This window comes from Bos indicus x Bos taurus, chromosome 7, assembly GCF_003369695.1.
Source record: "Bos indicus x Bos taurus breed Angus x Brahman F1 hybrid chromosome 7, Bos_hybrid_MaternalHap_v2.0, whole genome shotgun sequence".
Lineage (NCBI taxonomy): Eukaryota > Metazoa > Chordata > Mammalia > Artiodactyla > Bovidae > Bos > Bos indicus x Bos taurus.
In genome coordinates this window covers 48,113,976-48,257,695 of record NC_040082.1, presented here as the reverse complement: position 1 = coordinate 48,257,695, position 143,720 = coordinate 48,113,976, and the positions used below count along the sequence as shown (strand labels likewise).

At 43.1% G+C, this 143,720-nt stretch overlaps 2 protein-coding genes across 4 annotated transcripts; one reads left to right on the top strand and one right to left on the bottom strand.

The window, feature by feature from the left end:
* Positions 1 to 11,743: 11,743 nt before the first annotated feature.
* On the bottom strand, positions 11,744 to 40,680 carry LOC113895136 (proton-coupled amino acid transporter 2-like). Its single transcript, XM_027545914.1, has 10 exons — positions 40,404 to 40,680; positions 35,908 to 35,998; positions 34,936 to 35,024; positions 34,298 to 34,393; positions 30,445 to 30,529; positions 26,376 to 26,591; positions 24,854 to 24,952; positions 19,437 to 19,603; positions 17,331 to 17,500; positions 11,744 to 14,443 (listed from the first exon to the last, which is right to left on the bottom strand). The coding sequence occupies exons 1-10, from the start codon at positions 40,565 to 40,567 to the stop codon at positions 14,172 to 14,174; spliced, it is 1,449 nt and encodes a 482-aa protein (XP_027401715.1). The 5' UTR covers positions 40,568 to 40,680; the 3' UTR covers positions 11,744 to 14,171.
* Positions 40,681 to 91,527: 50,847 nt separating this feature from the next.
* Positions 91,528 to 141,445, top strand: LOC113895135 (proton-coupled amino acid transporter 1). Of its 3 annotated transcripts, XM_027545912.1 has the most exons (12): positions 91,528 to 91,663; positions 100,476 to 100,555; positions 103,736 to 103,883; positions 110,777 to 110,867; positions 111,931 to 112,019; positions 112,717 to 112,812; positions 115,069 to 115,153; positions 115,848 to 116,066; positions 120,583 to 120,681; positions 124,210 to 124,376; positions 127,901 to 128,070; positions 136,998 to 141,445. In XM_027545912.1, exons 3-12 carry the CDS (start codon positions 103,741 to 103,743, stop codon positions 137,267 to 137,269), a joined length of 1,431 nt encoding a protein of 476 aa, XP_027401713.1. In that variant the 5' UTR covers positions 91,528 to 91,663; positions 100,476 to 100,555; positions 103,736 to 103,740; the 3' UTR covers positions 137,270 to 141,445. The 3 variants fall into 3 exon arrangements, with proteins under 3 accessions (XP_027401713.1, XP_027401712.1, XP_027401714.1); XM_027545911.1 differs by lacking the exon at positions 100,476 to 100,555; XM_027545913.1 differs by lacking the exons at positions 91,528 to 91,663; positions 100,476 to 100,555; positions 103,736 to 103,883 and adding an exon at positions 111,286 to 111,335 and having other exon boundaries at positions 111,922 to 112,019.
* Positions 141,446 to 143,720: the final 2,275 nt, after the last annotated feature.

Genomic DNA, 143,720 nt, shown 5'->3' with positions numbered 1-143,720 from the left:
GGGGAAATCAGAGCTACCTCACAATGGAGGCTGCCCAGCCAACAAGGTGCTGCTTGATTGCAGGATGCAGGTGTGGCTCTACAGAGGGTCCCATCACCTTCCCAATGTGGGGATGGAGCGGCTTTGTGTTTAAATTGATGTATAGTTGATTTGCAATATTACATTAGTTTTAGGTGTACAACATAGTGATACAAAAGTTCTATAGATTATCCTCTAACTAAAGTTACTATAAAGTACTGGCTATATTCCCAGTGCTGTACAGTATGTCCTTGTGGCTTATTTATTTTCTACGTAGTAGTTTGTACCTCTTAGTCCCCTACCCCTATCTTGTCCTTCCTCCTCCCGCCATTGATATCCATTAGTTTGTTCTCTATATCTTTCTTTCCTCGGAGCTTGTTATATTCATTCCTTTGTTTCATCTTTTAGATTTCACATATAAGTGATAACATACAGTATTTGTCTTTCTTTGTCTGACATTGCACTTTATAAGCATAATAACCTACAGGTTCATCCATGCTGCTGCAAATTTTTATCCTTTTTTATAACTAATAATTCATTGTATGTATGTATATATATATATACACACACACACATTTTCTTTATCCATTCATCTGTTGATGTACACTTAAGTTGCTTCCATATCTTGGTAATTGTAAATAATGCTGCTGTGAATATTGGGGTGCATGTATCTTTTCAAATTAGTGTTTTGTTTTCTTTGGATATATACTCAGGATTGGAACTTCTGAATCATTTGGTAGTTTTTTTAGTTTTCTGAGGAACCTCCACACTGTCTTCCATAGCGCCTGCAACAGTTTAACATTCCCATCAACAGTGTACAAGGCTTCCCTTTCCTCCACATTGTCCCAACATTTGTTATTGGCAGTCTCTTTGATGATAGCCATTCTGACAGGTGTGAGGTGATAGATCTCATTGTGGTTTTGATCTGCATTTGTCTGCTGATTAGTGATGTTGAACATATTTTCATGTGCCTGTTGGCCATCTGTATGTCTTCTTTGGAAAAGAAATGCATTTTTAATGGTTATTAATTTTTGCCTTTAAATATTTAATTTTTAACTCTGAATAGAATCCTGGCTTTGTCACTGACTAGCTGTGTAGCTTGGCCAAGTCACTTAATCTTTCTGTATCTTATTTTCCTCATCTATAAAATGAGTAGAATAGAACTACCAATGTCAGAGGATTTTTAGAAAGATTACATGAGTTAATACGTGTACAGCATTTAGAACAGTGCTTAATATTTGGTCAGCACCAAAAATTTATTACTGTTAATACATTTTCAGAATGACTAGCTAGTTTTTCCAACACCATATATTGAATAATCTTTTCCCTATGTAAAAGGTTTCTCTTATCATATTAATCAAATTTCTCTGTAGTCTGATCTGTTTTTGTATTTTCATTGGTTAGTCTTTTCTAATGCTAGTACCAAATTGTTTTAATTATGTAATATATTTAACACTTGATAGAAAGGGCCACTCATTTTACCTTTTTCGTATTTTAATTCTGCATTAATTCTTCTAGATAACTTTAAGAATCTTCTAACTCCCCACCCCAATGCTGAAATGCAGCTGGGCATTTTACTGAGATTAAGTTAGATTGATAGATTATATTGGGCAAAATGGTCATATTTACAATCTGAGTTTTCCAATCTAAAGCATGCATTATAACTGTTTATGCAAGTCTTAATTTATGCTTCTTAGCAGACTTTATTTTTCTTCACAGGTATAGCACATTTAAAAAGCTTGTTTCTAGGTGCTTTTGTTTCCTATTGCTGTATATAGGATTTCTAATAACCCCTTTTATTTATTATTATTATTTTTAGATTGAGGTGACATGATTTAAAACATTATATAAGCTTCATGTGTACAAGAGTATTTCTCCTTCTCTATGTACTACAGCACGCTCACCACCAAAAGTTACTTTTCTTCCTAACACAGTTGTAGCCGTTGATCCGTTTGGCCCTCCCCCACCCCCCACCCTGCGACTGGAAGCTACTAATCTTTTCCCTGTATCTATGCATTTGTATTTTTTGTCCATTTTGGCTTGTTCATTTGTTTTTGTTTATTAGTTTTTTATATTCCACATATTAAGTGAAATCATAGGGTATTTGTCTTTCTCTGTCTTATTTCATGTAGTATAGTATCCTCAAGGTCCATCTCACAAATAGCAAAATTTCATATTTTTTGGTGGGTTAGTAGTATTCCATTGTATATGCATATGTGTGTACTAAGTTGCTTCAGTTATGTCTGATTTTTGCGACCCTATGGACTGTAGCCTGCCAGGCTTCTCTATCTGGGGGATTCTTCAGGCAAGAATACTGGAGAGGGTAGCCATTCCCTTCTCCAGGGCATCTTCCTGACCAAGGGATGTAACCACATCTCTTATATCTCCTGCACAGGCAGGCAAGTTTCTTTACCACTCGCACCACCCGGGAAGCCCTCTACTGTGTATGCTGCTGCTGCTAAGTCGCTTCAGTCGTGTCCAACTCTGTGCGACCCCATGGACTGCAGCCTACTGACGATGTTGGGGGCCGGCGTGAGGCACTCCGCCCATGACAAAGGTCATGAGGAAGGAGGCTTGACATACGCAAAGGTGGGATCGAGCCTCAGGAGTCCCCCTGGAAATCCTTGAGCATCTACCCCCATAATCAGAGCCTGCCTACTTTACTACTTTGTGCTCTCCCCTACACCTCTGACTTTACGGGGGGCTGTCCCCCACCACCTCTTTCGGAGAAGGAGTTAACTTAGAGCTCCAGTTAATAATAATTCCTGGGCATGATAGGAGTGTTTCAACCTACAAACTCCTCTGAAGGTTCTCTAGCCTGCCTGACAGGCTTGTCCGGCCACATGTGATTGCTCACAGCCTCCCAACCATGAGAGGCATGAGATGCTTTAAACCTTCTAAAAACAGGTTCCTTAGAAAAGTTAGAAAACCATCAGTATAAGTATAGTGGGCTGATTAGAAATTGTATTGGTGAAGGGTTTTTCATTTGTTGAGCCAATGTTTGTTGCTAAGACTCCACATCCCCTGCCCTTACACACATTAATGAATATATAGAAGAAATAAGTATTAACCTTTGATATTAATCACATTAGACCTTAGGCTAAGTAAATTCTTTCCTTAACTAAAACCCACTACACCCTCACCCTATAGGAATGTAACTTTATTTGGGTGGCGTCTGTTTTAAGAGTAATCACCCTTGGAGAAAAAAGTGTTCTGGTTGACTGACCACTGTCACAAGGAGAGGGTCATAAATTGTCAGCAGGCCCCCCTGGCCAGAAGATGATGTAACACCCCTAAGACCTCTGTATACATTTGTATGAAGCACCTGACTTTAATAAAAGTCAGGACAGCTGTCCCCATGTGACTTTTGTATAACATCTCAGTGTATAAAAACAGACTCCGAAAAATAAAGAATTGGGATCAGTTCCTCGAAATACTGGTCTCCCCATGTCGCTCTCTCTCTCTCTCTGGCTGAGTCTCCATCTGGAGCGCGGAACCCGCCATGCTTACTTATTATGCCTGGGCTTCTAAGATCCGACCGGGGAGGCCTCAGTGTCTCCTCTCCTTCAGGAGAACGGAAGGACGCCTGCGGCCTACGTAAGTGGTGCAAACTTCTTGTCTTGAAGTTTTATTGGTCTCCCACGTAAACCAAGCTACTCAGCTTCTTTTCTCCACTGAATTTTCCTACTGAGCTATCCTCATTCTATTACTCTTTATATTTTTGATGAATATTTAAATAGTTGCCGAAGCCGTCTCCCCTTCAAATACCCTGGATCAGCCGGGGCTGGACCCCAGCATACCAGGCTTCTCCATCCATGGGATTCTCCAGGCAAGAACACTGAGGTGGGTTGCCATTTCCTTCTCCAATGCATGAAAGTGGAAAGTGAAAGTGAAATCGCTCAGTCGTGACTGACTCTTAGTGACCCCATGGACTGCAGCCTACCAGGCTCCTCCATCCATGGGATTTTCCGGGCAACAGTACTGGAGTGGGGTGCCATTGCCTTCTACCCAGAAGACTCTGCTGCTACTGCTGCTAAGTCGTTTCAGTCATGTCCGACTCTGTGTGACCCCATAGACGGCAGCCCACCAGGCTCCCCCGTCCCTGGGATTCTCCAGGCAAGAACACTGGAGTGGGTTGCCATTTCCTTCTCCTCTACTGTGTATATATACCACTTATTCTTCATCCCAAAGGGGCTGTACCAATTTAATTCCCACCAATAGTGTACAAAGATTTCCTTTGTTCTACTTCCTTGCCAACAAGTGTTATTTCTTGTTTTTTTTTTTTTTAAATAATATTCTTTTTTAAAAATCATTTTTATTTATTCATTTATTTTTGGCTATGTTGGATCTTCGTTGCTGCATGGGCTTTATTCTAGTTGCAGAGAGTGGGGGCTACTCTTGGTTGCAGTGTGGGGGCCTCTCATTGTGGTGGCTTCTCCTGCTGCAGAACATAGGCTCTAGGGCACGTGGGCTCAGTAGTTGTGGTTCTTGGACCCTAGAACATTGGCTCAGTAGTTGTGGCCCACAGGCTTAGCTGCTCCGGGGCATGTGGGATCTTCCTGGACCAGGGATTGAACCCATGTCCCCTGCTTTGGCAGGCAGACTCTTTACCACTTAGCTACCAGAGAAACCCCTATAATAGTCATTCTGACCAGTGTGGGGATATCTCATTGTGGTTTTGATTTGCACTTTCCTAATAATTAGTGATGATGAGCATCTTTTCTTGTACCTATTGGTCACCTGTATATCTTTTTTGGAAAATATCTATCTAGCTCTTTTGGGTTGTTTGTGTTTTGTTGTTGTAGTTTCAGTCGTATGAGTTCTTTATATATTTTGGATATTAACCTCTATTGGATATATCATTTGCAAATATTTTCTCCCATTCAACTGGTTGTCTTTTCTTTTTGCTGACAGTTTCCTTTGTTAGGCACAAGTTTTTTAATATTTGCCGTACCAATTATTTTTGCTTTTGTTTTCCTTGCCTGAAGTGACATATATAGAAAGATGTTGCTAAGACTGATGTCAAGAAATGTACTGCCTATGTTTTATTTTAGGAATTTTGTGGTTTCAGGTCTTATATTCAAGTCTTTAATCCACTTTGAGTTGATTTTTGTGTAAGACAAAGGTCTAGTTTTATTTCTTTGCACACAACTGTTTATGGAACACTATTGAATGGACTATCTTTTCTCTATTGTATGTTTTTTGTTCTTTGCTATAAGTTAATTGCCTATGTATGTGTGCCGGGAGCCAGCATGGGAGTCCCCACCCATGACAAGGTCATGCGGGAGAGGTCTGATGGGCAAGGCGAGTCAGAGCTCGAGGGGCACCCCTCCCCCAGACCTGCCTGAGTGTCTACCCCTAAACCAGAATCTGTCTGTTTTACTATTTTATGACTTTCACCAACTCCTTTGACATTCACGGGGGGCTACCCCCGACCACTTTTCTCTGTAAGAAAATCAACTTAGAGCTCTAGTTAATAAGTCTTCAGGGTATAAGAAGGTGTGTTCCAATTCAAATCCCTCAGAAAGCTTTCTAACCCTCTTGGCAGGTTTCCAGACTCTTACAGCTACACATGTGATACAGGAGGCTTAAGATATTCTAACAATGCAGAGCCTCTCGGGGAATTAGAAATTGTTAAAATAGAACTAATAGAGGAATTCTTTGTTGAGCTAATGCTTGCTGCCAAGTTTCCATATGCCTTACACACTGTGTCCCTGGGAGTGTATTGATTAATATAGTTGGTATATAGAAATATAAGTAGAAACCTTAATGTTAACAATAACCCTAGACCCTTGAGCTAATAAATTCTTTCCTTGATTATCCCCACTGCACCTTTGCCCTATAGGAATGCAACTCTATCTAGTGCTTTCAGGGAGTGGCACCAAACTTTAAGAAAAATCACCTCTGGAGAAAATAAGTTTTTCTGGTTGACTAACCCTTATCAGAAGAAAAATGTTAGCAGGTCTCCTGACCAGAAGATGATGTAAATCACCTAAAGCCTTTGTACCTGATAAGTTTGCAGGAAAAAAAAGCCTGGTTTCAATAAGGGTCAAGGACTGCTGACCTTGCATGACTTTGCACCCCCTATTACCTTCTATGTACAACTTAGGGTATAAAACCTCCCTTTGAAAATAAAGCTACGGGCCTTGCTCACCAAAGCTTGGTCTCCCTGTGTCCTTCTTTCTCTTTCCTTTTCCTTTTCAGGCTGATTCCCTGGAGCACAGGGGCCTTCTGCATTCACTTTCCTGCCTGGGCTTCTAAGACCCACTCAAGAAGGTGCTTAAGGTGGAGCACCTTCAGCGATTCGAGAGGGCGCCTGCAGCCTACATGAACAGAGCAAGTCCCATGCTAGGGCTTTATTGGCTTTCTGCGTAAACCAAGGAATATCAGCCTCTTTTCTCTCCTCTATTTTCTTAACTGCAAAATTCTTTCCTTATCTCTTTCTCTCTCTCTCTCAGTCGCCAACGCCGTGCTCCCGAGGGAATCCCTGGATCCAACCGGGGCTGGACCCCAGTATATGTGTGAGTTTACTTCTGGACTCTCAATTCTGTTTCATCACTATATGTATCTGCTTTTCTGCCAATACCATACTGTTTAAATCACTATAAGTTTGACACAACATGTGAAATCAGGGAGTGTAGTATCTCTAGCTTTATTCTTTTTTTCTCAGGATCGTTTTGGCTATTCAGTGTTTTCTGGTTCCATATAAATTTTAGAATTTTTTTTTTCTGTGAAAAATGTTGAAAATTTGATAGAGATTACATTGAATCTGTAGATTGCTTTAGGTAATATGGATATTTTAACAATGTTAATTCTTCCAATCCATGAGTATGGGATATTTTTCCACTTATTTGTGTTTTCAATTTAATAATGTATGATAGTTTTCAATGCACAGGTCTTTCACCTCCTTGTTTAAATTTATCCCCAGGCATTTTTTTTTTCATTTTTGTTGAGATTGTAAATGGGATTGTTTTCTTAATTTTTCTGTTAGCTTTTTTTTTAGTGTATAGAAATGCAACAGGCTTTTGTATATTGGTTTTGTATCCTTCAACTTTATTGTATTTGTTATTTCTAATAGTTTCTGGTGGAGCCTTTAGGGTTTTGTCATCTGCAAATATTGACAATTTTACTTCTTCCTTTTCAATTTGGTTGCTTTTTTTTTTTTCAATTTGATTGCTTTTTTTCTTGCCTAATTGCTCTGGCTAGGACTTCTAATTCTCTGCTGAATAAGAATGGTGCATCTAGGAATCCTTGTTTTGTTCCTGGTCTTAGAGGGGTGGTTTTCAGGTTTTTAATCATTGCATTTTGTGTTAGCTGTGGGCTTGTCATTTATGGCTTTTGCTATATCTAGGTACATCCCTTCTCACTTTATTAAGAGGTTTTTTTTTTTTTTTCTGCATCCATTGAGATGATCATATGGTTTTTAATCCTCCATTTTGTTAATGTGATGTAGCATGCTGATTGATTTGCAGGCAATGAATCTTCCTTGCATTCCTGGAATAAATCCCACTTGATTATGGTGTATAATCCTTTTGATATATTGTTATTATGTGTCTTGGAAAAGGTCTTTTTGCATTAAAGTAAGTAGGTTTTCTCTTTACCTCATGGACTTATATATCCACCTCCTTCCCCACGTTTGGCATTGGCATTTTTTGGCATTGCCTTGCCAAAGAATGCTCAAACTACCACACAATTGCACTCATCTCACATGCTAGCAAAGTAATGTTCAAAATTCTCCAGGCTAGGCTTCAACAATACATGAACTGTGAACTACCAGATGTTCAAGCTGGTTTTAGAAAAGGCAGAGGAACCAGAAATCAAGTCGCCAACATCTGCTGGATCATCAGAAAAGCAACAGAGTTCCAGAAAAATATCTATTTCTGCTTTATTGACTATGCCAAAGCCTTTGACTGTGTGGATCACAATAAACTGTGGAAAGAGTTGGGAATACCAGACCACCTGACCTGCCTCTTGAGAAATCTGTATGCAGGTCAGCAAGCAACAGTTAAAACTGGACATGGAACAACAGACTGGTTCCAAATAGGAAAAGGAGTACGTCAAGGCTGAATATCGTCACCATGCTTATTTAACTTATATGCAGAGTACATCATGAGAAACACTGGACTGGATGAAGAATAAGCTGGAATCAAGATTGCAGGGAGAAATATCAATAACCTCAGATATGCAGATGACACCAGCCTTATGGCAGAAAGTGAAGAAGAACTAAAGAGCCTCTTGATGAAAGTGAAAGAAGAGAGTGAAAAAGTTGGCTTAAAGCTCAGCATTCAGAAAATTAAGATCATGGCATTTGGCCCCATCACTTCATGGCAAGTAGATGGGGGAACAGTGGAAACAGTGTCAGACAAAATCACTGCAGATGGTGACTGCAGCCATGAAATTAAAAGACGCTTACTCCTTGGAAGAAAAAGCTGTGATCAACCTAGACAGCATATTAAAAAGCAGAGGCGTTACTTTGCCAACAAAGATCCATCTAGTCAAGGCTATGGTTTTTCCAGTAGTCATGTATCGATGTGAGAGTTGGACTATAAAGAAATCTGAGTGCAGAAGAATTGATGCTTTTGAACTGTGGTGTTGGAGAAGACTCTTGAAAGTCTCTTGGACTGCAAGGAGATCCAACTAGTCCATCCTAAAGGAAATTAGCCCTGAATATTCATTGGAAGGACTGATGTTGAAGCTGAAACTCCAATACTTTGGGCACCTGATGCGAAGAACTAACTTATTTGAAAATACCCTGATGCTGGGAAAGATTGAAGGTGGGAGGAGAAGGGGACGACAGAGGTTGAGATGGTTGGATGGCATCACTGACTCATTGGACATGAATTTGAGTAAGCTCTGGGAGTTGGTGATGGACAGGGAGGCCTGGCATGCTGCAGTCCATGGGGTCGCGAAGAGTCAGACATGACTGAGCAACTGAACTGAACTCCCCACATTTGGGAAGTTCTCAGCTATCATTTGCTTAATAAACTCTGCTCCCTTCTCCTCCCTGGATATCTATTATCCTAATATCAACCTTCCTGAAAAGCACTGGAGAGTTCTTATAGAATTGTGACTGAATTGAACTTAACTGAAATATCTTATTTCCTTTTCATCTTCTACAGATATCATTTCTAGATTTCTATCTTCAAGCTAACTTTCTCTTCTATAAGATCTGCTCTATTACCAGTGCTTTTTAACGCATTTTTCATTTCATTTACTATGTTCTTCAGCTCCAGAATTTCTATGTGGTTCTTTTTTAGAGTTCCAATCTCTTTGGTAAAGTACTCCTTCTAAGTTCATTAAACTACCTTTTATGTGTTTTCTTGTAGCCTGTTTCTTCATGACAGCTATTTATCAACTAGATTGCAATATCCCATCACTTGTCCATGGAGAAATATCTTTCTCTTTTTTTGGTGGTATAATATTATTTTGGTTCTTCATGGTTCTTGATGAACTGTCTCTCTACCTGCACACTGAAGCTAACGTTAGAAGTTAACAGTCCTTTCTTTTGTTTTCAGGTAGGTGGCACCATAACGCAAGGTTTTGGTCTCTCTTAACTTGAGCTGCCCCTGGTTATATTTGAGAGTTGGTACTTTCCAGTCTTTGCTAAGAGGTGTGGCCCTCTGACTTTGTTATTATTCTTGTGGCTCTGGAGTCCTTACTGCCTTGCTTCTGTCAGAGCCACTGTTGTCACTAGGATGGTGGGCATCTTCCCTAGCATCTGTGATCCCGAGTTGCAGGTTTTGCTGCCATGGTGGCGGGCGTGGAGGAGAGCACAGTGAGCTGGGGTCTTGCAGGTGCCTCTACTGTATCTGGTGTTGTAAGGTTTGAGGGCTCCACCATTGCAGACGAAGTGGAGGGCAGGCCTCCTGACCACAGCTGTACCAGCAGCCATAGGTAACTGGGTAACAGTTACAATGGGGCCTGGGACCCTATCCCTCAAGCTACTGAGGCATGCATGACTCCAGCTCATCGCCTTCATCTGCAGATACACCTTCCCTTCTGCTACTGGGTTCTCTGAAGATGTGGACTTAGCTGCCATGGTCAAAAGACTGGGATTACAGGCACCAACTCTGCTGTTCCCTTGGTTCTGCCTCTTCTTTGTGTTTCTGTCTACCCACCTTTAGGTATAAAGGTGTAGAATGTGTAGAATGTGCAGATGTGTAGAATTCTCCCTTGTCTTGTGTGTTGGGCAGAGGCACCTTTATTAAGTTGTGGGTGTTTGGTTGTTGAGAGGGTAGCTCCCCACTCATCCATGTTGCTGGTATCACTCTACTCATTTCATTTTTTGATGACAATCAGTATTCAGGAAAGGTAATGATTTTGCAGATTTTGTTTCATTACTTCTATTTTACTGATTCCTTTTGTGTCTAGCAGCATTCTGTTAATTTTTCTGAGTGTTCCAGTTAATTGTACTGCAAATATTTCTTTCTTACCAAAACTTATACCTTATATTACTTTTTTTGTGTTAATAACATAATGACATCAAACATCCTTTTCTAATTTCACTTTGCTGAAACTGCTTTTAGTGCTTCACTGGTAATTATGATGCTGCCTCAGAAATCACCTTCTTCCTCCTTCTCAGATCATGTTGTTTCTTATCTTTTTATAATATTGAGTTTTCTTTGAAAGTCAGAATTACATCATGAAATTCTATTATTTTTTCTTCCCTTATCTCTAGAGCTACCTACTGTAACAGATTTATTAATGTCAAATCATTTTTGCATTCATAGGAAAAGCTCTATGGTATACTGTTCTTTTAATATGCTGCTAGATCCTATCTGCTATTTTTAAAAGATGCTTGTATTTATGTTTACATTTGGTCATGTTTTTTTATGTGTGTTTTTTCAGATTTTGATATCAGAATCAGGGTATTTTTGTATAAAAAGCAGAGAAGACTTTCTTCTCTCTCTAGGCCTGAAAAGAGTTTAAATAGCATCAGGAAGGATTGAAGGGTGGCTGGGAAACCCTGCTTTGCTCCTGATTCACCATACAGTCTCCAGAAACCCCTCCTTAGTTCATAGCTGATTTATTACTTATAAGGAGAAGCTGTGGGGTTTCTAATTTTTCAAAATGTATAATCCACTGGACACATTTTTTCAATTTTTACTTTAACCACCATCATTCAAAGGTCTCTCCTGGGGTCTACAAAGCAGTGAGGAATGTGGTGGTGCAAAGGTTTCAGGCCTGACCCATTTGTTACTACATGTTTGATCATCAGCAAGTTACTCAGTATTTCAAAATCTATTTTCATAACTAGGAAATAAGAACAATGACACTACACATCTTAGAGTTTCACTGTGAGGATTACATGAGATAATCACATGCAAAACACTTAAGACATGTTCACTGAGGGATGGAAGAATTTTCTCTGATCCTTGATTCAAAAGCAAGCTCCAAAAATTAAAGAATCAGTAGGGTGATAGGACGGAGAAGGCAATGGCACCCCACTCCAGTACTCTTGCCTGGAAAATCCCATGGATGGAGGAGCCTGGTGGGCTGCAGTCCATGAGGTCGCTAAGAGTTGGACACGACTGAGCGACTTCACTTTCACTTTTCACTTTCATGCATTGGAGAAGAAAATGGCAACCCACTCCAGTGTTCTTGCCTGGAGAATCCCAGGGGCGGGGGAGCCTGGTGGGCTGCTGTCTATGGGGTCGCACAGAGTCGGACACGACTGATGTGACTTAGCATAGCATAGGGTGGTAGGGAGGCGGAAGGCTGTGTGTATTGAACAATTTAAAACATTTAATACCTTCAACACTCACACAATTCTAATAGTTGGTATCATCAGTGTTGCTGACAACTACTAAGTTTCCCCAGATTGCTTTTATTGCTTATATCAGTGTCTCTAAATTTATTTTTTCTTTCCAAGATTTAATTTTAGCCAGATTTTTCTATGACAAGATTAACCTGATTCTCTTATACAGTAGGGGCTTGTCCTTGGAGAATAGGAATGACCATTTTTTAACAACAGAGAAAATAATCTTTAACCTAGCAAGGTTGGGTAGGGTAATAGTTGAGCAGAGTGGAAGAGACAAGTTCAGAGAGAAGACCACTTTGCAAAGGCTTTGAACCAATCAGTGGCAGTACTCTGGGTCTTCTACATTTCTGATGTAGATACGACACCCAGCTCTCTGGCCAGGTGGTCTGTGGACCACTGCATAGACTATGAGTGTCCATCTCCCAGCAGGTACTCTGCAGACTGTGGGATCTGGATGGGATCTTGTGTTCACGAAGCATTTTTCTGGAATTTAGCAGGTAGAAAGTAACACACAAAAAGAGGAGACCAGGACTTGGGAACTGGGGTAGACACTCCCCTCAGCCCTCCATACCTTCCCTAGACTGCAAAGGTAGGATGATGGATAAAAATAAATAGGAAAGGGCTTTTGAAAATGTTCTCTTAAATCCGAGGCTGAAATAAGCATGGGCCACTTTCCCAAACCACAGAGACTGTAATGGGAAACATTCTTACTCCTCACTGAATTACAAATCTGCCTACAACATGTCATTTATCTAGATGCCTTTCCTCAATTTTAGATTTTAGGGGGAGGGAGGGAGCAGTCACCAACAGGAAGGTTGAAGTGATGTGTTGGGTTGATGGGCCCTTGGTTGCCAGCCAATGTCAGACATGAGAAAAGGCACGGGTATGTTGAGGCAGCAGGACTGAGTGGAGGAAGGGTCAGATTCAGTGCTGGGAGACCCAAGTTCTACTCAAAATCCAGCTCTAATGGTATCATTGATGGAAAGTTATGCTCAGTACTCCAGAGCAGTTAGTGTCCCCCTGCCCTTATAAGGACCTATATAGTACTAACTCACTTGATGATCTGTCATTATTCCCCAGTGTAGCGAACACTAGCTTGAGGATGCAGATTCTTCTCATTTATTAGTGTCTCCCCTTTAGAGTAATGTATCAGTTAGCTTTAGCTCATAAAACCTTCCACATCTTATGGCTTAAAACTAAAAACATTTATTATTTCTCATAATTCTGTGGCTCATCTGAGTAATACTTATGGTCTGGGCCAATGTGATTGGGGCTAGATATAGTCTAGGATACTTCACTCGTGTCTAGGATGTTGGCGGTCTGGCTGTTCTGGGAGATGCGGCTCAACTGGGATGATTAATTTCTGCTCCACACAGTCTCTCATCCTTCAGTAGGCTAGCCCTGGCTTCTACACCTGGTGCTCTTGGCTCCACAAAGCATGATGATGAATGTTCCAATGCATGAGCCATCACCATTCCTCTGCTTGCATCACATTCTCTAATGTCCCATTGGCCAAAGCAAGTTACAAGGCCATAACATGATTCAAAGGGCAGAGATACAGATTTTACTTCTTGATGGGAGGAGCTGCAACATGACATTGTCAAGAGGAATTTGAGGCCATTTTTGCAATCTATTACAAGAACCTTGAACTTTGCTTGGTGTGTGGTGGGTAAGCAAGAATGCTTGTTGCAAGAATTAAGAGGTTAAAAATAACAAGAATCAAGAGGTAAATAATGAAATAGTGTCATTGTTTAGCTCCTGCCTACCCCCACAACCCTGCCCCTACCATTGGCACATCTACTTTCATGAGGACTGCTTTGTTGAGATCTTTGAACTGGGCCAAAACTTTATCCAGCTGTCGAGAAAGTTTATTGCCCTTGATTTAAACATGATGGCTCTTTTCTGTCTGACAGCTGCAGTTTGCACTGGACCTCTGGATCCTACTGCTTTGATGCTGGAGCTATTCACACTTTGCTGGATTATGGATTATGTCCACTGGAAAAAAGGACACCCTTTACCAAATCACCGTAGCCTTAGCAGGCTGCCCCTCCTTCTGTCAGTCGCTGCCTCTTGGATCCCCCCTGTTGGCTTCCTCTTGCATAGCCCCACTCAAGGTAAGAAATTCATCATGTGAACTGCCAAAAAGTTGGATGGAATCAAGAGCCTTCAGAGGGAGAGCTCTCAGTGTAGGGGAAAGCTAGAGATGGAAAGAAAAGAAATAAACACACAAAAATTTTTAAATTACCACCTAGACCTTATCTTGGTAAGTCCGTGCTTGTTTCACTGTGACTTAGTCCAGAGAAAGGTAAAGCCCCAAAATACAGATAATGCACATAAAAGATATTTGTGTCATTAAGTGTCAAGGTGCTGGTGGAAAGAAGCAGTACCATATTCACTGAATAAAAATAGTGGAGTTGGAAAAGGTGGGAGAGTCTCCTGACTGGATCAGCTCATCTAGGGCCTGGTAGGTCCCCATCACAAAGCCCACGAAGCCCAGGATGCTGATCAGGGTGTCCTTGATGATGGTGATGGGGCTCAGGCCCTCTGAGTAGTAGGTGCTGATCTCCAGGAGGGGTGGGATGATGAAGGCCAGGGCACTGCCACTCAGGGAGCCCACCAGGGAGAGGACCAGGTCCAGGCGGGGGATGAGGATAGCCAAGATGCCTGCAGGAGATGATACAGGATAGATGGAACTTTCTGGGCTTAGCCAAAGTCTTAAATTTTGCTTTAAAAATCCTCTAATTAAAACATATACCAATTGTTTCTTACACATACAGCTACATAAAGAAAAGCTGAAACTCCTATAATACCACCAACCACAGTCACTAAAGGTTACACATTAAAATTATAGTGTGTCTCCTTTCAATCATCTTTCAAATACAGACATTAATAGTATTGAAAAGAAAAACTTTCCCTCTTCTCATTTAGGTTCAGTGTTTGGGGGTCTTTGAATTTAACTGACAACAGGCAGATTAACAGAAGGAAAGACAAGGTTGATTTAGGGTTAGGAAGCCTTCATATGGGGTTTCCTAGGCCATGCAGTGGTAAAGAATCTTCCTGCCAATGCAGGGGATGCAAGAGATATTCGATCCCTGGGTCAGGAAGATCCCCTGGAGGAGGAAATGGCAACCCACTCCAGTATTCTTGCTTGGAAAATTCCATGGACAGAGGAGTCTGGTGGGCTGCAGTTCATGGGGTCACAAAGAGTCAGACATGACTGAGCAACTGAGCACAAACACACACAGCCTTCATATGAACTGGGTCCCTAAACAAAGATAGGGATTTACATACTCACTTCAAAAGAGGAATTAAAGTGGGGGAGAGCTTCTGTGTTATTTAATTAAATTACTTAGACTGTGATGATGGTTAGTCTCTCTGACTGAAAATCTCCCAGAAAGGGGATTTATGGTGCCTGTATTTTTCAGAATATTCTGCTTAATTCACAAAGGACATTTAGATAAGGGTTTTCCCCCGAGGCTGCTTGTACTAATGTTTTTTGTTTAAGATAATTTTCATGCCACAGAGGTACATTTCAAATCTCTACATGTTTAATGATTAAGCTTTTACTTAATAAATAACACTAAACAACAGTGCTGGGAACTGTCCCAGCTGTTTGGAATATATCAATGTACAAAACAGACGAAGAAACCCCTTGCCTTTGTGGAACTAACATTAATAATTAACAGGACTACAAACACCTCTTACTTGCAAACAATTAGAATGAGTAATTACTCACAGGAGAAAGGGGGTCTTCAGTGGGAATAAGATTACAGGGTTCCTTTAAAGGAGTATCTTCTCCAAGATTTACATACATGTCATAAAATGTCTAACAAAGAAACACTTAAAGCTAAAGATCCTGAAATTATATGATTTATAATATATATGTTTTTTGTATGATGTTTTATAGGCCTGGGCTTTTACATTTTTTATTTCACTTGATGGACAATTATCCTGATTACAAGCAAAACACAGAAGCTTCCCCCAGGTCTGCTACAATGGAATGTGGTATAACAGCACAAATCAGGACTGGAAGGCAGGATTCTCCCTGTGTGGCCTTGAGTTAAGTCTCCAACTCTTTCTCAGCTTTTTTCCTCATCTGCCAAATGGGGATGGTGTCTATCCTGTTAGGTATTATTGTTCATACTGCAAATGGTTTTAAAGTCTTAAAGAAGTTAATTCATGCAAAGCACTCAGAAAAGTTATTTTTATTATTACTTCACTATTACTTTATTATTTGTTTTTCTTTTGTCTTTTGGCCATACCATGTGGCATGCAGCATCTTAGTTCCCTGATCAGGGATCAAAATGGGCAAACTCTGGGAGATGGTGAGGGACAGGGAGGCCTGAAGTACTGCAGTCCACAGGGTCACAGAGTCAGATACAACTTGGCGACTGAACAACAACAGGGGTTAAACCTAGGGTGGAAGCATGGATTCTTAACCATTGGACTGCCAGGGAAGTTCCTACTTTATTATTTTTACTTGTTTGCATACGTACTGATTGAAAAGAAAGTGAAAGCATTAGTCACTCAGTCGTATCGGAATCCTTGAGACCCCATGGACTGCAGCCTGCCAGGCTCCTCTGTCCATAGAATTCTCCAGACAGGAATACTGGAGTGGGTTGCCATGCCCTTCTCCAGGGGATCTTCCCAACCCAGGGATCAAACCTGGGTCTCCCACATTGCAGGCAGATTCTTTACTGTACTGATTGGGGCAAATGCAAAAGCTTAAGGAATTGTTATCTTCATATCTAAGGCAAATTCACTGATCTTTCTAGAGTCTCTAATATTCTGTATGGTGGTGTCCCTGCCTCCAAGGACAAACTGGGAATAAATGATTTCAAAGGAAGAAAATCCGTGTCCCGTGATTTATATGGGCTGGTCTAGCACAACAAGAATCACAATTAAAAGGAGCCTTAGGTACAGGGGGCCGGAGCACACACTATGCAGGAATCTCTATCATCTTCACCCCCACTAAAATACTAAAAGTGAGGGGAACCCTGGATCATAGGGCCTAGAGCACAAGGAGGGCTGCCACTGGCCACCATTTTCAACCTCTGTCCTGGAGGTAAACTGTGATGGGTCTGGACTGAGATGACTTGGGTTCAAATCCCACCTCTGGCACTTCCTGCCCAATTGCTTCTCACTCCCTCCTTCAGCTTTCTCATTTAATGGAGAGTTTATCATAGTCCTACGTCATAAGAGTTCCTGCAAAGACTGAAGAAAATATTATGAAATATAGGAGAGAAAGAGCTTAGCTCAGAGGACAGCACACAGTAGGTGTTTAATGAAAGTCAATTCTTTTGTAATTATTACTTGATAAGTTGTTATTCCCTCAAGCTGGACACCAGTAAATCTATCTAATTAGGTAGATGTAAGAATGAAGTTATTCCTCAAGCTTAAATAAAATGAATTACTACTTTGAAAGCCTTAGAATGGCCCCAGAAATGCAGTTACAGTATGCAATTAATGCTGGTTATTGTGACTATCGTCTACCATCTGGCTGATTCCTGATAGCTCTCTGGAAAAACCAGGCGCTCTGCCTTCCACTCACATGTCAGGCTGACCATGGCGAGGCGAATGAACAAGTCCAGAGGCAGGGCCCAGCGCTTCGACACGCGGGAGGTGGCTAAGGGAATGATGATTTCCGCAGGGACGTAGAACTGCAGGGCGTAGGTGCACAGGATTCCAACAATGTAGAGGATCTTGACTGACTGGTACAGCCTGCAGGACAAACCAGAGCAGTGCTCTCAAGGCCAACGTGCTCTGACACCTGGAATCTTTGTACATTAACCTCTGACCTTGGAACAGTCTTGTGGGCAAATGTTTCCTTGTCTGAAAATGATGGGGAGGGACCACCTGCAAGAGGAAGTCACGGAAGGGCATGCAGTGGTAAGAGACAGAATCGTCACAGACTCAAATGGAAGCAGTTGAGAGGGTTACCTCTAAAAAGAATCTCGGGTATGGGTATAAATAACACCTTCACAAACCATTATCACTTGAGGCTGGATTTTAGATTTTAGGAAAGAGAAGTTCAGGCCAGGTACCTTGCTCAGGGAGATACAAGTGATAAGTAGTGAAGACCTGGGTCTAAAAGATCTGCTCCTTTGTAATCTCTGTGTGTTCTTAGGAATTCTCTGGATCCCTCAAAACTGTTGGCATATCAACAAATACTTCAAGTAGGCTGAAAGAACTGCAGAATCCCAAATCCTTGGGGGAAGAGGTAGTTTACAAAGAGGGATAAAAGAAGAGACAGGGTTACTTAGAGGTCTCAGGCTAGGGGCAGAGAGACCACATGATGGGGGGTGTTGAGTGTTATTGATGCCTTTTATGACCTACGGAGGTAAGGCTTTTCCCCTTTAGTTCAATAATGTGGTAGATGCATCTGGCCTGTTGAGTAAACCTGTCTGTGCACACTCAGTCCATTCCTTACAAAGGCTAACTTTCATATTTCTGGGTTTCTTGCTTACACGAGTTCTGTTGCCTGGAACACCCTCTCTACTCCCTCCATCTGTGCAGTCCCCACCTACTTTTTGAAATTCCCAAGGAAGCACTACATGCCAGATGCCTTTAGACATATCCAACGTGATCCACATGATAACTCTGTTTTTTAGAAGAGGAAAATGAGAGTCAGAGAAGTTAAATAAACCACCCATGACCATAAGCTAAGGGTTGGTGTAACTGGGACCTGGATCCAGGGTGCTGCAGTTGTCCTTGTTTGGATGGAGCCATCTCATTGGACAGGATGATCCCCTGTACTCCCACTCCAATGTACTTTTTCTACTGGGGAGTCCTCAAGGCCTCTCCACTATTCTGGAGGGCTTCTTTTTTCATTCCTAAGTTGCATTTGTGTACATACACTATCCCTTCCCCATTTCCATTGGATCACAAGCTGAAAAGATCATGAAGCTCAAAATTATAGTCTGCTCACATCAATACCCTCCCATCACCATGTGTCTACACTTTCATCTGCATGTAATTGGGATACAATAATTGCTTGATGAATGATATTGATCAGCTTGGGAAAGGAGCACCACTTAGATAACTTAAGCCTCCAAGTGACCCTTCAAAAGACAGGTATCTTGTAATGAATGACATGCCTCAGTGTGGGAGAAAATGATGCACAATGTGATAGGGATCATCTATCTATTGAGATACTGCATTATTGAAGTCTGGGTCAGCTAACTGTTGTATGAATTGGGTCACTTAAATATAAACATTTTCCAGGTTCCAATGGTCCTCCCTCATTACTTCTTGTTTTACTACTTTTTCATCCTAGCTACTCTGCAAGACTTGGTAGTACAGTCTTAGTAAATGTAATTGGAGCTGCCCACTGGTTCCTCTCTCTGCCTCTTGGCCTCCGTGCCCCTTTCTTTCTCTCCTTAGGTGACCAAGGACTCTGACTTTCCCCCTATTTTCCTAAATCATGTCCTTCCTCGCACTAAGCTATCAAGGCCTCACTCAACATGGGAGACTGTTGTTGAAGAAGAGCTCCCTGGACAGAGAATCTAGAGCCCAGGGTTCCCGTGACAGCTCTGTTTCTCCTTGTGGATGCCCTCCAGACCTCAGTTTGCCTTCTGTGGAAGGGAGGAGAAAGTGACCTATATGTTCCTGTGCCCACTGGCCCTGAGTCCCCACCACCTGAGACCCATGGAGTTACCAGCAGTTGGGCAGGTTAAGGGTTATGCTGGCCTTGACATCATCTCCAAACCGCAGGTAGCCCAGAGACCCGACACTGACGTAGAGGGCAGTAACGATGGACATTCCCAAAGACAGGATGACTGGGAAGCGGCGGGCATCCTTCATCTTGTTCTCCAAGGGCAGAACCTAAAGAAATACCACAATGTAAGGAGAAGGCAATGGCACCCCACTCCAGTATTCTTGCCTGGAAAATCCCATGGACGGAGGGGCCTGGCGGGCTGCAGTCCATGGGGTCGCTAGGAGTCGGACGCGACGGAGCGACTTCACTTTCACTTTTCACTTTCATGCATTGGAGAAGGAAATGGCAACCCACTCCAGTGTTCTTGCCTGGAGAATCCCAGGGACGGGGGAGCCTGGTGGGCTGCCGTCTATGGGGTTGCACAGAGTCAGACATGACTGAGGCGACTTAGCAGCAGCAGCAGCAAGAAGAAAGGAGGAAAAAGAGGAACATGGGCATCAAGAGGAAGGCATGCCATTTCTGGGAGTATGTACACAAAATCAAAAGTAGGAACATGCACAGAAATTTGTACACCTACATTCACAGCAGCATTGTTCACAGTAGCCACAAGTTCGAGGCACCCCAAATGTCCGCTGATGAAGGAATGGATAAACAAAGTGTGGTCCATACACACAATGGAATATTATTCAGCCTTTAAAGAAAGGAAATTCTGATATATGCCCAACATGCACAACTTTTGAAGACATAAGCTAAATGAACTAAGCCAGTCACAAAATGACAGACACTGTGTGATCCCACTCATTGAAGTAACCCAAGTAGTCAGACTCAGAGTCAGAAAGTAGACTGGTGATTCCCACAGGCCAGGGGAGGGATAAATGAGGAGTTATTGTTTAGTGGGTACACAGTTTTGGTTTTGCAAGATGAAAAGAGATGGATGGTGATGATGGTTGTACAATAATACGAATATACTTTATGTCATTGAACTGTACACTTACGGCTCAGGAAACTCAAGCAGGGGCTCTGTATCAACCTAGAGGGGCGGGATAGGGAGGGAGATGGGAGGGAGTTTCAAAAAGGATGGGATATATGTATACCTATGGCAGATTCATGTTGAGGTTTGACAGAAAACAGCAAAATTTTGTAAAGCAATTATTCTTCAATAAAAAATAAACTAATTTTAAAAAGTTAAGATGGTAAATTTTAGGTACATTTTACCACAATTAAAGGGAAAAAAGGAAAGGCAGGCCTGGAGTCACAAAATGATCCTTGGACCATTCAGAGCTGGAAGAGCTCTGCAGGTTGACCAGACCAAGGAGGTCAACTCCCTGGGTGGCCCAACCTGGCCAGCAAGGGTGCTTTGTTTGGCCACTGTTTGCAGTTTCATTAAGATGCTGTAAGCATACTATGTCGTCTCTCTCTCACTGATTAAGACTAAAAGCCCTGGACAGAATATATTAAGCAACTAGCCATGGACTCTGAAAAATATATAATAGAAGGTGAATTGCTCAAAACCAGTAAAAATGGCCTTTATGGCAATGAGTTTCCTGATTTTTTTTTTCTTCTTGTATCTCCTAGTTAAGGAGAGCCCAAATCCTAGAACTATGTTGTGGATGCAAATGGAAAAAAAAAAATCAAGCAGAAACCCTCTTTCTGGCTGGAAGACCTAAAATAGGGGACCCTGTGGGATGGAGAGCATGGAGAGAATTCCTAGTATTCCTGCTTCCTTTTTACTCTCCAAGCCGTGCCCCCAAGGCAAGTCTCAGGCACAGAGCAACAGTCTGCTATACCAGTGATTGCAGTGGTTACAGAGGCACCTAAAAATCTGAGACACACTAATTCTCTTGGAGCAGAGGAACAGGGAAAAGGTGCTTTGAGAGTCCAAAGAGTAAGAGGGGAGTTGGATTGGCTACATAATTTGTGGGGCCCAGTGCAGAATGACAATGAAGAACCACTTGGTCAAAGGTCAAGAATTTCAGTATGATGAATGCAGGGCATTAAACCAAGAGTGGGATCCTTCTAAAAGGCAGGGCCCCATGTGACCACACAGGCTGCATGCCCATGGAAGGAATCCCTATTACCCTTTCCTCCTTTCTTTACTTTAGATACTCACCCTTGAGTGAGGTCCAGTCACAAGAACTGGATAGACGGGTAGGGAGGCTGAAACCCTGACTTTCTAGCCAGAGGACCAGAAAAAGAAGCTGCTGAATGACTGTGCAGCACACTGGTGAGTGTGCAGGAAAACACAGAAAGGAGGGAGCCAGAGAAAGCGACCCTCTAAATCTGTGGATGAAATCTGGGCTCAGCCCTGAGCTGTACATGTGGAACTGATGTGAAGCATCAAAGGAAAGCTTTTGAGAACTAAACTTTCGTGGGGACCACCATCTGGTCTCTGGGTAGTATAAAGGCAAGGTGAAGCCAAGTATCACTTTAAAGTGATAGAAAACTAGTCTGATATTAAAACCATGGTCTAAGCTGTGATATGCTTATTGAACACTGAGGTTAATACATGGTCTGAACAAAACCAGTGTGCGAAGCAAACTGATCAAAGATTTATACTAAAGAAAGTACAGCTGAAGCTACCCCTGTTCTATACCTTGCATCCTTGTCAATCCTGCAAATAAAACTATGTATGAACAAATACATAAATAAAACCATGATCTCCTGAAGATGGATCAGGACTTGTGGTCTTAATCTAATCAGATTGATTGCTTGCTAAAATAAAAGATCAATATTCTTCAGAGGATTTTACCATGCTCCAGAGACTCATAAAACAATATTCAAAATGTATAGAATACAGTCTATAATTAATCAACATACAAAGAACCAGGAAAATCTCAGCACTTCTCAAGGGATAAGACAACAGATGTCAATCTTAATATGCTCAAATTGTGGAAATATCAAAGACTTTAAAGCAATTATTATAACCAAGTGCTCTGAAGTAAGGGAGAACACTATTGAAACAAATCAACAGACAAAAGTTCTCAGTAAAGAAGCTGAAAGAATAAGAACCAAAGAACCAAGCTGAAATTTTAGAACTGAGAACCCCTATTGAAGGGGCTTCTTAGATATATGTCCATTAAGGGGAAGAAAAAAAGATATATCACACAAATACTAATTAGGACAAAGCTGGAGCTCTAATATGACATGATTTTAAGATAAAGCTTGTGCTATCAAGGTATTTTGGTATTCATGAGAGGATAGACACACTGATCAATGAATCAGTATAGAAAGTCCAGAAACTGACCCATACTCATATACCAATTAGCTTTTTACAAAGATGCAAAGGTAATTCAAATGGAGAGCAGTCTATTCAACAAATGATGCAGGAATAATTGGGCATCCTTTCAAAACTGAACTTCAACATATAAACACTTTTAATGAAAATTAACTCAGAATGGATCATAGATCTAAATGTACAATGAAAACAAAATATTTACAAAAAATAATAGAAAAATCATTGTGACCTTGGATTAGACAAAGCATTTTAGAGAAAACATGAAAAGTAAGATCCATAAATGAAAATTTTTGATATGTTGAACTTTATCAAAGTTAAAACTTTTTCTTTAGAGAAGACACTGTTATGAGACTGAAAAGATAAGCTACAGACTAGAAAAAATATCTGCAAATTACATGTCTAATAAAGGATTTGCATTTAGAATATACAAAGATTTTTAAAGCTCAACAATAAAAGACAACAATTCAGTTTTTTAAAAATTCACAAACTATCTGAACAGGAACTATACTGAAGACAATATACAGCTATCAAATGAGACCATAAAAAAGAGACTCAGAATCACTGGTCATCAGTAAAATGCAAATGAAATTACAATAAAATACCACCACACACCTATTAGATTGGCTTAAATTTAGAAAAACATTACAAATACAGATAAGAACCAGCAAAGATACAAAGGAACTCTTAACTCTTGTACATCTGGTGGTAATGCAAAAATGGTACAGCCATTCTGGAAATCTGTTTGGCAATTTTCTATAAAGTTAAACATACATTAGCATGTGACCTAAAAAATCTATTCTTAGAGAAATGAAAACATATGTTTACACAAAACCCTATATACAAATGCTTACAGTAGCATTACTCATAATCATCAGAAACCAGAAACAACCTAAATGTCCTTCAACAGGCGATAGATAAGCAAATCATGGTACTGCTCATGCGTGGATGTTCAGGGGTAGAAAGCAATGAGGTCCTGATGCATGCAACGATGTGGATGACCTTACATGCAGCTAAGTGAAAGAAGCAAGGCTTAAAAAGTTACATACTATCTGATCCCATATGGATGACATTCTGGAAAAAAATAAAACAATAGAGACAGAACAGAAGGTAAATGCCAGGGGTTAACGGGAGTGGGGGTAAGTGGACTGCAAAAGGGGCAACACAAGGCAGCTTTTCATGGTGGGGCAATTGTTCTGCGTCCTGACTGTGGTACATCTATGACTCCGCATTTCTTGAAACTTACAGCAATGTACATCAAATAAAAGTGAATTGTACTGTATATAAATTAATAGTAAATGTAAAAAGCATAGAGGCACAAAGAGACACAGACTACTCATTGCAAAATAAATGAGTCACAGGTGAGAAATGTGTAGTACAGAGAATACAGTCAATAACTATGTAATACCTTTGAAGGGGAATATAGTCAGTAACTAAGTGATATCTTTGTATTGTGACATTATCATTACTAGATTTATCATGGTGATCATTTTGAAACCCACAGAAATACTAAATTTGTTGTAAGCAACAGGAATTAACATAGTGCTGTAGGTCAAATATAATTAACACTATATATGAAGGTTAAAGTGAATCATAAGTTCTCATCACAAGGAAAAAATTTTTTCTATTTGATTAATTTTATATCTATATGAGATGATGCATGTTCACTAAACTTCCTATGATAATCATTTCATGATCTACATAAGTAAAATCATTATGCCATACACCTTTAAACTTTAACAGTGCTATATGTCAATTATATCTCAAAAAACTGGAAGAAAAAATTATACACAGCACTTTCCTTTTTCAAGTGTGGAAGTAGAGACTGTACAATATTCCACTGTAAATATACTATACTTTCCAAAAACACACTTTTTTATGTTTCATAAAAATCCTGTAACTTAAATTGTACACCTCCATTTATCTTGATTTTTAAAGATTAGGAAATGTATGTTGATATGAAGATAAATGTTTAATAAATGTATTGGGACAGGAATAAAACTATATCCTGACCATTCTAACCTCTCTGCCATGATAACCTGCTTTCTCCTGCTGGTGAAAACTGACCCAAGTGAAGTCAGACGTTAGTTTCTCTCTTGCACACAGAAATCCAGAGCTCCCAGCTCCTGTTCAGAAGGCCATCACCCACAGCACCTGGGAGAGTCTACCTCAATTCAAACCTTACCACACCAATGCTTTCAAATGAAAAAATGGCTGTTCCAAAGAAGAGCGAGTAGGTCTTCCAATTTGCTACCAGTGGCAACTGGCGGGGGTCTGGAATTTCCTATGAGAGAAATACGATAAGACATTTACTCTTAAAGCATGTTTGGGCTCCCTTAAGAGGGAGAGTATTCTGAGAATATAGCTGAATTATAAGAACAAAAAGTTGAATGTCAAGAAATTCATAAAACTTCAAAAGGAAGCAGGCAATAATCAAAGTTGATTTTAACACTGCCCAATACCAAAGAGCCAGAGGAAAGAAAGATTGAGGTATTATCAGAGTATTGAAGTATCAGGATCTCATGGAGGGTGTCTAATTTATCAGAATTCTCCAGAAGAAAATCTTATACAACACAGGTTAGTACTAGTCTAAAGTGCCCAAGAACATTTTGCATGTAGCAGTGGATACAGATGTTGGAAATCACTGCGACCACAGTTACAGTGACATTCTAGGGAGCCCAAAGTCTAGTAAGTTAGCTAAGTATTAAAGTTCCCTTTTCTTCTTCAGTGAGCTACAAATAGAAGGAAAGTGTGTGGAATAAATATTTTATTAAAGTACCTTGTGAACTACTATGACAGATCAAAATTACAGAACCATTTCTCTAATTGAGCAACCTCTGGCATAGTCCAATAATTAATCAGAAGTAGCTGTTTCATTGGGAAATTCAATTTTGTAGAATCTATCAATATTGCTTTAAGACTTATCTGAGTTTATCCTAAAATATTTGGCTAATCTGTTACCTTTACTAAATTCTATGGACAATAGAACTTTTTTTCTTGTGACTTCTGAAAGAAGGAAACATCTGAAAGGTATTATGCCTAATACCTTTCAGATGTTTTATAGATATACTACCTGGATCTTTTGGGTTTAAATTTCTATGTAGTCTTGTCTATTATAAAACAAAAATTGGAAAGGATAGAAAAGTAGGAAATTAATGGAAAATCAATACCCATAACTCAACTTCAAAGATGTGTGATTTACATCATAGTAGCTTCATTTGTGGTCTTTCAAGGCTCTCTATTTATACCTCTACAACTAAATATTAGTTGTCATTGTTTTCTCTTGAACTTCCTAGGGATAATTTTGGAATTACTTGGGCCTGCAGCTTAGAGGATGTAAGACTAGTTCAATAAAGTTTAGCTCTGGTAGAAAATCCTGCTTTTTATTTGCCTTCTGCTGCTCTCCAACCGTTATAGAAATGGTCTGTAGTTCACCAATCAAGATATTTTTCTTGAAAAGTACAGTTTTTCTCCTAAAACCAGGATTTGCTATAAAATGAGTATTGGAGAAGCTACATGAAAGAAGAGACATCCTGAAGAATGAGAGTGCACAGAGACATCTTTGTGGAAGAAATCCTACAATAAAGTGAGTTCTAAGCTGCAGACTGAAGTGCATACATACCTACCCTTAGGGATGGCCCCAAGCGTCAGTCTATCACTGATAAAATGCTCTGCTCGTTGGAGGAGTCAGAGTGTGGTATGCTAACCTGGACGATGTACTGGACAATGATGATCAAGCTGGTCAGCATGGTGATGTTGGCCAACAGGGAGAAGACAGTCAGGACCCTGAGGTTCCGGATGAGAACTATCAGTACCAGGAAGGGCAGGAAGGTGAGCATGTAGAGTCGAGAGTCCATGGTGGGCGTCAGAATCTCTGTCTTGTAATAGCAGTTGTTGGTTGTGCTATTCACTGCTTCCACTACCTGGGAGAGGAATGGGAAGAGCAATATGGCCACAGGATTAGCTCAGTGCCTGGCCCATCATCAGACTCCCTCATGAACAGCTGGCATGTCTCACATGCCCAGGTCTTACAGTGAATTAGAGTGACTTTAGGACTTCTTATTGCAAATCTTTTGCATCATATTTCCTCAAAAGAAGCTGTAGAAATAACTTTAATAAGCATAAATGCCTAAACTTAGAGTGGCTCTTCATTGGCTTTTGGCAACCTGGAATCCATTCCTCTTGATTTTGATTTATTTTTGGTGCATTCTGTCTCACCTGAATACAGCCTTGGTGGACTGTAAATCACAATCATGTGGTAGAGCCAAAGGACTGGCCCTTGACTCAAGCAGGGGCACTCACATCTCTCCCTGGAATCTGAATCTATAGGAAAATGACAACAGGCAGAACTGGAAAAGGGCAAACAGTACTTCTGACAGGGAATCCCCAAGGAGAGTGCTCATCAGTTCTACTATCAACATCTCCCTTGATGGCCTGGTTCTTCTTCCTGTCCTTTCCTGAAACCCATTTTTTTAAAGTTTTCTCTGTCATTTGGATGTAAGCCAATCTTGTTCCATTAAACTTATTTTCTGCTTAAGTTCCACTGAATCCATTTCTTCTGCTTGTAACCGAAACAGCTCATTGTTGTTTCTTAATTAGACTAACACTGACATTTTGAGTGAGAGAACTCTTCCTTGTGAGCATTGGACCATTCCTTGCAGGACATTTAGCATCCTTGAATGCCACCCAACAGAAGCTATTAGCACCCCCCAGTCATTGTGGCAAACATGCAACAGCCCCTGTACACTCTATATACAGCCCCCTGGCAAAGTGGGGGTAGGTGGGAGGGTACCACCCTCCTTTGGAATCACCATGACTCAATAGATATGTGAAAGCAACACAATTCATTGTAGAACAATTAGAAACTGGAGTTAAGCAAGAAGAAAATGAAGAAGCAATGGTAATCTCAGTACCCATGGGTAGCACGGTAATGCTTTGCAATATCACAGATTACATATATTACACACATCCTTTTCATTTTACAAGACTGTAATCATAACATATACTCTTGTTTTGAAATCTCCTTTTCATTTAACAAATCATGAATACGTAAATCAATTGTCACGTCTTGTTTTTTTTTTTGATTCCTTACTACAATAGGAAAAATGCTTGGAAAATTAGCCAGGTATTCAAAGCCTGCCATAAATGGACCCATTCAACTGTGAAGGCTCTTCCTCTCCTAAGGCCCACACCTTCTGTAACCACTTGTACTGCCTTTCCTGAGAAAGTCCCATACATTCCTGCCTCCGGGTGTTTATTCCTCCTCCCACCTTGATTGCCAGCTCTTCTTCAACCTACCTTTCAATGCCCAGCTCAGATGCGTCTTCTCAAGGGAGCCTTCCCTTGCTCCAACAATTTCTCCTGCTCCCATACATTTCTGCACCTTAGTCCACAATTAAGCATGCCCAACTTCAGGGCATTAATGGAGTCCTGATCCAGCACCAAAATATTATATTGATATTTAGCTTTATTCATATGCCTCAGAGCACATCCCCACTTAGTCTGCAAAGTCCTTGAGACAACACTCACCTTGTCTCTAGGCAGATGACTGACAAAGTTCTGCTAGTGTCAGACTGATTTCTGAGCAGCAACGTGGCAATTAAGAGCCTTCATATCAAACTCCCTGATCCAGTGATTTTACTTAAAATATACATTTACTAAAGAAATAAACAGATATACAAAGATTTGTATAGATTATAGTAGAAAAACAAAGGGAAACAATATCAGATGATAAAAGATTAAGTATTCATTGTGATGGAAAATTATAAAACTATTAAAAATTATTTTAGAGACTTTCCTGGTGGTCCAGTGGCTAAGATTCCTCGTTCCTAATGCAAGGGGCTTGGGTTCCATTCCTGGCCAGGGAACTAGATCCCACATGCTGCAATAAAGATCAAAGATCCCATGTGCCACAACTAAGACTCTGTGCAGCCAAACAAATAAAAAATTTTTAATTATACAAAAATTTTTAAGAACATTAAAAAATGCTAATCAGTGAATGTTCATTTTACACAACAACAGGACTTCCCTGGCGGTACAGTGGATAAGAATCTGCCTGCCAACCCAGTGGACACGGGTTTGATGCCTGGTCCAGGAAAATCCCACTTGCCCTGGAGCGACTAAGCCCGTGTGCCACAACTACTCAGCCCGCATGCTGCACGCGCTGAGCCTGTGCTCCAGTACCTGAGCTCTGCACCAAGAAGACACCGAAGTAAGAAGCCTGTGCTCTGCAACAAAGATCAGCCCCTGCTTCCCACACCTAGAGAAAACCTGCATGCAGCAACAAAGACCTAGCACAACCAAAAAAAGAGAAGGAAGAAAAGTACAAACTTCCAATAAATATATGAAAAGATTCTCGAACTCCCTAGTAATAAACACGATAAAGAGCAACCAAAGTGTCATTAAAAATAAAACAATACCAATGAGTGTTAGATTAAGAATGCTTTTGTTTTACTTTGAGAAGCAGTACAGCATAGTGTTTAAAAAATAGAGCTGTGATGTTAAAAGGCCTATGTTTTTAACCTTTACTCTGTGACCCTATTTATATAAATTATAGAGTTCATAACATCACTTTTCTCACCTGCAAGATGGGAATAACTGCAGTACCTACTCTGATAAGACCATGTGTGCTTAGTCATTCAGTCGTGTCCAACTCTTTGTGACCCTGTGGACTGCAGCCCGCCAGGCTCCTTTGCCCATGGGGATTCTCCAGGCAAGAATACTGGAGTGGGTTGCCATGCCCTCCTCCAGGGTATCTTCCCAACCCAGGGATTAAACCCACGTCTCCCGTATTGCAGGCAGATTCTTTACCATCTGAGCCACCAGGGAAGCCCCTGATAAGACCATGGAGAGAACTAAATGAGGGAAAGCTTATAAAATGATCAGCATTATAACTGACATATAATAGAAGCTAACTTTGAATTCTTACTATTTTTTCCTTCTATTTAATTTTCTTTTTTTACATTTCCAAATTTCTGATACTACGTTAAGGAAAAAAAAAAAGCCCTAAACAACAGTGTTCTTTGTTAAGCTTATTGATTAACTAAGGATGATCTCTGTTATTACCCATATTATTTTGTTCAAATTACTACGACATAACCTCTGGGTCAGATTGAAAGAATTTCTAGGGGACAAAAACTGTTAAACCATAAAGATGAAGCAATTAAAGGTAATAAAGATGACCCAAAGATTAGGCATCATTTGAAAAGACCTGTTATCAGTTTAAGAAGAGTTAAGGATGATTAAGACAACTCTTGGACAAAGGTACTGTGGAAAAGTAACCACTTACAGAAATCTGCAGATACGTGAACTGGGGGAAGTCTGTGTTCACTGATAACATCTAGTTTACTTTCCTTTGTATGGTGAAAATATGCGTGTGCATGCATGCTCAGTCATATCTAACTCTGCAACCCCATGGACTATAGCCTTCATTGTATGATGAGAATACGTGTGTGCATGCATGCTCGGTCATATCTAACTCTGCGACCCCATGGACTATAGCCTACCAGGCTCCTCTGTCCATGGGATTTCCCAGGCAAGAATACTGGAGTGGGTTATCATTTCCTTCTCCAGGGATCTTACTGACGCAGGGATTGAACTCTCATTTCTTGTGTCTCCTGCATTGGCAGACGGATTCTTTACCACTGTGCCACCTGGGGCGCCCCATGATGAGGACACTAGGGCCCAAAGAGAAGAAGCCATTTGTTGAACAACTAAAAAGAGAGGATCCTCCTTTTGCAGATCTTTTTCCCTCTCACCTTCTCTAGAAGACTCTACCTGTTTTAAATTATCAGCCAGAAACACAATGTATACGCAGCAGAAGCCCATCTGGGTGACTATAAGAAAGAAGCTCACGATACGCCTGAAAGAGAGCAGAGAGAAAGAAAAAACTTGTTATAAAAGAAGAATTGACTTGTCATTTCCGCTTCTGTCCTCAGGGGTTGGTGACCCTTGACCAGCACCCTTGGTCCTGCCACCACAATCAACAATGCGGTAGTAAGAAGGGATGTAACAATAGTTCTTTTAAAAACATGTTTTTAAATCACCCCCACACTCTGAGCTCAGCAAGTGGTAAAATTCTTCATCATGAGAAACCTTGCCCCATACCCAGCTCTGTGCTGATACTACCCGATACAAGGCAGTAGGGTCAGCTTATTAGCGATCATTAAAACTTTTTCCTACCAGTGCCGGACACCATATTAGGCACTAAGGATACACAGACAAATAACACACGGCCCCTTCCTCTACTGGTTGAGAGATTAGTGGATGAGATAGACAAAAAAATAAATAAATAAATAACATGGTCCTAAGGGCCATGGTAAAAAGGGCAGTTTACCCAAATTAGGGAGCAAACAGCCTTTTTAGAAAAGCCAATACCTGAGCAGAGTCCCTTGGGAAGAGGAAGAAAGAGAAAGAAAAGGAATAAAGAGGAGGAGCAGATGATGAGGAGGAAGTGATGAAAAAGCATTTCAGCAGAGGGATTAGGCAGAGTTCTACAGCAGGCATGTGGAGAGTCCACTGAGGGGCCAAGACTGAGGGTGGGAAGACCTGATAACGGAGGTGAAAGATGGCAGCTACCTGGACAAAGCCATGGTCGTTAAAGTGAGAGAAAAGAAAACATTTTAAGAGACACTAGGTAACAAAAACTTACAGAACCTGGTGACCACCTACACCCAGGGAAAGGAAAAAGGAAATGACCTAAGGTAAGTGCCAAGTTGTTTGTCCTGGACAACAAAATGAACAGCGAAACTCAGAAGGAATAAGAGGCTTTAGGGAAGGGGAGGAATGGCACATTCAGTACTTGAATGGTTGAGCTTGGGTTCCTACAGGAGACATTCAGCCATATACTGGGATCTGAAAATGCTGATTTGTCCAGGAAATAGACAAATTATTTATCCAGGTAATGGATAAAGGACAAAATACCTTTATTCAGGTAGTGGATAAATCCTTGAGAAGGTGAATCAGTGTTGGAAAGTGTACAGAGAAGAAAAGGCAGTGTTCCAAACCCTAGAGAATACCAACATTTAAAAGGAGAATAGAAACAAAAAAGCCTGCAAAGTAATGGCCAGAGAGGTAGGTGGGAAAACTAGGGTGAAAGGGGGCTTAACAGAAGTCAAGTGTAGGGAAAACATTCAAAGAAGAGAACAGTCAGTTGTCCCTACTGCCTCCGAGAGGTTCTCTGGGGCAAAGAAGGTGTATCAGAGATTGCTTTTAGGACACTGGTGGAAAGGACTTTGGTAGAAGTATATGACAGGAAAGCCAGGGGACCCATGAAGGAGGTGTGATGGGGTGTGTGGAAGTAAAGTCAGAGGGCGAGCTTTTCTTTCATGAAGTTAGGGTGTGAGTTCCAGTGTTGAAGGTACCCCATTTGTTTATCACTGTAAACCCACTGATTAAAGTACTTCTAATACAGTGGTGGCTCAGACGGTAAAGCGTCTGCCTGCAATGCAGGAGACCTGGGTTCAATTCCTGGGTCGGGAAGATCCTCTGGAGAAGGAAATGGCAATCCACTCCAGCACTCTTGCCTGGAAAATCCCACGGACAGAGGAGCTTGATAAGCCACAGTCCATGGGATCGCAAAGAGTCAGACATGACTGAGTGACTTCACTTAATACACTGCAGATATTTAGTAGTGTATATCTGCTGAATAATCAGAAAATGAATATGAGATAGAGGGTGGTATATGGTCCAGGGGGCTTTATTAATTTATTTATTTTTAAGATGGAGATATAGGAACACATTTCAACATTGGGAGGAAGAATTCATAGTTCAAAAAGAAGTTCAGGTTATAGGAGAGGAGATAATTAATGGAGTGGTGTTCTTAAATAGAGCAGGAAAATCTACGTTATGTGCTCAACAATGAGTCAAAGGATCTGAGGGGTTTCGACAGACAAAAGCCTCCTCTTGGGTTACACAGTTGGGAAAATCCTGATAATTATCCCATAACCTTTCTAGTCTGCTCATAGACTGAATTTATAATGCAATGTGTGAAGGGACTTCGGGTCAAGAGAGGCACCAGACCCATGATGCTCATGGGCAAGGCACACCTCAGGTAGTGCAGTTTGGAATATCACAGTTCAAAAGAGACTTTGATAATCTAGAGATGTGCAGAAAAGAGTAGAGAAGGTGGGGAGAGGTCTGGAAATGAAGACAAAAGAGTAGATTTACTCCCAAGTACCAGGGAACAGAGGCTTCCCAGGTGGCTCAGCAGTAAAGAATCCACCTGCAATGCAGGAGACATGGGGTTGATCCCAGGCAAGATCCCCTGGAGGAAGGCATGGCAACCCACTCCAGTATTCTTGCTTGGGAAATCCCATGGACAGAGGGGCCTGGTGGGCTACAGTCCATGGGGTTGCAAAGAATTTGACACGACTTAGTGACTAAACAAGAAAAACCAGGGGACAGAAGGCATTGATTTTCTACCATCTCTGAAAGCAAAAAAGTGGCAGTTGCAGGAGGAAGACTTGAGCTCACCAAGGAATCAATGTCTTGGTTTTTTTGGTCTATTTTCTTCTCATTATATACTTTCTCCCTAAGAGACCTTTTCTGTCCCCTGGCTTCATAGCTAATGACTTCAATTCAGTGTCTCCTGCCTGAAGATAGGTTCAACCCTATACATATAACTACCCACTTGATGCAACTGCTCGTATATCCAAAACAGAAGTCACCAGAAGTCTACCTTGGCACTTTCCTTTGCCCACAATGCGAATATCCAAATAATGACCAAATTCACTTTTCTGCATTCCCACTGCCACCAGCCTGGACCCAGCCTTCACTGTTACCTGCCACCAGGATGTTGTCAACAGCCCTTTCATGGGCCTAAGTATACTTTTGCTTCCTTACAATTTATTCTCCTTAAAGAAGCCAGATAGAGCTTCAGATAATGCAAATATGATTAAAACAGGAAAGCCTCTGATTAAAACCCTCCAAAGGTTTCTTGGTTGCCTTTAAGAAAAGAACAAGACCTTTAAGAGGGTCTAAAATGTAGACCTTGATAGGGCCCTGGATCTTCAGCATCATCTGCCATCAAGCCACCTGGTCTTTCTTTGCCCTGAAACTGTCATATTCTCCCTCTTGCTTTAGGACCTTCATAGTTTGGTCCTTTTCCTGGGAGGCCCCTCGGACTCCTGCCCACTTTCCCCCAGGTAATTCCTTATTCCTAAGAATGCCTTCTATCAGACCTAATCTCAACTGTTACATCCTAGGAAGTCTACCTGAACCCACATACCTCTTCTTACCTGCTTGGGAACAACTAGTACTTCCTTCCTTCATGGCACTTATCCCAGTGACTATTAAGTAACTGTTTAAGGTCTGTGTTTCCCACTGGACTATGGATTTTGCAAGGGCAAAGCTTTGTTTGCCTGGTTTTCTACAGTATTTCTGGGGCCTGGTAGGCAGCTGCAACTAAATAAATGTGGTTTAATAAAAAGATGAATGAAATTAAAGTTGGACAGCAAAGGAATGAGCCCTCTGTATACATAAGGAAAAAGGCTGGATCAGGCAGATTGCCATTGAACTCCTTTCATGTGAAGTCCACTGTTCTGTATCACATGAGCCAACTTTGCAGGGAAGAGGGCAGCCCTGACAGTCACATGTTCTTCATACTTTGGGCAAAGGAAGAATAAGATACCTTCCCCAGTGTGCGTGGTTTCGGAGCCAGGCGCTGGGGTTGGCTTCTAGTCCATGCATCACTGTATCCCCATAATCCATAAAGGGCTTATTGAACCTGCAGAAGAGAGTGCATACAGTTAGCGGGAGGCAGTTTAACCTAAGATCACATACTGAAAAGTCAGGAGACACATAGCAAGGCAGAACCCAGCTGGAATGGAAAGAACACTGGGGCAGGCACCCAAGTTCTAGTTCAGACTTTTGACACCTGGTGGTATTTCCCTGATGGCTTGTTTTCCTTACCTGTCAATCGGGGCGGTGACTACATAACAAGGGTAATAACACACATATTGCATAGGTACAGGTGTTCTCATATCCATGATTCTATTGGATCCTCACGACAATTCTCTGAGGCACGGTTAGGCATGGATTGTTTATGTCCAATTTACAGATGAGCCAGCTGGATAAGCACAATGGTCTGACTGAGATCAGCTAATGAGTCACGGAAGAGCCTCCTTAGGTCCCTGCCCCAAATGCTTTTCTGTTTTTCTGGGCCTTGTTGAAGGACATTAAGAAGTGAAATCTTATTACCTGGGATGTTTCTGGGATGTCTCTGAGACCCAAGTACTGAGGGAGTTGACAAGATGCTGTTTTCCTCACCTGTGGCAGAAGCGCCGGGCACACCTGATCAGGATGTGCATAGAGTGGCAGGAGATGAAGCCAATGGCCAGCAAACTGAGTGGGCCCATCTGGAGGATGGGCCAAGGGGCAAGGGAAGAGAGGAGAGAATGAGTTTGTGAATAACACGGAGAGGAGAGATTTGGTAGCACAGATATTACTCAGGAGTCAGAGAACTTTCTAGAAAACTGGTTTGTGAGTCTTTTTTAGCAGTAACATTTATTCTTTCTTTTCTTTTTTCTTTCTTGAAGTATAGTTGGCTTACAATGTTATGTATTCTTTCAAATGTGATCTCAAGTAGTACTCCAATAAAGTGCAAAAAGCAATTACAATGAGGTGCTGTGGTGGGAGTAAGGGACTCAGAATTCTGATCCTTGTGGGTTCTGAGTGTCCCTGAGAGGTAGTGCTCTATAGAACACAGTTGGAATACCGGCTATGGTCCAACCCTAGCATTGCACAAGGGAGGAAATGACACCTGGACTGTGGACAACTGACCCGCTGCTGCTGCTGCTAAGTCGCTTCAGTCATGTCCAACTCTGTGCGACCCCATAGAGAGCAGCCCACCGGGCTCCACTGTCCTTGGGATTCTCCAGGCAAGAACACTGGAGTGGGTTGCCATTTCCTTCTCCAATGCATGAAAGTGAAAAGTGAAAGTAAAGTCTCTCAGTCATGTCCAACTCTTCTTGACCCCATGGACTGCAGCCTACCAGGCTCCTCTGTCCATGGGATTTTCCAGGCAAGAGTACTGGAGTGGGTTGCCATTGCCTTCTCCAGACTGACTCGCTAAGGCCACTCAAAGTCTGTGGCACAGCCAGAATTCAAACCCAGCTTAGATGTCTAGACTCCAAGTTGCATTTCAGAAAGATTGCTCACTGTAGGCCACCGTAAACCCTGTCCTCCTACTCCCAGCTACTATCTAGTTGTACTGAACCCACCTTCAGCAGCCCCTCTTACCAGGATGCCTGCATTCTTCATAGCCAGCGGGAGTCCCAGGACCCCTGTGCCCATGTTGCCTTTCACCAGGTGAACCAAGGTCTGGAACGCTCTAAAAGAGGAGAGGAAAAAGACATGAGCATGTGGGTGCACAGAGGTGAGGAGATCCAACAGACATCCTATTCCAGCATGCCATGCCTGATTGAGCTGGTCCATAAGTAGACTCCTGTCTGTATCTCAGCCCCCATGGCCTTTTCAGGCACTCTGGATCTCATGTAGGGTGACCAAGCATCCCAATTTGCCCTGCACTATCCTGGTTTTAGGGGCTTCTCTGGTGGCTCAGACAGTAAAGTGTCTGCCTACAATGCGGGAGACCCGGGTTCAATCTCTGGGTTGGGAAGATCTCCTGGAGAAGGAAATGGCAACCCACTCCAGTATTCTTGCCTGGAAAATCCCATGGATGGAGGAACCTGGTAGGCTACAGTCCATGGGGTTGCAAAGAGTCAGACACAACTGAGCGACTTCACTTTCTTTCTTTTTGGTGGCTCAGTGGTAAAGAATCTGCCTGCAGTGCAGGAGACGTGGGTTTGATCCCTGGGTTGGGAACATCCCCTGGAGGAGGGCATGGCAACCCACTCCAACATTGCTGCCTGGAGAACCCCATGGACACAGGAGCCTGGCGGGCTATAGTCCACAGTGTCGCAGAATCAGACATGACTGAAGTGACTTAGCATGCATGCATTAGTTTTAACAGCTCACACTTAACATATGCCATTAGAACACTTGCTAGAATATATAACAGACATTATGCTAAGGATTTCATGCATTATCTCATTTAATCTTCTTGTGATGATGAGAAAGTACATTATTACTTTTTTTGCAGATGAAGAAACTGAGGAATAGAGATTTTTTTAAATAGACTTATCTAAGGATGTGTGTGTGCTAAGTCGTTTCAGTTGTGTCCAACTCTTTGCGACCCCATGGACTATCTAAGGATATTCTGGGTATATATACCCCAGAAACTGTCTCAGAGTTTCTGTTCTTCACCTCACTTCTACTGGGCTGTCTCCAGGAAAGGAGTTCAGATAGATGAGTTAAAGAGACAGCCCCATTTCATAATAGAGGAAGCTAAGGCTCAGAGAGGGCCCATGGTCACGGTATCATTAGCAGATACAGAACTGAACTCAGAGGAAAGGGGAAAGGGGAGGCAGCAAACAGAAATCATGTGACTTCTGGTAAAGAAATCAAGTGACTTGGGCCCCCAGGTGGGTATCTGCTAGGACAGGGTAATTTCGGGTTTGGGCTCCAGAGAGATTTTTTTTTCCCCCTCAGGCCAGGACATCAAACTGGGGAATGGCAAGTCTCCTCCCACTTCCAACAAAAACAAAACCCAAATTTCAGAACTTTCTTTAAGACAGATGTGAAGGTGGTCCAGAAGACAAGGTCTAAACCATTAAGGAGAAACATATACTCTCTTTGATGGTGAATTAACAACCTATCTTCATATCTCTTTGAAAAAGAAAGTGAAAGTGAAGTCGCTCAGTTGTGTTCGACTCTTTGTAACCCCGTGGACTGTAGCCCACCAGGCTCCTCTGTCCATGGGATTCTCCAGGCAAGAATACTGGAGTGGGTTGCCATTTCCTTCTCCAGGGGATTTTTCTGACCCAGGGATCAAACGCAGGTCTCCCGCATAGGAGGCAGATTCTTTAATCTCTGAGCCACCAGGGAAGCTAGACCAGGTTAAACTGAGTATTGGGCTTACAAGTTGAGAAACTTTACCAATTTCCCATGAGAGCCTTCCAGTGAGGAGACTTACTGCTCAAAACAGCAGAAGTACTCTGGAAAAAGCCTGGTCTCTGGGGTTGGACAATCAGGGATTAAAACCCAAGGCTGGACTTCTGTGGTAGTCCAGTGGTTAAGACTCCATGCTTCCACTGGAGGGGGCTTGGGTTCAATCCCTGGTTGAGGAACCAAGATCCCAACCAGATCTTGGTGTACACAGCCTGGCCAAAAACAAACAAACAAACAAAAAACCCAAGGCTACAATTTAACTAGCTGTGTTATAGTGGGCAGCATGTCTGTTTTGCTAGGCCTCTGTAAATATTAGGAGGAATGGTATTTTTGAAGGACCTGTCCCAAACACCTGTATCTTTATATTAATCCCTGAATCCTCTAGCTTCCTGAGGAACTGCCCATTGACTTGTTAAGGGTTAAAGAGGAAAACTGCGGGGGAAAGAAAGAGGGTAGGAGAGTCTTTGCATGCTTTTCTCTCACCCTGTGGGTGTCAACATCGCTGACAGAGCACTGCACCCCACGGTTCTCCAATGATGGGTTTGTTTGGCAACCACGGTCAATGGGTCACTTGGAAATTTCTATCTAAAGGACTTAGGAAATCAGAATTTAGACCACTCAGGCAACTTAATAATGTGGTGAACTGTGCAAAGCACTGGGCTGGGAGGCAGGAGACCTGGGTGCTAGTCCTAACTCCTTTAGTGACTCTGGAATGTCATTATAGTTGTGGCCATCAGCTTGCAGGCACTGCACTTGGGGGCTTCCTCCACGATGTCCTTTGCAGCCAACCTGGGAGGACCTGACTGTTATTTCACAGGGGAGAGTCTAGAGTACTGAGAAGTTCTATCACCTGCTCTGGCTGGTAAGTAGCTAAAGTGGGAATTCAAACCCAGGTGAATATACTCCACAGGTACCATACTTACTTGACCTGTTTATTACCTCCCTCCTAACTAGGAGCAAGTTCTGACTTGCTTTATACTTTTGATTCTTACATAGCTCAAATTACCATTTAACTATGTTTTAGCTCAGGAGATAAGAGCTAATTGGTTCCCTCAAGGTCTCTGATTGAGAAATACCCCACCTCAGGGACTTCCAACCAGTCCATCCTAAAGGAGATCAGTCCTGGGTGTTCACTGGAAGGACTGATATTGAATCTGAAACTCCCACACTTTGGCCACCTGATGGAAAGAGCTGACTCATTTGAAAAGACCCTGATGCTGGGAAAGATTGAGGGCAGGAGGAGAAGGGGATGACAGAGGATGAGATGGTTGGATGGCATCACTGACTCAATGGACATGGGTTTGGGTGGACTCCGGTAGTTGGTGATGGACAGGGAGGCCTGGTGTGCTCGGTTCATGGGGTCGCAAAGAGTCGGACATGACAGAATGACTGAACTGAACTGAACTAAACAGGGACTTCCCTGGTGGTCCAGTGGTTAAGACTCTTTGCTTCCAATTAGAGGCTTGCAGGTTCAATCCCTGGTTGAGGAACTAAGGTCTCATATGTCCCATGGTGTGGAAAAAATTTTTTTAAATAATGAAAACTCTGAAATACCCCACCTCAGCAGTGGATGGTCCCAAGTCCTGAAGGGCTCACTCTCAGTATTGTGAATTCTTAGCAATTCCCAGGACTAGTCCTGGGGCAAGCGAACCATGTCATAATGTCAGTCACTGTGTCCATCCCCAAATTGTCCTGCGGGGTGGCATGGGAGCAGCTTTGCCTGCCCCTTTATCATAACTTCTCCCTCTTTGCTGTACACTGTCCCCCGACCCCTACAACATTCAATCTTTCAGATTTAATTTCCATAGCCACCCTCCTTAAATTCACATTGCCACCAATGTATCCCTGTTTTGCATATGGGGATAAACTGAGGCTTAGAAAAAGAAGGAGCAGACCTTCTTGGATGCATATGTCCTTTCTACTATACTGACAGGGTCAATGTTTTCTTCATAAAGCTGCAGGATCTTTACCACCATGCCCGTCAGCCACTAGCCACGCTGCTTGAAGGGTGGAGAGGAAGGGAGCTGGAGCCTGTAGCTTGGTTTCCCTGCTTTGAGTACATCCCTCCTTGTCATGGTTTGAAAGCCTCGCCAGAGATCTCCCCTTCCCCCGACACAGACCCAGGAAGGTGGAAGAAACTAGACTGTTCTACATACTGTGCTTCTGATGTTGTCACTGCAGTTGTCAATTGAAATAGAGGCCAGGTAACTGCAGGGAGGAGGCAATGCTTGGTTGTCTGTGGTTTTAGCTCAAGCGTCACCTTCTATACCAAGAAGCTGGGGATTCTGCCTCCCTCCCAGACACTATCAGGGCCAGCCAGAAGCAAAACTGACTCTAGGGCTACACTTCAATAAAAATAAAATAAACTGACTTTAGGGCTGTACTTCAGTTAAAAACAAGCAAACAAACAAACAGACTCTAGGGCCAGTACTGGATTCCAGCCCCCATCCTACCAATGAGCCAGGGCGTGGCCTGGGGTAAGGTGCCTCAGTGTCCCCCATGTGCATGTGTTGGGGGCTAGATCACTGTACTTGAGGGCTTTCTGACAGTCCCCCCTCCTGCCCCTTTAAGTTCTCAAGTTGACTCAGCCTCCGACTGCATTTCTTGAAGCCTTGGTCTCCCCATGTGCACAATGCTTTGGGGGTCAACACACCTCTCGGGGTTCTTGTCACTGCAAGCTTCCAGGCTGGAAGGCAGAAATGGAGATGGCAGTAAAGAGCACTCACGTTATGCCCTTGGTCGTCTCCAAGCCGGGTGACTCGGAAGGGCTTCCATCCAAGAAACCGGAGTCCTTGTTCGGCAGCTTCTTGGCACTTTCAGGAGGGGACCTGAGGTCCAGATCGAGGTCAACAGCTTCCTGGGGACTCCTGGCACTCTTTGCCATGGACATGGCTGTTCAGAAAGAGAGGGCTCCCGGTGATGGAGGGGGTCTGCACTGAGCAGGAAGGTGTCCAGTCAGGTGCAAAACTCCAGCTGTGCGGCTTGTGCCTTTCTTCAGGCTCTGGCCAAGCGGGAAAGAGGCCCCGCCCACCTCCCCCGGAGGGTGCGCCTCCTGCCTGAAGAAACCCGGGGGAGAGGAACAATCCCCAGACTGAGGAGGAAAGGAGGGGAGGGGAGGGGTCTGGGAAGGGAGTCATCCCTGCTTACCTAACAACAGTAGTGGCAACAGCAACTACGATACTGATCATTTTGATGACTAATATTTATTAAGCATTTCTCTAAGGGATAGATGCTCTTCTAAGTGCTTTCCCTATATTTTCTCACTTAGTCCTATAAATTAAATAGTGAGGAAATCAGGCTCTGAAGTAAAAGGACCTGCCTAAGGTCACATAACTAAAAAAGTGACAGAGTAGGGATGAGAGTTCAACGCATCCATCCAGTTTTTTAGCCAATAACCCATGTCTACCTCCAAGAGAACGCCTACCCTCCTCCCCCTCCACAGGGGCAGGGGCCCCACTTCCCATTGGCTGCATATCTGCTGTGAGGCATCCTTCTAGGAGCTCCCCTTTATTAAGTTGGAAAAAGAAGGAACCTCACTTACTCACCTCTAACTGCTTCTTAGCTTTTGTGAGGCTTCAGGAAGAGAGGAGGATCCTTTCAGAAAGGGTCAGAGAGGCAGAGATAACTCAACCCAGCCCCATTTCACTGGGTAGGACGCTGGCCTCAGCCGAGGGAGTGAGTTGCCTAAAGTCACATGTGACTGTCAAAACAGAACTGTGTGGCTAAAGAAGCCTTTGGAGGTTTCTCTAGTGTTCTGTTCTCTGTCATCATCTCTGCTTCAGTGATAGATGAATAGGCCAAAATTTCCTCCTCCCTCAAAATTACAGCACTTTACTCAAGCCATACCATTCCCTACATAATTATCTCGTGTGCCACGAGTTTTATTTAGGTGATCTTACAGCCAACTGGTAGCATCTGAAACATATTTGTCTGGGTCCCTCCCTTACATGGGACCCTTTCCAAGGTCCTATATGCAATTCTGAATTTGTAATTTTGTGTTCTTTTTCTTAAAGAGGCTCTCTCCACTGGTAACTGCTACCCCAACCCCCCTCCCAGCAGTATAAACTTCAGACTCCACAAAGCCTATCTACTTCTCCGGGTAGCACTGTTATTTTGTTTTTACAGATGTGGAAACTGAGGCTCATGGAAGTAAAAAATAGCTTGCCCACGGCCACGGCAAATCCTCAGCAGACCCCAAACTCTACCCCAGTCAGATCTTTCTACCTCTGAAGCCTGAAGCTTTGACCACTACACTGAACTTTTGGATTGAATCCCGGCCCCACCCCTTCAAGTTTCTTGCCCTGAATCAACAGAAACACTCACCATGGTTTGAGAAACATCCTCTAATCACTCATCTGGCACCATTAACGTGGCAGTGTTCCTGGCCTGCGTGCGGGCAGGATGCACCCTCTGGTCTGCTCATTGTTGTTGTTCAGTCACCCAGCCATGTCTGACTCTTTGCGACCCCATGGACTGCAGAGCATGCCAGGCCTTCCTGTCCCTCATCATCTCCTGGAGTTTGCCCAAGTTCATGTCCATTGCATTGGTGATGCCATCCAGCCGTCTCATCCTTCTGTCTTCAATCTTTCCCAGCATCAGGGTCTTTTCCAGTGAGTTGGCTGTTCGCATCAGGGGACCAAAGTATTGGAGCATCAGCATCAGTCCTTCCAATGAATATTCAGGGTTGATGTCCTTTAGGATCTCCTTGCTGTTCAAGGGACTCTCAAGTCTTCTCCAGCACCACAGTTTGAAAGCATCAATTCTAAGGCACTCTGCCTTAGAATTTATTGGTCCAGCTCTCACAACCATATGGAAAGACCATAACCTTGACTATATGGACCTTTGTTGGCAGAGGAATGTCTTTGCTTTTTAACACATTGTCTAGGTTTGTCATAGATTTCCTGCCAAGAAGCAATCGTCCTTTAATTTCATGGCTGCAGTCACCATCCATAGTGATTTTATAGCCCAAGATAGCACTGAGATTCCATAATGCGATTCTAATCTCAGATCTCATCCACCGATAGACCTTTGTTTTTGCTCAGGCCACAGGATCAGTAAGACTATCAAGAACCTTGAGATGTTCAGATATAAGACTAGTTCCAGGGACTTCCCTGGTGGTCCAGTGATTAGGACTCCATGCTTTCACTGTGCTGGCCCCATGTTCAATTCCTGGTCTTGGGCGAAGTAAGATCCCACAAGTTGTGCTGAGGCAAAAAAAAAAAAGACTAGTTCTTGCTTTCCTCTCCAAGTTGTGAGAAGAACCCTGAGTTAATCTTCAAACTATTGAGAACAGGGCTGACTGAATAATCAGAATTTGGCTAGGTCCCTTCCCAGATATTACTGCCTAAAAGAAAACTTGCAGGGCACTGCTTACTAGCCATCAGCAGGCAAGAGGGACTCTTCCAGGATGAGAGCCTCCAAAATACACCTTTCTAACACTGGCCCAGGCATGTGTAGCTCTGGCCTCCACTACAGCTGTACCATAAAGTTGCTGCCATCCTGGGAAAGGTACTGCTCCTCTTCCCCCCTTGGAGAAATAGGTACTAGATTAGAGAGGACCTCCGAGGAACTGAGGACCCCAGGGTCTAGGCTTTTCATTCCCACTGGATGCTGAGATGCAAGCCCAGCTTCCCTTGCATTGGGACCCACACAACTTAAGTGAGGACAGTCTAAACTGCTTGATGTCTCCATAGAGGGTGGAACAAATGGGATTTAAATAGTGAAAATCTTTTATGACCCTTTAGAGTAAACAGAGAACCTTTTTTTCAGTTTTTTATGGCAGCTTGGAAAATTGGAGTGTTATCAGAATCATTTGGGGAGATAATAAAGCACACAGAGACCCAGACTTATTGAAGTAGGGAGAATTTGGGCCTTTGTATTTTTACCAAGTTCCCCAGGTGGTTCTTATACTGGCCAGAGTTTGAGTTGCATTCAGGTGGTGCAGTGGTAAAGAATCTGCCTACTAATGCAGGAGATGCAAGAGATGTGGGTTCAATTCCTGGATTGGGAAGATCGCCTGTAGTAGGAAATGGTAACCCATTCCAGGAGTCATGGAAAATCCCATAGACAGAGGAGCCTGTTGGGAACTAACCTCATAGTTCATGAGGTTACAAAAGAGTCACACATGACTTGGTGACTAAACAACAGTGCATGGTAGAAACTCCAAAATTAAACAAACAAACAAAAAATACTCTTCCACTTACATAGTTTACGTGTTTCAAGACTTTGGAGTTTCTTACATCAATCAAATTTCCAAATGAATTTTCAGGCCTGCCATTCCAGTTCTACAAGGATTAGGCCATTAGCCAGTGCAGTCGCCCACTGACAGTGCAGCCTGAAGGAAATTCAGGAAGCATTCTGTGCTTTGACTTGGGTCTAGATCCTTAAGATGCATATCTAAAGAATAATTTCAATGAACTCAGGTTCTTATATCTTCCAATCCAAAGAAAAACACTAAAAATTTTAACTTGGAATGTGTATTTTTTGTGATTAGCAGTAGTCTTTTGATGTTTGTGTATGTTTTTTTCCAGCAGGAAAAACTCACATATCCTGGCTCCTCCTCCCTTATCTCTTTGGATCAGTGCCTCAGAAGTATCTGATAGGCTATCTCCTGGGCTATAGTCCTCAGTAAGGTCCCAGAATCAAACTTAACTCACAGCTTTGACATTGTGCATTTTTCTCTCAGTCATCAGTTTTGGTGACCATGAAAGGATTCAGAGAAGGTTTTTCTCCTTGGACTGAACTCTATGAGGGTCCAGAGTCTTGGTACTAGCAGAGGCCCCGCATGCCTGTCTGCCTCCTTTGGTGTGTCCAGACAATTTGGGTAAAACTCTCCTGGATCTTGGATCTCCCATTATTGGCTGGTGATCCTGTTTTATTTGGTGGTGGATAAATTCCTCGCTGTGGGGAGTAAGTTTTGCTTAATCTTAGTTTTGAAAGAGAACCTGGATTGCCTCAGTTGAAAAACGCTGAGTAGGTTTAGACTGAGTGATTAGGTAGGAGATTGGCCTGTTGATTTCCTGTTGAATTTGCTACTTTAATTGAGTCTGTCAGAATAAAAGTGGAAATGTTACACAAGAGTTTTCAGCTCTGAAGAAGAAAAGGGACATCTTTTCCTGGCCAGCAATGACTTTCTCAGGCAGTGAGAAACTTGCAGGATGGTGGAGGCAAGTCCTCATACCATGTAGCAGTCCTATAGGGAAACCCAGTTATTTAGTTTTAAAAAAAGAACTTGTTCCTCTGGGGAACCACATTTAACAGCTGGCCACTGAATGATCTGAGCACCCACCGTGGTTTTAGACTGCCAGAGGGAAAAATCAAGACAGGTAAAAGAGCTGCAAGAACTCTACAGTGACACCTAGAGGAGTTAAGCTCACAGACAGCACATTGGCCCATCACATAATTAGTACATAGTTAGTAGCAGGTTTATCCTGACAAATCAACAAATAGGAAACAAAGCTTTCAAAAAAAAAAAAAAAAAAAAGGAGCAACAGATTGCTAGTTTCCAACTATCCATCCAACTAACACCCCAGCCCAGTTCACGTAAGTTACCTATGGAAATTATCCTTTCAAATACTTAATTCAGACAATTATTATTCAGTCGCTCAGTTGTATCCAACTCTGCGATCTCATGGACTGCAGCATGCCAGGCTTCCTTGTCCTTCACTGTCTCCTGGGGTTCGCTCAAACTCATGTCCATTGAGTCAGTGATGCCATTCAACCATCTCATCCTCTGTAGGCCTCTTATCATCCTGCCCTCAATCTTTCCCAGCATCAGGGTCTTTTCCAATGAGTCAGTTCTTCACACCAGGTGGCCAAAGTATTGGAACTTCAGTTTCAGCATCAGTCCTTTCAATGAATATTCAGGACTGATTTCCTTTAGGATTGACTGGTTTGATCTCCTTGTTGTCCAAGGGACTTTCAAGAGTCTTCTCCAGCACCACAGTGTGAAAGCATCAATTCTTTGGTGCTCAGCCTTCTTTATGGTCCAACTCTCTTCACTTGTTAAAGACACTGAAATATATCTGTATATGCTAACATGGAGGCATGTTCAGGAAATATTATTGTGAAATGTGAAATTCTCAATAAATTAAATATATCATTTTTTCTAAAAATAAGAAAGAAAGCACATATACACAGAATCACAGACTAACATGGAAACATAGAAAATACACATACAAACATACACACTGCTATGGTCTGAATGTTTGTATCCCTCTGAAATTCATAATAAAATCCTAATGCCCAATGTGATGATACTAGCATATATGGCCTTTAGGAGATGATTAGGTTATGAGGGTGGAGGCTTCATGAATGAGATTAATACTTTTGGAAAAGTAACCCAAGACAAAATGAGAAATCACAATCCACAAGAAGGTCCTCACCTGACCAAACTACTACTCTGATCTTGGTCTTCCAGCCTCTAAAATTATGAGAAATAAAATTCTGTTATTATAAGCCACCTCATCTGTGGCATTTCATGGAGCAGAGTGAATGGACAAAGACATACACATTATATCCATGTTCGTATATGCTCAAAAAAGGTCTGAAAGAATTTATAATAGTTCCTCCTATACTGTAAAAGTATAGGTGGAGACCTATGGGTGGAAACAGGGGTTGGAATTTTGTTTTAATTTTAAATGTTTTGATTTTCAAAGACATACATGCTATTTCTGCAGCAAAAATCAAATATTTTGAAAGAATATGTTAAGAATGAAAGTGAAAGTGTTAGTGGCTCAGTCCTGTCCAACTCTTTGTGACTCCATGGACTGTATGTAGCCCACCAGGTTCTTCTGTCCGCGGAATTCTCCAGGCAAGAAGAGTGGGTAGCCATTCCCTTCTCCAGAGGATCTTCCCAACCTAGGGATCGAACTTGGGTCTCTCGCATTGCAGGCAGATTTTTTTACCATATGAGCCAGGGTGTTATAGCCAATATCTTTGATGAATATAGATGCAAAATGTCTCAATAAAATATTAGCAAACTCAGTTCAATAACACATAAAAAATATCATGCACCTGACCAAGTTGGAGTCATCCCAGGGTCACAAGGATGATTCAATATACACAAATCAATTGTGATGTACCACATTAAAAAAAATAAAAGATGACAAGAACCACATGATAATCTCAATAGATACAGAAAAAGCATTTGCTAAAAATTCAACATCCATTCATGATAAAAACTCTTACCAAAGTGGGTAGAGAGGAACATATCTCAACATAATAAAAGCTATTTATGACAAACCCACAACAAATAGAATACTCAATAGTGAAAAACTGAAAACCTTCCTACTAAAATCTGGAGCCAGACAAAGATGCCAACTCTCATCACTTTTATTCAACATAGTATCTGAAGTCCTAGCCACAGCAATCAGGCAAGAAAAAGAAATAAAATGTATCAAATAGGAAGAGAAGAGGTAAAATTGTTGTTATATGCAGATGACATGATATCACATACGGAAAACCCTAAAGACTCCACACAAAAGTTACTAGAACTGATAAATAAATTCAGCAAAGTTGTAGGATACAAAATTAATGTACAGAAATCTGTTGTATTTCTTTACACTAACAATAAAATATCAAAAAGGAATGTAAAAAAGAAAACAAACCCTTTTAAAACTGCATAAAAAACACTTAGGAATAAACCTGACCAAGGAGATGAAAGGCTTATATGCCAAGAACTATAGAACATTAATAAAGGAAATCAAAGATGATTCAAGGAAATGGATGGAAAGATATCCCATGTTCTTGGATTGGAAGAATTAATATTGTTAAAATGGACATACTACTTAAAGCAATCTGAAGACTTAATGTGATCCCTATCAAATTACCCATGACATTTTTCACAGAACTAGAAGAAATAATCCTAAAATTTACATGGAACCATAAAAGATCCAAAATTGCCAAAGCAATCCTGAAGAAAAAGAACAAAGCAGGAGGCATAATCCCCCCAAACTTTAGATAATACCCAAAGCTATAGTAATCAAAACAACATGATATTGCTACAAAAAACAGATCTATGGATCAATGGGACAGAACAAAGTCCAGAAATAAACCCACATATCTTGAGTCATTTAATTTTTGACAGAGGAGGCAAGAATATATAATGGAGAAAAGACAGTCTCTTTAGCAAGTGATGTTGGGAAAGCTGGACAGCCACATGTAAATTAATGAAGTTAGAACACACCCTCATACCACACACAAAAACAAACTCAAAATGGCTTAAAGACTTAAATATAAGACATTATGCCACAAAACTCTAGAACATAAGCAAAATACTCTCTGACATAAATTATGTCAATGTTTTCTTAAGCCTCTCTCCCAAGGCAATAGAGATTGAAGGCAAAAATAAACAAATGGGACCTAAGCAAACTTACAAGCTTTTTCACAGCAAAGAAAAACATAAACAAATGAAAAGATAACCTAGGAGAAAATATTTGGGAGAAAATATTTGCAAATGATGTGACTGACAAAGGCTTAATTTACAAATTTCCAAACAGCTCATACAATTCACTAACAAAAAGACCAAGTGACCTAATAAAAAAAATGGGCAGAATATCTAAATAGACATTTCTCCAAAGAAGACATACAGATGGCCAACGGCTTATCTGGAACAATGTCTGACACTTGGTAAGTAAGTGTTGAATGAATAAGTCTGGAGGACTCCAGTTACTCATAAGCTTTGAGGAACTCTCTTCTGTCATGTCATCAATTCATTGTCTTCTGGAATTGTAATACTAAATAGAGACTGAGCCATCATGCCTTGCAAACCGCTTCAGCACAAAACGTGTAGGAAAGCACAATGCCTGGCCCTCAGCAAAGGTTTGCTGTATAAATGAAGGAAGCAACAGAAGTTCTCTACATTTATGAAGACTTCTCCCAGCTTTTGTCTCCTCCTCTCAGATGTCAAATACTCACAAGTATGTAAATACAAATCAGGCACAGACAGACAATAAGTATTTAGGAGTCTAAATAGCCAATAAACATATGAAGAGGTGATCAACTGTATGGAAACAATGAAATGAATTTTCTTTTTCTTAAAAGTCAGATTGGTAAGCATAAAATGTAAAACACAAAAGAGCTTTAACAATAGCACGTGCTGGCAAAGGTGTGAGGAAAGAAGTCCTTTCATACTCTGTTCAGTTCAGTTCAGTTCAGTCACTCAGTCGTCTCTGACTCTTTGCAACCCCATGAACCATAGCACGTCAGGCCTCCCTGTCCAATACCAACTCTTCGAGCCTACCCAAACTCATGTCCATTGAGTTGGTGATGCCATCCAACCACCTCATCCTTTGTCGTCCCCTTCTCCTCCTGCCTTCAATCATTCCCAGCATCATGGTCTTTTCAAATGAGTCAGCTCTTCGCATCAGGTGCCCAAAGTATTGGAGTTTCAGCTTCAACATCACTCCTTCCAATGAACACCCAGGATGGATCTCCTTTAGGATGGACTGGTTGGATCTCCTTGCAGTCCAAAGAACTCTCACAAATCTTCTCCAACACCACAGTTCAAAATCATCAATTCTTCGGCACTCAGCTTTCTTTATAGTCCAACTTTCACATCCATACATGACTACTGGAAAAACCATAGCCTTGACTAGATGGACCCTTGTTGGCAAAGTAATGTCACTGCTTTTCAATATGCTGTCTAGGTTGGTCATAACTTTCCTTCCAAGGAGTAAGCGTCTTTCAATTTCATGGCTGCAATCACCATCTGCAGTGATTTTGGAGCCCCCAAAAATAAAGTCTCCATGCTTTCCACTGTTTCCCCATCTATTTGTCATGAAGTGATAGGACCACATGCCATGATCTTAGTTTTCTGAATGTTGAGCTTTAAGCCAACTTTTTCACTCTCCTCTTTCACTTACATCAAGAGGCTCTTTAGTTCTTCTTCGCTTCCTGCCATAAAAGTGGTGTCATCTGCATATCTGAGGTTATTGATATTTCTCCCTGCAATCTTGATTCCAGCTTGTGCTTCTTCCAGCCCAGCGTTTCTCATGATGTACTCTGCATATAAGTTGAATAAGCAGGGTGACAATATACAGCCTTGACATACTCCTCTTCCTATTTGGAACCAGTCTTTTGTTCCATGTCCAGTTCTAACTGTTGCTTCCTGAAATGCATACAGGTTTCTCAAGAGGCAGGTCAGGTGGTCTGAATTCATCTCTTTCAGAATTTTCCAGTTTATTGTGATCCACACAGTCAAAGGCTTTGGCATAGTCAGTAAAACAGATGTTTTTCTGGAACTCCCTTGCTTTTTCGATGATCCAGTGGATGTTGGCAATTTGATCTCTAGTTCCTCTGCCTTTTCTAAAACCAGCTTGAATATCTGGAAGTTCACGGTTCACATATTATTGATCCTGGCTTGGAGAATTTTGAACATCACTTTGCTAGCTTGTGAGATGTGTGCAATTGTGTGGTAGTTTGAGCATTCTTTGGCATTGCTTTTCTTTGGGACTGGGGTGAAAACTGACCTTTTCTAGTCCTGGGGCCACTGCTGACTTTTCCAAGTTTGCTGGCATATTGAGTGCAGCACTTTCACAGCATCATCTTTTATGATTTGAAATAGCTCAACTGGAATTCCATCCCCTCCACTAGCTTTCTTCGTAGTGGTGCTTCCTAAGGCCCACTTGACTTTGCATTCCAGGATGTCTGGCTCTAGGTGAGTGATTACACCATCGTGGTTATCCTGGTCATGAAGATCTTTTTTGCATAGTTCTTCTCTGTATTCTTGCCACCTCTTTTTAATACCTTCTGCTTCTGTTAGGTCCATACCATTTCTGTCCTTTATTGAGCCCATCTTTGCATGAAATGTTCCCTTGGTATATCTAATTTTCTTGAAGAGATCGCTAGTCTTTCCCATTCTATTGTTTTCCTTCATTTCTTTGCATTGATCACGGAGGAAGGCTTTCTTATCTCTCCTTGCTATTCTTTGGAACTCTGCATTCAAATGGGTATATCTTTCCTTTTCTCCTTTTCTTTTGGCTTCTCTTCTTTTCATAGCTGCTTGTAAGGTCTCCTCAGAGAACCATTCTGCCTTTTTGCATTTCTTTTTCTTAGGGATGGTCTTGATCACTGTCTCCTGTACAATGTCACGAATCTCTGTCCATAATTCTTCAGTCACTCTGTCTGTCAGATCTAATCCCTTGAATCTATTTCTCACTTCCACTGTATAATCATAAGGGATTTGATTTAAGTCATACCTGAATGGTCTGGTGGTTTCCCCTACTTTCTTCAATGTGAGACTGACTTTTGCAATAAGGAGTTCATCATCTGAGCTACAGTCAGCTCCTGATTTTATTTTTACCGAGTGTAAGAGCTTTTCCATCTTTTGCTGAAAAGAATATATACTCAATCTGATTTCGATATTGACCGTATGGTGATGTCCATGTGTAGAGTCTTCTCTTGTGTTGTTGGAAGAGGTGTTTGCTATGACCAGTGAGTTCTCTTGGCAAACTCTATTAGCCTTTGCCCTGCTTCATTTTGTACTCCAAGGCCAAATTTGCCTATTACTCCAGGTGTTTCTTGACGTCCTACTTTTGCATTCCAGTCCCCTATAATGAAAAGGACATCTTTTTTGGGTGTTAGTTCTAAATGGTCTTGTAGGTCTTCATAGAACCGTTCAACTTCAGCTTCTTCAGCATTACTGGTCAGGGCATAGACTTGGATTACTGTGATATTGAATGGTTTACCTTGGAAACAAACGGAGATCATTCTGTCATTTTTGAGATTGCACTCAAGTACTGCATTTCAGACTCTTTTGTTGACTATGATGGCTACTCCATTTCGTCTAAGGGATTCTTGCCCACAGTAACAGATATAATGGTCATCTGAGTTAAACTCAGCCTCTACCACTATCTAGATGACTACTTTCCTGAACTTCATTTGCCTCATCTTAAAATCAGGATATACTCTGTATGTGCTAAAATGTAGGTGCTGGAAATGATGGTCATTGAAAGCCTATGATCATGAAGTGCTCACCACATGGAACTCATCTTTTTTAAGAGTAGAAAAATACATTGCTTCTTAGTGGACACAAATCAGAGAAAAGATCAGTGACTATGTTATTGTAATGCTCAAAAAGCCTTTAAGGTATCTCATTGCCTACAGGAAAAAGTTCCAAACTTGAGTCTGAGATTCAAAGCCCATTGTGTTTCAAGCTTAATTTCCCACCCTCTCAGCTCAAAATAGTCCCTCTCTGTTTCCACGCCATGTTCTCTACACCACAACCGGACTCGTCAATTAGAGGCATTCCCTGAGAATGACATACAGTTCCACTCCTTTCCCTCCATCTGAACCTGTCACACTTCTGTTTGTTGAAGAGATCTCTAGTCTTTCCCATTCTATTGTTTTCCTCTATTTCTTTGCATTGATCACTGAGGAAGGCTTTCTTATCTCTCCTTGCTATTCTTTGGAACTCTGCATTCAAATGAGTATATCTTTCCTTTTCTCTTTTGCCTTTTGCTTCTCTTCTTTTCACAGTAAGGCCTCCTCAGACAGCCATTTGGCCTTTTTGCATTTCTTTTTCTTGGTGATGGTCTTGATTCCTGCTTCCTGTACAATGTCATGAACCTCCATCCATAGTTCTTCAGGCTCTCTGTCCACCAGATCTAATCCCTTGAATCTATTTCTCACTTCCACTATATTATCATAAGGGATTTGATTTAGGTCATACCTGAAAGGTCTAGTGGTTTTTCCCTACTTTCTTCAATTTAAGTCTGAATTTGGCAATAAGGAGTTCATGCTCTGAACTCCGGTTATCAGATCCTGGTCTTGTTTTTGCTGACTGTACAGAGCTTCTCTATCTTTGGACGCAAAGAATATACTCAATCTGATTTCGGAATTGACCATATGGTGATGTCTATGTGTAGAGTCTTCTCTTGTGTTGTTGGAAGAGGTTGTTTGCTATGACCAATGTGTTCTCTTGGCAAAACTCTATTAGCCTTTGCCCTGCTCCATTTTGTACTCCAAGGCCAAATTTTCCTGTTACTCCATGTATTTCTTGACTTCTTACTTTTGCATTCCAGTACCCTGTAATGAAAAGGACATCTTTTTTGGTATCAGTTCTAGAAGGTCTTGTAGGTCTTCATAGAACCATTCAACTTCAGCTTCTTCAGCATTACTGATTAGGGCATAGACTTGGATTACTGTAATATTGAATGGTTTGTCTTGGAAATGAACAGAGATCATTCTGTCATTTTGGGGATCACATCCAAGTACTGCATTTCAGACTCTTTTGTTGACTATAATGGCTACTCCATTTCTTCTAAGGGATTCTTACCCACAGTAGTAGATATAATGGTCATCTGAGTAAAATTCTCCCATTCCAGTCCATTTTAGTTTACTGATTCCTAAAATGTCGATGTTCACTCTTGCCATCTCCTGTTTGACCACTTCCAATTTGCCTTGATTCATGGACCTAACATTCTAGGTTCCTATGCAATATTGCTCTTTGCAGCATCGGACTTTACATACAACACCATTCACATTCACAACTGGGTATTGTTTTTCCTTTGGCTCCGTCTCTTCATTCTTTCTGGAATTATTTCTCCACTGATCTCCAGTAGCGTATTGGGCACCTACCAACCTGGGGAGTTCATCTTTCAGTGTCTGATCTTTTTGCCTTTTCATACTGTTCATGGGGTTCTCAAGGCAAGAATATTGAAGTGGTTTGCCATTTCCTTCTCTGGTGGACCACATTTTGTCAGAACTCTCCACCATGACCAGTCCGTCTTGGGTGGCCCTACAAGGCATGGCTCATAGTCTCATTAAGTTAGACAAGGCTATGGTCCATGTGATCAGATTGGTTAGTTTTCTGTGATTATGGTTTTTGTGGTTTCCATTTGAATGCAGAGTTCCAAAGAATAGCAAGGAGAGATAAGAAAGCCTTCCTCCGTGATCAATGCAAAGAAATGAAGGAAAACAATAGAATGGGAAAGACTAGCGATCTCTTCAAGAAAATTAGATATACCAAGGGAACATTTCATGCAAAGATGGGCTCAATAAAGGACAGAAATGGTATGGACCTAACAGAAGCAGAAGGTATTAAAAAGAGGTGGCAAGAATACAGAGAAGAACTATGCAAAAAAGATCTTCATGACCAGGATAACCACGATGGTGTAATCACTCACCTAGAGCCAGACATCCTGGAATGCAAAGTCAAGTGGGCCTTAGGAAGCACCACTACGAAGAAAGCTAGTGGAGGGGATGGAATTCCAGTTGAGCTATTTCAAATCATAAAAGATGATGCTGTGAACGTGCTGCCAGCAAACTTGGAAAAGTCAGCAGTGGCCCCAGGACTGGAAAAGGTCAGTTTTCACCCCAGTCCCAAAGAAAAGCAATGCCAAAGAATGCTCAAACTACCACACAATTGCACACATCTCACAAGCTAGCAAAGTGATGTTCAAAATTCTCCAAGCCAGGCTTCAATAATATGTGAACCGTGAACTTCCAGATATTCAAGCTGGTTTTAGAAAAGGCAGAGGAGCCAGAGATCAAATTGCCAACATCCATTGGATCATCAAAAAGCAAGGGAGTTCCAGAAAAACATCTACTTCTGTTTTATTGACTATGCCAAAACCTTTGACTGTGTGGATCACAACAAACTGTGGCATATTCTTCAAGAGATGGGAATACCAGACCACCTGACCTGCCTCTTGATAAAACTGTATGCATGTCAGGAAGCAACAGTTAGAACTGGACATGGAACAAAAGGCTGGTTCCAAATAGGAAGAGGAGTATGTCAAGGCTGTATATTGTCACCCTGCTTATTTCACTTTTATGCAGAGTACATCATGAAAAACACTGGGCTGGATGAAGCGCAAGCTGAAATAAGATTGCAGGGAGAAATATCAATAACCTCAGATATGCAGATGACACCACTTTTATGGCAGGAAGCAAAGAAGAACTAAAGAGCCTCTTGATGTAAGTGAAAGAGGAGAGTGAAAAAGTTGGCTTAAAACTCAACATTCAGAAAACTAAGATCATGGCATCTAGTTCCATTACTTTGTGGCAAATAGATGGGGAAACAATGACAGACTTTATTTTGGGAGGCTCCAAAATCACTGCAGATGTTGACTGCAGCCATAAAATTAAGAGACCAACCTAGACAGCATATTAAAAAGCAGAGACATTACTTTGTCAACAAAGGTCCATCTAATCAAGGCTATGGTTTTTCCAGTAGTCATGTATGGATGTGAGAGTTGGACTATAAAGAAAGCTGAGTACTGAAGAATTGATGCTTTTGAACTGTGGTGTTGGAGAAGACTCTTGAGAGTCTCTTGGACTGCAAGAAGATCCAACTAGTCTATCCTAAAGGAAATCAGTCCTGAATATTCATTGGAAGGACTGATGCTGAAGCTGAAGTTCCAATACTTCGGCCACCTGATGGGAAGAAGTGACTCATTTGAAAAGACCCTGATGCTGGGAAAGATTGAAGGTGGGAGGAGAAGGGGACGACAGAGGTTCAGATGGTTGGATGGCATCATTGACTCAGTGGACATGAGCTTGAATAAACTCCTGGAGTTGGTAATGGACAGGGAGGCCTGGCATGTGGCAGTCCATGGGGTCACAAAGAGTTGGATATGACTGAGTGACTGAACTGAACTGAACTGAACAGTCCTGTTTATGGTTCAAGTCTCAGGGGCTTTGGTGATGCCTCTCTCTTTCCTGGTCAGAATTAATTCTCCTTCTTTTGAGTTCCTTTTTGAGGACTTATCTAAGGACCAATTCAAGAGAAGAGTATTTATTTAATGCTGTTCTTTCTTCTCTTTCTTATGAATGGTGAGTATGGATTACTGAGAAAATTAAGTCTCAGCGATCAGATTATATTTTTCTAAACATAGATGACTCAGCTGGTAAAGAATCTGCTGCCTGCAATGTGAATGACCTGCGTTCGATCCCTGGGTTGGGAAGATCCCCTGGAGAAGGGAACAGCTACCCACTCCAGTATTTTGGCCTGGAGAATTCAAAGGACTATGTATAGTCCATGGGGTTGCAAAGGGTCAGGCACGACTGAATGACTTTCACAAACTGTATTTATATATTAGATTAAGAATGTGAATTTCTGTTCTTTAGGGCCATACTTACAGTAGCCAAAAATCAATTAGGGGGCTTCCCTGGTAGCTCAGATGGTAAAGAATCCACCTGCAATGCAGGAGACCCCGGTTCGATTCCTGGGTTGGGAAGATTCCCTGGAGAAGGGAAAGTCTACCCATTCCAGTATTGTGGCCTGGAGAATTCCATGGGGTCGTATTGAGTTGGACAAGACTGAGCAACTCACATTCACACAAGAAAAAAAGATCTGTCTTGGTTTAGATTTTCTTTTTTTTAAGAAAGAGGGATGCCATGTACAGGGTTGCATTTTCAGGGGTCCAGTTCTTTCCATGGTGCAGCTTGCTGGCATCTCTTCTTTATGCAGAAGAAACTCTCAGTCATGCTGTTGCTAATCTCCTCTGTTGAGGGGAAGCCAGCCACACCCTGTACATCATCATTCTGTCTCTGGGGACTGAAATAACTCACTAGCAGTTGGGGAAGTTGAGGATGATGCTTACCTGGCTGGTGGCCCCAAATTTGTGGTAGCTTGAGGCCCAGAGCCTTCTGTATGCTCTAGTGATTGCCAACATCCCTCCATATAGGATGAGTGGATGAGTGGCCTTGGCATGTCTCATATTTTGTTTTCCAAAGGCAACATCTGCGAATGGAAGGGCCGTAATTACTCAGTGGTCCCCATTTATGTTGAGATTCCATTTACCCATTGTTTATCATTCTATATTCATTCATTTCAGCCAACAAAAAGCTCAATGCAGAAAAACAAAAAAGATAAAACAGGTTCCCTGGTTGCCTAGTGGTTAGGATTCCGGGCTTTCACTGCTATGGTCCAGGTTCAATCCCTGGTCAAGGAACTGAGATCCTGAAAGCCTTGAGGTACAGCCAAAAAAAAGAAAAAACAGAAAAAAAAAAAAAAAAAAAGCCGACTCCAATACATGACACCACTAGGTTCAAGAAACTATTGAACTATAACAGTAACAATTACTAAAAAGGCCTTAAGGGTCTTCTACTCCAGCCACAGTGTAGATTGAACTGGCACCAGGACTGAAGAAACCTTTTTCCTTATTTGTGGTATGAGTTAGTTGTCTAGAAAACTCTCTACGTGTTCATCCTTTATTCCAGCTGAGTATCCTTCTATGCTCAGTGAAGGCTGAGCAGTTCTGTGGCCCATGGATTATGATAATGATGATAGCTGTTAGAGAAAATCACTGTTCAACTGTATTAATCTAAGCTGGTGTCTTTGTAGGAGTTGTGCTTCTAGGCTCAGACCACCTGAGGGAGCACCATCCCTAATTTTAGGTCTGGAAAGTGACCTAGCAGCACAGATTTGCAGTCCAAAGTATAATTTTGGATTCCTTTTCCGTGGGGAGAGAGGCAAGAGGCTCTTACATACCAGAATATGCAGTGGATCTTGTCCAAAGGATGAAAAAGGAATGCAGATTGCACTGGAACCAGGACTGAAGAAACCTTTTTCCTTATTGTGGTATGAGTTAGTTGTCTAGAAAACTCTCTATGTGTTCCTCCTTTATTGCAGTTCCAGCTCTCTGAGACCTACAATTCTGTGTCTCAGAGTAGGAATGTGGGAACATCAGCTCTGAATAATGGTTCAGGCAGCCTTGCTCGTGTGTGTGTGTGTGTGTGTTTGGAGGGAGAGAGAGGGAGTAGTGGGGGAGCTGGTGGTGAGGAGATCCAGAGATAGTCCTGTCAAAGGAGAACTAAAAAGGAAATTGAAGATAAAAGAAGGAGACCAGAAGGAGAAGTTGAGAAGGAAACTTTGGTCTGAGAGCTGGGAGACAGGAGCTTAAGCCTTGGCTTTAGAATTTAACAGCCCTTTGCTCTCTGACAAGCTACATGGCTTCTAGCCTTTGTTTTCATTATCTGTGAGTGGATGTGAGCACATACATTTAGTGCTGATTTTTTTCCAGTAATTTTTCTCTTGCTGGATTAGCTCTAGCACTCAAATGTGTCAATTAAGAGCATACCAAAGTAAATAGATTTTTAACATGATGTTTAATAGGTTGTTGAAATAGGCTGACCTGTTGGCAGGAATTGTCACAGAAGTCTTTATTTCTCCCATTTTATAGATGGATAAAATGAGGCATACTGAAAAGAGAAGATTTAACATTTCACATCTTTCTGTCAGATATTTCTCTTTGGCATGTTAGAGGATGAGGGAGCTGGATGGCCAGAGATGCTTAGTCTTCTCATCTGATGCCTTCACTTGGGCATCAGATGGGGAGCATGAGGCTCAGAGAGACTATCAATGATCATATTATAAGGTTTCTCATTTAATACTGATAATGTGAGCAGCTAGCATTTCTTAGGTATGTATGATGGGCCAGGCAATGTACAAAGTGCTGTAAATGAACTGTTTAGTTCTGACCACAATCCTACCAAGTAGGGATAATTATCTTTATTTTAAAGATAAGAAAATTGAGACCCAGGGCCTCTCTTGCTTTAGTTTCTCCATCCATAAAACAAGGAAACTGAACTGAAACAGCATGTCTGGAACTTAAGTCATTTATCACATATGTGTTCTACTTATATTATTTTTCTCATCAAGTCAATAATTTAAAATTAAATTTTATTTTATTTTTTTGAATTTCAGGGTAGTTTATTGTGTAGCATTATTATCACAGTAGCTAACTGATATAAGTAGGCTGTAATAAAATTAAATTTTAAAAAGAAGTAGTATAACACAATTCTAAGCCACCATGGATTGGACATATTAACACAAATGCATTATTATGAAAAGTAAATAGGGGCTAAATCACATCAGTGATTAAGAATCTCCTTTGCAATTCAGAGGACACTGGTTTGATCCCTGATCCAGGAAGATCCCACATGCCATGGGGCAACTAAGCCTGTGGGCCACAATTACCAAGACTAAGTGGCAAAGCTACTGAAGCCTGCACACCTAGAGCCCATGCTCTGCAACAAGAGAAGCCACTGCAATAAGAAGCCTGCACACAGCAACTAGAGAGTAGCCCCTGCTCGCCACGACTAGAGAAAGCCCATGTGAAGGAACAAAGACCAGCGTAGCCATATATATATATATATATATATATATATATATATATATAAGAAAGTAAATAAACATTACCCATCTCCCCACTAAGTTCATCACACGCATGTGTCAGAGACACCCTGAAAAACCACTGAATTAGAGAGCTTCCAGATACAGTCCTATCTCTGACTGTCTGTGAACACAGATTCCTGGAGGCTGGTGGGGCCTGACATTGAAGAACAATACTCTTTAAGAGACATCAGCCATGAAAAGGAACAAATTGATTTCCAGGTCAATTCTACTGTAAACAAAATGACTTCCAGGTAATTTACAACAAATGGGACTCCAGAAGCCTCCAAAGGTTCTTTATTCTTTCTGGCTAAGGGGATATACTTTTGCAGCCAGGCAAGTAGTAAGCAGACAACCTTCTCCTGGGGGGTTTCCATCGCAGCTCAGGCGGGGTCGGGGGGGTCCCCAGGAGATAAAGGCTATCTGAAGCATTCCCACACAGCTTCCTTTCCTTACCTTGTTTTTAGCTCTTGAGAAGAAACAGTGGCAGCTATTCCAGCTCAACCTTGTGGCATTCAATAGGCTTTGGGGTCCAGCAGCATTATTGGGGGCGTGGAATCCATAACATGCAGTTATAAAGTACTTTGGAGTGTTGGGACTCAGAGTACTGTCGGAGGACCAGCAGTGTTGGCCTCACTTGGAGGCTTGTTAGGAAAGCAGAATCTCAGGAGGCACCCAGACTGCTGAACCAGAACCTGACTTGTAACAAGGCCCCCAAGTGATTTGTGTGCACATCGGAGTTTGCTGAGTTGCTGCTGGTCTGAAAACCACACTCTGCATAGCAAGGCTTCACCCCCATACTTGGCTGATCATTCAAATCAACTGGGGAACTCTAAACTCCCCGTATTCCTGGATTTCAAATTCCAAAGATTCAGATCCAGTACAACTAGGGAAGGTTCCTGGGAGTCTATTATTAGACAAGGTCTCAAAGTGATTCTGAAGCTTAGCCAAGTTTGGAGGAAGTAACAGCTTACATTTAGGGAGAACTACGTACCAGGCAGGGGCACAAGCTCTTTACATATATTAATCCATTTGGTCCTCACAATAGGCTTAGGAGACAGTTCGTAGTATTAGTCCCACTTTCCAGATGGGAAAACTGAGGTATAGAAAAGCAAGGTAATTTACCAAATTTTGAAGTGATGGCAATATAAATAGAATCAGATAACTTGGCTCTAGAGCATGGTTTCTCAGCTTGAGCACTTGACATCTGAGGCTGTCCTGGGCATCACAGGATGTTTAACTGCATCCCTGGCTTCTATCCAGTAGTCGTACCCCCTTCTACTTGTGACAACCAGAAATAAATCCACACATTGCCAAATGACTCCTGGGGGCAAACTCACTCCTGACTGAGGACACTGCTCTAGAGTTTCTACTTGTATTCACTGAACTCACTCCACTGCCTCTCTAAGAACCACTGGTTTCTCACCAGTAGTTTTTTGCAACAGCCTAGAAAAAGACAAATTATTAGCCCCATTCTAAAAGCCTGACTTATCCAGGGTAGCATAGCTTGTGAGCTGCAAAGCTAGGACTCATAGCCACATAGAGATCCAGACACGGTGGATATACTGGTTAAGTTTTTGTGACTCTTTAATGAGCAAAACTGAAGGCTAGGGATGGAATCTGTCCGATTTTTATTCCTGTTTTATTTTTTCTTTCTTCAAACCTTGTCATGGATGTCTATGGGGTTATCTGCTCAGAAACCCTCCCCTCTTAGCTGAAGTGACCTAACCCCACTTCTGAATTAGCTGTGGTTTCTACCAGCACTTTCCTAACTACAGCTGATTTGTTCAGGGGTGGTACTTGACCCAAGCTGAACCACTGAAGCAATTCCTTCTCTGGATTACTGGAACCAGACAGATCATCAGATTAGTCTCCTTCTGGTGCCTAAAATGGTAAAAGGTAAAACTCAAGAGCTGTGGACAGAGCTTGTTCACATCAAAAGTAAGGAATGAAGCCAATAGTCAGAGCTAACCTGAGCAGGGGTGCTGGAAGCCCTAATGTGACTTGACTCCTGGGTGAGTCTGCTCCCATGCCTGACTTCCTCAGGATACTTCTTGGGGCCTGACTGCTCCAAGGAAGTTCCCAAGACCTTTCTCATACAGTCTCCTTTTGTTTCCCAGTTACTTTAGGTTGAGTTGAATGAGAGTCCTTATTACAGTTTTTTCCCTAAAACCAAAATAACTACTTGTTGTGGGGCGGGGGGGAGGGGGGGGAGCCCTTCTTAATATCAGTAATCTCCTAAAATTTTGATCTGTGCAAGCATGCCTGATAATCTAGTTCCTGTTATTTTGAATTGGAAAGATTATGTCACATGACACATCAACCCTAAACACACAGCCAATTTTTGTTGTTTTTTAAAAAATTTATTTATTGAAGTTGTATTTTGAATAAGGAAAATAATTTTGGGGAATCTGAATCAACACAGTAGATGGAAGGGTGATAACTATGGACCCAGTCCCCATATTGTACAGAGAATGACCTTTGCTGATGAATACCATTCAAATTTGCCTCCTATGCAAGGATGGTTAGATATGATTTCAGAATAAATCTCATTGCAGGAGTGAAAACTTCATTATCAACTGAAAAACATCCCAGACCTGTATCTCAGGAAAAGAAAATATAACTTTAATGCCCTTGTCACCTAATTTTTAAGAAATGTGCAACTCTCATTTAAACATATCATTACCCTGTTTAACACCGGAATTGTCTTCTTTTTTAATTTATTTTGAAAATGTTTATCTTTTAGAAAATATTTATTTTTTTAATTAGCCAGGTATTAGTTGCAATTTTTGAAAACATACCTAAGATAATAACATGGCTATATGTAAGTAATGAACTGATGTTAGCTTATAAATGCCTGCAATGTGATACTGAACACAAATTAACGTGTTTGTTTCAAAAAGTTGCTTGTCTACAGTAATATCTTCCATATCCTCTTTGTGGACATTTGTTCTAAACTGTCTGTGTGGGATTCTAACATTTGGGTGTGTCTGGAATGTAAGATAATGTAAAAAATACCTCAAGATATTTCTTGCAGATTGTTTTGTTAAACCTGCTGTAGTGAGTCTGGGGACGTAAATATAAATGCTTCCTAAACAAATATTGTACAGAAAAATTATAATGGGATAGATACATTTATTCTATGAAGTTTGGGCATTAAAAAATAGAGAATTGTTCTATTAGGAACACAGTGGAAGAAATTTTCTGTATGGCAATCCTGTACATATGTCAATACTACTCCTACTACTAAGTCACGTCAGTCGTGTTCGACTCTGTGCGACCCCATAGACAGCAGCCCACCAGGCTCCGCCGTCCCTGAGATTCTCCAGGCAAGAACACTGGAGTGGGTTGCCATTTCCTTCTCCACTGCATGAAAGTGAAAAGTGAAAGTGAAGTCGCTCAGTCGTGCCCGACTCTTAGCGACCCCATGGACTGCAGCCTATGTCAATACAGATGTATATAAAAAAGCATATGAAAGTGTTAGTCGCTCAGTCATGGCAGGTGATGGCCTGGAGTGAGGTGCTTGCCTGCAGGAGGTGCTGGAAGATGAGGAGGACCTTGGCCAGCACTGAGCATTGTCAACACGGCTCAGAAGTTCAAGATGAATACAGCAGCACCAGGAAGGGAAGTGCCCACACTGTGTAGATGCTGAGGACTCACATCTGTCTTGGCATCCATCTGTCTTGGCAATCCCATTGGCTGTTTCAGTCACCTACAGATAAGAAAGGATGACATGAACATCAGCTGCCACCCACCAGTCCCTGACCCCATGCCCTCCAGCCTGTTCTGCCAATCATCAGCCCTCACAAGCACCAGGCCACTAGAGGTTCTTCTGCACAATATTTCCCTTCTCTCCTAACCTTCTCTTAGTTGTTGACTGTTCAGTCTCAGTAGATCAGGCCCCGTAAACTAGATCAGAGCACCCAGCCCATTTCCTCAATAGGGTTTGTTATGGATTATAATTGTATGCTGGCATGATTATGGCTAATGTTCATCTTTCCAATTGGAATATAAATTTCCCAAGGGTAAGGAATTTATACAGTTTGTTCACTATTGTATTGCCAACACAGTGACCAGCACATGGTTGATAATCAATATGTATTTGTTGAATGAACTCATTTATTGAAAGAGTTAACTTGGTAAATCATATACAATAAATTGATGATTTATTATTGAGCAAGAAGAAAGTAAATGGCAGATTAATACCATAGTTTGAAAATGATTATTAGGTATGAATATTCAAATACGCATTAAAAAACCTGAAAAACTATTCACATAACTTTTACTGGTGTGTTTTTGTGGGAGGAGAGATTTACGGGGACTTTTAATTTGGTAATTTTTATATTACTGATTGATTTTAAGAAATAACTGCATTATTTTTGTGTTCTAAAAAGAAAAAATTAACCATAAAGATTTTTAAATGAAGACAAACAATATATCTGTGTATAGAGAAGAGACTTGTGACTGCCAAGAAGGCAGGGGGGCAGGGGAGGAAAGGACTAGATGTTTGGGCTTAGCAGATGAAAACTATTATCTATTGGATGGATAAATGACAAAGTCCTACTGTATAACACAGGGAACTATATTCAATATCCTGTGATAAGCCATAATGGAAAAGAATATCAGTTCAGTTCAGTTCAGTCGCTCAGTCGTGTCTGACTCTTTGTGACCGCATGAATCACAGCACGCCAGGCCTCCCTGTCCATCACCAACTCCCGGAGTTCACTCGGACTCACGTCCATCAACTCAGTGATGCCATCCAACCATCTCATCCTCTGTCGTCCCCTTCTCCTCCTGTCCCCAATCCTTCCCAGCATCAGAGTCTTTTCCAATGAGTCAACTCTTCGCATGAGGTGGCCTAAGTACTGGAGTTTCAGCTTCAGCATCATTCCCTCCAAAGAAATCCTAGGGCTGATCTCCTTCAGAATGGACTGGTTGGATCTCCTTGCAGTCCAAGGGACTCTCAAGAGTCTTCTCCAACACCACAGTTCAAAAGCATCAATTCTTCGGCGCTCAGCCTTCTTCACATTCCAACTCTCACATCCATACATGACCACAAGAATATGTATATATATATATGTATAACTGAGTCACTTTGCTACACAGCAGAAATTAAATACAGCATTCAAAATTTTAAAAAAAGATACATTTATAGATTCATTTCAGAGAGGTAACTGCTGTTAATACTTTAGAGTACATATTATATACATTTATACATATGCATATGTGCTGTTGTTTGGTTGATGAGTCACGTTCGACCCTTTTGCAACCACATGGACTGTAGCTCGCCAGGCTCCTTTGTCCATGAGATTTCCCATGCACATATGTATACACACACATGCAAACATATATATCTATAAAAGTGAGACCTAAATGTACTTGGTGCTTTGTAGCCTGCCTTTTTATGGCCTGCACTGCTTGAGTTTCTTCCAGCACAAGGGTTTGAAGACCTATTTGCTGAAAATACACACCTAACAAATATTTGTCGAGCAGCTATTTTAATAGTTCAAGAGGAACTTTTCTAGTCTCAATGAGTTCATAGGCTACTTAAAGAGAAGAAATATAGACATGTCTATATTCAAGAGAAACTATACATTAAAGAAAATAGGATTGAGTTATCAACAGCTATTCACCAACAACTTGGACAATCAAGAAGAAATGGATAGGGAATTCACTGGCTGTTTGGTGGTTAGGACTCTGCACTTCTACTGCCGGAGGTGTGGGTCTGATGGTTGGGAAACTAAGATCCTGGATGTTGTGTGGCATGGCCAACCAACCAAACAAAAATCTCACCTATGTAAATCAGCTATAATGGTTAGTCTCTAGTCATGTTCAACTTTTTGCAACCTCATGAACTGTAGCCCACCAGGCTCTATCCATGGAACTTTCCAGGCAAAACTACTGGAGTGGGTAGCCATTCCCTTCTCCAGGGGGTCTTCTTGACCCAGGGATTGAACCCAGGTCTCCTGCACTGCATGCAACAGTTTTTTTTTTTTTTTTAATCCGGGAGCACTAGACAACCCAGATGTTTTAGAGTATAGCACACATACAAAAGACAAGCTATATGATAGGTGGGAGTCTGGTGAGCTGGATGGTAGATGGGGACCACATTATCCAGAGTCTTATGAGCCAGATTAGAATATATCCTGTTCAATAGGGAGAACTTGAAGATTCTAAAGTAGTACTGCTTTGAGATAAGGACTGAATTTTTTAGGCTTTCAAAAGCAAAGGCTCATAGTTTAGGCTTTCACTAACTTGAAATTTATTCAAATTGGTTGATTGGGAAAGAATTGCTCAAAGCTCACGGTGGGCTTCCCTGGTGGCTCAGATGGTAAAGAATCTGCCTGCCAATGCAGGAGACCCAGGTTTGATCCCTGGGTCAGGAAGACCCCCTGGAGAAGGGAATGGCAACCCACTCCAGTATTCTTGCCTGGAGAATTCCAAGGACAGAGAAACCTGGAGGGTTACAGTGCATGGGGTCACAAAGAGTCGGATATGACTGAGCAACTCATACTCTCACTTTTACAGTGGGATAACTCCTGCCACCTTGCATTTCTGCTCCGGGGCTTTGCCTATCTGTTTACAGAGATCTAGCACAACTCCAGGAGTTGGTGATGGACAGGGAGGCCTGGCGTGCTGCGATTCATGGGGTTGCAAGGAGTCGGACATGACTGAGCAACAGATCTGATCTGAGCACAAAGGTAAGGAACATACAGAAGAATCCCAGCTGGTCCACAAACAGGAGGAAAAACATGATTGTACCTGAGTGTTGGGAGGAGAAGATTATTTGTTATGAAAAGAGGGAATATGGGGCCACCCACTGTGCTGGAGTTATTAACTTCTGCCTCACCTGTCTTGCCTGGGTCCCCCTGCTACTCACACCCACAGGTGGGAAGCCTTGGGGAAGCCTCAGACCTCCTGCTGCTCAGGGAGAGGCAGGAATGCCCTGTAGGCTCTTTTCACCTGTGTCCAGGTATGTTCCCAGGTAGAGCCTCTGTGCCCAGGTAGTTATGGAGCCAAGGGCCTGCCTTGGCCTCCCTACCCCATTATCTGTTGCCCAATCTCACCTGCTTGAAGAAGGAAGGCTCTGACCCCTGTAAATTCTGATTTGACTTGGACACTGAAATCTCTGCTTGGTCTTGGTCATCCCTTCCTCCACAGAATGACTCTGTTTCTTCTCTTGGCTCTCCAATCAATGATCCATGCAGCAGCTGAGTGATCTTTTAAAATTTATTGATTATATTATGACCTTTCTCTGCTTACAGCCCTTATGGGGCCTTCCTCTACTCCTAGAATAACATTCTAGCACATGGCTGGTTCCTGCCTACCTTTCCCTTCTCTCTTTCTGTATCTCTTACCCCTCACTCAGCATGCTTTACCAGCTTCTGGAGGACTCTGAGCCCATCCCACTCCATGGCCTTTGACTGATAGTATTCCCACACCTCTTCCATCAGTCGACTCTTGTTCTTCAGATCTTGACTTAAACTTCATGTCCTCAGACAGGTTTTCCCCACCCTCCCTGAAACTCTTATCTTAGTTAGAATTATACATTTGCTTCTTTTCTTATTTACTCTGTCTCTACTGCTAGGTCATGAAACTCCATCAAGGTAGGGGCCATGCCTACGTCACTTACCCTTATCACCCTAACACCTAGAAAGCCTGGTCTATAGTCAATATTCAGTGACATTTGTTCAATAAGTGGATGGATGAACTGATAACTGAATGAGATGCTGGTTTCTCAGTGAGTCAACTGATCTTTTAGGAAGTATACACAGGATCCTCCTGACTCTTAGTTACTACATGCCGCTTTAGGTCATGAATCATCTTGAACTGCCCTGGGGCCTCCTAAGCCTGGGTCCTCTTCTCTTTATGCTTAACTGAACCTTCTAGTTTCTTGGCCCAGGCTGCTGAAGTCAGTGGAATTGAAGGGCCTCCATCATCTACATTTTGGACTCAGCATGCCTCGGCCCTAGGCTCTTTCTGTTTAGGCTGGTCCACAATTAACAGAGTTAATAAGGGTGAGTAAAGATGCTTGCAGAGTACCTCAGATCACATGACTGATTCAAGACCGGACCTCAGGTCTCCTGGCTCCACAACGGTGATTTTCCTATCACACCCTGAGCTTCCCAGACACCACACAAATTGCTGGTCTTTGTGCTAGTGATGAAGATTATCACACACACTATCCCTTGGTACAGTGGTTTTTACCAGCAGTGCAGGAGTTCACACTTCTAAGGCACATCAGAATTTCAAGGAAATGAGAAGTCATGTGACTTTTTTCCATTTAGTTAAAAAAATATAGCAGTGATGAATGCTTGTTATAAAATGATTGAATGGTACAGAAGTATATATGTAAAAAGGGAAAATCTCTATCTATACCCTCTTCCCACCCCTCCCAATCTAATTCTCCTTCCCACTTCTTTCTTCAAAGTATGTACTTTTAACAGTGTAGTGTAATTAAGTCCAGACACTCTAAATATATTTATAAACATTATGTATAATAATTTATATACAGATATAAATAGTTTTTTTAATCCTGAAGTTTTAAAAACATATTAAATATTATTTTTTTTAAATTGCATATGTTGAAAGTGAAAAAAGGACACCAACTTTGTGATGGAACATACCCTTGGCTGAGGAGCACAATAGAAGGGCCTTGTTCTAGTATGCGTATAAGGAGAAATAGCAGGAGACATGGCAAAATTTGGCAGGAGAACTAATGCAAAGGAAGTCCTGTTCGTGAGATGGCTCAAAGACTCTCACCAGCAGTGGAAGTGGTGGGCATGGCTCACTAGGACACCTGTGTGGGGCACAGCCACAGACTACCATCTACAGGCTGCCAGGACCCAGCTGGATATGTGGATGTGGACAGAAGGAAAGGAGCTTAGTAGGTATGTTAGATTGAAAAACATAGGACAAAAATGGATTTGTGAAGACAAGTCATAGACTAAGAGAAAATATTTGCAAATGACATATCTGAAAAAGGATGATCAACAATAAGAAAATGAACAATCCAATTTAAAAAATAGGCAAAAGACAGGAACAGACCTCTCATCAAGGAAGTATGGTGGTGGTGGTGGTTTAGTCACTAAGTCATATCCTACTCTTGTGACCCCATGGACAGTAGCCCACCAGGATCCTCTGTCCATGTAATTTCCCAGCCAAGAATATGGAGTGGATTGCGATTTCCTTCTCCACGGGATCTCCCCAACCCAGGGATCAAAGCCAGGTCTCCTGCATTGTAGGCGGTCTCCATTGGAGGCAGATTCTTTACCGACTGAGCCACCAGGGAAGCCACCAAAGGAAATATACAGAAAGCAAAAAAACACATGAAAAGATGCTTCATATCATATGTCATCAATTCAGGTCAGTTCAGTCGCTCAGTCATGTCTGACTCTTTGCGACCCCACGAATCACAGCATGCCAGGCCTCCCTGTCCATCACCAACTCCCGGAGTTCACTCAGACTCACGTCCATCGAGTCAGTGATGCCATCCAGCCATCTCATCCTCTGTCGTCCCCTTCTCTTCCTGCCCCCAATCCCTCCCAACATCAGAGTCTTTTCCAATGCGTCTACTCTTCGCATGAGGTGGCCAAAGTATTGGAGTTTCAGCTTTAGCATCATTCCTTCCAAAGAACACCCAGGGCTGATCTCCTTCAGAATGGACTGGTTGGATCTCCTTGCAGTCCAAGGGACTCTCAAGAGTCTTCTCCAACACCACAGTTCAAAAGCATCAATTCTTCGGCGGCTCAGCGTTCTTCACAGTCCAACTCTCACATCCATACATGACCACTGGAAAAACCATAGGCTTGACTAGACGGACCTTTGTTGGCAAAGTCATCAGGGAAATGCAAATTAAAATAATGTGGGGATGGGACTTCGCTGGTGGTCCAGTGGCTAAGACCCGTGCTCCTAATGCAGGGGGTCCGAGTTTGATCCCTGATCAGTGAACTAGATTCCGCATGCCACACTAAAAGATCCTGCGTGTTGCAACAGAGATTGAAGATCCCTAGTGCTGCAACTAAGACCTGATGCAGGCAAAAAAATAATAATAATAAAAACCCCCAAAACAAACAAAAAACCATGGATGGGCTTCTCTGGTGGCTCAGTGGTAAAGAATCTGCCTGTCAATACAGAAGACATGGGTTCAATCCCTGATCCAGGAAGATCCCACAAGTTGTGGAGCAATTGAGCCCGTGTACCACAACTATGTACTCTAGAGTCTGGGAGCCTCAACTACTAAGCCCATGTGCTGCAACTATGGAAGCCTGTGCACCCTAGAGCCTGTACCCCACAGCAAGAGAAGCTGCTGCAATGAGACACCTGCACATCACAACTAGAGAGAAGCCTCCTCTCACCACAACTAGAGAATAGTCTGTGCAGCAATGAAGACCCAGCACAGCCAAAAAGAAAAAAACCCACGGAGATATCACTACACGTATATTAGAAAGGCCAAAATGAACACGGACAACATCAAATGCTAGTGACAATGTGGAGCAACAGAAACACTCACATTGCCGGTGGGAATACACCATAGTATGCAACAGTCACTTTGGAAGACAGTTTGGTGGTTTCTCACAAAACTAAATGGATTCTTAGCATACAATTCAGCAATTGCATTCCTTAGTATTTTCTCAAGTGAGTTGAAAACTTTTGGCATCACAAGACCATACATGAATATTTATAGCAGCTTTGTTCATAAAGGCAAAAACTTGGTAGCAACCAAGATATCCTTCAGTAGGTGGACAAATAGCAAAAGAAAAAAATGAGCTGTCAAGACATAAAAAGACACTGGGGGAAAATTAAATGCATATAACTAAGTGAAAGAAGCCATCTGAAAAGGCTACATACTGTATGATTTCAAGTCTATGACATTCTGGAAAAGGCAAAACTATGGAGACAGTAAAAAGATCAGTAGCAGCCCAGGGTGAGGGGAGGAAAGTTCAGAGAGCACAGAGGATTTCTAAGGCAATGAAATTATTCTGCATGATAAATGATGGTGGATATCTGTCATACCACACAGTTGCACTCATCTCACACACTAGCAAAGTAATGCTCAAAATTCTTCAAGCCAGACTTCAACAGTATGTGAACTGAGAACTTCCAGATGTTCAAGCTGGATTTAGAAAAGGCAGAGGAACCAGAGATCAAATTGTCAACATCCGCTGGATCATCGAAAAAGCAAGAGAGGTCCAGAAAAACATCTACTTCTGCTTTATTGACTATGCCAAAGCCTTTGTGTGGATCACAACAAACTGTGGCAAATTCTTCAAGAGATGGGAATACCAGACCACCTGACCCGCCTCCTTAGAAATCTGTATGCAGGTCAGGAAGCAACTGTTAGAACTGGACATGGAACAACAGACTGGTTCTGAATTGGGAAAGGAGTACGTCAAGGCTGTATATTGTTATCCTGCTTCTTTAACTTATATGCAGAGTACATCATGTGAAATGCTGGGCTGGATGAAGCACAAACTGGAATCAAGATTGCTGGGAGAAATATCAATAACCTCAGATATGCAGATGACACCACCTTTATGGCAGAAAGAGGAGAGTGAAAAAGCTGGCTAAAACTCAACATTCCAAAAATGAAGATCACGGCATCCAGTCCTATCACTTTATGGCAAATAGATGGGGAAACATTGGAAACAGTGACATTATTTTCCTGTGCTCCAAAATCACTGCAGATGGTGACTGCAGCCATAAAATTAAAAGACACTTGCTCCTTGGAAGAAAAGCTATGACCAACCTAGACAGCATATTAAAAAGCAGAGACATTACTTTGCCAACAAAGGTCCATCTAGCCAAAGCTATGGTTTTTCCAGTAGTTATGTATGGATATGAGAGTTGGACTATAAAGAAAGCTGAACAGCGAAGAATCGATGCTTTTGAACTGTAGTGTTGCAGAATATTCTTGAGAGTCCCTTGGACTGCAAGGAGATCCAACCAGTCCATCCTAAAGGAAATCAGTCCTGAATATTCGCTGGAACGACTAATGCTGAAGCTGAAACTCCAATACTTTGGGCACCTGATGGGAAGAACTGACTCATTGGAAAAGATCATGATGCTGGGAAAGATGGAGGCAGGAGGAGAAGGGGAAGACAGAGGATGAGATGGTTGGATGGCATCATCGACTTAATGGACATGAGTTTGAGCAAGCTCTGGGAGTTGGTGATGGACAGGGAGGCCTGGTGTGCTGCAGTCCGTGGGGTTGCAAAGAGTTGGACATGACTGAGCAACTGAACTGAGCTGATTTGTCATACATGTGTTTAAATCCATAGAACCCAAGACAGAACCCTAATGTAAGGTATGGATTCTGGATGGTAATGATGAGTCAATGAAGGATCATCACTTGTAACAAATGGGGCTTGTGAGGCAGTGGAACAAGCCCTGCTCTGGGAGCTCCAGCCCAGTTTTCACCTTGGCATTGCCTCTGGTTTGCTGTGCAACCTGGAACAAGTCTCCTCCCCTCTCTAGGCTAATTTTCTCTTTGTGTGAAATGGGCTTGTAGTTCTCAAGGGTCTCTTATTTCTTAAGGTTTTAAGCATTATTTCCTGGCAGCAGAACTTTTGAACACCTCCTAAGATAAGGGTAATTAGAGTAACCATTGAGGGTGTTTGCTAAGTGCTACAGTCTCATTTAATCTAGAGAACAGCTCTCTACTATTAGACCCATTTTACAGATGGAGTGGCTGAGGCTTAGGGAAATTGACCAATGCCACAGAGCTGGTCAGCGGTGGCACCAGTATTCAAAGAAGGTAGACTCCTTTGCCCTCCCTCTCCAACACGCTGAACGAAGAGCCTCTAGGCTCTGCTGCCTGCAAGAGAACAGAGAATATAAAATAAAAGCACTATATGTTAGACAGGAAATGGGTCTGACCATGAACACTCTCCCAGTCACCTCTACAGCATCACAGAGAGCCAAGAAAGAACCCCAAGGGCAAGGCAAACTTCAGAGGATGGAGGGTATGCAGATTTCACCATCACTGGAAAAGGAAAGATAGAGGACAGGCTCTTGAGGCTAATCTCTGGAGATATGAATGCTTTTAGGGGAAGATAAAATGGACTTCTAAATTAAAGGAAAAATTCTGGGGTTATCACTCCATTACTATTCAGAAAATCAGAAACTTTTCTTCTTTTTTGAATCACAAATTTCTTTTTCTATGAGATGAAGAATTGATCCTCTCAGAGAAAAAGCAAACAGAAATTATTAAATTTTACCTACAATTTCATGAGGTTTATGGAATTCCTATGAAGACCCTGGCCTAGATAGACTCATAGGATGAGGATGAGAGTAATCATTAATCAGTAATTATGCTAAAAATAATAGTGGAAGTATTATTAAGTGTCAAGTACTCTAACATTTACAAAACAACTGCATACACTACTTAAGCTTTCCAATCAGCAGGCTGTCAACCTCCTCCCCCTTTCTCGGCTGCACCGCGCAGCATAAGGGATCTTAGTTCCCCGACTGATAGGGATAGAGAGGATAGTTACACAGTTAGTTGTAGTAGTCTCAGTAGGGCATTATAGGTGGAGATGGAAACCAAGGGAACTTCGGGGGACCACTGTAAGTTAATGATCACTCAAGAAACCCATCAGAAAGTCGTGGAATGAAGCAAGCTTGCTTAACTATAAAACCATAAATAAAAGCAAGAGATACAGCCCAGGTCATTAAGTGAAAGAAAAAAAAAATGAGGCTTGCATTCTGCTGGCCATGGTCAGCAAGACAGTGATCCTTAGGACCAAGGACAGGAATTTAAGGGAAAGGTGGCATTCCAAAGTTGGAGACCCTCATTATACAGACACCTGAGACGATTCAACACATTTTAGTAACATGTGTTACCGTCTTTCTCCTGATTTAAGTGCCATGACAGTCCCAGTTTGATCTCATAAGGTCAAATACTCTCCTATCTAATATGAAGGAGGAGCTGGTGATGTAAGCCTAATGTCTACTCAAAGAATGAGGAAGAGGGTGGTCTTTTCCCTCTTCCCCACTTTACTTTGATTATAAAAATGTAGTCTGCTTAACCCTTGGGGCAGAGCTCTGTCGCCTGCCTGCCTGCATCCCTCACAAAGCATCCTATATTAACAAATCGACTTCTCACCTATCGCTTTGCTTCTCACTGAATCTGTGCTTAGACACAGAACCTGAGCCTCAGCAAATCCAGACACCAGGTGAGTGACTCTAATTGAAAGATCGTGGATTCAAGTCCCAATCAGATGTGCACGGTTTCACAACCAGGGATCAAACGCGTGCCCACTGCAGTGGACGTGCAGAGTCTTAACCACTGGACCATCAGGGAAGTCCTTCAATACCCATTTCTATAGGTGAGAAAACTGAGGTTCAAAAGAGCCAGGGAAGGGAGTGACTGTACTTGGGCAGGTTTCTTCTAGGAGGGCCACGGGATACACACACACACCTACACACCTTTATACAGTATTATATATAAATATACCACGGCATACCACGGCACCTCTTGTGGGCTTAATACTGTATAAAGAAGAAGACTGTGCCTATCCGTGCATAATAGATATGGCTCATACTTCATTCATTTTCCAACTGTGTACTATTTTGTGAAAGGCTATATCATGGTTTATTTAACCAGTTTGGTTGTTTCTCCCGGGTGGGGAGAAGGTCAACAGAAGTGGACGGTACCATGCAGCATCTTTCAATGCATCTAAGAAACCCCTCAAGGACACTAAAACTAGACTGGTGGTTGCCAAGAGGTGTGGGTGGGGTTGGGAGAAAGTTGGATTGGGAGCTTGGGATCAGCAGATGTAAACTGGTATATAGAGAATGGATAAACCACAAGGTCCTACTGTACAGCTCAGGGAACCATATTCAATACCCTGTGATAAACCATAATGGAAAAGAACAGGAAAACATATATATATATATATATATATATATATATATATAAAACTGAGTCAGTTATTAACACAACACTGTAATTCAGCTAGTTGTGTCTGACTGTGCAGTCCTGTGGACTGCAGCCTGCCAGGCTCCTCTGTCCATGGGATTCTCCAGGCAAGAATACTGGAGTGGGTTGCTGTGCCCTCCTCCAGGGGATCTTCCTGGGATAGAACCTGTGTCTCTTACATCTATCTGCATTGGCAGATGGGTTCTTTACTGATACTGCCACCTAGTCTTCACTTAAGAAAAAAAAAAACCTTCAGATCTCTCCAACATCATCCTTAGAAGACTTCTGGAGGGTAGTAAGCTCCTTGTCAGTAAGGGTATTCAAGCAGAGATCAAGGTATGCAGGAGAGGGTTAACTGGTAGTTTCTATTCCCACATCTTTTTGCTGTCTTCCTCTACTGCAGAGGGAAAGGGAAGTTAGTTACATCTCCTACACTCTTGGAAGTCTGTTCTTTCCTTTCTGGCCAAAAACCCTGATGGAGTACCCCTGTGGTGGCCCCTTAGCTGGGTGCTAGGGACCCACCACTACCAGGATGCAGAACGAGCCTTCCATGACCTTAGTTGGAAGTCATGAATATCAATCAGGGTTTCCCATACAGAAGTAAAAAAGTTTTTCAACTGTGATAAGTGCTCTGAAGGAAAATTTCAAAAGGCTGAGTGTGTGTAATAAATAGGAAGGCTTCCTGAAAAAGAGGTTAAGTCTCCCGCACAGCAATGTTCTTTTCACCTCCTTGCCCTAACTAAATTCAGCATCCCCCTAAGGTCACTGCTTCCTCTGCAGGCCTCTGAGAGAGGCTCCCCTCTCCTCATATCACATGGCCAGGAGCCAGGGAGGATCCTTGTTCCTGTTTCTTTCCTCCTTCCTCTCTAAGACAGTTGGCTCCTCGGGAACACGGGCCAGCATACCACGGCACTTCTACTTGCTTCGGCGTGCACAACCCTCAGGCCGGCCCCCTCTTCCACCTAGCATCTTCTCTCTCTCTCTCTCACTGTTTTTATCTCTCTCTTGCCCTATCTCTCTTCCTCCACCATTTCCCTATTATCATACTTTTATTTATTGATTTATTCAGCTGTGCTCAGACTTAGTTGCAGCATGTGGGATATAGTTCCTTGACCAGGGATCAAACCTGGGACCCCTGCAATGGAAGTATGGATTCTTAGCCGCTGAACCACCAAGGAAGTCCCTTGTTGTGATCATTCTTGATACGTTTATCCATATAAAAGAGTCATCTGTGCTCCAGTCTCTTAAATTCTTGACCCCTTTTGCTTCCAAATAGCTTGTTCTCCACCCTACCCCACACATTCCCTTCTACCATCACACCCTAGACCTTGTCATTATCAAAACCTGTACCACTCTTGTTTTTTTTTAAGTTTTACTGGAGTATAGTTGATTTATAGTGTTGTGTTCCTGCGCCACCTTCAAAGCCTCTGTTTCAAGCACCCTATTTTCTGGGTGCCCCACCAACTCCGGCTGGTCTGTTTCACACCCACTAGTGTGCAGACCCTACCAGACTGTGACCACATCAGGGTCTCTCGTCTAATGCTAAAAAGTCTGTGACCCAGCCACCGCTCTTCATCCCCACATAGCTTCACTCCCTTTTCCACCCAGTGACTGGTCAACCGTGCAGGCTCCCTGCTACATACTCCCATCCTCTTGTCCCTCTCCTTGTTCTGCAGCCATCCTTCAAAGCCACAACACTGTCCCGATGCACCTTTGCCTCTGCTTTAAGACTACACCCAAGCCATTGAATGTGGCTAGAGAGCAAAAGGCAGGTTTGCCAACCAGTCACACTTTCAACTTATGAAAACCTCAGGTGGTACATATATACAATGGAATGTTACTCAGCCATAAAAAGGGATTAAATTGGGTCACTTGTAGTGATGTGGGTGAACCTAGAGTCTGTCAGACAGAGTGAAGTAAGTAAAAAAGAGAAAAACAAATATCATATATTAACACATATATAGGGAATCTAGAAAAAATTGTACTGATGAACCTATTTGCAGGGCAGGAATAGAGACACAGACATAGAGAACGAACTTGTGGACACAATGGGGGAAGGATAGGGTGGGACAAATTGAGAGAGTAGAATTGACATATATACACTACATGTGTAAAATAGATAGCAAGTGGGAAGCTGCCATATAGCGCAGGGAGTCCAGCCCCATGCTCGGTGATGACCTAGACAGGTGGGAAGGAGGGGGTGGGAGGGAGGCACAGGAGGGAGGGTTTATATGTATCAGTTCAGTTCGGAGAAGGCAATGGCACCCCACTCCAGTACTCTTGCCTGGAAAATCCCATGGACGGAGGAGCCTGGTAGGCTGCAGTCCATGGGGTCGCTAAGAGTTGGACACGACTGAGCGACTTCACTTTCACTTTTCTCTTTCATGCACTGGAGAAGGAAATGGCAACCCACTCCAGTATTCTTGCCTGGAGAATCCCAGGGACGGCAGAGCCTGGTGGGCTACCGTCTATAGGGTCGCACAGAGTTGGACACAACTGAAGCGACTTAGTATAGCATAGCATCAGTTCAGTTCAGTCGCTCAGTCGTGTCCAACTCTGCGACCCCATGAATCGCAGCACTCCAGGCCTCCCTGTCCATCACCAACTCCCGGAGCTCACTCAGACTCACATCCGTCAAGTCAGTGATGCCATCCAGCCATCTCATCCTCTGTCGTCCCTTTCTCCTCCTGCCCCCAATCCCTCCCAGCATCAGAGTCTTTTCCAATGAGTCAACTCTTCACATGAGGTGGCCAAAGTACTGGAGCTTCAGCTTCAGCATCATTCCTTCCAAAGAAATCCCAGGGCTGATCTCCTTCAGAATGGACTGGTTGGATCTCCTTGCAGTTCAAGGGACTCGCAAGAGTCTTCCCCAGCACCACAGTTCAAAAGCATCAATTCATCGGCGCTCAGCCTTCTTCACAGTCCAACTCTCACATCCATACATGACCACAGGAAAAACCATAGCCTTGACTAGATGGACCTTTGTTGGCAAAGTAATGTCTCTGCTTTTGAATATGCTACCTAGGTTGGACATAACTTTACTTCCAAGGAGTAAGTGTCTTTTAATTTCATGGCTGCAGTCACCATCTGCAGTGATTTTGGAGCCCCCCAAAATAAAGTGTGACACTGTTTCCACTGTTTCCCCATCTATTTGCCATAAAGTGATGGGATCAGATCCCATGATCTTCGTTTTCTGAATGTTGAGCTTTAAGCCAACTTTTTCACTCTCCACTTTCACTTTCATACATGGCTAATTCACATTGTTGTACAGCAGAAACTAACACATTGTAAAGCAATTATCCTCCAATTAAAAAAACAAAAACGAAACCTCAGGTGAGTCCTAGCACTGTGGGGCAAACCTATTTGTCTTATTTATGTTGCTCTTCCACTCTTTAAGAGGCTATTTCCTGAATTCAAACCTCCATTACTCTCCCTCTTTTCACTGTCAGCTGATGACATTGTTCTTATTTCACTGAGAAAACAGAAGCAATCATAAGAGAACTTCCTTATCCTCCAGCCACTAAATCCACACACTGACATGTGTCCGAACGCACAGACTAACTAGGCTTTTTCTGCCGTGAGAATAGGTGAGTCATCCTCATCCTGCCCTAAGTCCCTTTATCTTGTGCACTGGATCTCATCCCTTTTCCTTCACCTATTCCAGAGCCTTCCTCCTGCAAAGATCCTTCCCTCTCTCTTGCATCATCAAACCTTTACTTTCCATTGCGTCATTCCCATGAACATATAAACATACCACAGGACCTTTCATCTCTCATCTCTCTGTTCCCTTTCACAGTAAAACTCCTTAAAAGAGTCATCTCTACTTACTCTCTCCAATTTCTCACTTTTCATTCTGTTGGCTTTACTTCAGCTGACTTCATCCTTATTACTTCACTGAAACTGCTCTTGCCAATGGCAACGATGCCTCCCACTGCCAAATCCAAAGGCTAAACCTTAGCCCTCTTCTCACTTGTCTTGACAGGAGTAGAAATTTCGGTCCTTTCTATACACACAATTTTTACTGCTGTGGTGATAGACTCTAACATGCTGCCTCCTTTGATATGTATGGCATTCATGCCCTTGTTTATCTCCTCCTCTTGAGTGTGAGTGGGACCTGTGCTTGCTTCTAACTAATAGAATGTGGCAAAGATGATGTAATGTCACTTTCATGATTACATCATGTTATATGAGATTTTGTTTTACCGACAAATTCTAGAGACTTCAAAGTCAACAGCTTATTTCTTGAGTGGTGGGCATACAGATATTTATTCTAATATTCTTTAAACTAGACATATATGTTTTATAAACCTTTCTTTATACATGTCATATTTCACAAGACAAAATTTAAGACCTGCAACAAGGAGATATTCAACAAGCAAACAAAAAGTCCAGCTGACTTTAGAGAAGTAAGTGGTCATGTTAGGAAGCCCACATGGTTAGGAGCTGAGAGTCAGCAAAGAGCTGAGGGTCAGCAAGAAGCTGGGGCCCTCAGTCCTACAATAGCAAAGGAATTAATTGTGCCAAAAACCTGAGCTTGGAGGGCTATTATTTTCCATTTGTGCCTCCAGATGAGACTAGAGCTCAGCCAACAACCTGGTTGCACCCAGTGAGCCCCTATAAGCACAGGACCCAGCTAAGCCATGCCTGAACTCCTGACCCACAGAAACTGAGAGACTATAAATGTAAGTCATTTTAAGCCACAAAGTTTATGTAATTTATTAGATAGCAATTCGCTGAGTCAGACACAACTGAGCAACTAACACAATAGGAAACTAATATAGCCACTCATCTTTTTTATACGGTTGTTTTGTCCCTAATAGCATCTTACATGTATTTTTAAAAAAACACAGTCACAATGTATTTTCATATTAAACAGGTACCATTCAATACCGTCACATGGCAAATTGTGACCACAAAACCCCAGGGTCTAACTGAGGATTCAGAGGAGAACCCAGACGCTCTCATACCTCTCATAAAGCGTGACCCTGACCAAATACCTTTGTCTCTCTGAGGTCCAGTTCCCCATATAAAAAATGAATTGGGGGGAGGTGGCTTCCCTGGTGTTCCAGTAGTTAGGACTCAGTGCTTCCACTGCAGGGAGATGGGTTCAATCCCTGGTTGGGGATTTAAGATCCCGAAAGCCACGAGGGGTACCCCCCCCCCAAAAAAAAAACCAAGAATGAATGGATTGTAGCAGACCATCTCAAAGGAACTCTAAAGTGTGATATATAATGATTCTGTGGCTGACTGACTGAGGGCCCATCCAGTCATCTTTGGAGGAAGGGTGTTGCTAAAGTACGAAAAAGAAGGACTCACAGAACTGAAAGATGTGGGAGATGAATTTCCTCCCCTATTAATTTCATTGGTGAGAAACTGAAGCCCAGATGAAAGGGATTTGCTAAGACATGGCAGAGTCAGCCTCAGCCCTTCTCTTTGGGCTCCTACATCAGTGTTTTCTTCAGTGGCAACCAGGAGGCTCTTCTCTCTTCTAAGGTCTGCCAGGTTCTTTGTTACCATTGTGAGGTAATCCCAAGGTCTGCCCGCCCACTCTACAGACAGGACCTAGTGGGTTTGCTCCAGATCTTTTAAGAGTTTGGGCCCAGTCCTAGGAATATTCCTCATCCAGTCTGGCCTTTTCCTGCCTCATTTCAGGAGGACCTACCAGTTGGTGTTGTCCTGTGTGAGACTGAGATCAAGGAAGCTCTTGGCTGAGTCAGAGGTAGGGGAGTGTGTATGGGTGAGATGGAAGCTGTATACTGTTTTCAGGTAGATTGGAAGCTAGAGTTTTGGAGAACCTGAGACGAGTAAGCTCTTGGAGGCTCCCCAACACACACTCTAAAAAGTAATATTCATATTCTAAGAAAGATGTCCATAGATAAATCCTTAATTTTTTTTAACCAAGAGATTTTTAATTAAAAGCTAGAGTCTTCTTATCTGACCATCTCCATTCCTCTTACTGGAGCAATTCTCTCTCTCTTTTTTTTTTAATTGTTTTTGTTTGTTTGTTTTAGTTCTTTAGTTCTCCATTTCTTTGTATAATACACTTCAATGACATTTTTCAACTAATCAACATGATGTTAGATGAAAATTTACACCTGTCAACCTCCCCCACCCCTCCTCTCAATATAATTATTTCATTTTAGTTCCTTTCAACATATCTTTGTACTTTTAAAAATTATGTAAGCATAAACTTCTTATAAACAGTTATCTGTGTTAGTTTTCTATTGCTGCTTTAGCAAATTATACATTTTGTGCATAAGACAACACAAATTTGTTACCTTGTGTTCTTGGAAGTCAGACGTCCTAAAATCAAGATGCTGGCAGGGCTGTGTTCTGGAGGCTCTAGGAAGAATCTGCTTCCTTGCTGTTCCAGTTTCTAAAGGCTGCCTGTATTCCCTTGGCTTGTGACCCCTTCCTCCATCTTCAAAGCCAGTAGAGTAGCATCTTCTCCCTTCTCTGACTTTCCTGCTACCCTCCTATAAGAACATTTGTGATTACATTAGGCCCAACTGAGACAATCTAGGATAACCTCCTTTCATCAAGAGCTTCAACTTACAGCTGCAAAGTCTCTTTTGCCATCTAAGGTAACATATTCACAGGCTGTGGAAATTAGGACCTAGACATCTTTGGGGACCATCATTCTGCATACTCCACCACACATCCTGGTTTTCCTGGAATAGTCCCACTATATTCCCGGTGTTCTGGTGTGAATACAGCTCCTTTCATTCTCAAAAGTATCTCCACCTGAACAAAAAAATCATACAAACACTAAAACTTATTCAATGGTTCCCAATCTCTTTTATACCATAACACATGTGGAAAATGCTAACATTTTATACATTGTCAGGATAAAATAATTGCTCATGACTTTAGGTAACTGTCTCAGAAGCTCCAGCCACCTGGTTGCCCCTGAAGGAAAAGTACCAATATCAGTATCCCTATACTCATTTATGGTACCTCACTGACCAATGCACACCCCACGAAGCGATATAATACGTTTTAAAGACTGTTCTTTGGATGTGCTCCTGTAAGAGCAGCATTTGATTCTAAGGAGTGTACTCGGGTTCTCATACACACACACTGACAATGCTCCTGTTCTTGCAATCCTGCCTGCAGGTTAGCTTAGGTTGACAGGCAATTGGCATTTTTTCACATATGCCCTCTGGTTCTGTGCCCCTGCAGAATTTCCCATCCCTTGAGCATTCTCCCATACATCAGAATGTTGTATTGATGGTAGAGTGGTCCTACTGGATTCTCTGGATGGGCTTTTGGACAGTCCACAAAATTTTTCTCTGAGTCTGCGGAATGCATAAATCTCTTAAGTTTGTAACACATTTTTTCCCCTCTAAACATACTTCATTTACCACAAAGACACTAGTGATAAAATTTACCATCATTACTCCCTTTCTAATTATCACAAGTCACAAGAGCCTGGCTCAGAGGCGCATTGCAGTGTGTCGATAGAGCACCAGCACTTTTCCTAGTGTCTGAGTTGCTGTTTGTTCCCATAGTGAGGCCCTTGCTTTAAAGGCTGCTTTTCATTTCAACCGTGTTGCTAATTTACTAAATGGAATGCACTCTCCTTTGTCATCTGCATGTTACATCTTGATGTGTTTAGATGTTTTTAATTTCTCTTTTCTATAGCAATTTCCGATTTCCATTTCCAAACTAAGAATTTCTAAGTTAACTTTTCGGCACTTGTGCCACTGAATGAATTCTCAAATTATACTGTTATGGCTTATAGAATATTTTAAATTACACTAACAATAGATGCTTACACTATGGCTAATAAATAACTCAATTCGCCCACAGAAGTTCCATGTGAACAAAGGCATTTTTCTTTGGCTTCTGACAAAATTGGGCAGAGAGCAGCACAGTTTACAGTTAACTCTTTTGAACATCAGTTGTGCTATTACGGGATACCCTGTGAAACTTTAAATTTGAGTGGGATTCTAAGTACCCTAAATTCTGCCTATGAAGTAGAACTTTAATATTTTATACCACACCATCTTAAATTCATGTAATCCAGATATGTATACAGAGACTGCGTTGTGCACCCCGGGTGTTTTTCCTCCTTAACCAAATATGCTCATTCTATCTGTGCTATTTGGTAACCTCTGGGCTTGGAAGCAAGAGCCAAGAAACACATGATGTGTGTGACTCTGGGAATACTGCCCCTTATCTCTAGGCCTCCACTGAGAATGACAGGTTGGGCTCACTGACCCAATGGGGCTTTCCAGCTCTGATAATCTAGAATTAAAGGAAGCTCCCTGGAAGAATCCCTCATTCTCTTTATGTCTAGTGGTATAAAAAAGAAGAAAAAGAAAATAAAGCAGAAAGAAAAGAAACAACTACAAGAAAAAAACGAAGGAGCAGAAACATGTTGATAAAAGAAGAAGAAAAAAGCAAAAAGATCCCTCAATTCACAAAGTGTGAGTATGGACTTCATTTATTAACAAGTAGGTTTCAACCCATGATATTTTTTAAGAACACCAGCTGTGGAGTTATGCAGAGCTTGTCTCCTGGCTTCAATACTTAGATTCTTGTGAGACTTTGGGCATAGTTTTTCTGCCTTCTTGCCTCAGTTTGACCTATTAAGTGGAATTAAAAATAACGATCTCATATAAGATTTTAGGTGGGGAGTAAATCAGTTGTAAAGCACATGGCAAGTACCGAGTGCATCTGAGATCTTACTATCAATACCATCACTTTCCTGGGGTCACTCTGAGATACCGGGGACAGGAATTCTTCTTCTTTTAAGGTGTCTGTAAGTCGCTTTGCCCTTTCCCATCCTCATGAGGCTGAACAACTCCAATTCCTGACTGAAGAACCCAAAGAGGCAAAGAAGGCATATTATCCTCATGTTCACCAGGTCTGAGGAGGACACTGAGAAAAATCAGAATCACTTCTTGTGTTGGTGGGCCAAATGCTCTGACACCCATCAGACCCTTTTCTGGCTGATAGGTGAGGAGGCAGAGGCTCAGGGAGGTTAACCCCCAAGAGGTAATGTCACCTAGCCAGAGCTACAGAAGGTAGACAGGCTGTATCTCAACAGTTTTGACATAATAGCCTGCTCACTTTCTCCAAGGAGGCTGGGCTCCTGCATGTTCTCAGCCCTTCAAGGACATTCTCCACTCTCCTGCTTCATTAACTTTGGATGCTGCTGAGTGGTGGGTGTGGTGAGATGATTAAGTATGTGGTCGCTGGAATTCTGGCTTCAGCCCTGATTAGCCATGTGAACATGAGTGAGTGTTTTTAATCTTTCTAAAGTCTACTTTTGGACTTGTGGACACAGTGGGGGAAGGAAAGAGTTGAGTGAACAGAGTAAGTAGCATCGACATATATACAGTACCATGGGTGAAGCAGATAGCTGATGAGAAGCTGCTATATAACCTAGGGAGCCCAGACTGGTGCTCTGTGATGACTTAGAGGGGTTGGATGCAGGGAGGGGACGGAGGCTCAAGAGAGAGGTGATATATGCATAATTGTGGCTGATTTGTATTGTCATACGGCAGAAACCAATACAACATTATAAAGCAATTTCCCTCCATTTAAAAAATAAAATAAATAAAGTCTACTTTTCCTCATCAGTAAAATGGGGATGATGCTTTATGCCTAGAATGAGAAGCTGAGATAGGGTTTCTTGAGCAAGTGATTTACTGAGGGAGTATTCTCAGGAGAGGAGAAGGCAATGGCAACCCACTCCAGTGTTCTTGCCTGGAGAATCCCAGGGACGGCGGAGCCTAGTGGGCTGCTGTCTATGGGGTTGCACAGAGTCGGACACGACTGAAGCGACTTAGCAGCAGGAGCAGCATTCTCAGGAGAAGGGATGAGAGGGAAGCAGAAGTGAAGAAAAAGGGAAAGGCTAAGTGAGGATGCAGTCTCAGCTGGAGACTCGCTTCAGCCGGATCCCATGGGGAAAGCTGGAGCACAGCTTGCATCACTGAGCTGGTCCCACCTAAAGGTGAGGGGACTGACCTTTGGATCCCATCCCCTCTTAAGTAATTGGCTGTGAATGGCACTTTCCCCATCTGTCATAGAGTGTAAAGGAAATGGACTGGGGACTCAAGAAGTCCTGAAAGGAGAGATGGAAAGATAAAGGGGAAACTGAGCAGGACTCATAAGACACACACAATCTCACCATTCTCCTTATTTTTTTCTGTAGGGATATAACTGGAATTTGCTTCAAAATAATTTAGGGTACAGGGGCATTGGGTGTGGTGGTGTTTGGTTGGGATACAGATAAATAATACTGGCCAAGAACTCCCTCCAGAGTTGGGTTCACTCCCAGCACCCAATCAAATCTGTTCTTTTGAGCACCATCAATGGTTATTCTTTTGGGGGGAGGGGGCTGTTCTGGGTCTTTTTTGTTTTGCATTGGCTTTCTCTAGCTGCGGTGAGTGGGGATTACTTTTCATTGTGGGGCACAGGCTCTAGGTATTTGGGCTTCAGTAATTGCAGCTCACAGGCTTAGAGTGCTGGCTCAGTAGTTGTAGTGCACAGGTTTAGTTGCCCCGCAGCATGTGGGATCCTTCTGAACCAGGGATCGAACCCATGTCCCCTACATTGGCAGTGGGACTCTCAACCACTAGAGAAGTCCCCATCAGTGCTTATTCTTTACTAGATACAATGGTCTGTTTTCAGTCCTCTTTCTACATGACCAAGCAGTAGCATTTGACATAGGCAGTCCTTCCCCTTCTAGAATAACTTGCTTCAGTTGGCTTCCAAGACACCACCACTCCTGGTTTTCCTCCTAGCTCAATGACCATGCCTTCATGGTCACTTTTGCTCATTCATAATCATCTTTCTGTCCTCCCCCATACTTGATTTTTAGGTTTTCTCTCGTCTTTATTTGCACTCACTTCCTTGATGATCTCATCTAGTCTCTCTGCTTAACTACCATTAATTTGCTGACAATGGTGACATTTTTATCTCTAGGCTGGATTTCTCTCCTCTCCACAATCATTCCAATGCCTACCTAACCTTTTCCCTTGGATGGCTAATAAGAGCTTCACACACAATAATCTCTAATTCCTCCCCACTCAAACCTATTCCTGCCATTGTCTTTCTGATCTAGTTAAAAGCAATTCTCTTTCCTGTTGCTCAGACCAAAATATTTGTCTCCTCTGTCTCATATTCCACTTACAGTCCATCAACATATCCAACCTATTATAAAAATGCTTTCAGAAACTGACCACATTCACCGCTGTCACTCTTGTCAAGTCATCACAATCTTCTGACTTGCTGCAAACTGCCTCCCAACAGATCTTGCTGTTTGTGTCTTTGCCAATATCAACCCAACAGACAAAGCACCCTTTTAAAACCCAAGTCAGATCATGGCACTCCTCTGCTGAAACTCCTCAAATCTCTTCCCATCTCATTCACACACACACACACACCCCTTAAAGTGGCTCACAGAGCACTATACAATTTCCACCCTCGGTGTTGCTCTGACCTAATCTACTTCTCTTTCACTAACTCTCACTGCTCCAGCCACAGTGACCTCCTTGTCATTCTTCAAACAGGTGAGGCACACTCCCACCCCAGGCCCATATACTATTCCGTCTGCCCAGAATGCTCTCCCTAAAAGAAGTCCACATGGCCTGTTCCTTCACCTACTTCAGGTTTTTGTTTACATTTTGCCTTCTCAGTGAGACCTTTCTTGACTATTTTAAAAGGTTGTGGGGATGTCCCTGGTGGTCTACTAGTTAAGACTCCAAGCTTCCATTGCAGAAGGCACAGGTTCGATTGTTGGTAGAGAAACTTAGTAAGATCCCATGTGCTGCGAGGCACAGTCAAAAATAAATAAATAAAAATAAAGAGGTTGCAATCCCTTCCTTCTGCCTCTAAACTCCCTCTTCTACTCTCCACAGCAGATACGCCTGCTGACTTGATACGTATCTTACTTAGCTGTGTGTGTGCATGTGCACAGTTGCTCAGTCATGTCCGAACCTTTTGTGGCCCCAGTGGACTTTAGTCCACCAGGCTCCTCCATCCATGGGATTTCCCTGGCAAGAATACTGGAGTGGCTTGCCATTTCTTTCTCCAGAGGATCTTCCCAACCCAGAGACGGAATCCTGAGACTGAATTGGAGGCATATTCTTTACTGCTTAGCCACCAGGAAAGTCCACTGTATAAATATTTACTGATAAGAAAATTAACATATTTTCTTATCCTTACTTTCTTACTATTCTATTTGATTCTTGATTTCTCTAATTAACTATATTTAAATTTCCAAATTTTTACTTAATTAAAAATTTTAAAATATAAAATCTATAGTTTTTCTCAGAGTATTCTTTTTTTTTAATATTTATTTATTTGTTTTTGGTTGTCCTGGGTTTTAAGTGCTGTGTGCAGGCTTTCTCTGACTATGGCAAAAGGAGGCTACTCTCCAGTTTCAGTGTGCAGTCTTCTCATTGGGGTGGCTTCTCTTCTGTGGAGTACAGGCTCTAAGGCATGCAGGCATCAATAGTTGTGGTGCATGGGCTTAGCTGCCCCGTGACATGTGGAATCTTCCTAGATCAGGAAGATTCTTGCCTCTGCACTGGCACATGGATTCTTAACCACTGGACCACCAAGGAAGTCCAGAATATTCTTTTTTAAAGCACATTGTTGTTTTTTAATTTTTACTTTTTTAAAATTTTATTATTTTAATTGGAGGCTAATTACTTTACAATAGTATGTCAGTTTTTGCCATACATTCATGCATGTGAATGTATGGCAAAAACCGCCACAATATTCTTTCTGTTGTCTTCATCTTCTTTGTCTTCCCCATCTGAATGAGGTTTAGGAGAGTTTTTATTGTTAGTTTTGCTAAACTGTCCATGCATGTTGTTTCAGACAAAAGGGATATAGCTGTGCAACTCTGAGTGAGCTTTTCACTTTCATGCAGTTTTTACTGATGCTTTCCTAAGATCTACCCCCATCCCCAACCCCTGTCAGATCCTTCACTCCTGAGTTTCTTCTCCTTTCTCCTACACAGTTTCTGTCTAGTCTCAGATGCTTTACAGGCCCTTACATGTATTTTGGTATCTGTGGATTCTGTTTCTCTTCTGGTTTTGTTGAAAAAGAATTTGCAAAGTTTTTTTCCTTTTTGCTTTTAAAATAGTTTGTAAGAGTCAAAACAGTTATTTACACATCCATTTTGCATTGGAAATCTTTATTTTTTGAGTAAACAGTGGGAGCAGAGGTAGAGAGTTGTATAGATTGGGGAAAATTACCTGGCAAAGATAGGGGTTATCTGGCAAAGATATAGAGATACGCTGTTGTGTGCTAGGTTTTCTCTTTCTTTCATTTTATTTTTGGTTGCACTCAGTCTTCTTTGTGGCACACGGGCTCTTCCTTGCTAACCACGGGCTTTCTTTATTTGCACTGAGAGGGGGCTACTCTCTAGCTGTGGTGCATGGGTTTTTCATTGTAATGGCTTCTCTTGTTGCAAAGCAGGGGCTTTAGGAAGACCAGGCTCAGTAGTTGTGAGTCATGGGCTTAGCTGCCCGAAGCATGTGGGATCTTAGTCCCTGGTCCAGGGATCAAATCCATATCCCTTGCATTGGCAGGTGGATTCTTATCCACTGGACAGCATGGAAGTCTCTAATTTCTAGTTATGGCTTCATAATTATGGCTTCATAATAATAAGGTTCAGAGAAGGCAATGGCACTCCACTCCAGTACTCTTGCCTGAAAAATCCCATGGATGGAGGAGCCTGGTAGGCTGCAGTCCATGGGGTCGCTAAGAGTCGGACACGACTGAGCAACTTCACTTTCACTTTACACTTGCATGCACTGGAGAAGGAAATGGAAACCCACTCCAGTGTTCTTGCCTGGAGAATCCCAGGGACGGGGGAGCCTGGTGGGCTGCCGTCTATGGGATCGCACAGAGTCAGACACGACTGAAGCGACTTAGCAGCAGCAATAATAAGGTTGGGCTTCCCAGGTGGCGCTAGTGGTAAAGAACCCGGCTGCCAATGCAGGAGACATAAGTGACGTGGGTTCAATCCTTGGGTCTGGAAGACCCTCTGGAGAAGGAAATGGCACCCCATTCCAGTGTTCTTGCTAGAGAATTCCACTGACAGAGGAGCCTGGTGGGCTATATTCCACAGGCAGAAGACCCAGGTTCGATCCCTGATTCGGGAAGATCCCTTGGAGAAGGAAAGGGCAACACGCTCCAGTATTCTTGCCTAGGCAATCCCATGGACAGAGGAGACTGGCAGGCTATAGTCCATGGGGTCACAAAAGTTGGACAGACTCAGTGACCAAACCACCACCAATGAAAAGGCTGATAGAGTCCTAACAGTATCTGAAAATTGTGCAGCCTTTTTTAAAAAGTCTCTCTAAGAAAGGTATAATAGGGCTTCCCTGGTGGCTCAGAGGTTAAAGTGTCTGCCTGCAATGCGGGAGACCCAGGATCAATCCCTGGGTTGGGAAGATCCCCTGGAGAAGGAAATGGTAACCCACTCCAGGATTCTTGCCTGGAGAATCCCATGGATGGAGAATCCCATGGATGGAGAAGCCTGGTAGGCTACAGTCCACAGGGTCACAAAGAGTTGGACACGACTGAGCGACTTCACTTTCTTTTCACTCTCAGTCATCATGGGAGGAAGAATCCTATCTACAGCCAAGGCCTCCCCGGTGCAGACGGGGAAGGCAAATTCCCACTTGCATCAGTAATTCCAATAAGTTCTGTCTTTTGGGGTAGAATACTAGGAGGAGCCATAGAATAAGTGAAATTTGAGGCCTGGAGGTGACCTAAAAGAGGCACTCTGGACTTGGGCTCAGCAGCACTTCAAGCATAGTTCCTGGCACTGAGCAGTCAATGAACTGGGGAGTTCTACCAGGGATGGGATGAACTCATTCATCCTCTTATTTTGACTGGGCATGAATCTACATTCTTTTTTTTTCCCCCTGGTGAAATGAACCAACCAGAGTAGATTTTTAAAAACATATAAATAGGTTATAGAACACATAGAGATTTTGAACATATATATGTAAAGTAGTATACATTTATGAAATAATTTAAACAATGTAAACAGTGAAGAATAAAAATCTTAAGCAAAACAGTAAGTACTAGTATTCATGATTCTAAATTTTAGCACCATGATCTGTACATGCATATATATAGATATTTCTATAAATACATAGCATAGTGTTTAGAAAACAACAGTAACATGATGGTAACTGTAAATCTTTGGAGAAGATAGCGAATTTGGGAGAAGAGGAATTTTCACTGTTTACAGAGTCATATATTGTCAAACATTTTAAATAAGAACATGTTACTGTATTACTTGTTTTTGCTGACTGTGTAGAGCTTCTCCATCTTTGCAAAGAATATAATCAATCTGATTCCAGTATTGACCATCTGGTGATGTCCATGTGTAGAGTCCTCTCTTGTGTGGTTGGAAGAGGTGTTTGCTATGACCAGTGCATTCTCTAGGCAAAACTCTGTTAGCCTTTGCCCTGCTTCATTTTGTATTTGAAGGCCAAACTTGCCTGGTACTCGAGGCATCTCCTAATTTCCTACTTTTGCATTCCAGTCCTCTATAATGGGGCTTCCCTGGTAGCTCAGATGGTAAAGAATCTGCCTGCAATGCAGGAGACCCAGGTTCAATCCCTGGGTTGAGAAGATTCTGTGGAGAAAGAAACAGCAACCCACTCCAGTATTCTTGCCTGGAAAAATCCCTTGGACAGGGGAGCCTGGTGGGCTACAGTCCATAGAGTCGCAAAGAGTTGGACACGGCTAAGCGACTAACACTTTCTCTTTATGATGAAAAGGACATCTTTTTTGGTGTTAGTTCTAGAAGGTCCTGTAGGTCTTCAAAGAATCATTCAACTTCAGTTTATTCTACATCAGTGGTTGGATTACTGTGATGCTAAATGGTTTGCCTTGGAAAGGAGCCAAGATCATTCTGTCCTTTTTGAGACTGCACCCAACTACTGCACTTTGGACTCTTTTGTTGACTATGAGGGTTAATCCATTTCTTTTAGGGAATTTTTGCGCACAGTAGTAGATATAATGGTCATCTGAATTAAATTTGTCCATTCCCATCCATTTTAGTTCACTGAATCCTAAAATGTCAATGTTCACTCTTGCCATCTCCTGACCACTTCTAATTTACCTTGATTCATGGACTTAATATTCCAGGTTCCTATGCAATATTGTTCTTTATAGCATCAGACTTTACTTCCATCACCAGTCACATCCACAACTGGGTGTTTTTTTTCACTTTGGCTGTGTCTCTTTATTGTTTCTGGAGTTTCTCCATTGTTCCTCCATTCTTCTCCAGCAGCATATTGGGCACCTACTGACCTGGGGAGTTCATCTCCCGGGGTCCTAACTTTTTGCCTTTTCCTTGTGTTCATGGGGCTCTTGAGGCAAGAATACCTAAGTGGTTTGCCATTCCCTCTTCCAGTGGCCCAGACTAGCACGGACATGCCCTCAGCTACTCCACACAACTGGACAACATGCCCAGCGCCTTGGTTGTCCCACTGCTCGTCGTTGTTGAGCCTGTAAACCTTCACTGGCCACCAGGTGTTGGTCAACGTGCTGCCAGGGTCAGGGCAAAGGCCTTGCTGGAATCCACGGGAAAGGGGTCTGGGGAAGCCTGGAGTCGAGGTTGGAGGCAGCCAGGAGTAGAGGGCTGCTGGCCGCAGTGGGGCCCTTTGGCTGTCTGTATGGCTGGCTGCTGGCCAGGCTCTGGTCCCCGCCTTTCCTCTCCTCTGGCTCCTTGTCTTTATTGTCCAGGCCCAGGAAGTGCAGCCACCGAGAGAGGGGCGCGCAGTACTTCCCAGCCTTTCACGGTGCTGCCACAGGAATTTGGGGGCTCCTGCCTCCGCCATGGTGTCTGTGAAGCTGCTTCCCTGCCATAAGTCCCCTCCTCAGGCCCTGCCACTCTACTTATAATTTTTACTGAATATTTTAACAGCTTTATTGTGGTATAATTTACATACGATAAACTGCACACATTTAAAGTGTATAACTTCACCAGTGACACTATTACCACAGTCGAGATAATGGACGTATATGTCACCTGGAAAGTTTCCTTATGTCCCTTTATAATCACTTTCTTCTCTCCTGACCTCAACAACCATTCCCAGGCAACCACTGATGTGTTTTCTGTCAGTGTAGATTAAAGTTTCTAGATTACATAAACACAATGTTTTTTTTTTTTCTGACTTCTTTCAGTATAATTAAGATCTATCCATTTTGTAGCTGTATCAATAATTTGTGGGTTTGTTTCTCTGAGTAGCTAATCTTTTTAAAGTTAAATCTTTAACTTTTTAAGTTTAAAAATTTAAAAATCTTTAAATTTTTAAAGATATTTTTTAAAGTAAAAGAGAAGCGTAGATAAGACATAAACCTCAAACATACTGAAAAGTTGTCATTCAAAAATGTTAAATTTTTTAACTATGTTAAAAAGATAGAATTGGCCTTACAGAGTCCCACTTCCGGTCGCCACCACATATGTTTGGTAAAAGTTTAAAAATATGACTAAAGTTTTGAAAAGATGTATTGTTTTTCATTCATAAAAGCAACATATGATCACCGAAACGTCTTAAAGAAAGTTCAGCGCGTGGAAAACAGAGCCACCTTCCACAAGCCCACACCTCAGGTGACCGTGCTCTGAGACGCTGGGCTCTCGACTGGTGCCCAGATGTTCGACGCCCGGCTCAGTCCCAACTCCGAGAACCGTCGTTCCCGCAGTTTCAGCTCCCCGTCGCCAGGTGGTGCTGCGAAGCCGAGCCCATTAGAGGGGAGGCGTAGCCGCGCGCGGGAGCACGTGACCCGGGCCTAGGGTTTGAGCGCCTGGGTCACGTGACGGGCCCGGAAGCGGCTGCTTGGGCAGCGGAGGGTGGGGATGGCTAGGGCTTCGAGCTGAGGCAGGAACTGGTGGACTGGTGGGCTGCTGCACCGAAGTGGGAGCCAGAGCTGGAGTCGGAACTCGAGCGGTAAGTCCGCGCGCTGATGGGCTGGGGCTGGCTGCCGGTGGTCGCCTTTTGCTGAATCCAAGTCGCCTTCCTCCGGGTTCAGCAGATGCTCCGGGTCTGGCACCGACCGGCCTGGGCTGCGAGTTCTGGTCTCCTCGGCTCCCCGGTGGCAGCTGCGGTGAGTTGTGGGCACCCCTCCCGGATGAGAGGTGTTCTTCGCGCTGTCTCTTTTGACCTCCCTATCCTTTTTGACAGGTGTGGGAACAGGTCCCGAGATGGGAAGGATCACCGAAACGACTAGCTAGGGCTTCTGCTGCGCTTCCTACAGTGGTCCAGACGTCGCGGGGAGGTGACCCGGCAGTTGCGGGAGCCCTGCTGGGAAATTGCTGATAGCCGGTCTTTGGGTCATAGAATGCCGAACTGCCAGGACTCTGGGAAATTATCTTTTGCAGTCACTTTCTAGAGCTGTTGAGGAAATCGAGGTCCTAGAAAAAGTAGGGGTTGCCTAAGGTCATCCAGTGAGTTAGTCGCAGCCCTGCGACTAGAATCCAAGTCTCCCTGAACTCCAGCGGCTTTTTGCTTTTCACCAGACTGCCTCCTGCGGAAAATTTGACAGGTGGAAAAAAAAAACAAAAAACCAACAACACCCTTTTCCTTCGTTCGTTCTTCCCTTTTCAGCTTTGCATTCTCAATTGCCGCTAGATCGGCTTGGCTCTGGGTGTGGTTCCCTCATTCACTGTTCCTCGATTTTTCTGCAAACTCATCATGTTTTTAAGCATCCTGCAATTTTGTTTAAGTCATCCCAAAATATGAAATAAGAAGCAGAGTATGATGCTCTTGGGAGGGTAGGCGGCTCCCAGCTGAGGTTGTGGAGAACGCTAGCGTTAACTTGCAGAATGTCAAGACCTTTGCTTTGTTTTTAATGTAGCTTGTCAGATTTGAGGAATGCTGGTTATTCCGATGAATGTTTTGCAGTTATTTGAGGCTTGCTGAAAGAAGATAGCTTGGTGTAATGGAAAGAACCGAGATTGGGGAATTAGGAGATTTTGTTCTAGTTCTGACACTTGATTTGCAACCCGGGATGACTCCCATCCTTGCTTGGGTTTGGATTTCCAGTCTGTACAGTGATGGGGTGGAATCCCTAAGATCTCCTTCTGCCTTGACATTCTCTATCTCACTCTGTTTTCTAACCAGAGAGATCCTACCTCCTCCCTCCATTTGTTTCTTAATACAGTTGTCCAGGAAGCAGTTTCCCTACTTGTTTATAGGTTGCCATGAAATTCACCTCCTTTTTTCTTACTGTTTATATTATATCTAAGCTAAATGCTGACAGCTGAAAATGATTTTGACTTTTATTATTTTAAGTATGATCAAGGGCCTCTTTGATTCTTGTTGAGAGCCTATTTTACAGTAATTAACATGATTGTATGTTTAGAATGTGGTTTTTTAAAAGGTGTTCCTGAAGTCAAGAGGACACCAAAGGCTGGATCATTTGCTCTGAGTTTGAGACTGGGGTGGAGGCCTTATGCAACAGAGCCTGCTCTGATGATGATATTAAGTCCCTCTCTCTTTGTTTTCTGATTGTGCCATTTATAATTGTCTGCTCTTGAGTCCTTGTTTTCCCTTTGAAGCATGTATCTGTTCATTTGGCCTCATCCCTGTTGCAGCTTGAAGTGCTCAGAACTTTGTCTATTTTAAAGGCAGTATAAGGAGGCGGATTCCATTCTTTTGTAGTGTTCCAGAGATGACAACTGGGACCAGGGGATGGAAATACCATAATGGAAGTGGTTTTTGGGTGAGAATGCTGCTGCTTATGCTGCTAAGTTGCTTCAGTCGTGTCTGACCCTGTGCAACCCCATAGACGGCAGCCCACTGGGCTTCTCTGTCCCTGGGATTCTCCAGGCGAGATCACTGGAGTGGGTTGCCATTTCCTTCTCCAATACATGCATGCATGCTAAGTCGCTTCAGTCGTGTCGTGGACCGCAGCCCACCAGGCTCCTCTGTCACGGGATTCTCCAGGCAAGAATACTGGAGTGGGTTACTGTTTCCTTCCCCGTTGGGTGAGAATAAGAACTTTGAAAGAAGTGGTGCTCTAGCATGTTGCAACACAGCGTGTGGCAGTCCCTGTCACTAGAGGTCATTGTTATTAGGAAATTACTTTTGGGAATGTGGTAGGTAGAGGATCAGACTAGATAAAAATTTAAGTTTTCTTCTAACTCTGAGGTTATGTGAAATTCTAGGACTGGACTTGTTAGCAGGTGGGATGTGAGTTAGAGATAGTGGAGCAGCGGGTCCACTTTTGTGCATGCTTTGTTTTTCTCTTCGCTTAGATAACAATTCTCATGTTAAATGCTTCTGCTTTTTCTTTTTTTTCCCTCTCTTGCCTCCCTTCCCCACCGAGTGTCTCAGTTCTTTAAGTTCTTGATACCTCTTCCAGGATCAGATGCTGAAGAGACATTACTGTTAATGATATATTCCTTCTTTCCACCCTGACTGGGAGTGAGATCCTAGAACTGGGCTGAGTGAGTGGACTTTGGTTTCTACTTTTGCTGACTAGTCCTGCTAATTTCTTCCAGAAGTATGTGACTACCCCCTAAGTCCTAGGCTAGCATTTCTCTTTTTCCCAAAGAGGAAGTTCACGTTGAGTCTTAACTCAGATCTTGGAGGAATCCTTTACCTTCTTCCTTTGGCCAGGCCTAACTGGGTCTGAGCACACAAAGCTAGCTTCTATTTAATGAGTGTGTGGGGTCCGTTGGCTAGGACATTCTGCATATACTAAAAAGAGTAAGCTCCTGATGCTATATTTGGTGCTATCTCTGCTCTTTTCTCCCAGACATTCTCTTGGAATCCTTGACAACCCAGGGCCAGTTCTCAATGATTCTATCCAGTAGGAAGGATTCCTCTGTGCTTCCCTTTTCCGTGAAGTTCAGCATTCTGTCTCTGTGGGTTACTGGGATGCTCTCAGCAGATAGATCATTGTTTCTGAGATGGGGACCTGGCTCAGCTCTCCAGAGTGATAGGATGGAGGAAGTTCTGTGGCACTTTATTTGTGTAGTGACTCCCTGCCTTGAACTTCCTTCTCTCTAGTAATAACATAGTTGCTACCATTAATAAGGGTCCATTATGCACCAAGCAGCATATTTAACATCTTTTACTTCTACATTCATAACAATATTGTGATGTAAGTGTTATTAATAACATTTTTCAGATAAGGAAAGTAAGACAAAGGGAGATTAGGGTCACATAACTAGGCTCTGAACTCATGCACATTTTGTTATGTGGGATTTCCCCTGTAGACTTAATCCTGCCTGAGTTCTGTTCCCAGGGAGATTTTAGGAAGAGTAGGTGGTGTGTTAGAAAGAACACTGGGCTAGGAATCTGGTATGCTGGGTTCTGATCCCAAACTGTTAACCAGCTGAGGCTTTGGTGTTCTCATCTATAACTGGGAAGCTGGAGCTTGGTCAACTGTCAGTCATGCCTGGTGCTAATGTTTAGAGATTTTTATGATGGTGAGTAAAAAGTCAGTTTGCTCATTCAGCTGCTCCTGTGCAGAGCCTGCTGAGGTCAGCAGCTGTTTCATGGCTGCCCATGCACCTCACTGTCTCAGGCAGGAGTCTCAAGTCAGGGAAGTCATTCTGTGGTAGATCAGATGGAGTACTATCCCATGTCTCCGAAAACAAATCATGTGGATGTCAGACATTTTTACTTCCCTCCTTGTAGACAGCATATAGGAACACAGTCTATGACTTTGTTCGTGTTTCTGGAATTCCAGCAACGGAGAAGAGAGCGTATATCTAGAGAATTCACTGCTTCTCTGGGTTCTAGAAAATGTGATTGTTTTATAATAATAGTAGTACTTATAATATGCATATATCACCAATCCATAAACTTTGGTAGGAGATGAGGCCTGGGGTGTACCTATCATAATAAGAAGCCTGTTAAATGCTGAGGCTGAATCAGATTGGGCCCAGAGATCAGTTTGTTTGTTTTAGCAGTTTTATTGAGATTAAATTCACATAGCATACTATTCAACCATTTAAAGCATTACAGTTCAACAGCTTTTCTATTGAATTCACAAAGTTGTGCAACACAGTCATTTTCAGAACATTTCATCACCCCAAAGAAACTCAACCCTTTAGCTATCACCCCTTAATCCCCCCAGCTCCCAAATGTTCCTCTGTGACTGACTTCTTCCCCTTAGAATAATGTCTTCAAGGTTCATCCATGTTGTAACATCTATCAGTATTTCATATTTTTCTTTTTTTGTTTTTTGCTAAGTAATATTCCATTGTATGGATATATCACATTTCATTTATCCACTCATCAGGTTTTTTTTTCCCTCATTTTTTGGCTAATAGGAATAATGCTGCTATGAATATTTGTGTGTACATTTTTCTGTGGACATACATTTTCATTTTGGTGTGTACCTAGGAGTGGAATTGCTGGGTCCTATCCACCACTCATAGGTACATACCAAAATGAAAATGTATGCCTGTAAGTGCATACCAAAATGAGAATGTATGCCTGTAGAAAAATATACCCAAAGATGTTCATAGCAGCATTATCCCTAATAGCCAGAATTACTGGGTCATATGGTAACTATGGGCTTCCCTGGTGGCTCAGACAGTAAAAAATCTGCCTGCAATGCAAGAGACCCGGGTTCAGTCCCTGATTCAGGAAGATCCCCTGGAGAAGAAAATGGCAACCCACTCCAGTATTCTTGCCTGGAGAATCCCATGGACGGAGGAGCCTGGCAGGCTACAGTACAGTCCGTGGGGTCACACAGAATCTGACAGGACTGAGTGACTCACACTATCACTGCTCTTCATGGTAACTATGTTTAGCCTTTCGAGGAACTGCCAGACTGTTTTCCAAAGTGACTGCACCATTTTACCTTCTCATCAGCAATGTAAGACACGATTCTCTACAATTTCTCTGCATCTTTGCCAGTACTTGCTGTTACTTGTCAATGGCAACCCACTCCAGTACTCTTGCCTGGAAACTCCCATGGACGGAGGAGCCTGGTGGGCTGCAGTCCATGGGGTCGAAAAGAGTCGGACACGACTGAGCGACTTCACTTTCACTTTTCACTTTCATGCATTGGAGAAGGAAATGGCAACGCACTCCAGTGTTCTTGCCTGGAGAATCCCGAGGATGGCAAAGCCTGGTGGGCTGCCGTCTGTGGGGTCGCACAGAGTCAGACACGACTGAAGCTACTTAGCAGCAGCAGCAGCTGTTACTTGTCTTTGATTCTAGCCTTTCTGGTGTATGTGAAGTGATACCTCACATGTGGTATTTGTTTCTCATTTACCTGATGGCTAAAGATATTGAGTATCTTTTCATATGTTTATTGGCTTTTTTCACATCTTCTGTGAAACAGCTCTCTAGGTCCTTTGCCCATTTTTAAATTGGGCTTCATTTTATTATTGAATTATAATAGTTCTTTGTATGTTCTGGGCACAAGTACCTCATCAGAAATATAATTAATAGAAAACTTTTCATATTCTGTGGGTTGTTTTTCACCTTCGTGGTGGTATCCTTTGAGGCATAAACATTTTAAAGTTTGATTAGGTCTAATTTATCTATTTTTTCTTGTGTTTCTTGCTGTCATATGTGAGAAACTGCTCAATTCATGGTTACAATGGTTTATGCTTATATTTTCTTCTAAGAGTTTTTATAGTTTTAACCTTTACATGTAGGTTTTTGACCTATTTTGAATTTTTTTTTTTTTGGCCATGCTGAGTGGCATATGAAATCTTAGTTCTCTGACCAGGGATTGAACCAGTGACCCCTGCATTGGAAGCACAGAGTCTTAACCAGTGGACTGCTAGGGAAGTCCTATTTGGAGTTAAGTTTTGTATGTGGTGGGAGGTGGAGTTCCAGCTTCTTTTTTTTGCACGTGTATTTCTAGTTGTCCAGCGTTAATTGTTGAAAAAACTATTTTTTCCTCCATTGAATTGTTTTGGCACCCTTGTCAAAAATCACTTGACCTAGGTATAGAGTTCATTTCTGGACTCTCACTTCTGTTCAGTTGATCTGTACGTCTGTCCTTACGCCAATACTGTACTGTCTTGAGGTTACTTACTGTAGCTTTGTATTAAGTTATGCAGTTGGGAAGTCCTCCATCTTTTTTCTTTTTTCCAGATTTGTTTTGGCTGTTTTGGACCTTCTGAATTTCCATATGGATTTTAGAATTGGCTTGTCAATTTTTGCAAAAAAGGAGTTGGGATTTTGATAGGGATTCAACTGAATCTGTACCTCAGTTTAGGGAATATTGCCATCTTAATATTCTAGTTCATGAATATTAGGATGTTTTCTCATTTCCTTAGGTCTTCTTTAATTTCTCTATGGTGTTTTATAGTTTTCGTGTACAAGTTTACACCTACTTGACTAAATTTCTTCCTAAATATTCGATTCTTTTTGTTGCTGTGTAAATGGACCTGTTTTCTCAAGTTTGTTTTCACCTTGTTCACTGAAAGTGTAAAGGAATACAACTGATTTTGGTATGTGCATCTTATATCCTGCAACTCTGCTGCATTTATTAGTTTTAATCGTTTCTAGTGGATAATATTTTTTGTGTTTACAAGTCACCCTTAGGAGCATTGCTTAGCTTTTGGTAATGAAGCAAACTGACGCTTGCAGTGCCTTTCCTGCCCTCTTCTCTTTTCCCCTCCTTGACTTTCCTGTGTGCCCCAAAAGAGACCTACAAATTCATATAAATGGATTCTCCTTGCTGGAAGTCATCATGTTTATTATACTGAAATTTGGAATAGAATTTAATCAGTAAATTAAATTTGGCCAGTCTGCTGTGCAGCATGTGGAATCTTAGCCCCCTGACTAGGGATTGAACTGGCACTGCCTACATTGGAAATTCAAGGAGTCCTAACCACTGGATCACCAGTAAAGTCCCATCACTAAACTCTTAGATAGCTATCTTAAGAACATTTTAGATTTTCAAAAGTGAGTTCAAAAATGAGCTAAGTATTTTCAAAACTATGAGTCTGATAGGTGGAGGAAAGATGCTCTTAAAGTCTTGATTATCAATTGTCTTTTTTTGGAAATTAAAGAAATGTAAAATAAAATAAATACAAGGAGCCACTCATTCATCAGAAATACCAGAAATAAAAATGATACTATCCATGTATTCCCTGGTTGTCCAGTGGTTAAGACTCAGCACTTTCACTGTGAGGGCCCAGGTTCAGTCCCTGGTTGGGGAGCTAAGATCCCACAAGCCATGTAGCATGGCCAAAAAAAAAAAAAGAAATAAAATCCAACATTGGCAGGGTTATAAGAGATAGGCATGTCCATATATTGCTAGTGACACTTTAGGTTAGTTCAGTCATTTGTGTAGTAAAACCATTTAAAAAACCTATTCGCCTAACTCTACTCCAAGGATATGACTTGAAAATTAAAAATTACATGTGGGAATTTTTTAGCTATAAGATAGTCATTAAAAGAAGCAGAAGCTCAAAATTTAACTGGGAGCTAGTGAAGCAAATTATTTTATTAATATAATGATAGACCATTATGTTACAACTAAACATCATTTGTGTGTATACTGCATTGATTTAAGGAAGAGTAGATATGAAATAAGTGAGAAAAGACCTTGAAATAGCAATTATTGATTAGTTAAAACTAATTTTTATATAAGGAAAAAGAAGAGCATTTATCAAGGTTATTTAAAGAGTTGACGTTTCAATTTTGGTTCAAATGTACACTTGAATATATATGTTTGTCACCCAACATGCAGACTTTTCTTACTTAGTACTCTCTTGAATCTGAGTATTTTATGGAGATTTTTTACTTCGTGTTGATGGACCACACATGTTATATAAACTCAGTTCATTGTCCTTAAGAACCTGAAGAACAAGCTTGTTTTGAACTCTTAAATATCACATCCCTCATTTGGACAGTTAACAAGGTCTATTAAAACTCCCACAGGGCAGGAATTAGCAATTATAGCAGTAGATGGTGGAAACCAGATTTCATCACAGAGAGCTCAGGGCAGGGTGGCCAAGGAGACTAGCACTAAGTGGGGATAGCTAGAGAAAAGACGTGGAGGCCTTGGTTGCCAGAAGAGCCCTAGAAGGAAGTAACCTCCAGAGAGTGATCACACCCACCCTCTACAGGCCTCATTTCCTGCCTAGCAGTTCTGAGAAGGGCTTCTGCTTGGAACTTTCCAGGAATAAGATACGCTATCTCCTAGAATGAGTGATCCATTTGGACAACTCCTGTTTTGTTTTGTTTTTTTCCTTTTTGGCCGTCATGCAGCTTGCAGGATCTTAGTTCCCTGACCAGGGATTGAAGCCGGTACCCCTGCAGTGGAAGCATGGAATCTTAACCCCCGAACCAAGGACTCAGGGAAGTTCCTGGATACTGCCTTTAATACACACACACACACACACACACACACACACACACACACACACATATATATTTTTAAATATCTTTATTCATTTATGTATTTGGCTGCTCCAGGTCTTAGTTGCGGCACACGGGATCTTTAGTTGTGGCATCTGGGACCTAGTTACCAACCAGGGATCAAACCCGGGCCCCCAGAATCGGAAGGTCGAGTCTTAGTCACTGGACCACCAGGGAAGTCCTGTGGATAACTTCTTTGAGAGTTGGCTTCCTTATGCCAAAGACCTGCCTCCCTTTACTTTCCACCTAATGATCCCATTTCTGAGTAATCTTTGAGGCTTCAAAGGATGAATCTGATCCCTAGAACAGCTTTGAAAGACAATTTTTGTACCTCCTGAGTTTCCAGTTCTCCAGGTTGAACCTTCTCAGGACTTCCAGCCGTTCTTCATTTACCTGCTTTCTTTCCCCCTAGTGACCTTGGTGCTGACCCCTGGCTATACAGCAGTTGATCATCATCCCCTTTATAGTGTGCTACCTGGAACAGAGTACAAGGTATGGCAAGAAAAAGAACAGTCTGTCATCTCCCTGGGGTTCTTTCTTGTAGTGAAACCAAGAATTGCATTAGCAGAATTGGCATCTACTGTGTTATCATTGATTTCTGTTGAGCTTATCATCAACTAAAACCAGTAAGTAGCATTATTTTCCTTTTTCAACATGCACAGTTGCCAAGCCACATCTTCCACATTCTGCAGTTGTTCACTGGACTTTTGATCTATAGATTTCAGCTTCTTTCTGAGCACTTTTCTTAGTGATAATCTGCTGTGGGTCACTTCAGTTTTTACAGTGACATGAGGAGGCTTCTTAACAGTGTTTGAAGTAAATTGAGTGTCTGTACCAAGAGTGGTTTCTTGGTTGATGGGGAGGGATTGGGGAACTTGTCAGTGCCTGTTTTCTGTTCCTCTCCCTTGGTAATATGCAGGGTTCACCTGGAAGGCTTCTGTTCCTCAGAGCTTTGGGTATGTGGGAAGAGACTCAAAAGTAGCCATTGTGTTTGCATAAAGAATTACATTGATTCCTGGAAGAGGTGCTGAGAGATAGGTTAGTATACCATACCCCCTACACCCAAATTTTTAGCATTTGGAACTAAGACCTGAGGCAAATAAGAATTGCTTCAGGCCACTGAGCAAACTAGTGATAAGAGGCAGCTTTAGCACCCAGGTCTTCTGACTGCTTTCCTAGTGGCTCAGATGGTAAAGAATCTGCCTGAAATGCAGGAGACCCAGGTTTAATCCCTGGATCGGGAAAATCCCCTGGAGAAGGGAATGGCTACCCACTCCAGTATTCTTGCCTGGGAAATCCCTTGGACAGAGGAGCCTGAACAGGCTGCAGTCTATAGGATCGCAAGAGTCAGACACAACTGAGCAACTAACACTTTCACTTTTCACACTTCTGACATGCATAGATACTAACCTTTTTTTAAAAAAAAATTATTTACGTATTTGGCATGCTGGATCTTAGTTGTAGCACTCAGGATCTTTAGTTGAGGCATGTGGGATCTGGTTCCTTGATCAGGGATTGAACCTGGGCTCCTTGCAACAAGAGCATGGGGTCTTAGCTGCTGGACCATCAGGGATGTCCTGCATAGAAACTCACTTAATCAATTTTACCCGAGTAGCAGCTTTCAACTGTTCACATTAAGATATTTTATAGATTTCCCCTACCCCAGCCTTCTTATAAGTTTAGTTGCCCCAAGAGCTTAGATGACTCCTTGAATTCTTCCACCATGTGAGTAAATGATGCCCTCTTAGATGCTTAGCAAGGTCAGCTCTGGTGGTGAAGTGAGGCAGAATCCTCTTGGACTTCCAAGGCCTTTGCTGGCTTTCTGCCAAGCTCCTTCTTCATGAGGTTATGTGGTTGGTGGGAGAAAATGAGATCACCCTTCATCACTCAGGTGCCAGCTGGGGTCTGAAGAATCCCCAGGGGCTGGACTTCTGGGAGCACTTGACACAGAGCTGTCTAGTCTCTGGCTGCTAACGTTATGTGTCAGGTGGGACAGCACGTTGTGTGATGGCCCTCGGAGGTCCTGTCTCCCCCCGGGCATCTGAGGCAGCATATGAGATTCAGGATAGGGAAAAGCACTTTGTAGGCAGGTGGTCGTACCAGTCTGCCAAGTGTCAGAGGATTTTTATTTGCAATTTTTAATGTTCATGAACCGTTTTTTCCTTACTCACTTGCAGATTCTTGGAGGAAGTTGACTCGCCTTCATTATGATATTCCATCACTGCAACTGGCAGTGTATTCAGTGATGTTTCCAGATTCAGGCAGTGTCAGGATGTATGTTTACTGCTTGGCTGCTACCTGGCTGTAGCAGAGCAGGTCCCTTCAGCTTTTGGGCGGGGGGGGGGGGGGGGGGGGGGGGGGGGGCGGTTGTTGATTCTTTATCTGTAAAATGAGCAGTTTGGAGTGACCTCCAACAGCTCTTTTAGCAACAGACCCTCATATTCTGGGAGCTTACACAACTCTTGGAATGTATACTTGTAGTGTATCTTAGCGAAGTCCTTGTTGTTCTCTTTTCTGCTGCTTAATTACTAAAGCAAAGTCCACCCAGGGGATACCATCTTCTCTGTCCTTCCTCTGCATGTAAGAGGAAGGTTTTCTTCTTCCACTGTCTTTAAAAAATTGGCAGATCTGTTAAAAAGGAAGATGGGTGGAAGGGAGATGTTGCAACAAGGGCCAGTGGCATGTACCTGTCATGCTCCTAGCCTTCCTCTGAGCTGCTTTTAGCTCCGTTTCTCAATATTCATGCTGGTTGCAAGAAGAGAGTCCTAGGATGAGGGAGTGAGTATATACCAAAGAGTATAGAACATACCTGGAGAAGGCAATGGCACCCCACTCCAGTACTCTTGCCTGGAGAGTCCCATGGATGGAGGAGCCTGGTGGGCTGCAGTCCATGGGGTCGCTAGGAGTCGGACACGACTGAGCGACTTCACTTTCACTTTTCACTTTCATGCATTGGAGAAGGAAATGGCAACCCACTTCAGTGTTCTTGCCTGGAGAATCTCAGGGATGGGGGAGCCTGGTGGCTGCCGTCTATGGGGTCACACAGAGTCGGACACGACTGAAGTGACTTAGCATAGCATAGCATAGCATAGAACATACCAGAGGTCCTGGCAGAGAGAAAGGGAACATCTTTTGTAGCTTTGGGACCTGCTGGAGAGTTTGAGTAGAATCAGATGATCTGGACAGGATTTCTGGGCTGTAGAAGGTTCTTACTGTACTGAATACATAGGAAAAATAGAATGCAGCTTAGGAATATTTAGGTTCCTGTCCTTTAAGAGCTTGCTTTTGGGGAAGATGGATGTAGATAAAATGTCATTATTGGGTCCGGGGTCCAAGAAATTAGCTCAGTGGAAGGGGTTGTCAATCCCAAACTAAGGCATAGGAAAGACTAGAGCCTCGCCTTTGTTCTGTCCTGGTGTGCTGGCAAATTTAGAAACTTGTGAATGTGGCACCGTCGGTTGGGAGGCAGAAGTCAAGTGAGCTCAGCCCGCCCATGTGTACTTTGTACCTTTTCCATTTCTGTCAGTATCAGGCATTCTCACTGTACTTAATCCATAGTGCAGCTGTCACTGAGCTCTGTGACAATGGCTGCTTCTGCCCTAGAGCTGACCCCAGGCTCGGAGCTAAAGGCACGAGCCACTGGAGGTCTGAGTGCCGCCCCTGTCCCCCCAGTTACCATGTCCACGCAGAGACTTCGGGATGAGGACTACCGTGACTACAGCTCCACCGACGCGAGCCCCGAGGAGAGCCCGTCCGAAGGCCTGAACAACTTCTCTTCCTCAGGGTCCTACATGCGGTTTGGGGAAAGCAATAGCACAACGTAAGTAGCTGTTCTGTCTGCCTTAGGGGTGGGAATCATATTCCAACGTTCTGTGTTAGTAATGTAATCTCCCTGTGAGTTATTTTTGCCCCCCGATTTTATCAGTTCCCTGCTTTACAGATGAGAGTAACACTTAAAGAGATGAAGTGAGTGATGCTGCTGAGATCTGAGCTCTTTGTCAGTTACTCTCTACTCTGTTTCTTATTCTTTGTTCATTTCACCTGCGTTGGTCACAGAAGGCTGGTGCTAAGTAACAGCCTGAACATAAGAAAAACTTGTAGAGAGAACATTCTCTTAATTTAGAACCTTGGGTCATCTGTGCTAGAAGCTTCAATAACTCCAAGTCCAATACAGACAGTCCTTTGCAAAGTCTCTCCCAGACTTCTGTCCCCATCACCAAACAGCCAGGGCATTTGACAGAATAAATAGGAAGAGGGAAGAATAACTTCTCTTGCAGTATGCCCTCCTCCAGGAGATCCTCCCAACCCAGGAACTGAACCCAGGTCTCTCGCATTGCAGGCGATTCTTTACTCTCTGAGCCACCAGGGAAGCCCAAGAATACTGGAGTGGGAAGTCTGGGATCTTCCCGACCTAGGATTTGAAGTGGGGTCTCCTTCATTGCAGGTGGATTCTTTACCAGCTGAGCTACCAGGGAGGTCCTAAAAGTTGCAAGGCGTTGGTAAAGAAGAGGGAACTTCCCTGGTACTCCAGCGGTTAGGACTTTGCTTTCCAATGCAGGAGATGTGCGTTCGATCCCTGGTCAGGGAACTAAGGTCCCTTGTGCCTCGCTGCCAAAAAACCAAAACATGAAACAGAATCAATATTGTAAAAAATTCAATAAAGACTTAAAAAAAAATGACCCACATCAAAATAAATAAATAAATAAAATCTTTAAAAATAAAAAGAAGAGGTGATTTGCTTTGTATGCTCTTAGGAGGGCTTATGCCTTATCTCTGAAAACTGAATCCCAAGTCTCATCTGGGTTAGTTTGGCCCTCTGTGGGCCTCAGTTTTTCCAAATATAAGATTGAGAACCCCCGTGTGAAGCTATGCTGATTCACTCTTCAAATGAGAAGATTCAGAAGAGGGTTTTCTACTCCACTGAGTTGTCTGGTTCAGTTTTGAAATCAGCAGAGCCCTAGCATTTTCTCTGGACCACAGCACCCCATCTTCTGCGGCCCTTCTGAATATTCCTCAAGCTTTACCATCATCCTCTGTGTGTTCCCTTGGGGGTTGGGTGTGACTCACTGAGGGATCCATTATGTCCTTGACTCACACTCTCCCCTGTGACTGCCCAAGGAGACCATGGAAGCTTCTCTTGGAACTCATTACTGGTAAAGCCCCCATGGCTGCAGTCTTTCTTGGTCTTTCTCTAGTGAACTCCAAACTAGAGGAGACGGTCTGCCCACATTATAAGCCCCTCTCCACCTCTAGCTGGTCTTCTGCTCATAAAGGTTCCATCTCCATAGCTTCTTTCTCCTGTGGCATGCTACTGTAGATTTCCCCATATGCTTGCAGTGTTAGTTGATGGAAAAGATTGCTTAGGCCCCAACCAGCAGCAGTGAGAACTATCTTTCCTCTCTCTTCCCTAACCTTACCTACCTACGTGACTTCCCCCAGGTGGAAGGAGTGTCAAATGCAGCCAATGCCATGTGATGGCTTCTCTTCAAAAGTCACTCTGGTTACTGGAAAATGCTTCTTCCAAGCTTTTCTCTCTAGTTTTCTTTCCAGTTTTTGCTCCTTGTTCTTAGACATCAGCTTGTCTATGCAGTGCTTGCCATATGGGGTCTAGATTTTCATTTCTAGAGGGACTCCTCTAAAGTTCACAGCCAGTCATCTAGCAACATCAGGATTGGTAGCTTATAGGTTTTGTCATACTGAAGACAATGCATGGTTGTTGGCTATTCTGAATCTCTCTTTTTTTTTCCACATTGGGTTATAGCTAATAGTCAATGCCAAATTATCTCCCATTGTTTGCTGGAAATTGACCGGTTGGAATGTTTGATCAATGTTCTCTTGGCCTTGCTTGGGGATGTACTTTTTCTGAGGGCCCATCCTGCCCTGGTATTGTGAAACAAGGTAGGTGACCCAGGAAAGCCCTTCTGTAAGTGATGGCAGGTGTCACAAGCCCATCACAAGTGGTGCAGGGAAAAGTACTCCTTTGGGACTTGGAGGATTGGTTGAGTACTTGCCTGGGGCCTGGATCGCCAGACGCGTCATATGTAGAAATGTGCCAGGTATGATTAAGTATAAGCTGATTTGGGACCTAGTTAGCTCTACAGGTGAGAAGTGTTAGGGACAAGTTTTTGAGCTGGGTTCCTGTTTCCTGGGGACTTACTCCACCGTGTTATCTAATTTGCTAAGGAACAAAGTATGTGGAAAAAATACATGGAACAAAGTACAAGAAGCAAAGTATATGCATGCACACCAGGCTCTTCTAGGGGATTAGGACTGAGTAAGAATCCCCAGTCAGGGATGCAGATAGGAGCCCCAGGTGCTTCCATGATAATGTGTTTGGTGAGGTTAATTTCCTAACCCTTAAAGTTATCAAGCTGTTGACTGCTTTGATGACGGCATCAGATTTTACTCTTTCGGGCAAAGTTTTCTTGTTGCCCTATTGAGCTACATTATACTGCTCTCAACCAATATACTTTTTCCCCCAGGCTGGCAGGCTGAGAAACCAGTTGACTGAAACCAGTCTTCAGTAGGTTATCTGGAGTTGCCATTTGCAAAGTATGGTCTTCAGACCCTTTGCGGGTCCCAGGACCATTTTAAGAAGCCCACGAGGTCAAAACTGTTTTCATAATAATACTAGATGTGATTTGTTTTTTCACTGTGTTGACATTTGCACTGATGGTTCAGAAGCAACGATGGGTAAAGTTGCTGGTGCCTTAGCGTGCATCAACGGAGAAGGCAATAGCACCCCACTCCAGTACTCTTGCCTGGAAAATCCCATGGATGGAGGAGCCTGGTAGGCTGCAGTCCATGGGGTCGCTAAGAGTCGGTCACGACTGAGCAACTTCACTTTCACTTTTCACTCTCATGCATTGGAGAAGGAAATGGCAACCCACTCCAGTGTTCTTGCCTGGAGAATCCCAGGGATGGGGGAGCCTGGTGGGCTGCCGTCTATGGGGTCGCACAGAGTCGGACACGACTGAAGTGACTTAGCAGCAGCAGCAGCGTGCATCAAGGAGGTAACACCAAATTATGCTCGTCATTGTATTTTTCACTTAAGCATGTCCTTGATGAAGCAGTCATATCACTAATTTTATTAAATCTTGACCCTTCAGTCCAGAATATTTTGTTAATATTCTGTGTGACAAAATGGAAAGTGCACATGAAAGCTTCTCTTGGAGCTCATTACTGGTAAAGGCCCCCTGGCTGCAGTCTTTCCTGGTGCGTGGCATTTTCTCTAGTGAACTCCAAACTAGAGGAGACCGTCTGCCCGCATTATAAGCCCCTCTCCACCTCTAGCTGGTTCTACTGAGTTATCTGAACAACTTAGTTGTTGTTCTGCTGAACAACTAGGAAACCGTAGGTCGTTCAGATCTGAGTACTTGGCAGATATTTTCTTGAAAATGAAAGTAATGAGACCGTCACGTCAGGAAAAACTATTAAGGGACTTCCCTGGTGGTCCAATGGTTTAAAAGTTGCCTTTGAGTGCAGGGGACAGAGTTCAATCCCTGGCTGGGGAACTATGATCTCACATGCCGCAGGTGCAACCAAACCAGCATGCTGCAACTAGAGAAAGCTCTCGAGCCACAGTGAAGATTCAGCACAGCCAAAAAAACCAAAAAAACAAAAAACCAGTACTATATGTTGCCAACAATGAAATTTGAGCTTTTGAGCAAAATCAGAAAAAATAAACTTGTATCCTGCACTGTGACCTTGACAGCTTCCCTTTACCTAAAGACTTGTCTAATGAGATTAGGGATGATACTAATGAATGTGATTTTTTAAAATGTCATATAATGAAATGTGCCAGCATTTGAAAGATCTATGTAGCTCAGGGAACCAATATCTCCCATATGACCAAAGTGTGATGTTGGGAAATTGTGTGTGGGTAAAAGATCTATTCAAGGAGCAAGATTGCCAGTGTATTTTCACATAGTAGAGTATGAAAAGGTCAGATTCCACATTACAACTAACTCCTAAGAAACTATGTGTGTAGAGTTTTGATGTAGTATCAAATAAAAAATATAACAGTTGCCTAAACAGGCTATTCAGATACATTCTAACTACACATCTGTGTGAGGGCAGATTTTCTTCAGGGACTTCCATCAAAGCAATGTATCACAAGAGGTTGAATGCAGAAGATAATCCAGCTACCAAACAAGACATTAAAGAGATTTGCAAAAAAAGTAAGATAGTGCACTTCTTCTCACATTTTTTTTTTTGGAAAATAGAGTTACTTTTTGTTAAAAATTGGTTATTTTTATTAACGTAGTAAGGTTATTGTTATTTTAAATTAATATGTATTTTTAAGTTTCTTGGTTTAATTTATAAAATATATATATGTATATATATGTATATATATACATATATATATATATCAGCAGATATAATCCATGTAGGCAAAAACTATGTGGGATCCTCAGTAATTTATAAGTACATAAAAGGGTCCTAAGGCCAAAAAAGTATAAGAACTATGATTTGCTAGGCTTATTTTTCCCTCTTACCCCTATAGTTAAGATTCTCTAGTCCATGGAATTGATACTGTGATAACTCATATGGTTTTGGGTAATCCCAGCTCGTGGCCACTGGTGAAAAGCTTAATTTTGGAAGTCCTTTAGGTACAGTGGATAGGAATCCGCCTGACAGTGCACGATATATGGGTTTGATTCCCTGGTCCGGGAAGATTCCACATGCCTCGGAACATCTAAGCCCATGTGCCACAACCACTGAAGCCCGCGTGCATAGAGCCTGTGCTTCACAATGAGAGAAGCCACCGCAATGAAAAGCCTGTGCACCACAGTGAAGCGTAGCCCCCACTCTCTGCAATTAGAGAAAGCCCGAGCGCATCAACGAAGACCCAGCACCACCAAAAATAAATACATTGATGATTTTAACAAAGAATAATTTTGGTCAATTGCTTAGAGCCCTACTGTTTCAGAGTTGAAGTTTGCTGTTCTGGTCCAGTCCTCTCATATGAGATGATAGGCCCAGAGGAGGGAAGGGAATTTCGTAATGAATTAATGGCGAAATCAGGGCTGGAGGGATCTGATCTCCTATGAAACCCAGCCCAGGGTGTTTTGGGGAGGCCTGCGGTAGGCAGGTAGTTTTGGTGAGGTGCTTACCTTTGCCTTTAAGTGGATTAAACATTTGCCAAGGTAGAAATTTGACTGGTCCATCGTTCTGCCCATAATCTCCTAGTCACTGGCCCTTGATAATGGAGGAGTCACCCCTGCACCCTTGCCGTCTCTTAGTTTCATCCAGGAGAGCACTTGCCTCTTCTTGTTCAGGCTTGAAGCAGTTTTCTTGATCTTGCATGAGAAACTTGGGGACAGTAGGAAGGTCAAGAGATTTTCTTCCTGGAGGTAGAGGGAGAAAGGTTACTGAGAGTAAAATTCCTTTCTAGAGAGTGTAGACAGATCTTATTTATTATGGTTCTTACAAGTTAATGGGCTTCCCTGGTGGCTTAATGGAAAAGAATTCGCCTGTAATGCAGGAGACCCTGGTTTGATCCCTGGGTTGGGAAGATCCCTTGGAGAAGGAAATAGCAACCCACTCCAGTATTCTTGCCTAGGAAATCCCATGGCCAGAGCTCCCTGGTGGGCTACAGTCCATGGGGTCACACAGGTCAGACACGACTGAGTGACTAAACCACCACCACAAGATAACACATGATTTGCTTTCAGTTTCTACTAAATTGCAGTTTGGAAGACATGTGTGGAAGCATCGTTTAGGAGGTGTTTAGGTTATATGTGGAGAAGAATTTCCAGACAGTGCCAGGGACCAAATCTTGAGGAAGTCTGGGGCAAAGTGGTATCATGTTTGATCTTTTTCATGTGTCTGCCTTATTTTCCTGCAGACTCTATTAGTTTCTAGAGACTAAAGTTCACATCTGATCCATGCAGTTTCCACCATTGCATTAACACAATGTTTTACACATTATAGATGGTGTTTGTTGAGTGAAAAAATAATTACACATGAGTGGCTTTCCAATTGCAGCTTGAGAGGGACAGTCTATAACAGACAAGGGAAAACACTATTCTCAAGGCAGAAAGATAAATTAGGTGACTGTCTGAAGAGGGCTTCTCCAATCTTAGGACTATGGCATTTGACTTTTTTTTTTTTTTAAATACACAATACACCAGGGACTGTGGGACCACATGACTTTTACTCTGTTCACGTTACGTAAAACTTTTTGATAGGGATTTGGGGTTTCTATTTTGTTATTTCCCCTGTTCTTTACTCACAGCAGTGTGTCTGTCTTTCACAGTTATGCTTGGAACCCTCTGTTGCAATTCTGGATCTGAGTCTTTATAGTGGAAAGTTCCAGGGTGAAAACCAATACACCAGGAGCGACACCATACTGTCCCTCTGGTCTAATCTCTAAGCAAGGTGAACTCAGAGATGCCTTGGGGGATGGACATTATAGCCCAGTGACTAGGAGAATGGGCTCGGGGGCTAGACATCCTGGGTTTGAATCCAGGTTCACACTCAGGTGTGTGATCTTGAACAAGTTGCTTCATCCTGTGTAAAATGAAGTTAATACCTATCTCATCATGTTATTCTGGGCTTCCCTGGTGGCTCAGTGGTAAAGAATATGCCTGCCATGCTGGAAATTGAATGAGATGGTTCATGAAGGCACTTAGCTCAACGGTAAGTACTTGATAAATGTTACCTCTTATTATTGTTAACCTGCCCTTGTCTGCCTTATTCCCACTTCAGATGGTTCCAGACCCTGATCCACCTGCTAAAAAGCAACATTGGCACAGGACTCCTGGGGCTGCCTCTGGCGGTGAAAAATGCCGGCATCTTGGTAAGGGTCTGCATCGGTGCAAGGAAGTATTGTGACAAATTTTAGGAGATGGTGCGCGCGTGTGTGTGTTTAATTTACTTCATATAAAACATTTTGAAATGGGAAGCTTTTCTTTTTCAAATGCAGTTGAGAAAAAGCAGGGTTCAGGTTTATTCTTCTAAAGGTATGTTTTGAGGATCTGCTGTGTGCCGGGCACTGTTCTAGATTCTTGAGACTATTATTAGTGAGTGAAACAAACAAAGATTCCTGCCCTCTTGGAGGCTACTTGAGGTAAGGAGGAGGTCCTGGCCATTTCCATCAATAATAGTAACTAAAGAATAACAGAATTCTGTCCATTTTCCATAGTCTTTCCACGCCCTGCCCTTAGATGGACAACTCTGAAAATCTAATTTTTTTCCTTTCTTGATTCTCCCCCTGATGGACTGCCTGTCCAGAGCCATTCTGCTTTCTTTTAAAGTTGGAGATAGGGGATTTCCTGGCAGTCCATTGGTTAAGACTCTGTGCTTCCACTACAGCATTGCGAGGGGCACTGGTTCAAACCCTGACTGGGAGCTAAGATCCCACATGGCTTGAGGCCAGAAAAAAAAAATTCTTAACCGAATAAAAATGAAAATAACAACATATCAACTTAAAAAGTTATATGGGAAAAGTAGAAATAAATAAATAAAGTTAGAGGTAGCCCAGAGGCTGGACTTGTCCTCTGCTGAAAACTGGCCTGTGCCATTACTCTAGACAGAACTCGCCCCCTCCCACCAGCCCTTAGCCTGTCTTTTCTTCCCAGACAGTCCCAGGAGCCTTCTGTTCTGCTGAGTAGGCAGCAGTCTCGAAACAGCCTAATCTGTGTCGTTCTCCCCAGGGAGATTAATTGTCTAGAAGGCCTGCCGAGGTTCAGAGGGTGCCCTTCCTGCTCAACTAGTCTCTGTGAGCATGTTTGTTTCTTGAATGCCCTGCCAGAAGTTCTGTCATTGGAAGGTACCCTAGTCACATTTTGATCATGTGCGAATTCCAGTTCTAACTCTGCTTGCCTGTCTCTCCCTCCCTGGCCCGCACCGCCTATGCACAGATGGGTCCCCTCAGCCTGTTGGTGATTGGCCTCGTGGCTGTGCACTGCATGCGTATCCTGGTGAAGTGCGCTCACCACTTCTGCTACAGGTGAGGGTGTTCCATGCACCTCTTGAGTGACAGGCTGTCCTTCCAGGTTCCATTACCAGCGCCGGAAGTGAGCGCTCAACACACATCACTCTCGATTCTCTGCTAGCTGAAGGTGGCCGCTCGTTAATGGCCTTTCTCTGGCAGTTTCTGTGCCCTTTTGTAGCTTGTTGTCATCTGTCACATGGGCTTCCCGGATGGCTCAGTGGTAGAGAATCTGCCTGCCACTAGAGTAGGCACAGAAGACGTGGGTTCGATCCCTGGGTCAGGAAGATCCCCTGAAGGAGGGCATGGCAACTCACTCCAGTGTTCTTGCCTGGAAAATACCATGGGCAGAGGAGCCTGGCGGGCTCCAGTCCATGGGGTCCCAAAGGGCCGGACATGACTGAGTGAGCACACACATGTGTCATCTGTCACACTGACTTAGAACCAGTGTGCAGAGACCATGTTCTAGTTTTATGTGCTTTGTAATATGCACCCCATTGAAAGGATTTTACCAGATGATTGCTTAATTATAAAGAAAGTAACTGTCCCATCGACTTCAGACTTAGGCTCCTTGAAAGCATCAGACTGAGGACTTGGTGCTGTGTCTGGGGTGGCAGATGGGGAACCCACCCAGGTCTCCATGAGCCCTGTTGGTCCTGTCATTGTCATTGTCTGACCCCACAACTGTTCCCTTCTCCTCTCTGCTTTCTTCCAGACTGAACAAGCCTTTTGTGGACTATGGGGATACAGTGATGTACAGCCTGGAAGCCAGCCCCATCTCCTGGCTCCGGAACCACGCACACTGGGGAAGGTAATGGGTTTCCTTCTTCTTTGCGGCTGTGGCTGCCCAGTGTGGGGGTCTTCAGATAGGATGATGATGGGTGGAAGACCATGTAGCTAGTGGGAAGAACATTGCTTGGGCTCAGCTTTGCCAGTGGTCATTTGTGTGACCTTGAGCTGTGTGACCACTCCTCTCCGTGGGCCTCTGTTTTCTCATTAGTAAGACAGGAAGGCACTGGCCTGAAAGGTAGCTAAGGGCTCTTCCAGCTTTGACAGCCTGTGACCAGCGATGGTATTTTATCCCCTCTTTTGGTCAACAGACATTTGAACACATTCTTGTAAGTGGTACAAAGCAATTCCAGATATAGGGAGGATGGTTTCCCCATATTACATGGTCCTGGCTCTCCAGGAGAAGGAGAAAGATGTGTGGGAGATCTGTTGAGAACAAGAGGTCAGGAATAGGGTATACCAGTAGAGAGAGTATCAGGAACTAGCAATGCACCGCAGGGGCCCCGAGGGGGAGGAGCCCTAAAGATGCTCTTGTCTACTGTGCCAGTGAGAAGCGCACTTGATAGGTGCTTTCAGGGCCGGGCACTGGGCAGGAGAAGCAGGGCTTCAAGGGGGAGGTGAGGGGAATTAGAGAAAAAGGGTTTTTCAGGGAAAGAGATGTTTTAGGAGCTGACATGAGAGGTATTTGGAAATTTCTCCTTCTGGTAATTTTTCAGACACCTGGAGAGAAGTATTCTACTATTTGTTTACCATTTGAGGCAATGGTACATTTTGACATAGAAAACTCCTTTTTTTTTTTTTAATGTTTATTTATTTGGCTGCATTGGGTCTTAGTTGCAACAACAGGGTCTTCATTGCAGTGCATGGGTTTAGTTGCCCTCGGACATGTGGGATCTTAGTTCTCTGACCAGTAATTGAACCAGAGTCCCCTGCATTGCACAGCAGATTCTTAGCCACTGGACCACCAAGGAAGTCCCCCCCCACCTTTTTTTAAATTGAATCATACTAATGTTCTCCAGAAAAACTCATAGGGAGACTTTTACCTTCACACATAGTAAGCTTCTCCTGTGATGCAGGTTTCTGTAATTCTTTCAGGAAAAATCATTTTCTGTGCCTGGAGAAGCCAAGTTGCCAAGAGACCTCTGTTGGTTGGTTGGTTGTTGGCTGAGTCTTCTTCTCCTCTCTCCTCTTCTTTTTCTGCATCTGTTTTTTTCCCTCTCCTCCTTCTCTCTTTCTCTCTCTCCCAATTCCTCCCCCTCTTTTTCTTTCTGCCCTTCCTCCCTACTTCCCTCCCTCCTTTCCTTCTTTCCTTTAATAAAATTATTGTGTGCTCATGGTGAAAAAAAAACCCAGCAGCAACAACAACTTTTTTTAACAAGATAGAAAAACATAAAATGAAGAGTAAAAGTATAGTTGCAGTTGCATGAATATTCTCCTGGAATTTTCTGAGTATGTAAAAACATGTACAGATTCCTCACATTTTTTACAGTAAATACCATACTATGCATTCTGACTGGAAACTTGGTGGGATTTTTTTTTTCCCTTAATGGACTTTAGACATTTCTGTTTTGGCACACGTAGATTTAACATATTCTTTTTACCTGCTATGTACTGTTTCATCTAAAATGGCATATAATTTAAGCATTTTCCCTTTGATGAACTGTTAGGTTGTCACTAGCTGTTGTTACTGTAACTGTGCTTCAACCACAGTCTGTTTTGATACATCTCTTTCCATGTCCTTACATGAGAGTTGGTTGGTTTTTTGATCCAAGTTATAGAAGGAGACGGTGAAGGGGTCCACTTCTGGGGCTCTTATGCTAAGGGCTCCCTGCAGCTTTAGGATAAACATGATGAAATGGGACAGGCGGGCCATAGGGAAGGGGTAGCCAAGGGACGGGTGGTGGTCCTTATGTGTGTGCTGCACTCCTGCCAGTCCAGTCTCAGGACTGTCTCGGGCCTGCCTGAGTGTGTGTAGCATTCCTGGCATGCAGCCAGCAAGGTGTTCTTGGGAACCACACAGATAGCGCCTCCCTTACCTTCTTCCAGGGCTCTAGACCAGGGACACAGTTTCTCTTCTTATCAGGGCACCCTCATCCTTGTTTCCAGGGCTCTAGACCAGTGACACACTTTCTCCTCTTATCAGGGCACCCTCATCCTTGTAAACTGATGGGAAGGGTCTGTGATGACTTGGGAAGAAGCACTGTTCAAACTCCCATCTCTCTGGCTGTCTTGCTTTCTATTGTTTGATCTTTTATCTTCCTTCCTTCCCCACCCACAGGCGCATGGTGGACTTCTTCCTAATCGTCACGCAGCTGGGATTCTGCTGTATCTATTTTGTCTTTCTGGCTGACAACTTTAAACAGGTAGGCCCTAGGGAAAAGAATGGCAGGAGATGAGTGGGCTTTCTGTTTAGGATCCCTCCCAAGCCAGTTTTTTTCAGCACAAGAATTGAGATCTTAACACTTTACATAGAACAGGGTCAGCGTCGTTTGATTTTATTAAAGACCTAGGACATCGAGAAACCTCAAGACGTCTTGCTGTCCTCTTGTCTGTATTTTATATTATTTATTTATTTATTTATGGCTGTGCTGGGTCTTTGTTGCTGTGCACAGGCTTTCTCTAGTTGCAGCGAGTAGGGGCTGTTCTTCAGTTGTGGCATTCGGGCTTCTCATTGTGCTGGCTTCTCTTGTTGTGGTTCGTGGGCTGTAGAGCACAGCCTCAGTAGTTGCAGCGCATGGGTCTAGTTGCCCCGTGGCATGTGGGATCTTCTTGGGCCAGGTATCAAACCCATGTCCGCTGTGTTGGCAGGTGAATTATTAACCAGTGGACCACCAGGAAAGTCCTTTCTTGTCTTTAGGTACGATGTGATCAATTCCAGCTCTGACAGTTGGGTTGCTAATGATAATTAGGAAGATCTCTGAAGATGGTTCCATGACCACTGACTTCCTATATGACTTTGTTCACCCACCGAGCGTTTAGCCTAGAACCCCTTCTGGTGGGAGGGTCACTGGCCTTTGTCATTTGAGAGGCTGTCTCTGTTTCTCCCGTTCACTCTAGGTGATAGAAATGGCCAATGGGACCACCAACAACTGCCACAACAACGAGACAGTGATCCTGACGCCCACTATGGACTCGAGGCTCTACATGCTCACGTTCCTGCCGTTCATGGTGCTGCTGGTGTTCATCAGGAACCTGCGAGCCCTGTCCATCTTCTCCCTGTTGGCCAACATCACCATGGCAGTCAGCCTGGTCATGATCTACCAGTTCACTGTTCAGGTAGGAGCTCAGCCTTCTCACTGTGTCTTATAAATAATCGGAGATACAAAGTGAGGAAGTGAGCATAAATAGGGGTGTTACTTACAAGCAGTGTGCTAAGATTAGGGCTTCTTAGCGTGGGCACTGTTGACACTTGGGCCGGATAACTCTTTGTTGTGGGGGCTGTCCTGTGCATCATGGGGTGTTTGGCAGCAACCTGGTCTCTATCCACTAGGTGCCGGTAGCAACTGCTCCCCAAGTTGTGTCAGCCAAAAACGTCTCTAGATATTGCCCAGTGTCTCCAAGGAGGGCAAAATCACTCCCATTGAGATTGCTAGTTTAGACTTTTCCCAGTTAGATAATACTACATGATCATTGTATAAGGTTGGAAAATAGAGAAAATATTAAGATGATTCTTAAATATTAAATTATACAATTTATGTTTTTATACTAAGTAATAGAAGAATCATCGTATGATATAATATAATGAGGAATATTATATTATTATTTTACCACTCCAGTTTTGTGTTTATTTGTCAGAATTCTAAATCTGGTGATCATTCCCCCTCATGTAGCCCATGTGGTCAGGTCTGTGGGGTGGTGCAGGAGAGGACGTCTGTATATGGATGGGTAGAAGATCAGGCTGAGGATCTCATTTTTATTTCCATGTTTCCCTTCTACTTTATTTTTTTACCTTTGTATTTTATATTGGAGTATGGTTGATTAGCAATGTTGTGTTAGTTTCAGGTGTACAGCACAGTGATTCAGTTATGTATGTACATGTGTATTCTTTTTCAAATTCTTCTCCCATTTAGCTTGTTACATACTGTTGAGCAGAGTTCCCGGTGCTATACAGTAGGTTCTTACTGGTTATCCACTTTAAATACGGCATTGTGTACCTATCAGTCCCAAACTCCATAACGGTCCCTCCCCCACCACCCTTTAAAAGGATAACTTTAAAGAAAGATTTTTGTTTGTTTGTTTAGTTGCCAAGTTGTGTCCAACTCTTTGCAACCCCATGGACTGCAGCACCCCAGGCTTCCTTGTCCTTCATCATCTCCTGATATTGAATGTAATTCCCCAAACAACTTATCAATACATGCTCATTAAAATACAGACAACACAAGTACCTGTGAGCAGCATGTCCCCACCCTGAATCTCCTCCACTCTGGGACCTGCTACATGTGTTTCTAGGTCCTTTGAATGGATTTACATATTGTATTTCTATGTAGAGAAATATATAAAATGAAAATTGGTTTTGTGTTTTTTAACATAATTTAAAAAATTATTATATATAGTGTTTATCTACCTTAGTTTTTTTCTTTAACAGTGCCTCAGAAAGCTTTCCATGTTGATATATCTGTTTTTACCTCTTTTTTAAAAATTATTAAATAGTATCTCAGAGAATAAATGTGCCATAGTTTTGTAGTTTATTTAACCAGTCCCCAGTCAGTGGCCTGTCAATTCATGTATCACCTTAGTGTTATTTCAGTATTATGATAGTATCCTTATGCTTATCATTTTGTGGACATGTATAAGTACTTCTCCATGTATTTATATAATATATGCATACAGAGGAGCTGGAGGTACACTTGCTGGAGAGTATACAGTTTAGAATTTTTTATACTGCCAAGTTGCTTATTCCAAAAGCCGTTTACCAATTTTACAGACTCCTTTCCACAGTCAGTAAGCATCCCATGCTAGCCACACTGGACGTATCAATGTTTTTAATTTGGGCCAGTCTGACAGGTGAACGTTACCTCATTTTCACAGTCTGCATAACAGTGACCCAGTTACCCACTGATGAGGTTCCCAGGAAAACAGTGGGGTATAAAATGCAACAACTTTTATACTGAGGAAGTGACATAATGAATTTAGATCAACACTGTCATCAGTGAGCATTCTCTGTTTTTTCCTTCAGGTGGGTGGCAGATATGGACTCTTCTCCTGTAGAACTATTTTCTAAAGCATAAAATAGACAGCTGTCTGTGTTCTGTGTTTTTTAATGGACTGGAAGGAGGACCTGTGACCACGTGAACGACGAGAGTTTCTTCCCCTATCTCTGGCCCATTAAGTTAACACAAGGAAGCACAAATAAACGTATGATTTAATTTTACAATTAGAGATCTCAGTTGGTGCTTAGGACCTGCTGCAGTGAACATTTTCGAAGACACAGGAAGTGAGGCCAGTTCACGTAGACACCACATTTAATTTCGTACCATTGCAGATAGCTGGGCTGTGGTCATTGTGATTGGAGGACAGGGATGGAAGTACAGGGTCCATAGCATCTCAGTCCCAGCTGAGAGAAGTGTCTGTCCAGAGGTCTGTCTGTGCCTAGTACAACCTGCACTTTTGGACGAGGCAGCCCTGCTGAGGCCCCTGAGCGATTCTGAGCCTGCCTCTGGGCTCAGTGGGGAGGAGTGTTGTGACCCGGGAGTGCTCTCTCCCGGGGCTGGAGAGGGGAGAATGTGGTCTGGCTGGGTGGCCAGCAGCTTCTTGTTGACGTGGCACATGGCTAAAGCTGTCCCTCTGGTTGTCTTTGTCGCTGCTCTTACTGCTGTCCCCTGTTGGTATCTTTCCCTCTTTGTCTTGATAAATCCCCCAATGTCCAAAGTTCCTGAATTTTCTCCTAGCCTTGAGCACGTGCGTGGCTGGTGCCCTTGCTCCTCAGACTCACACCATTGGAGGGAGCCGCTTGGCTCCTTCCACCTGAGCAGGTCTCTTCATCACGTGTGTGACAAATGGCGCACTTCTGAGCAGAGTCCCAGTAACTGTTTTGGCTCCCAGTGCACGTCCTTAATTCATCACTGCATGTCCTTAATTCTTTCTTTCTTTCTTTTTTATGGCAGTACCTGGAGGCTCAAGGGATCAGACCCATTCCCTCAGCAGTGAGAGTGTGGAGTCCTAACCACTGGACCACCACAGATATCCTTAATTCTGAGACATATTTTTTCGCAGTTAATAATGTTCCTAAAATTGGAGTACATCCAGCAATTCTTATGTACATTTAACAACATTTTCTCAAAAAGCTATTATAGTTACATGATAATGTGGTGCAAATGAGGAGATAATATGTTGAAAATGACCTGATTTTAATTTGTACATTTTTTGCAAATTAAAAGTTTTTCCATTTAGTTGGTTGGGGTATAAGGCAGTAGCCATCATTAAGTATGTAAATATCTTCTGCTGGTCTCATTCACACCAGTATCCCCAGATGTGTATTTTGAAATTCCCTCTGTGATGTCTCAGCCCAATGTATGACCCTGGGCAGTTTTCAGAAACTCTAGTTATACTATGACTCAGGGAATTAAAGGACAGTCTTACCATCATGTTTCATCAACAAAAAAAAAATATTTACTAGTCTCAGCTTCATTCAAGGAACTGCAGTGCTTCTCATAAAGAGATCTAACTGGTTTCTTAGCAGGGGCTTGGAAAAGAAAGCATTTTAAAAATGCTTCATATTTTAAGGAGACTATAGTATCAATATAATTGGTTTGAAATCTTTCAAAGAGAAACCTACTATAGAGATTAGTAGTAGGTCTCTTTTTTGTCCTCCGACGTTATTCTGTCACACTGTTAGAACAGGCTCCATATTTATCTAGATACCTCTATAGTTAAATCAGATTTAAAACATTGTAAAAGGCAGTTTTAAAGACATTTTTAAATCTAAAAGTCAAATTCTGAAAGAATGGCAGCTTTTGTCTCTTGAGTCCTGCTCCTTCGATACTGGCCATCACTGGGGAATCTTGCCATTGGTCAGCTAGCTAGGTACATTGTACCTGCCGTTATCAGTTGCCTTGGTTTTTATTTGCCTTCTTTTTAAAATGCTGTTTTTGCTATTTCCCCCGCTTTGTACCAATAGTGCTGTCATGTGCCTGTCAATAATATTTTCCAAGTACTGATTCACAGAATTTTTGAAAAAAGAGAGGAAGGTAGAGATAAAAGAGAAGAGTACTCATCTAAAAACCTACCACCTTTTCTTCCAGCTGTATCTGTGTGGAATGTTTATGTAATTGTATCATAGTAAATATATAAAATTTTAAAATATTTTTCTCACTATTATTTCATTAGCAGTTTTTCATGTACTACTTATCCCGCATTGTACTTTTTAGACAGTGCATAATAGTGCAATAGTGTGGTTTAGTTGATGTGCAGTACACTAACAGACAGATGTTCAGGAACATTTAGGCTTGCTGCTGCTTACCATTCAAAGGCTTTGCTCAATTTTCTTCATATTTTAATCATCTTTTCCTTGTCAGATTATATTTCTGGGGATGGGATCACCTAGTGAAAGAATGTGATTCTTTTTATATAGTCTCTAACATTTGAGTTTCCCCAAAGCAAGTAGACTTTTCTTGGCTTGAAGGAAAAATAGAAAGGCTACACACAACCCCAAATTATCTCTGAGATGTCATAGTGTCATACTTTTTCCCTTAAGAGAATATTAGATTTAGGAAAGGTTTGACCGGTCTGATGCTGGGGTTGAAATCATGCATCTCTGTATAGCCTTTGCTCTATTTTGTTTTCTCTCTTTCAGAATATCCCAGACCCCAGCCACCTCCCCTTGGTGGCTTCCTGGAAGACCTACCCTCTGTTCTTTGGCACGGCCATTTTTGCATTTGAAGGCATCGGGATGGTAAGAGATGCATCGTGATTCTCTGGTGCCCTTGGTGTTCTTAAGGTCCATTTTAAGGAATGCTGAGGAAATGCTCCTAGAAATTGTCTTTAAGGTTTATTGGCCATTTAATGAACAGCATTTCAGAGACTCCACTGAAGTTTCCTAGCTCCAGTTTTTGTTTCCCTTCAAGCCTGTCTATTGCACACTCATCTCCTGTGCGTGCAGTAAGCAGCGGTGGGTGACAGATTGGAATGCAGGGTCTAGAGCTGGACCAATTTGGGGTTAGGCTCAACTCTGCCAAAGAGTACCTATGTGACTTTGTGCAAGGTCTTGCCTTCTCGGATTCTTCATTGTATGCTTCTGAAAAGGGAGCCTAGTGTTAATAGTTTTTAGGATTAAATGAGACATGTCTAAAATACTTCAAATAATCCCTGACATGTGGTGAGCATTCAATAATTTTTATTTTCATTAATAATAGTATTGATATTATCATTAAATCAATAAACATATGAGTGAGTTCTCTGCCCTGAAACTTTGTTGAGCTGTATTTTCCATGCATAAACCAATAGCCTTCACTCTTAGCTCAGCTCCTCCATCATTGCTGTGATTTCACCAATTTCCCCTAAAGAGAGGACTCTGTCCCTCGGGTGTACCTAATTAGATTTTTACTTGTGTTTTTCATCATAAAGGTCCAGATTTCTTTTCTGAAGAAAGCTGTTAGCCTAGGGCTTAGGAAATGGGAAGACAGTTCTCCTTTCATGGAGTATCTTTTTGTCCCTATTTGATTGCTCTGTCGCCTTACACACTTTTTAAAAATTAATTTTCATTGGAGCTTTACAGTGTTGTGTTAATTTCTGCCAAACAGCAAAATGAATCAGCTGTACATATACATATACCCTCCCATTTGGACTTCCTTCTCATTTAGGTGCACCGTCTAGGTTTTCTTTATATAAGGTGAGCATCCTTATACACTTTTAAGAAAACCTCAGAGGTGGACATTTTTTGTCACGATTTGAGAATTGCCCTGATGATGTCAATAGAATGTGTTAATATGACTCGTAACATCATGGGAGAGACTTTTTGAGTGAGCAGGTGTATGTGACTGTTCTGAGGTTTTAAACCTTCCCTGGTGCTTGCCCTTGGGGCTTCTCATTGCCCAAGAAGAACATCTCACCTTGATTCACAAACATATATGGTTTCCCTGCTGCTCAGGCAGAGGCCTCAAGGGACCCATATTACAGTAGGATAAAGAGCTTTGAAGCACTCAGATCTGGAAAGAAGAGGCTGAGTGAATGTGGAAAGATGCCCAGGGACCCTGGGTTCTTAAGGAACATTGTGCTGAATTTATCAGCTCTCCCTAGCAGCACAGGGCAGAAGTTGTTCTTTGCTTCATTTCATCAGCAGGGGCTCAGATAAAGTCATTCTGTTACCGTCTTTATCTGTTAATTCAAGATTTGTTGGTGTTTTCTCTTTTTAAAATAGAGATATGGCTGTTTTGACTCTTAGGCCAGATCTGAGGGTTGTTGGGCGTGACCAGGAAAAGCTCTGGGCTCACTGAGCTTTCCCGTGCTCTCTGTGTTTCTGCACCCCTGGTCCAGACTGGCTGGCCTGAAGGAGATGGCTCCCTGTCCTCTGGCTCCCAAGACTCCCCGTAGAAAGAAACCAAAGGAAAGTTTAGAAACTGTTTCTTGTTGGATTGTGGATCAACTGAAGCTTGAGCCCCTTGATCTGGTGTGGGGGATGCTGAAGGTCAGTTGGAGATGCAGAGCTGTGATGTACCTGGTAGCTGTGGGCCAACAGCAGGCTCATGGTGTCTGCCGTCTGCCAGTGGGTCTGGCTGAGACGTGCTCTGTCTGGTGGCCAGAGGCACTTGTGGAAAATGGGCACAATGACAAGATCAAAGACAGAGGAAGGGGCCAGATAGATGTTTCCCTAAGTTGCTTTTCCTGCAACAGCCCAGCCAGATGTGGTTGATAGCAGATCATGAAGGTAGTCATAGGCACATTTGGTCTTTTCCCTGTTCCCTGTATGAACCATTCTTCATAAAATGCCTTTCATAATAGTATGGAGGTTCCTCAAAAAACTAAAAATAGAGTTGCCATATGATCTAATAGTCCCAGTCGTGGGTTATACATGTCATATATACCCAGACAAAATTTGAAAAAAATACATGCACTTCTATGTTCATAACAGCACTATTCGCAATAGATATGTAAGCAACCTAAATGTCCATCAACTGATAAATGGATAATGAATACACACACACATAAACACACACAGGGATATTATTTAGCCATTAAAAAGAATGAAATAATGCCATTTGTAGCAACATGGATGCAACTAGAAATTACGATACTAGGTGAAGTAAGTCATAAAGATACTTACATATGGAATCTAAAATGAACATATCTACGAAACAAAAACAGACTCACAAATATAACAGACTTGTGGTTACCGGGGGCGGAGTAGGTGGGGGTTGGGGAAAAGGGAGTTTGGAATTAGCAGATGCAGATTATTATGTGTAGGATGGATAAACAACAAGGCCCTACTGTATAGCACAGGGAAGTACATGCTGTGATAAACCATAATGGAAAAGGATGCGAAAAGGAATATGTATAACTGAGTCACATCACTGTTCAGCAGAAGTTAAACACAACTTTGTAAATCAACCATACTTCAATAGAATTTTTAGAAACTTTTTCATAATAAAATTTTAAGTATTAAAAAACTGCAAATAAAAGGCCTTTCCTTGGCTTTAGCAAATGTTAAAGAAAATCCTCTGCTGTGAGGGAGGAGGCTGCAGGGTCAGTGGTTTGAAATAGGAGTCTGAAAACTGGGTTTTGTTATGCATCTCCACAAACTTCAGCCTCCAGGATCCTCTATTAAGTCATGCCACCCCTAGCACCTCAGTTCCTCTAAGTTGGAGGTTTCACTTGTCACTGCTAGTGCCCACCCCTTTTGAGGTAAGGAAACAGTTTCTGGGAACTGGAGTGGCAGTTTTCCTTGACCTGCATTTTGCATTCTTGGGACAGCTTAGCAGAGCCATGATCTCAGTCGAGGTATAGTTGGCCTGGGCCACCGCTGGGTCTCTTGCTCATCATGCTGAGTGGGCATGATGGGAGAGGGCTTGTTGGGTGCTGTGCACGTGCATTCAGGGTGCAAAAAGCACTCCCAACCCACAGGAGGCAGAGAGCCAACCTGCAACAGGAGTCCTGGCTTCCAGGCCTGCCCACCATACCTCTTGGGACTTCCTGCTTAGACAGCAGGCTCCAAAGCTCCTCCAGCTTGGCAAGTGTTGTTCAGTTGCTAAGTTGTGTCTAACTCTTTGCAACCCCATGGACTGCAGCATCCCTGTCCTTCACCATCTCCCAGAATCTGCAAGCATAATGTCTGATGAACAGCTTACATTTGTCTGTCTAGTAAACAACAGGTGGGCTTTGGGGAAATTCTGGGGAAAAAAAGAGAGGTTACATTTTTCTGAGAATATTACTTGATTATTGTTGTTGGCCATTAATGGTGCTTTCTCATCTCTCACTATTCTCCTAGGTTCTGCCCCTTGAAAACAAAATGAAGGATCCTAAGAAATTTTCGCTCATCCTCTATGTGGGAATGGCTATCGTCACTGCCCTCTATGTCAGCCTGGGGATTCTGGGTTACCTGCATTTTGGAGCTAACATCCAAGGCAGCATAACTCTCAACCTGCCCAACTGTTGGTATGTAGGGAAGGAGAGAATCCTAGGAGCACTGGTTTTTTTTTAAAAAATCAATAAGGGTCATAATGTGTATTTTTCCTCCTTCTTATCTCTTAAATCAGCCCACTTCACTTTAGCCCCTTTGTGCCCCCATTCCCCAGATCAGCACCATCCTCCTTGGCTGCCCATCAAGCCTTTTGGCTGGTCTCCCTGCCTGAGTCTGACTCTTATATCTGTTCTTCTCCTCTTACCTGTGGGAGCCATCTAACCCTCAGTCCCGTCATGCATTCCCCTGTTGAGAGGGCACAGAACCTTCCCTTAGTTCTTAACGATGAAGAGGAAACCCTGAGATGCAGTGAGGGCCGCTCAGGCTCTAGCTCCACCCCCATCTAGCTCCTTCTCAGTGAAGAGGCCTCATGCTGGGAGTCACTCTGTTTGAGAAATTCTCTAATGTCTCACCGACTGAAACGTCAAGTCTAGGTCAGTGGCCCTCCTCTCTGCTGCCGCGGGGTCCCATGAGGATCCTGTCCCAGTCCTTATTCCATTGTGTTGTGGTTGTCTGTTTACCTGTGCCGTGCTCTCCCTACATTATAAGCTTCATTCATGTTACCCCAGCCCCCTGGCACAATGCCTGGCATACAGTCAAAACCAAGTGAAGATTTTTTGAACAAAAAGGGAGGACTAACTGCTGAGTCGGTGAGGCCTTTATAAATGAGGAGAGCTCACCAGAAAGCCACTGGAGCACAGAGGATAGAGGTGATCTGCTTTGTCCCAGCTCTCTATAGCCTTGGACAGGTCACAGCTTCCCACTGCCTCAGTTCCCCTTTCTGGGGACTAAGACTAGTCATTTCTGTCAGAATTGTCATGCAGATCAAATAACATGCGTGAGCTTGGTACTGCTGTACTGGCACTATGGAGAATAGGATGGTGCTGAGCTTTGTACTTTGTTTGGATGAGTCGTTCTGATGGAGACAGATGCCTCGTGGATTGATTGATCCACTGACTGATGGTGCCACTTCTCCCAGGAGATCTGAGCCCAGAAGGGTCAAGCATCCAGTCCACTGACCTCGAACCTTTCCAGATACATAAGGAAAGCGGAGGGCAGCCTTGCCTGGTCCGCAGCTTCTGCTGTGCCTGTCCCAAGACTGTCACTTGCTCCGTGCGCAGGTGCAGGTGAGCCTCTCACCATGGGCTGGGAACCCTTCTGTATCTCACTTTCCCTAAGTCATGATTGCTGTATTGCAGAGAAAGACCAAGACATACTGAAATCCTTCCCGAAAAGGTAAATGTCAGAGGGTGTGTCCTAAGCAGCAATTCTTTTTGGAAGATTAAAATTTCATTGCAGACAGCAGCCGTGAGCAGATGCTGTAAAGCTTGTTGAATGCCCTAGGGATCAGAATAACCTTTCAGGTTGGCCTGGTTTTAGAGGTATAATGGGTGAGGCATTGTACAAGGACTGACTGAGGAAATTGAGAAAAGTATTTTTTCAGTAGGATCAGTGTTTAATACTGGTCACCCTGATCAGCAGACAAGTGGTAACCCTGAAGTGGGCTGTTTTCTCCCAAAAGTCTTTCTCTTTCCCTCTAATGCCTGCTTTTCAATTTCCAAATATTCATGCCTTTTCAAAAGAGAAGAGTCAAGTAATAGCTCAGCATAACTGAAGATAAATGGATCAGGAGCAGCAGAAGCAGCCGACATAATCTGAAGCCATAGGCGAGCATCTGTCTTCTTTCCTCTGATGTTTCCACCCCAGCTCCCCTAATCTTTCTGCCTCCCTTTGGGTATGATTTATTTGGCTGTCCCAGCAGGTGGCTATCCTGAATCTAGATTTCCCAGCACTCCAGAAGGCTTTGGGGCTGCACTGAGTTTAATTATAGAGCTGCTAGCTGGTTTTTTCCCAAAGGATTTTTAATTATGTATTCTTGGAGCAAAAGACCTTTTGTCAATCTCAGTCTCTCCCAGGGTGTTCTCCTGCTTATAGCATTAGAACATCTTCTAGGTATTAAGTTCAACCACAGAGAAAGTCAGTGCACACCGTGAACAGTATAATCACTTTTTAAAAAAAGTCTTTATTGAATTTTTACAATATTGCTTCTGTTTTATGTTTTGGTTTTTTGGCCCTGAGGCATGTGGGATCTTAGCTCCCTGACCAGGGATTGAACCCACGTCCTCTGCACTGGAAGGCGAAGTCCTAACCTCTGGATCACCAGGAAGTCCCTATAATCACCACTTTTAAATAGATTTCCAGCAACGGAGGGAGGCCACAGTTTCTTGCTGGTAATGCATGAGGGTCTTCTTTGAAGTGGAACTTTGCTTAGGGGCAGGATGGCCTTCTCTTTAATGGGCATGTCAAATCTGAATACTTACTGATCAGACCTTTTTTCTACTCTTCACTGTCCTAGGTCTGGGATAAGATAGACGTGTCCCATGGTAGGTTAGCAGTCTCTCTGAGCAGCCTCCCATGAAGCAGTGGTAGGATCGTAGCCAGCCCTAGTGGGATGGAAAGATGGCTTTTGTTCCTGCCTGTTCATTCTGTGTGGTCACCATCTGATTCTTGGGAGCACCGCGTTGGATGGGAAAGATATGAAAAGGCTTGTTGCATTTGAATTGTATTTTTTTCCTGCTGTTTACTCCTTTTTTTCTTGCCTTTTAAAAATGTTTTGTTTATTAATTTTTACCATGTCATGTTGGTCTCTGTTTTTATTTGTTAAAGGCCATATGCCCGTGGAAAAGATTCCAAATGTTCAAAGGGCATACAGAAAATATTAGGTTTCCACTTGGCTCTTCAGGACCCCTGTTTTACAATTTTCCATTTCAGAGGTTTCTTGTGTTTCCTCCTCAAGATACTTGGCGTATATAGGAATGTCACATGTACGTGTGTCTGAAAGGGGGTGATTTTCCTTCTTTTTCCTTTTTTAGACAGTGGGTACCATACTGTCTACACTGTTCTGCTTCATGCTTTTTTTCACTTCAATTTATGTCATGGGGGTAGTTTTGTATCAGCACCGGAGTTCTTTCTCCTACTTTTGAACACTTCTGTGGGAATGCCAGTTTTCCCAGGTGGCGCTAGTGGTAAAGAATCTACCTGCCAATCCAGGAGATGCAAGTGACATGGTTTGGATCCCTGAGTCGGGAAGATACCCTGGAGTAGAAAATGGCAACCCACTCCAGTTTCTTGCCTGGAAAATTCCATGGGTAGAGGAACCTGGCAGGCTACAATCTATGGGGTCACAAAGAGTCAGACACGCCTGAGCACATCGGGGTGCCATGATTTATTTAACCAATTCCCTACCGATTAACATTGGAACTCTTTAATCTTTCAGACTTAGAGCTGCAGTGACATATTTTTCCTGTAAGTTTATGTGTGCATGTACAAGTATAGCTATAGGATAAATCCCTAGACCTGAAATTGCTCATCCAAAGGAGACATGCGTTTGTAACTTGGAGAGATATGGCCAAATCACCACAGAGCCATTTTGCACTCTCACTGCTGGGTGTGTGAGTGTGCACAGCTGGCTCTGAGTGTGTCTCGACTCTCTCTGCAGGCTGTACCAGTCAGTTAAGCTGCTCTACTCCGTCGGCATCTTCTTCACCTACGCCCTCCAGTTCTACGTCCCTGCCGAGATCATCATCCCCTTCTTTGTGGCCCGTGGGCCTGAGCACTGTGAACTGGTGATAGATCTCTCCGTGCGCACCGTGCTGGTCTGTCTGACGTGTGAGTAGAAGACAAGATCATTACCTTGTCTGTTTTCTCCCCAGAGGGCGCCCAGTCCCCAGGGCTTTTGTGAGAGAGGGCCTGTGTCGTAGCCAGTGTTGTGTGAGCAGGGAACTCTGGGCACTGTCTCAGCATCAGAGTTGAGGCATGTCTGCGGAGGGACTGAATTGATTATAGACATGCTCTAAAGGATACAGGAACGGGAGTGGTAGTTTCTTTATAGAGACAGCCTAAAATGTAATGGCAATGGTCATGATGCTTCGTAAACGGGTGCAATTATTCTGTATGAAATATGGCAAAAGTTTAAAAGAGATCCATTTAACACACATGCATAATGAGTACTGTAAGTTCTTTGATAGCAGGTGTATCTTTGTTTATTTCAAATAATCGTGTTTTCAGTGTGACAGTCTATTCCTTGGATTGCATTTTGAGACTGCCTGATATTATTCTAGATACTTTTGGATGGTGTTCTCCCTAAAATGTGTTTCTTAGAAAATTTCTGTTGACTACCCTAGGTGTTTGCTGTATTACTTTGTATTTAATTCCTCTCTTCTGACCACATACCAGGAGTGTGAGCTGAGAGACAAGATAGCGCCTTATTTGTTCTTGGTTAAAACTGGTATAATTCAAAAATAAATTATTTTTTTGAAGCTCCTGTGAAGTTGATAAAATAATTCTTGAATAAATTGGTCTGTAATATCTAATTTAAATTTTAAGAGATTTACAGTTTCTTTCTAAATTGAAATACTTGAATCACAGATGTATGTCTCTTTTTGGCCATGGTTAGTTGTTTTTTTTTTTTAAACATTTTACTCTCTTGGGAAAAGAGACATCTTTGCTTATCATATTGGAACTTTCCTTAAAGTATGCAGTCCAAGCCTCTGTCTTTGAAGTAAAGCTGGTCTATATTTCTTTTAATTAGTTTTTTTTTAAGTTATTTTTTAATTGGAGGAAAGTTGTTTTACAAGGTAGTGTTGGCTTCTGGTTGCAACAATACAAATCCACCATAGTTATATATGTATCCCTTCCCTCTTGAGCCTCCCTCCCCCACCCCCCACCCCTCTAGGTCATCACAGAGCACCAGTCTGGGCTCCCTGTGTTGTATAGCAACTCCTCACCAGCTATTTTACACATGATGGTGTACATATGTCTACGCTGCTGTCTCCATTCGTCCCACTCTATCCCTGCCCAGCTGTGTCCACAGGTTTGTTCTTACTTCCGCATCCCCATTCCTTTCCTGCAGACAGGTTCCTCAGTACCATCTTTCTAGATTCCACATGTATGTGTTAATATACGATATTTGTTCATTGGACCAGAATGGAGTGTTTTAGGGATGAATGATTTGATAGTTGTCTAACGTGCGCTCATAGTCTGGAAAGTTTGAAATGACTTCATTGGTTGACTGTTAGCAAGAGCAGGGCGAGCAAGAGGCTGTCATCCTTTCCTTCCACCCACGTAGATGTGGGGAGCAGACTGGCGCCCATCCCAGGGTGGCCCTCCCCCAGCCACCTACAGGTACCTTCCTGATGTTACTTCTAGGGCAGTGGGTGGAAGCTCAGTGTCCCAGGTCTGCATGGAAGGAACTCACTGGAGCTGAGACCTGAAGACCTTCCTATTTAATCTTGCGCAGCTCTCCTGCTGAGGCGTTCTTGTAGGCTGGACCTGGGTAGCAGAGTGCACACCTTGGTTTCACCAGCCCCAGAGAGCTGATGGCAACCAGGAATCTGACTTCTCATATTTTTAACTGGACAGCCCTTTGGACTATCTCCTTAGACCAGCCTGGAAAACAGCCCACTGCCTGGAGGCCACTGCTGCCCCAAAGTGATTGAAAGGAAGGAATGTGCAGGGTACAGCTTTGACTTTCCAGTAAAGCACCTGAATGTGTGATAAGATCAGAGGCTTGTACTCTCCTAGATTTTACTGTTGTCTCTTGCCGGCAACCCTGGAGGCTTTGATCAAGCATGTGTATTTCCTCTACAGAGGAATTAGATCTGAGTGTTGAGGAGAGAGCACCCATGTGCACGGTGTTCATAATGTCAACTCTAAGGCCCCGATTCTTGAGTCCAACAGATACTAGAAGAAAGGATAGGGATAGCTCAAATAATGGGCTTTGTTTCGGAGTGGTTACTGTAGAGAAAGTAGGGCTATCTGTGTACGTGTGTTGTCCCTGCTGGAAGAGCTGGGGCACTGAGCTGGCCCTGGCTCCTCTCACCGCCCCATTTTCTTCTCAAGTTTGGCTCAGCCTCCGGTAGCATATGTCTCGCTTCCTGCCAGGTTCCTCTCCGCTGCACCCCGCGGGATCCAGCAATCCTGACTCACAGACCTCATGCTATCCTTAAATGCCTCTTGATTTTCACTTTGCTTTCCCTGGCTCTGTCTGTGGGTCTCACCTCCCTTCTGCGGTGTGATGCTCAGAGGATACGAGCTGCTTTTGATCTTCAAGCGCAGTGGGTTGTTTTCCCTTTCTCCTGTGATCTCTTGTGACTTGACCTTGCATCGTCATCCTATTAAAGGGTACAACCCCTTCATCTCTGAGTGCTCAGCCTCTCTTGCCTTCCCTGGAGACTTTGAAGTTATTGTGGGATTCGGGAGCAGTATTTTACTGTAGCACCAACTTAATTGCATTTATCTAAGTTCATTTTGTTTTTGTATCTTTGTAACTTCAGATCCTTTGGCCAAAGGTTAATTGGTATATGATTTTAGATCTTTGATGTAACTGTTTTCATTTACACCCATAAATTTTAATGGCAGCTTGTATTATTGCTGTTTGGGCTATTTTCTTGTTTTCTCCCCAACTTTCTCTCCACCTCCTCACCCTCCATCCCCAAGGGAAGCAGGAAAATCTGGTTCAGCCTCATTTTTTTTTCCACTTAGAATTCAACCACTCTTCCCCATCTGCCAAAGATGACCATGTCTACTTTTTTGATGCTTTATTTCACACTTTTGGAGAGGAAAGGAAAGAAAAATATGCATGTCAGAGATTGGTGCTCATTTTGTTACAATTTTATATGGGACAGTAGTTTCTTCCAGCCCATATGTTTGGCCATGCAGACCTAGCAGATCACCTTATGTCCAGACCTTGTGTAGGAGAGGCTGGGAGAGGCTGCTCCACCTGAAAGAGGCCAGAGATGTGCAAAGAGTAGTTTCTTTGGATTCCTTGAGGTGCTAACCTGTCCTCCAGTGGTTTGAACTGATGTGCTGTGGCATTTGCCACATGACACATTTTATTTCAGTTAGGTATGAGAATGTCATAAACCTGTTATTGAAGACAGAATAGCAGTACAACCATCTCAGTTAGGAGATGTATCAGCCTAGAATATAAAGCAGTCCAAGCAGCCAGACTCTTTAGAGGATGAAGCTTCCAGGTCCAAACAAAGCGGCTTTCTCCACCCCTTTTGGCCTCCCACACATCTCGGTCTTGCAGCTACAAAGAAAGAGAGCAGCAGCACTAACTGTGCTCTGAGCCCCAATCTCCACCACGGGCTCGGTCATGAGGCCTCAGTTTCTTCATTTGTAAGATGTGAAAGGGATCCCCTCACTTCATGTCTAAAACTCTGTCATTCTGCACTAGTACTTTGAGCTTGATTTTAAATTCCTACCAAAATATTACTCCAAAAAAAGTTAATGTAATAAAAGCGTTTGAAGATTGTCTAGATCTAGAGTAAGTGAAAAAGAAATTCCCAATATCCCAGTGACTTAAAATAACTTTTTTGCATTTTATCTTCTGTGTTAATCCCCGTGGGCGCTTTTTATAAATAATTGCAGTCCTCATATACATGTGACTTTGTCTTTGGCATTTGGTTTAAAATTGTCTCATGACTGTGCGTATCTTTGGAAATACTTTTTATGACTGCATGGTATTCCATTGTATCGGTAGGTCATGTTTACTTAACTACTCCTTCAGTGGACATGTAGGTGGTTTTCCTTGTTTTTATATTGTTTTTAAAATTTATGCTCCCACTAAAGGAAATTATACATTCTGTCCAAGACTGTGTTTAATTTTAAAGACAGATTTCTAGCCGTTTGAGAGTCACACAGATGAGCTTCATCTACACTAATGGTGATAAACAGCAGTAAGCACTTCTGGACACAGGAGCTGTAAGTGTCCAAGGGCTTTCTGTCAGCGTGTTTGTCTCTTAAGTGCTTTCTCTGCTCTGTGCGTAAGTCAGCTCTTTCTGTTGTGGTCTAAAACCACAGGCTCAGAATTCCAGTCAGTTCCTTCTCTGAACATGGCCGTTGGCCTCCTGCTGCTTCAGCAGTTAAAAGATCACGTTTTCAGTGTCTCTTAACCCAAAAGGAAGATGTTTTGCAATACCATTGGAGCCCTCTTGACTAATCATGTGATCTGCTCGTCCTCAGGGCAACAGCGAAGCTGTTCATGTCATAGCTAGGCTGCTGCAGGGGGCTGGGGAACTGCCAGTGGGGAGAGGGCTGTCTTTGACCTTCTTTATGTGAGATGCTCTTTCTGTGGGGGAGTAGGGAGAGGGTTCCTGGAGGAGGGCATGGCAACCCACTCCAGTAATCTTGCCGGGAGAATTCCCATTGGCAGAGAAGTCTGGCGGGCTATAGTCCATGAGGTTGCAGAGTCAGACACAGCTGAGCAACTAAGCACAGCACAGCACAGGGAGAGGGGGTTCCCAGTTGGCTGCTTCCTCAGGTATCTGCCTTCTTGGATTTCTCTTTCTTAAGGGCTTTAACTCATGGAGTAAAGACATTCAGTGTTAGAAGAGGTTTTAGTTGCTCCCATATCTTTCCTGAGTACCTGATTCCCATCTCTGGAATTAGTGAAATCTAGTTTGCCTGGACAGGGAAGCCTGGTGTGCTGCAGTCCATGGGGTCGCAAGGAGTTGGACATGACTGAGCGACTGAATTGAACTGAGTTTGCCTGGTGTTTGGTAAACAGAGGCCTTGGTTATTAGGTCCTCCGTTTGGGTCCCTCTCCCTTCCTCCTCCCCCAGCATATTAACTAATGGGAAGTTCATTCTTCCTGCCTTCTCCCCTCATTATGTTTCTCCAGTGTCGGGCTGCATTTAGGGTTCAACTGTGTATCTGGTCAAGCTAGGACAGGAAGAGGGTCCTCCCTTTGCAGCCCTGTGGTCCTGGCTTTTTAAAGTTTTGCCCTTTAAAAAATACCTCTATTAAGGACATTTGTGTTAAACATACTTATCTTGTATATCAGTAGTCAAGTCAAGAACAAGTTTTCAGGTTGCTATTTTAAAGTCATGATGAAATGGAACATTTCCATCCAGTCTGAGAAAAGATTCTGATCTCGCAAGCTTCTGTTTCTTTCTGTTTTCACTTAATTCTTATCAGAGTGGAGCACATGACTCCATTTAGCTCATATCATGAAGTACCCATCTGTCCTCCAGGCTAGTACGCAAGAGGAAAGGAGAGGACAGACCCTCAGCACTGGGAGGGGCCGGGCAGGTCCTCTGACTTGTCTCCTCCAGGGACTTATTGTCTCAGCATAAACGCCTGCTTTCTCTTCAGTGGTTGGAGCATCCTGGGGACCAGGAGGAATAACTCACACTTCCTTTTATAGTACAAAACCAGAGCGACTCGGTGGTTTAGTAGCTGAGTCGTGTCTGACTCTTTGTGACACCATGGACTGTAGCCCGCCAAGCTTCTCTGTCCATTGAATTCTCCAGGCAAGAATACTGGAGTAGGTTGCCCTTTCCTTCTCCAGGGGATCTTCCCAACCCAGGGATTGAACCTGGGTCTCCTGCATTGCAGACGGATTTGTTTCCAACTGAGCCACCAGGGAAGCCCTAGTCGGGGGCAGGGGGGCTAGAAGTTACATTTTTGGCCCGACCATGTCTTCTAAGATGGAATCCTGTCAGTCAGCTGTATCACTCTGGAGCAGCACATGGTACTTCCCAGACAGTGAATTGAGGGACATATTCCAGAACACATTCCCAAGTGACTAAATCTGCATTGTGCAGTTGCTTAAAATTTCAGAGTCAAGTGCAATGCAAGTTATCCAGTGTTAATGAAGTCACCTTACTCCATGGGTAAATGAAGTTAGGCTCAGAATGGGAGCTGATTCCACACCCCAAGTCACACGCAGCCTGCTCCTGAGCAGGGATGGATAATGCTGTTAGCTAACATTTATGAGGCCTTTGTTATGTGTGTAGTACTCCAAATTCTTTACCTGAATGATCTCATTTGACCATCCCTATTTAGCAGTAGGGAAGATGTCTTAACTAGGTTAAGTAACTGACTGGTCAGTGGTGGGTTGGAGCCTAGATTTTGAGTCCCGACCCTTAACCACACCCTTATACCAGCCTTTCCAAGGCCCAGATCTGATGACTGCCTCAGCTGTTTCCATCCCATTGCTCACCTGAACTGAAACATCTGGAGCCACCACTGTGTGGTTAAACATTAGGCAGAGAGATCCAGACCCCAGAGAGGGCAAGTGTCTTACTCCAGGTCACACAGCAGATCAGCTCTTGTTGTCTTAGGTTTTCTGTGATGAGAGCATCATTTTGTCATCAACCTACAAACACTTCCAACTTTCCTCCAAACTCAACCCTGACGGTTTGAGGGCCATCATCAACTCTATTTAGAAATAGCTGAAGGCTGAAACAGACTATTTTAAACTTGCAGAACAAGTTAAAAGCTTATACCTTTGGTAGACTCTGAAGGCTTCAGAACAGTGAGGGTATTCAGAGATAATTGCCATGAAGGTTGAATGTAGAAGAAAGAAAGAGGAAGGGATTGCCCTGAGGTTGTAAAACCCTGGGCAGCATAGGCAGATCTGAAACTCATTTTCCTTGTACCTCCTTTTGTTACCAGGCTTCAAAATCCTTGTCTGGAGTCCTCTGAAAAGCAGAGAGGGGTCATGGCTGACCTGTACTGGATTTTCTACCTCATGATTGTGGTGTGTCTCTGGGAAAGCTAATCTGGTATCTGAACCCCTCAGTTCTTCACAGACAGGATCTTTCTGCTGATCAGCCAGATCCCCTGTTCTCCCTCCTCCTGCTCATACCATTCTGTATTTTCTTGATCTTTGGGTCTATAATGTTACTGAATCAGGTGCTTGAGGCCCTAATTCCAGTTCTGTCACTTTCTATCATGTAAATTCTTCAGGGCTGTCTTTTCGTGGAGACCATAATAATGTTGTGGAGGTCTGTACCTATGGAGCAGAGGCGAATTCAGCTCAGCGAGTGCTTGTTTCCCAGTGCCGTCTGCTAGACAGTAGACGTTCTGCATGATGGGAGTGCTCCAGGTCTGTGCTGTCCAGGATAGTAGCCAGGAGGCACAGGTGGCAGTTGAGTCCTTGCATTGTGGCTGGTGTGACTGAGGGACCGAGCTCATTCAGATTTGGATAGCTAGTGACAGTGGCGTTATTGTACGGCGCGACTGCAGAGTGAGTGAATGTGAGACGGGTGACGTGGCTCTGCTTATCCTGGTTCCCAGCCTGCCTCTTGCCTTCCCGCATGGAGTGGTGTTCCAGGCAAAAAAGTATTTCTCTTAAAACCTGGCCTCTAAATGTAGCCCCTGCTTTCATCTGGTGCTCACCCAAAGAAGCAGCAATTGATTCCAATAGTCCATCTGGAGGGTACAGTTGGTTGCACAGGATTAAGAAGTTCTGGCGTCTCACCACTGTGATGCCTTCCTCAGAGCAGTTGGACTTCGCTTCTGCTTTATGAAATGAATGTAGAATTGAAACCCTCAGCAGCAGTTAGCAGTGTGAGTCTACTGTGTCCAGTGTGAGTCTCTTATAGAGATCAGGGAGGAGATAGATGTGCTCTGGATTACTGTCTCAATGCTCAGAACTGCTGGCCGGAGCCCAGCAATGGGGAAGACGATTCATCAAAATAATTTGATTATTAACGGTGCACTTGCCATGAGCAACGAAATATACACTACTGCTGATAATATTAACTGTATTGTGTGCCTGGTGTACACCAGGCCTTTTGTTAAGTGCCTCTGTAACCTCCTTTGATCATCACGGGAGCTTTTATATCTTCATCTCATCAATAAGAAAACTGGGGAGTAGAAAAGAGCCATGTGTCACTCAAGACAGAGCCAGAGTCCAAACACTAGTGCCCAATTCCAGAGCCCATAATCCTCAATAAACCTATGAAACATTGGCCTTCACCACTACCCGCCCCCCGAGTGGAGAGCTGAGTTAGGGGAAGTCATAGGGTCAGTGGGCAATGGAGTAAGTCCTCTGCTTGGATTTAAACAGCACTGTCTGACTAGCTGGCTGGTGGTACAGGTGTTGGTGTGCTATGGAAAGCTGTGGCGTTTCCTCACGCAGTCCTCATTTCATCTTTATCATCTCTGCACCTTCTTCACATACACCCGGGCTAAGTGTCAGGTCTGGAAGCCTCCGGCTTGTCCTAACACAGGAATGCAGTCATCATGGGGGGCTTCGCTCTTGAGGTCAGCCTGCACACAGATCTGCTTCTTTTCGCTGCGTGAAAGTGCTCTATGCCATGGGGCTTACATGGGATTGTTCAGAAGGAGGGTCCCCCCATTCCCACCATTTCATTTCCTGTCTTTCAAGTAGAGAGGTTTGTGTCAGAGGTACCCTCAGGGGTAAGAAGATGAGCAGTCGCTCAGAAAAGGTCTACCTCTTTTTCTGCTCTCCACTCACTGTCCTTTAGTAGGACCAGATTGCCCTGGGATGTAATTTGGCTCCTTTTCCTCAGAAAGATGGAAGTCACAGACTGTGACAGGAGAAGCTGGGAGATCTGGGTTCCCATCCCAGTTCTGCCTACCTTGCAGTGAGTCCTGGGTTATGCCACCTCTCCAGGCATCAGTTTTCTCATCTGTGCAATGAGAAATTGAGCTGGATGATGTTTTGGCTTCCTTGGAGCTCCCCCTTCTGTGAGACGGACTTGCTAGATTTGCTGAATGGTAAGGCGGTCTCTCCCAGCTCTGGGTGGTCCTCAACAGGCGTGTCCTCTCTCCCACAGGCATCTTGGCCATCCTCATCCCCCGCCTGGACCTGGTCATCTCCCTGGTGGGTTCCGTGAGCAGCAGTGCCCTGGCCCTCATCATCCCGCCCCTCCTGGAGATCACCACCTACTACTCGGAGGGCATGAGCCCCATCACCATTGTCAAGGACGCCCTGATCAGCATCCTGGGTTTCGTGGGCTTTGTGGTAGGGACGTGTCTGACCCTGTATGAGCTGATCCAGCCAAGCAGCGCTCCCATCTTCATCAACTCCACCAGTGCCTTTGTATAGCAGGCTGGGTGCGTCCCTGCACCAGCCCACTCCACCCTGTGTGTTCCCCCAGCACCTGGCTCCAGAGCCTCAGGCAGGGTCCAGGCTCTGGGGGAAGGTAAGGTCGCTGTCTGGGAACCCCTACCTGGCTCCTAGGTACCCTGGGTCAGGTAGGGATGAAGACAGGGTAGGGCGTGGGCAGCAGATTCGCTGCTGCGTGGGAGGTACCTCTAGCGGCAGCGCCATCTCTGTTTATTTGTACTTATTTTAACCCGGAACTTTTCACCTCTTTTCCCTGATCCCACCTCCTCCCTTCACTGCCTGCCTTTCTCCTTCTGACCCACCTCTCCAAATTATCCCTGTTGCACAATTCACTTTATCTAAACATTTCAGTGTCTGTCACCTCATGTTTTCTCCTTGCCCGGGCCAAGCCTAGATGAAATAATGTGGGCATGCCCCTCTTTATCAAGCCAAGCCCACCTCTTAGCTCTCTCCCAAATATTTTACCTCAGTATTCTCCTGCCTATTCAAGTCTCCGCCCAGTAGTGGAGCCTACCTAGTAGTTGAAAACCAGCCCCCAAAGCTAGAGGTTTTGGCCTTTCTCTGGCTTGCCGTGACCCTTGGCAACACCACCTCCTCTCCGGTTTCCTCGCATGGGTCACGATACTGTTATCTTAGTTGCTCGAACTGCTGAAAGATATCAAGTGCTGCCAAAATTGAAAATATTTATATTTTATTTAAAACCAGCTTTTGTTTTTAGATTCTGTCTCTAGATCTGGGCCTATTTGCAACTTTTTCCTTCCTCAGTAAACTCTCACTCAACTCCTCCCTCTGAGAGGAAACTGAGTCCAGGAGGTGTCTACGGAGGCCCTCAGCACCCTTGGCCGAGGACCCCAGAGCTTTTAGTCAGGACCATCGAAGTGCGGACCTCTGTGGGGAGTCACGGACCTTGCCTCCCGTCAACCAACCTGATTTCCTCCTGAGAAGGCAGGAAGGACTCAGGAGATGTTGCACGAAGCGGAGGGGAAGAATGGCGATGTGGGGTGGGTTTCTCTCCATAGGAGGCTTAGAAAACAGCCGCTTTGTGCATTCAGACCTGTTCCCCACCTCAGCTCCTGACGGACAGACGGCACGGCAGCGTCCAGGAGGACACCCCGACTCTTGCTGTGAACGAGAAGATGAGGCCAGTGTGAAGGGCAGTTCCCAGAGTTTGCAGCAGCTGGTCCGACACTACATGTGGTGCTCGGTTGTTTACAAGCCCTGGAGGACAGGGCGGGTGGGCAAAGTACCCAGCCCCAAGCTGCCTCCAGGATCTGGACTTCTAACGGAACCACTTGGTTGGGACTTCGGTCTCCTGTGTTCTGAACACTAATCGTGCCCTTGTCCCTCTACCCCCAACCCCGCATGCCTCCCTGGGTATCAGAAAAGAGGCAGCCTCAGGGCTGACTCACCTCAAGGTCAACCATCAGGTGTGGGGACAAACTGCAGAGAAGGCTTGGAAATGTCCATTGCACTGTTGGCTGCCTCTTCCCTCTTGGTGTGACAGGTATCACAGAAGGCTGTTCACTGAATCTCCGTCTCTTGAGTTGTGTATGTGTGTGTGTGCACGCACATGCTCCTGTGTAGGTAACAGGGTCGTGCTGTCCTCCACCCCTGCCAGCCTCTTACCTGAAAGTGGGGAGAGCAGCACTCCTTTATCAGAGGTTTACTTTTTGTGTTTCACCAAAGCTCTTGGGGGCTGGGACCCACCCTCACAGCCCCAGCTTTTTTCTTTCTCTTCTGTTCCAAAGCCAGACTCTCTCATTCAGTGACACCTGACCTACTTAATCATTTGTTCACTTAGGAAGATGCAGTCAGTGGTGATCTGGTCTCCCTTAGGAAAGTGAACACTTTCCCCCATTCTTTCGGCTCTTTGGTGGTCACTCACAGGTGCTCATGTGACCAGGGTTCTAACTGGAGGTAGCAGTGGCTCTGCCCTCTGGAGCCTTTCTGAGTAACTTCTGAGTAACTTCTGGTTACCAAAGTGTAACTTCAAGAACCTTTAGCTCCCATTTGCAAGCCCAGGCTCCAGCAGTCTTTCCAGAGCGGTCCTGAGTATTTGTTTCCATCGAGAAGGTGTGGGCCACTATTAAGGGCTCAGACATGTGTCCCACCCACAGCTTCCACGGTGGAGGCTTCTGTGTGCTCAGGGCACAGCTAGAGGCAGTCCTGTCCAGGCGGCTCTTGAGACCCAGTCTGGGATGCTGGGACCTGACAACTGGACAGCACGATCCTGAGGTCTTTTGGCCCCATGTCTATTGCTTCAGGGCCCCTGCCAGGGGACCTGGTATGTAGGAGAGACTGCTGCAGCCTTGGGGCTTCAGGAAACTAGCTTGGCCTGGCCTTGCCCTGTTCGATAGCTTCCTGTGCTTTTTCTTCTCGGGCAGCCTGATCACATGGCTGCTTCAGGAGACCCAGGCAAGGTGGATGCCATGGGGACCTTCCTGCTTGTGCAGTTGCACAGCAGTCAGTTGTCGAGTAAAGGGTTGGCCAGATGGTTTAGTGGAAGAAGCCCTTCCTTTTACAGAAGCAGCTGGCGAGCCCAGCTCAGGGAAGCTTAGTCTGCTGCCCACGGGGCTTCTCAGTCAGGGCTCCCTCCCTGCTTCCTTCGCAGCCTCTCCCTGGGCCCTGCTTTAGTCTCTGGTGAAGAAGCCCCAGCGTAAGTAGGAGACCAATCAGGGAACAAAAGAGCAAAGGCTTGCAGGGATGTGGGGCCACATCTTTCTGACCAAAGGTAAACGATAGGGCTTTCTGGCCCAGTGCTGTTCACTCTGTGTCCTTCTCCAGCCTCCCCAGGGCGGCCCCAGGTTCCATCAGCCCAGAGGTAGCTTCTCAGAGCCCCTTGTTCCTTCCTGCAGACGCCACTATCAGGAGCAGGTTTCCAACTCCCTGCAGGCAGTATACCTCTCCTTAAATGCAGGTTCTTGCTGGGAACAGTGTGACCTGGCATCCTCTAGTCACTTTTTCTAGAAGTTGTACCATTCACAAGTGGCATTATTTATATTTATGTTGTGCTGCTAAGAGCCCTTCATGTGCACAGACCCTGGCCAGATGGATGTGACTGTGTGGTGTGTCTTAGCCTAGAACCTGCAGCTTAACTCCTCTGTCAGTCACCTTTCCAGTCAGATTTACTGGCTGATAATGCTCACCGTTTACCCTCTACCCCCACGAAAGGCAAACTTTGCAGTTTGCAAAGTTGTCTTAAAGTGATGATCTCCAAACAAGTATGTTAGGAAAATCTTTTCCCCCTCCTTGTTCTCCTGCCTGGCTTTTTTTTCCCTCAAATCTCTCCCTTCCTAAATTGTAGAACATCATCTCTGTTTAACACTACATGTTTGCCTCATGTGTTTTGGAAGTGCAGAATCTCAATTTATGTCTGTTTACAGCTCTCTTTATTCACTACTCACTGCAAGGGAGTCTTTATCAGTTTGTTTTATTTCATGGCTGATTGGATGTTCAGGTGAGCCCTGGCATCTACCTAGCTCAGAACACAAAGCTGCTTCTTGGTGGAAATAAAATTAAAAAGGCTTGACTTGATGTACAGGAGTCGGCTCCAAGTCTGCCTTAGAATTTAATTTTCCAAGGTACATTACGCATCTCCAAGACCATTAAGAGGAAAGGAAAGAGTACGGTTTATATTGAAATCATGGTTAATACTTTTAGACAGTCCTGCTAGTTGCAAAGCTGTTTGCACTCACGGCATCAGCCTGTGACATTTCTTCCCTGTCCTTTAATCCCCGGGTCTTTCCCTGGCCAGGGGACATAAATGGTGCTGAGCTGAGGTTACCAGAGTCGCGGTGGGGAGTGATGGTGAAGTTGCCTGCTGTCAGCCATGTTCTTTTGTTTCAATCAAGGTGATGCTGTGGAAGTGGTTTTGTTTTACTGAAATTTACTGAACAATAAAATTATGTGACTCTGTTGTAAACCATGTTAGTGGATGTGTGACCAAGAGGAAAATGAAAAACTGCCATCCAGCGGGTCTTGATAACTAGACAGTCCCGTGTATGTCATGTGCCTGTGTGCATGTGTACGTTCTGAATGGTACGTGTAGAAATGCGGGTCATGCAGGGACTCATGAAGATTTTGTTTTGGGTTCTGCACACGGATCATGTGTTAAACTTTTCCTTAATAAATGAGCTTTATTTTTTATTTTTGAGAGCTTGGAGTCTGTGTCTTCGTTTTCTCTCTGTCTCTTTTTTTTCTCCCGATCACTCAGATCCCTTTACTGGATCTTAGGTCAAAATGTTTCTTGGTTTATGTCACAGAACTCATCTAGGGGAGTAGTGTGAACAGCAGACCCACCTATGGATGGAGAGTCCCTGAGAAAGGGCAGGTAGTTACTTTTCTGTTAGACAATCCTGCTCTTCCTAAGTCTACTCCTGCTTCTCTTGAAAGCTTGCGTAGGAATTCTTAGCCCCCTCTGTGCATGTCAGAGGACCACCCAGGACAGGCGTGATGGTTTTCAGTGTCAAGGTGGTTGGGCGATTATATTGAATAACCCAGTTATTCAGTTAAACACTAACCTAGGTGTTGCTGTGAAGGCATTTTGTAGTTGTGGTTAATGTCCACAGTCAGTTGCTTTTAAATAAAAAGATAATCCTCAAAATGTGTGTGGGCTTCATCCAATCAGCTGAAGAGCCTCAAGAGCGTAATGGAGGTTGTTTCACTGAGAAAGAAAAAATTTTGCCTCAAGACTACAGCATTGACTCCTGCCCAAGAGTTTCTAATCACCAGCTGGCCATGTACATTCTGAACTTGCCAGCCTGCACGATCACATGTGTTCTTGAAATGCCCATCTGTGTGTGTGTGTCTTGTCTCCTCCTCTCTCCGCCCCCCACCACCTCCCATATGTTTTCATGTGGGTACATCTCCATCTTACTTGTCCTGCTTCTCTGAAGAACCCTGACTGATACAAGAGGTAATACTTGTATTACCCCCACCTTTCTTGAAGTGATGAGATAGATGTCAGGACATGGAAGAGATGACTCCCCTTCCTTTTTTGTCACATTGCAGAGGAAAAGCAAGGCCATCCAAGCTGCCCCTAAGACGATCTGAAAACTAATTGTTGGCTACTAGATTAGACTTCTCTAAAAGCAGAGCCCTCAAGGAGCACTGTTGAGGCACAACACTTATGGAGGAAGGTGGGGAAACATGACTGTTTTCTGTGATCAGTGTTATTACTGGACCTGAGGGGCTCAAAGGCATTCAGTGACTGTTCCAGGACAGCGGCCAGCAAGGGACAGAGTTGGGATACTTACACAAGCTTTGTGGTTGCAGAACCCAAGCTCTTTCCTACAGCGCTGGCTGCCTCGCCCTACTTGTTGCAGCCTCAGGTGGGAGGGCCACCCTTAGGGACTGTTGAGAGGCTTAGAGAGAATGCTACATGGTACCTGACATGAGGGGCTCATGAAACATAAAGTATTAGCTGAATTGAAGAAAACCAAGATTTGGAGAGGAGCTGTTTTACTTGTATTTTTGGTTCTGTGTTCATTCATTATAATCTTGTCTTGCTCACTGGCTTCAGGCAGAGCATTCAGCCCTTCTTAGACTGTTCATGTTTTTATTCCTGTTCATATCCATACATAATGGCCATAATCCCTCCTTCCAGGTAACGAAGGCCCTCAAGGTCAGCTCACTGCACTCACACAGACATAAGCTGAGTGACAGGAACTGGATTTGGACCCTAGATCTAGCCAGGGCTTTTTGCTAAGTAGGTTGGTTTCCTCAGACCCAGCCCATTGCAGATGTGTGCCAAGAAACTGTGTGTCTTCAGCCAGTACCCTTTAGATCCTTGGCCACTGATATCCTCCCACCTTTGGGAGAGTAAATAGGGATATAATTTACATATGATAAAAGTCACTTTTTTTTAAGTACGCAACTTGATGAGCTTGGGCAAATGCATGCAGTCATCTGACCACCGTTTCAGTGAAGACACAGAATGTTTCCTTTACCCCTACAGGTCCCTGTGTCCCTTTGCTATCAGTCCCATCCCCATGCCACTCGCCCTTGGGAACAACACATCTAACTTTTCTGTCTCTAGTTTTGCTTTTTCTAGAATGCCATGTATATGGAACGTTACATGTTGTCCCTTCTGTCTGGCTTCTTTCACTTTGCATAATGCTTTTTATACTTAATGTTGTGACATGTCAGCAGTTTGTTTTTATTTCAAAATGATACTCTGTTGTGTGGTTGAACCATAGTTTATTTATTCATTCTCCAGTTGTTGGACATTTGGGTTGCTTCCAGTTTTGGGTGTTCTGAATAAAGCTGCTATGAATATTCATGCCCAGATCCTTGTGTGGCCACATGTATTTATTCAGTTCAGTTCAGTTCAGTCGCACAGTTGTGTCCGACTCTTTGCTACCGAAGCCCGCCAGGTCTCCCTGTCTATCACCAACTCCTGGAGTTTACCCAAACTCATGTCCATTGAGTC

What these genes read in the sequence shown, in the direction of transcription:
- LOC113895136 (XM_027545914.1), bottom strand. Translation starts at nt 40,567, where the DNA reads ATGTCCATGGCAAAGAGTGCCAGGAGTCCCCAGGAAGCTGTTGACCTC. An exon ending in CATTTGAAAGCATTGGTGTG is followed by an intron (nt 19,604 to 24,853) that starts GTAAGGTTTGAA and finishes GTATTTCTTTAG; the next exon opens with GTTCTGCCCTTGGAGAACAA. An exon ending in CTTAACCTGCCCAACTGCTG is followed by an intron (nt 17,501 to 19,436) that starts GTAACTCCATGG and finishes TTTGTCCTGCAG; the next exon opens with GCTGTACCAGTCAGTCAAGA.
- LOC113895135 (XM_027545911.1), top strand. Translation starts at nt 103,741, where the DNA reads ATGTCCACGCAGAGACTTCGGGATGAGGACTACCGTGACTACAGCTCC. An exon ending in TCTACCAGTTCACTGTTCAG is followed by an intron (nt 116,067 to 120,582) that starts GTAGGAGCTCAG and finishes TCTCTCTTTCAG; the next exon opens with AATATCCCAGACCCCAGCCA. An exon ending in CATTTGAAGGCATCGGGATG is followed by an intron (nt 120,682 to 124,209) that starts GTAAGAGATGCA and finishes CTATTCTCCTAG; the next exon opens with GTTCTGCCCCTTGAAAACAA.